We start from the raw sequence: 138795 nt of genomic DNA, 5'->3' as shown, positions 1-138795 counted from the left end.
CACTTTGTCAGTGACCTTTTTATGTGCGCTGCATTTAACTATCGCTACTTTCTTTGGACAAAGCAACGCGTTTAGGAGATCACGCACTAGTTCTCCGTGCATAATGTGTACTCCATGAGAGGTCAAAAACCCACGCTCTCTCCAGAGTAAGCCGAAGTCATGCGCTACTCCGAAGGCGTACCGGCTGTCTGTGTAGATATTCACACATAGGCCAGCACTCAGTTCGCAGGCTCTTGTCAAGGCTATCAGCTCCGCTGCTTGGGCTGATTTCTGGGGTATTAGTGCTGTTTCTACCACTGTCTTAAGCGTCGTGATCGCATATGCTGCAGAAGTCGTGCCATCTGGCAGCCTCAAACACGATCCATCAACCCACAGTTCCCCATCCACATCTGGAAGTGGCATATCCTGTAAGTCGACACAACCCTTTGTTTGTTCCTCGGTCAGAAAAACACAATCATGATGTTTTTCCTCCTGACCCTCTTCAACCGGATAAGGCAATAAAGTGGCAGGATTCAGGGTAGCACATCTTTTCAGTGTAATGTGTGGCGTCAGGAGTGTGAGCTCATATCCTGTTAAACGTGCGCTCGTAAGATATTGAGTCTTTGTTTGATTTAACAGGGCATCTACTGCATGGGGAACTAGTACCAACAATTTATGCAACAAAACTATTCCCTCACTCTGTCGTATAGCTACCGCTGTTGCTGCAACTGCTCGAAAGCACCCAGGTAACCCTCGTGCTACAGGATCAAGAATGGCTGAGAAGGGGGCGTGGCCAGCAGCCGACGATGGTGGCAGCCTAGAGGGAGAGCTCCGCAGCTGAAGCGGCCTCCAACGAAATCCGTTTAATTATCCGAGACATCTATGTCCCAGGCGGGAAGGTACTGAGGTCCAGGACCGGGCGGCAGAGGTACGGCCAAGCGGAATGAAAATCCGTGACCGGGGAGCCGAGATATCACTGGCCCCGAGTCGGCCCCTGGAGGGAGCCCAAGCCGGAGACTGACCTGGACGAAGGAGCCGGCAGGAAGTGAGCCGCTCCGGGCGGAGGGCCGCCGGAAGCACCCGCCCGCGACGCCTGTGGAGGGAGAGACTCCCCGACATCTTGCGGGACTATCCAGGCACCGAAAGCGCCGAACGGAACCCCGGGGGCCTCCGCGCGGAGTGGCGGAAGGCGGATCAAACGACCGGAGGAATCAGGCACGGACGTGCCCTGAGGGGAAGAACCTGAAACGGTGCCCGCCATCTTGAGGACCCGGCCGGGTCCCCGTGCACAACAGATCGGGTGCTGACATCGCGGAGGGGAAGCAGGTACCGTCGCTACGCGCCACCTAGCCACCCGTAACAGCGACCCACGGCTCCGGCGGCCCCCCCACCCCCTAGCGGTGTGGGGGCATATTGCACACACGAGAGGACGCGAGGGCCAATATACTACTGAGCGTGACGCACTCTCCCCTGTAGCTGAGACAGGGAGTACAGACAAGAGAATACACACTGAACTGGTGCAGGCAGCGCTGAGGAAGCGTAGATACCGTCGTGGCACAGCAGAACACCGCCTGGTACAGCGCAACACGGCTCACAAACCCCCCCCCCCCCCCCCCCCCCCTGTGTGGGAGCGCATTACAATTATAAGCGGGCACAGGGGGCCCTTTTGAGACACTACGTGGAATAACACCCCCGGGCAGGGGCCGAGGTGACTGGGAGAGGGATAAACACTGCAGCAACAGACTGAAGATTAACAGGAGCGCTATCGGCGCAACAGCTCTTGAGGGGGCATCTCCACGGCCGTCGATACCACGCGGTTGGGCAGAGTGCAACACAGCGGCCTAGCATATACCTAACAGGGGGACATACGCCGCCACGTACAGGCCGGAGGTGAGCCTGAGGTGCCATACCGGAGCCCTGAGGATCACGATAAAGGGTGGACGGCGCGCTGCGTAAGTCCGGGAAACTGGTGAGACGAGGGGCTACCCCGGAGGAGAGTGAGGGGCACGGCTCCACGAGCAAAATGGCTGGCAAGGGGCCGAAGACCAACACGACGCAATCCCGCCTTGACCGCTTCGCGTATGAGAAACCCGTCACCCCCCCGCCAGATGCCAGGTCACAGGCGAGCAAGACAGTGGAGGCGACGGGGAGCAAGAAGGCTACCCTGGACGATGTTATGCGGGCCCTCACACAGGTACAGGCCACGGTGGGGTCAATCTCAGCCGAAATCACGCTGATTAGGGCAGACTTCCACAAGCTGACGGAGAAAGTGAACACGATGGACATCGTAACAAAAGCCTTGGTGGAAGATGTGTCAGAGCTACAGGTTAATATGGAACGTCTTTCAAAAGAGAACAGGGAGCTGAGAGACAAGCTCGACGACCAGGAAGGACGCTCGAGACGGAACAACATCCGTATAATAGGTGTGCCAGAATCGGAAGACACGAGGTCAATGGACCTCTATGTGGAGAACCTAATCAAACAGCACCTCCGACCGAAGGGACTCTCCAATTTTTTCACAGTGGAGAGGGCGCACAGAGTCCCTGGAGGGCGCCAACAAACGGGTGCCAACCCCAGGCCAATTATAGCACGACTCTTTAATTTTAGGGATCGGGATGTCATCTTGCAGGCGGCGAGAACCTCACCCCCCGTCAAGATTCAAAACGCCACACTAGCATTTTTTCCGGACTACACGGCGGAGGTCGCGAGGAGAAGGAGAACCTTTTTCGAGGTCAAAAAAGAACTGAGAGCCAGAGAGATCCCTTATTCAATGCTTTTCCCAGCAAAACTTCGGATTGTGGCCGACAATAAGACTTGGTTTTTCGACACCCCGGAGGTGGCACAGGAATGGCTGGAGGGTTGGCGGACGACAGGCCACCCCCGTCGCTCCAACAGACAAGCCAAAAACCGTAATGGAGGATCACAGCAGGGCCTGCAATCGAACGGTGCCGAGGCGGAGACACTTTCGCCATTGTCAGAAACTCAAGAGGGGGGCGACGACGGAGAACAGTGATCCACGGATACTGTCCATTTGAACTGCAAATACCGCGGCCCGAGAATGCCGCCTTGGACACTGGACTGAGGGCCTCCGCGGCAAAGGAGGGGGCCGCCGACTTCGGAGCATCCTTCACCCCAGCGAGCAAGTACTATGTTATGGGTTGGGTTCAAGCACTCTGCTAAGTTGGGGGGGCGGGCAGTTGTGAGTCCGTTGAGCAGGGGGGCAGGGAGGGGGGGAGTTGGGGGTAGGAGGGGGCTATGGTTTTTAGTTTATACACAGGGTCAAGATTGCTACACAGGGGCACATGCACACAGAACGAGAGTGTCAGGATGCTGCACGCAGAGTCACCACACGGATCTCCTGGTCCTCCATACGCATGACTTAGTCCGCATACACGTACACGATGGGGGAGGGCACTGATGTAGGGCGGGCAGCCCCGTTGAGCCTCATGTCCTGGAACGTGAGGGGTCTGGGCGACAAGATTAAGAGGGGGCTGGTTCTGCAAAGTATAAAACGATTAAGTCCTGCCCTGGTCCTAATACAAGAAACACACCTCACAGGCACGGCCACAAAGGCCCTAGACAGGAAGGGCTATAATATGGTGGCCCACTCTGAGTTCACGAAGGGGTCCCGGGGCACCGGGATACTAATTCACCGCTCATCCAAGTTTATACTCCAATCAGTGAAAATGGACACACAGGGCCGCTTCGCAGCGGTACATGGACAATGGGAGGGAAACCCACTTAACATAGTATCGGTATACATCCCACCGGCACTACACACTGTGGCATTCACGGACCTAGGCAAATTCCTACTAGACCTTCCGGAGGGGGCCCTTGTATTGGGCGGGGATTTCAACGCAGTGGTTCAGGACTCCCTAGATCGATACCCAACGCGCGCACAAACACCGGCACACTCCAAATTGCAGGACTTCATGGAAGCACAGGGTTTAGTGGACATCTGGAGGCGACTCCACCCAATAGACCGGCAATACACATACTACTCGGCAGTTCACGACAGCCTGTCGCGGATTGATCACTTCATGTCGTTAGAGGGGGGCCTCCTCACCTTCACTGACTCTCAGATTAGACCGCGAGGGGTCTCAGACCACTCCCCGCTGACACTGACTCTCTCCAGTCTGGAACGGACACGTGGGCGTATCTTCCCTATATACCCGGGGTACCTCGGGGAGCCTGAAATAGCCAAGGCCTTGAAAAGAACTACACGGTCCTACCTCAACGAGAATAAAGGTTCAGTAGAATCACCTACGGTCCTATGGGAGGCCTACAAAACGGTACTCCGCGGGCAGGCGATCTCGGTGATAGCGCAGCACAAGCGCACACGGCGTCAGGAACTGACAGATCTGGAGGGTCAACTTGACAAGGCAACACAGGACCACGAAGGGAACCCAACTGGGGACACACAGCACGCGCTCCGACTGGCCCAACAGCACCACACCGACTTTCTGCGCCGCAGAGTGAGGGAACATATGTCAGCAACTACGAGTAGGGTATATGACGTGGGCGACAAAGCGGGGAGGCTCCTGGCATGGTTGGAGAAAGCGCGGGGAGGTCAGAGGGCCATACTCCGGCTGAGAGACTCTAATGGCGAAGTACACTCTAGTCCGGCAAGCATAGTGGAACTCCTGGCAAATCACCTCCACTCCGTGTATACCCCTGAGTATGAGGTTACACGGGAGATGGCAGAGAGCTCGCTCACAGGAGTGCCGACGCGCACTCTCACCCCCGACCAGCGTGAAGAGCTCGACTCCGACCTGACGGCGGAGGAAATACAGATTGCCATAACGGCACTCCACCCGGGGAAAGCGCTAGGTCCTAATGGTGTGCCGATAGAGTGGTACAAAATGATGTCCGAAACGCTGTCCACGCCATTGCTTGATATGTTCCAGGAGTGTCGGGAACGGGGACGTCTGCCTCCTGACCAACGTACGGCCACGATTGTCGCGATTCCCAAGCCCGGCAAACCCCCTGAGGACTGCGGATCATACCGCCCGATCTCCCTCCTTAACGCTGAGAGCAAGATCCTGGCGAAACTATTGGCTACCAGGCTCCTGCCTCACCTGACGCATTTAATACACCCGGACCAGTCGGGATTCATGCCGCACCGGAGTACGGCACTGAACCTAAGACGGCTGCACGGGGTGCTGGCCCGAGCCCCGCGGCTGGAAGAACCAGCAGCGGTACTGTCACTAGATGCCAAAATGGCGTTTGACATGGTGGAGTGGCGCTATCTCTTTGCGGTTCTGGAACACATGGGAATTGGCCCGATGTTTATAGCGTGGGTCAGACTACTGTATACAGAGCCCGTGGCGAGGGTGACCGCAAATGGCCACATATCAAGGGAGTTCTCACTGGCGCGGGGTACGAGGCAGGGGTGCCCACTCTCGCCACTGCTGTTCGCCCTAGTGTTGGAACCATTGGCCACAGTTATTAGAACCACCCGGCTGCTGAAGGGCGTACAGTGGGGGGGCGGTTGGGAAGATAGAGTCTCCCTATACGCCGACGACATGCTCGTCTACCTCATGGACCTTTCGAACAGCATCCCGGTCCTACTGGCACTGTGCGAAACCCACGGTACAGCCTCAGGATACAAACTTAACTGGGCCAAGTCCATAATCTTCATGGTGAAGGGTGAACTGCCTGCGTTGCCTGAGGATTGCCAATTGCTCGTAGAACACATCTCCTTTAAGTACCTAGGGATCTGGATCACGAGGGACCAATCGACCTTTCTGGACCTGAATCTCAAACCCCAGCTGGACAGGCTGAAAGCAGATGTGCGCCACTGGAAAAATCTTCCCTTAACCTTATTAGGTAGAGCGGCGCTCTTCAAAATGATGGCGCTGCCCCGCTTCCTCTATGTCCTGGAAAACACACCGGCGATGGTCCCCGTATCACTTTTCCGCCACGTGGCGGCACAATTATCCGGCCTCCTGTGGGGTGACAAACCGGCGAGGGTAGCACAATTGAAATTGACCAGGGACTGGTACAGTGGGGGAATAGCCCTCCCCAACCTCGAATTGTATTACTGGGCCGCTCACCTCAAGGTGATTAACCAATGGGTCCACGCGGCACACGACGACCCGGCGTATGAGGCGGATAGGCACCAGCTGGGCACATCCACCCTTCTGGCCCCACTTTACAACAAAGGACTAGTGAGAAAGTTAGAGGGGCCTACCAAGCACACAGTAGCCATCTGGCACAAGGCGCAGAGGCGGCTGGCATGGGAGGGAGTGATCACTAACCTCACGCCACTGTGGGACTCCAAGGCCCTCGGCAGCCTGCGCAGTTCGAAAGGGTTTGATCAATGGGATACCATTGGGATCTCCACGGTGGGCGACTTATGGACAAGGGATGGTGTGCTCTCCTTTGCGACCCTGAGGGAGCAGTATAGCCTAGAAGTGACCGAAACATACAGGTACATACAAATCAGGCACGCGCTCTTGTCGGTGTTGGAGCCAGGGGTGACGCTTCCGGAATCGGCCCCGTTAGAGGACCGATTGCTTACGGATTACATGGAGGCTAGTGCAACCTCCCTCACCTACCGCAAACTGATGAACAACCTACCGGATCCCCTTGCAAGGCTGAAGGAACACTGGGAGGATGAGATAGGAGACCTGGATGAGGCGGACTGGAACGCAGCCCTGGCGTCACCCAGGGAGGCGGGCATTTCCACCCGATTCCGGCTGGTCCAACTCAAAGTACTACATAGGGTCTACTACACCCGCACTACATTATACAAAATACACAGAGCTGACCACCCGTATTGCTTGAGAGAATGTGGAGGGGAGGGTACACTGTTCCACACTATATGGACATGCCCAATTATACAGGAATACTGGAGGCGTGTCACACGCACAATAAGTCAAACCCTCCAGAGCCCATTCACGCCTGACCCCAGAACTTGTCTCCTAAATGTGTGGGGCCCGACGGATTTATCATTGACCGCAAAGGGCTGGGTGGTCATTGGCATAATGCTGGCAAAGCGTGATATCGCGAAAAACTGGGGGGCACTGGAGGCACCGACGCTGACACAATGGTGCAGGAACATGGACGTGCTCATGGTGACAGAGAGGGCAGTGTATCGACAGCGACATAATCCACGTAAATGGAACAAAATTTGGACACCGTGGAACACTTACAGGGGGGACATTTGTGAGCCTTTGCCTGAGGAGGAGGAGGGGGATAGCTCGGGGGACGAGGAGGATCTGGAGTGATGCAGGGGGGAGGAGGAGGGCCCAGATATTCAACATGGCCCCGGGTCATAGGAGACGAAACGGGAAGCAGGAATGAAGTTATCAGAGACTGTGCTGAGGGCTGAGGGACGTCTGTAAACACACTAACGCTGTACTAGAATACAGTTCGAGACCACTCACTACAACCCTTAAAGTAGCAAGTTATATGTTGGGGGGGGTAAAATTAAAAAAGTTGCTCTATTACTCGTGGGCAGCTGAATGTTGACGCTGCTCCACGGACCGATTGATCGTCGCTGTATAACATGTGATAGCAACGACAAAAATAAAATGTTTAAAAAAAAAAGAATGGCTGAGAAGTACGCGCATGGCCTCTGCTTGTCCCCGTGTGCTTGCACTAACACTGATAACGCGCACCCATCTTTCTCGTGCACGTACAATGTAAAAATCTTTGTGTAATATGGTGTACCTAACACGGGTGCAGAGCAAAGGGCCTGTCTCAGTTGTTCAAAAGCATTCTGACATTCATCTGTCCATTCAAGGGGCATTGGTGTAGTTTTGGACAGTAACGCTAACAAAGGTTTTATAATGTGCGAAAACCCCATAATCCATTGTCTACAAAAGGACGTTAGTCCTATGAAAGCGCGTACATCTCTCTGAGTGCGGGGGACTGGTGTGTCTAAAATCGCCTGAATTCGATCTGATGTTAATGCACGCCCCTTCTTAGACAAAAGATGACCGAGGTAGGTCACCTTGGGTCTACAGTATTGTAGCTTTTTCTTAGAGACTTTATGATTGTTCTGAGCCAAAAAGGAAAGCAAAGCAAGCGTACTCTCCTCACATTGTGCATAAGTGTCTGCTGCCAACAGGAGGTCGTTGACATACTGTATAAGTGCTACTCCAGATTGCAATTCAAAAGAGTCGAGCTGTCTTTTCAAAGCCTGGCTATAGATGCTAGGACTCTCTGTGTAACCTTGAGGAACACGACAAAATCTATATGATTTATTATTTAACGTGAAGCCAAATAGGTACCTGCTGTCGGGATGAATGGGAATGGAAAAGAATGCGTTTTTAAGGTCAATGACAGAAAAGGTCGTTGCTGTTGGAGGGACCAGTGTAAGCAAAGTCGTGATATCGGACACCACTGGATATTGGGGAATGACAATTTTGTTAATTTCTCTCAAGTCAATAATAAATCGATAGACTTTGTCGTCAGTGTCTTTCTTAAGAATTGGAAGAATAGGGCTGTTACAAACATTGTAAAGAACTTCCTCCACCACTCCCGCAATGATCAAATCCTGAACGATATGCGTCAGGGCAATTTCACCTTCCCTAGAGATCTTATACTGTGGTACACGTGGCAAAAGTACTCCCTCCTTGACAGTAATTCGAATAGGTGGAATAAGCATCTGTCCCACATCCGTATCGGACGTCGCCCATAACGTGTGCGGGAGAGAGGCTAATGCTTCAATTTCCTTCATTGTACAAAATCTGTCTGAATCTGGGTAATTATCGTTCAAAATAACTCGCACTCCTTCAGGAGCGCAGCGTATCGTTGCTCGAAAGTATTTGAGCAAATCAATGCCCATAATGTTATCTGGAGTGTGTGGTGACAACAAAAATGGACAAAAACTGAAAAATTTGTCAATACAAAGTGCAAGAGGTTGTGATAATGGACTAGGAGAGGGTGTGCCATCAAACCCTATACATGTTATCGTTTCGCCAGACAGGGGAGCCCTTGGAACCAAGTTTTTGGACAAAGCACTACGAGTAGCTCCTGTGTCAACTAAAAACTGATCAGTAGAACCCAAAATGCCCGCTGATACATATGGACCTCTTTGATCTACTGGCACTTCAACTGATTCCGTACCCCATCCTACGCAGTCCTATGCATGCACATAATCCTGATTCTCCACATTCTCACCCTCCGATATCTGATATTGATTTCGTCTATCAAAAGTATTGCGTTCATCCTGACCACGGCCCCTCGCTTCAAACCTACCACGATCACTTCCGCCACCTCTCGCTCCTGAATAATTATTCCTCGACCTTCCACCTCCACGACCCCGCTGACTACGTTGCTCACGAAGCACCGGACAATCTTCAGCCCAATGCCCAAACTCTTTACAATATGCACATTGGCCCTACGCAATGTCAGTACGACCGTACGACGTATTACCCCCTCCTCGCCTGCCTCTATCATTCCCTCTAGATTGCGCCCCGCGAACCTGCGCCAACATCACCTTCGTTTTCAATTCCTTCGTTTTCTTATCTACACTTTCTTTAGCCTCTAATTCCTGCCACTCATAATACCGAGCCATAGTTAACAAAGACGCAGGGGTCGCCGTGGTCCAGGAACTTTCACTCGTTTTTAACCGCTTTGCAATCTCCGGTAGGAGATTAGCCACATACTTATCAACAAACAAATGCCTACCCGTATCATCTGTTAACGATTGACCACTATAATCATGAAACGCTTTTTCGAAGCGTGTAAAGAAGTCAGATACTGATTCGTCTGGCTTCTGTTTGCACGAAGCTAACATAGTCCAATCGATCTTTTTAGGAGGAACGAGCGTTTTTAGTTTTTTCGAAATAGCCGTTGGGAGTTCTAAAATTAAATCACATGGTTTGCATGCAGGTTCCCTGTCTAAGTCAGCCTGGCTTATTTCTTTCCAAGTTGCCCCAAACATCGTTTGATCATTAGTCTTACGAATCGACCTCCACATATCAGGCAGAAGAATTAATCCAAAGAAGAGATCTATATCAACAAGAGTCATAACACAAGAGGAAATGGCCCCCTCCACCCCTTCATAGAATGCGGCCGGATTCTTACGGAGATCAGGTAAAGCGTTTTTCAATGCCATAACATCTGCTCTATTCCAAGGCGTATACACCCAATTGTATACAAAATACCCCTTTGAATTTGCCGACGTTTTATCATCATCTGTACCGTCCCCTTTAGGGGGAACATACAAAGGTGCAGCTTCACGCATAGGCATAACATGCACTTTAGAATTCTTATCTGAGTCCCGGAGAGAACACTCTTTAGACTGCTCCGTCGACCCCGGCACGGACTCCTTAGCTTTTTTCCTTTCTTCCCGCAATCTGGACGCCTCTTCCCGTAGCTGGAGCAGTTGTTTAAAAAGGCCATCGACATCTGCAAGAACAAATAAACCTTTATCCAAATTCTCACGATGGACCGACACAGCCTTAGGTTCTAAGGTCTCTGAATATTTACGAAATCGAGTAACAACTTCGTCTGCAAAAGTATTAAAAAAACACATCAATTCTCGTTCTGTCCATTTACTCCTTTCAGCTATAACTTCTGCCACAGTTACATGATTCAAATTTAATTTTCTAGCATAACTACGCAACTCCGCGGATCTCTCCGCAGATAACCTGACACTCGATTTATCCTTCCCCTCCGACTTATCCCGTTCTTCATCACCAGAATCTTCAGTCGGAGCCGTAGGCTGAACATACGGAGGCGGAGATCGATCTAATAACGAAAAATCATCAATTTCATTATTAAGGACAGGATAAAGTGGTCGTCGAATAGGAAATTGACCGGTCGTTTGCAAAGTACGTTCCCGTGCCTCCCTCTCTTTCTTTTCCTGCGCCTCCTTTTCCTCAAGCTGTAAAGCTTTATCTTGAGCAGCCTTGCGCTGCTCTTTGTCCGCCAAGGCAACTTCACGCTTCATATGTTCACGCACCGCTTTCTCCCACATTCGCACACAATCAAACATATCCTGTCTAGACCTGCGCTGAAACAAACATTGCTCCACAAACTGAACCTTTCGCAAATCAAACGACCCATGTAGTGGCCATTGCAACTCGGGATCAGTTCTAGTGTATTTATGCCATAATTTACTGTACAGTATAGGGGGAAGGCCGAATTTCACATACATCTCACGATTGGGAGTTCCCTCTGGAGGAGCCGGCTAAGATTCCGCTAACCTAATTGTGGTACCATTTCCAAGACAGCACATCCCTCGGAGTGTGCTTAAAACAGGCATGTTCAAAAAGTACCACGAAAGCGTGATACCATAAAAAATGGCACTTACAGTACTTCACACAAATGTGCCGCTCAGAGTACAAACAAAATTAGAGAAACATCTCTACATGCCTGCCTATGTGAAGTGCACTACACATATATATTCAAAGTTCACAAAGTCAAAATGTTAGCTAACTCAAATCATAGTCACAATCATAGAACTTCAGTAAGCGTCCGTAGACTACCTTACCGATCACAAATCTTACCCAATCTCAAATATCCAGATTCCAACTGCCAAGGTCTTTAACCGAATCACCCAAACGGGCACTGTACAGCAACGCAGACGATCAGGATCTCAGTCGGAGACCGGTGCCACCTGGAAGGTCAGATCAGAAGGAAAGGAAGAAAACACCGTGGGTGCCAAGACTCGGGTCACTCAGTGGCAGCGTACGCGTCCATGGCGAGTTTCCAATCCTTCGTCACGACCTCTCCTTCGGGCATCCAAGTCGCCGATGAGTCCCTTCGTGGTCGCCAATTTGTGGTATTGGGTTCCCAAGGCCTACATGCTCCGCAGAAATACCCACTTACACCAAAAGAACTGTTGGCACGGAAACTGAAAAGTACAAAAGACAAGTTTATTAAGACCCCATGGGGTGGCTGTACATTCCTACGGCACCCTTCGGCAATGCAAGAAGTATCACACCGAACGTTGGTGCGAGTCCTTCTTTTATACAATTTACAGGTAATAAAAAGGTAGGCGGTACAAAGTTACAGAGTTTAGGTACATATATGGTCATTTTTGGAACACAGCCAACTCATGGGAGGGGTTACAACTCCACTGGTCAGTTTTGGCGGAACATTCCTGAGGGGTGACTGGTCAGCGGGAACTGCGCATGTACAGGCTTGACCGTTACTAAAAATAGCCTGTTGCTGGGCAAACTCGAGTGGTCAGCGGCACAGACAAAGGACTAAAGGGCATGCTGACCACGAGGCCGCTCATTCCCTAAAATGGCCGCCGTAGCATACAAAATGGCGTTTTCAAATAAGGCCAAGTTAAGGGAAATAACGTGTAGCAAAGCTAAGCGCTAACCCGGCCATTGTCAAATTACGACACTAGGATGAGCACAATGGCCTATAAAGAGAAGCTGGTCTATTGAATGTCCTTGGGATGCCTTATGGCAGGGGCACAAGGGAGCAGACAAATGGTCAGTAAAAGGGTCAGCACAGGGTGGACACAGCACTTGCAGCACGGGCAAGGCACAACGGCCTCCCACAACAAATCTCGGAGGCAAGGTGAAGAATAGGGGCCGCATAAGTGCTAAAGGTCTACAAGAAGGTGAGGCTATGGCTCTAGGTACTTGTCTTGGCAATGGACTAAAAAAAATTAGAGTAGTGATGGAGCGAGAGTGAAAACAAAAATTTGTGTACACCACTCGTGAAATTTCTTCCCCATAACAGTAATATGTATTAATTGTGTGGTTGTGAAATTAACCAACATAGAATAGAATGCACACACACAAATATACGTGGGATACTAATTTGCTTATGTTGCGAATTTTAATCTACTAATAAAGTGAAATTGTTGTATTAATCTGGGACGCAAATGTCATAATTTAACAAAAATCTATGTATATATGCTTTTTGTATGTCTTATTGTGGCAGAAATGATGGTGAATGGTAAGTAAACCATGCTTAATTGTGGCTAAACCGCTAGGTAATAATTAACAGGGTTACCTTAGAGTGGGGGGAGGTAAACAGAAGGGCTATACTTCGAAATCTAATGTCTAAATGTGTTTGTTTCTATAATAGTTCCCATTATGGCCCGTGAGGTTTAGTTTAAGATGGACGTTTGCAAGACTCTGAGACTGTGATGATCTACTCATGCGCGACTGTGCTCGACAGAAGTGCAAGCAGCTTGTGTCTGTACAGCGTGGGTCAAGGTCAACGTGGTCTGAATATTCAACCAAGTGCCAGAAAATGTGTATGTCCGCGTCATGAGCCTAGGAAACCAGTCTGAAGTAACAATTTAAAGGACGTAAGTGACGATAACGATTACTTGGAGGAAATATGGGCAATGAAGAGATTAGGTTACGCTCATCCACCCCTTACTTCGACCAATGAGGATGAACAAGGACCCTAAAAGTTTCAAATCTTAGATAGATAAGTTAGGGTAAAAGGGTATAAAAGAGGACATTTGGAAGTGAGAAAGAGGCTTGCTTTTGATTTTATATTTGCACCACGACATGCTGTCGGACTAACAAACTTTTTCTATGGTGTAAAGACTTTGAATTTTTTTTTTACTTTAACTTTTGATGGGAGCGGAGTCCGGATGGGAGGTGAATATCAAGAAAAGATAGAGAGGTGTTTTTTGGTAAGTATGCTGTCTTTGATCTGATGTCCGCGTTCTGAAATCTTGGTAATATTACTTTGACTTATTTTTCTGAACTGTTATGCTAATAAATATAAATGCTTGAATTTAACTTCTCTTTCTCTCTAGGTTATTGAATGTTTAAATGATTATTAAAAGAGAGCAAATAAAGAAAGGTTATGCTAGGAGATTTAATCTCTAAATAAAAATTAAATAAATGGAGAATTAAGCTGGTCTTGTTGTCCATTAGTTAACTTTTACTAGCAAATCCATTGACAAAATGGTGGGGTGTTTAAATGTTTTCTTGAAAATAAAACCATGATAATATTGACAAACTGCAGATGTATATAGTGTATAAAGTTTAGAATGAAATAAGACACTCCGCTAGAATCCAGCAGCTCTCCTCTGGTCTTCACTAGTCCTGGGAGCAAGGTGAATGTGTGTAAATGACTCACGGTGTTATGTGCCCCACTGACGAGTAATGTGTGAATAGCTCCTAGGAGGCATAGTGATGGTTTGTGGGTTTTGTTTGGAGCCGCGCTGGATCAGTAGCAATGTTAGATCTGCATGAAGTTTGTGTGGCCTGTTCCTCCTCAACATTGGGATGGCTCATGAACTTATAGGCTCTGACTAGGACAGCAGAAAGGGTAGAGCAGGTGGGGACCTGCCTGAGGTCGTTAGACCACAGGCAGCGAAGTGTAGACAGCACAGAGGGACAGCCGAGGAAGCGCAATAGCCGTTCTACTACATGCTCTTGGGATGCCTTATGGCAAGGGCACGGGGAGCAAGGGCTCTGCTGACCCCTTGCTGACCAATAGGTCAGCAAGGGGTCAGCAGAGGGAGGTCATGGCACTTGTAGCCCAGTTTAGGCACAAGGGCTCCCCACAACACTTGGCAGCAAGGTGTAGTCTAGAGGTCGCAGGATGTGCGGGACCCTTTCAGAAAAGGGGCAGTTGCTCAGGTTGCTGTCACGGGGTGCTCTAATGGAGTTACCTAACTAACTGTAGCTACAGACAATTTGGGCAAGACTGTTGTTTTATGCTGGGGTAAAAATGCTGAAATGCATTGTTTCATAATTTTATGTGAATAAAAAACTTCGGCCGCTGTGCAACATCATATGACTCATGTGTTACCGCTGGGGAAATTTGAGTGCAAGCTAACGGTTGGGCAGCTGGTAGGGCACTCATCCATCTGGGAGGGCTTAGCATGCGGGCCAGCAAGGCGCAGCCGGACCGTTTAGGGGCCCGCGACAAAACCTAACTGAGGTCGGATCCCAAGCAGGAAGAAGCTGAGCCCGGGTGTAGTAAGGTGCACCTTTTTGTATGGTTACCCCATAACATTTTGCCAAATACCTGATGCAAACTTGACTGCGTGGGTGCTGAGACCCTGCTAACCTCGGTCCCAGCAAATGTGTTCTTTTCCAAAACTGTACCTTTGTACCCACAGTTGGCACACCTGTGGGCTACATGTAAGTCCCTTATAAAAAGGTACCCCTCGTACCAAGGGCCTTATTTATTTTATTTTATTGAAAGAGTTTTATATAGCGCTGGCTAGACCCGAAGGTATCAGAGCGCTTTACATAAGGTTCCACAATATAACAGAAAATGATAACAATTACACATTATGCAAAAAAGTAAGCAATACATTAAACACACATATACCAAAATAGAGCAAACACATACCAACCCAGAGCAAACACAACAAAACAGAGACACATACACCAACACAGAGCTACACATACCAAACAGAAATGCACACAGAAATGCAAAGATGCACACACAGAGACAGAGGCACACACACAGAACAACATGCAAACACAGACATAATTTAGTCCATATAACAACAGACATAACCAGAAGTAACATTTGCATGCTTATTGTGCGCTCACATAGTCCTTCACGTCACTATTCTTTTCGCCCTGCAATAATCACAATTGGAAGACCAGAGTGGGCCTCTGAGGGCTGCAGCATGTATTATGCCACCATCAGAGACCCTTCACCTTGGCACCCCCACCCTGTCATTGCAGACTGGTTGTTTTGGTGCAGACCAAATTAAGGAGTCAACATGTCAAATACCCCCTGACAATTGTTTAACATTTTTTGTTGCAAATGACGCACACACCTTTTATCTATGTATTTCTCAAATTTTGACCATTCAAACTGTATGCATGCGTGGAAGTGAGATTTGACATTGAAATAACGCATGAGAAAATGACAGAGCACAGCATAGTGTGGGCATATTCACATGGGTGAAACTAACTTGAGTTACAGATAGAGGAGGTCCCCAATTAAACATGTAAATTGGTCAATCTGGGAGATAAAGCTTTGGTTCTGATAAAATGAGCTTTTTATGTTTTTTGTATATACAGTCCTGAGGAAGGGATGTGTGTATTCCGAAATACATAGGGCAACATAACCAAACAATGGAATGTATGGACTTCAGAGGAATTTGGACAACAGTTCATGTCAAGATTAACATGATATTAATGTAATCTGTGGTTGGTTGATTTATGTAAAATTCAGTACTGATTAAATTATAAATAAATTATTGTTTTTGAAAATGAAGGCAAAAAGAAATTATGAATACTTTTGTGAAATTCAAATTTATTGTGCATGTTCAATACATTTCGCTTTGTGCCCCTGGATTCAGGTACATTTCTACTCGCTATATACCCCACATACCCCTGTGTGCCATGCCCACCAACGCTACCTGTGGCATGTGTAAGCCACCCCTCTAGCAGGCCTTACAACCCTAAAGGCAGGGTGCACCATACCATAGGTGAGGGCATAGATGCATGAGCATTATGCCCCTACAGTGTCTGTGCCATTCACAAACATTGTAAGTGCAGTGAAGCCATTTTGAGTACATTGGCTGGGAGTTTCTCAACACAAGCTCGACAACTCCATGCTGACTTTACTGAAGTCTGAGAAGTTTGATACTAAACTTCCCTGCACTTTAAACCCACACTCATGCCAGTTTTAGATTTAATGAAAAATCATGCAGGGGGCCTTTTACAGATGCCCTTTGAAAAATGACCAACACTGGCGTGTTGCTCCTGACTCGCTCTCAGCCATCTGCCACCACCAGACAGGTTTCCTGGCCCCTGGGTAGAGAGCTCTTCACTCTCTGGGTCTGAGAACAAAGCACAGGATGGGCAGGGTCCTCAAAGAGGGAGCTTAAAAGGCCTGTCACTGTTGTTATCTACCCCCAGCCTTTTGCTGCTTTCACCAACTGGCTCCCACCAATTCTGACCCCCATGTAGGGCGCGAGGATTGGAGAGAAAACCTACAAAGGAAAGGAGGTGTGCCCACCTTTCCAACTCCACCCCTCAGTTGAGGGAGGCGAGGTGAAGCACACATCTCAGTCCCCGCCATCTTGTCGATGGGGGGCCCCTCCAATGAGGAAGAGGCTTATACCCCCCCTCCCACTGGAGGTTGGCATACTAATGGGTGTAGACACCCCAAGGAAGAGACCCATTGGCCCCACCCTGCACACCCCTGTAACTCCCCTAAATCTAGTACTTAGTGCACCCTGAACCTTGCCTCTTGAGAATTGATGTGACAAGAAGAAGAAGGACAGAAGAGCCGTGCTGCAGAAGAGGAGGACGACGATAACTGGTATGGCCCCAGCCCTACTGGCCTGTCTCCTGCTCTAAACCCTATAAGCTGAACCCAGCTTTTCCTGCAGCCAGCAGCCTCCAAGAACTCTGGAGACTTGCCCTGCCTTCACAAAGAACTCCTATCTCCCGTGGACACTAGATTTGTCCACTACCAACTCAAGCCAGGACTCCAGATCCTGCTGGATGTGCGGGTCCTCACCACTATGCACCCGACACCCATGACCCAAGTTCAAGTGGCCCAACACCCATGCGAGGTCCCCCTGGAAATTATGACTTTATTACCAGTGTTGGATGACCTCCACCAACCTTCATCTCGATGCCTGCAGCCTCATTCTAAAGGGACACCCCTGCACCCACAGCTCCTGAGTCCTGAAGTGCCCAGCCTATGGTGTCCGGGTGTTCAGAAACTCTTCAGCTTCATCCTCCAATTGTTGGTTCCCTTCATCCAGTCTTCTGACTCCAGCCTGGAGTCCTTTTTTCATGACCAACGTCCTCAATTGAATTGCATTGGGCTCCCGACACCACCTAAGCACCCTGCACCTGGCCAACCCTGTGCCACTGGTGGTGTGAACTTGGTGCTAACCTGGGACCCCCTTTGCCCTGATCGTAACCCTAGGAGCTTAGCTCCTGAGACGGAGTGGCCTTCACGTGAGCAGTCCCCCACCAAGGTGCCCCTGCCCTATTGCCTAACATTGGCACCTTGCACTCTGCACCCAGCCGCCCTAGTGTTGTTGGTGGGCCCCTTGAATTTCAACCTGAACCTTGGTTCTACCTCCCAAAACTTTACTTCCAAAACTGATTTACTCACCTGTAACTTAACACTTCGTTTTTCCCACTGGACTAAATGGTGGGGTTTTCTCTAAAAATTAGTTTGATTTGAACTTGCGCAAGAGTTAACCTGCACACAAATGTCCTGCGTTGTGTAAACTGTGTTAGGAGTATGCATCATACCAAACCAGAACTGTAATCTAAAAGTAATCGAAAGTACTCACCAGCATTTTTGAACTGTTTTCTCAACTGCAAAATGTAATCTGGATGTCCCTGCAAATCCAGTATTCACTGACTTGCTGAAAGAACATTGTATGACGAGTTTAACTTACTTGCTACTAAGTGAATCTTGGTTCTAGAAACAAAATAACAAAACTATAACTTTTTATACAAACAATTAGTCTGGATTCAGTCTTTAAGTGTGTGACATAATTTGTTGCCTGACTGTGTACAACAAATGCTTAACACTTCCCTCCTGATAACCCTGACTGCTCAACCACACTACCACAAAATAGAGTACGGTATTATCTACTTTAGCCTCAGCTATACCTCTGGGGATCGACTGAACTTTGTGCACACTATACCTTACTTTGGTATAGTATATACAGAGCCAGCTACCTACACCAGGAAAATTCCGGGTGCCGATTGGTCAGCATGATTCAAATGGACTAATCATTAGGGAGGCCCCCGGGAACCCGCCAAGTTATAAAGGTACAGGGGTCCCAGAGGAGGTCATGTGCCTTCGCCAAGGAATGCACAAGGAGAGAACACTCTGCTCCTGCTCTAGTGACTTCATTACATTCTAAGACAATAGCTTAGACAATCCACATTACCACACCGCTCTACTACGTGCTCTTGGGATGCATTACGGCAGGGGCAAGGGGAGCAGGCTATTGATCAGCAAGGTGCCAGCAGAAGGCAGACACAGCACTTGCAGCCCTGGTTAGTCATAGCGGCTATTCTCAATACTTGGCAGCAAGGTGTAGCCTAGAGGTCACAAGATGTGTTAGACCCTTGCAAAAATGGGGCAGTCGTTCAGGGTGCAGTCAGAGGATGCTATTATGGATTTACCTGACTGACCTGGAGCCCCAGACAATTTGGGCAAAAATGATGTTTTATGCCGGGGTAAAAATTTTGAAATAAAACTGGGGCGTTTTGCACCATCAAAGGACTTATGTGTTACCGCTGGGGAAAGTTGGGTGCATGCTAACAGCTTCTGAGCTCACGGGGCACTCGGCCATCTAGGAGGGGCTCATATTTTTGGTGAAAAAGAATTGGGGTATTAATATTCCCCTATTACTTGCAATGAAGTAGAGGCAATGTCAAGAGGGAGAAACGTTATAGAAAGCAATTTTTTACTAAAATGGTATGTATGTGACGATGATCTCCTAGTTACAGACAAAGGTACCCCTGACTACTGGTTCTCCTCGACCTGCATCTTTTGACATTACTGGTCATCAAGACCTATTTTATTCCCTTCCTTTTCCTCATAGGCATATCTCACATTGTCCTTATCTGGTTCTTCACTTTCCTTGTAAACCGATTGCAATTTTGTCTACTGGACAAAATCAACACCACATCTTGTCAATCACAGAGTCCCATATGGGTATATATTTGCATACACACTATTAAGTCTGTATGTGGAGCTCCTCTGCATCCTCCTGACTGACAAAAGTATCGCACTGCATCAATATGTTGAAAATGCTCAACTACATCTTGAGATAGTCTCTTCATCCAACATCCAAAGCCTGAACAACTGCCTTAACAGCTAATGAATCTTGGATTGCAGTAGATTTTAGAAAATGTAACCCCACTGAAACCTAGGTCATTCTCATCAATTCAGGTGGACCACTACCCCTGCTAGCTTGGAATTGGCACCACACCCTACAGCCCAGTGGATCAGTGGTGGCCTTCAATATTTGGCACAGATTCAACCTTGCGGCTCGAAACTCAAGACACTTGGTACTCACGCATTCAAATACTTTTCGAAATGGTTAGCACATGTGTACAAGATATGAACTTAGTTAGTTAGGTGGTGGCTGGGCACGTCCAAATAACACTAACTTAATAGGTAACATATGTTCTTTGTAAAAAAACAAATAATCAACACAAAGTCCTGTAGTATTTTGTTTCTTTTTCACAACTGAATATCCATTTGTTATCTCACGTTTAAACCTGACCACACCCTTGACCCCTTTTTATACCCGACCTCACGCTTGACCCCTTTTTACAGGTCCTGAGGGCCAAATTGCTGTCGTCATTGACATACGGGAGTGAGGCTCTCAAAGGTAACGATGCAGCAGCCTTAGACATCATAACAGCCAACTCCTATAGGGCAATATTCCATCTCCCAAAATATGTCTCCCCTGCTCAAATCCAGTTACAATTTCTGATCCTAAGACAAACGGTGGAAAGAAGGAGTACCTATGTTAAAAGTTGGCACAAAATCCGAAGTGCTGAGGCCGGATCTTTAAATTCCAACCTCTGGAAAGCCTTGCACAATCAAGAAAAATGTCCAGCCAGGGACTATCTGTTTGACTCTATTGAGTTACTAGGCTTGACTGAACTTTGGGCCGCTCCAACGGATCATCTTTCCTTCAAAAAAGCAGTGAGAAAAACAACATCCATGCTTTCTGCTCTAGAATACAAAGCAATTCTTACCAATAAGGCACATAGCTGGATAGTGTTCAGTGACTATGTAAGCCAAAGACCCCAAGCCTACTTGAGTGCCGGAATTAAGATAAGTAGGAAGGAAAACTTTCTAAGGTTACGCTTGGGGGTAATTGCGATCAAACCCCATCTTCCACCTTGAGAAAGGAAAGGAGGCACTCTGACCTCTCGCCTATGCGGAAGTGTGAAGGAAAACATCACTCACGTAATCGGCAACTGTCCCAATTTAAAGGACATAAGATGCACCTTGCTAAGTCCCTTTTTCAGGTATTACGGCATCCGGTCCTGCAGGCAGGCAGTGAAGCTTTGCTTCAATCCTATTGATGTTCAGCTCAACTGTCGGCTTACAAAAAGTTTTGAGCTGGTAACTAAGAGATTTAAGATCTTATCTTTATCTTGAAACATGCTAAAATGCTACTTAAGTACATCAATTCCCTAACTTGTATTAGTTACAATTGCACTTTAATTACCAAGCCTCTAACTTGGACAATGGACCTGGTTAAGCTGTGCCATCTACTTGAGAAGTTGTAGTAGACACTGCTGTTTGTACTAAATGAGATGTAAAGGTTTATGAGAATCTTTTTTGTTTAAAATGGCTGATTGTGCACATTAGGAATATGCAATTGTTGACCCTTTTATAGTATGCAGCTCTTTATTCGTTTTTATAGGCATTTATCTGTGCACAATGAATCTTTCTGACATGTATTTGCAAAGATTTTAATTAATCAAGCAAAATAAAATATTATCTTATCATTTTTTAACTTGAATTCATCCATGCATTGGTGTAAGTTAATAATCCAGCATAGGGTTTTTTGTTTATACATCATCAACTGCACCTCTAAGTCAGTGGTGCTTATTTTTAGAAGAATACGTTTGAAAAATGAATTCAACTTTTGAGCTGATGATAAAGAGCATAGCAAACACATCCATTCTTGTTGCATGTCTGTGTGAGCGAGAGCGTAAAAGTATGTGTGAGAAACAGGAGATGAGAAAGTTAGGGACATGAAAAAGAGAATACTAAGTGCAAGTGAGGTTAAGGTATGCAAGAGGAAAACAAGAGGGCAAGTAGAGGGATTTGCGAGGGGATGGAGGCTTGGGATGAGGAAAATCTTTGTATGTGTGACCTGTGTCACTAAGAGAAGGGTGTGACTAAGAGTGGGGTGGTAAGATGAATGCATGTGGGAAAGGAGGATCATAGAGAGAATGGTGTGAGAAGAGTGAGATACTAACAGGTATGTGAAAGGAATATAAGAGAGAGAATAGTGAGATGACTCAGAAGAGAGTGTGGTGTGGGAGTGATGACAAAGAGAAAATTAAGAAGGTGGGAGAGAGAGAAGGGGGAAAATGGGGCAAGCAAATGAAAAATGTCAGTGAGGCGGTAAGAGTGAACAGATGTGAGAGGGAGAAATGGTCGGGAGAAAGAAGAATGTTTTAGAAGCATGTGACAAAGACAAATTATAGAAGAGTGCACAAGGGAAGGTTTAAGTATGTGTGATAGAACAGAGAGGTGTGGGAAAAATCTGTTGGGAAGAGAATACAGGGCAAATCTCTAGGCTGCCATCAGCAGGGGATGTTCTGTTTCCAGTAAAAGCAAAATATGCCTGTAGGTAGTGTGGCAACAACCCTTGTGCAGGCTTTAGCTGGTGGAGAGGGAGCTAGAAATAGCTGCTGGGGAAAGTAAGCAAGGATGAAGGTAAAGAGGAGGTGAAAGGGGAAAATAAGAACAGTGTGGTGGGAGGTATGGTAAGAAATAAATGCTGAAGCGATGATCATGAGACAGGGAGGGAAAGAGAAAGAGAGGAAACAAGAGAATCGATAGATATAGAGAATGGATAGAGCCTAAGAGGGAGGAATATTTAATAGCAACAGAGATCAAATGTCGCGATCAGAAGGTGCAGTGAAGTAGGGAGAACATAAAAGCAGCAAAGTGGCACTTTGTTGTGGCCCTGTTGGGTGCCACCCTCTCTTTCCTGTCCCTGTCACACCATGAGTAGGTGTTATAATGAATGTCGAAAATGAAGAAGGCCTACTCATATCAATGAAAGCACTAACAAAGAGATGTGTTCAGAATTATGTATTTACGGAGGAATACAGTCCTAAACTGCCTTCGGTAGTAGAATAAAAAAAACAAGGATGGAGACTGGACCCAGGGGAGGAAAGTAGGTATGAACTTCAGTAGAATAGGGAAATATAATTAGGCATAGAACAAATGGAAGGTCACAGGTCCACTTGCAAGAATACGTATCTGAGAAACTATGTAGATAAAGTAGGTCAGATGTGCAGAATAGGTAGGAGGTTAGGCTCTGCCAGGCAGCAGATATGTAGGGAGTATATCAGTGTTAGGCTTCAAGTATGAGACAAGTCAAGGACACTGGTAGCTAGAGGTGGTGTGGAGGCATAATTAACGATAACGTGCACCTGAGACGCATTTTGTAGACATTAGCTGCCTTTTGAAAGTATAACCTTTTGATGATAATGCTGTGCTTTAGCAGATGTCTGTCTACCAAGCAAATGTACGACGTATTTATGATGAGACAAGTATAAAAGAAGCTGCGCCTTGCAATGGAAGTTGAAGCCCAGTTTCCAGGTCCACAGAGCTGACTGACCTTCTGCTTGTGCCCTTGCTATTTTTTATATTAAAGTCTGCACTATTTTGCCAGCAGAAGTGTGTCGTCTTTTTCTTCATTGGGCAACATAGGGAACGTGTATTCACAGGTCTAGCAAGGCCTCAGCTTGGGAGTTCTACGGGTCATTGACAAATGGAAATGTGAATAGCAACAGCGGGATGTACAGGAAGTAACAATAGTAAGTAAGCAGGATAAAACAATGACAGGAATTGCAGCAGTGTCGCAAAAGTCAGATTGACTGCAGGAGGAATTTCAGTAGATGACAGAAATATCATAATCCGCATTGTGAGAAAGAGGACAACAGTAAGTGTGCTGATGTAGAATGTCACTTTAGTGAAAGCTGTGGTAGTACTCACTTATTCATTCATACGTCCACTTCTACACTCATCTCAAATGATTAAGCAGCACCTCCAGGGAACTGTGTGCAACCTATATGCCACTAACATTTTCTGTGAGCAGTGGGAGCTCTCACGACTGTTGCCATGGCTAATTTGTTTTAAATTGAAAGGGAAGCTTGTACTGCAGACATCTTCTGCAACAGAGAGAGTCGTGCTTTGCAGCTACCACGGTTGGCCTGTTCTGCAAGAAACAACTTTGCTCTGCTGCTGCCCGGCTTGTACCTGTTTAGTAAGGAGGAAGCTTGCACTGCTACTGCCCACACTGCACCTGTCTTGTGAGAGGAAAACTTGCTTTGCTGCCCCTGTTCTATGAAAAAGGGTCTTTCGAATGCGGCTGCCACATTTGCACCTGTTACACAAGGGAGACAAGCTTACACTTTGGATGTGCTGTACCTGTTCTGTGTGCAACAGAATCTTCAGCCGCACTTCCTGCTGCTGGAACCTGTCATTTACCTATTCTTTGTGTTAGGGAAGGTTGCACTGCTGCTACTGGTGGCTGTTTTGTACAAGTACTGTCTGGCAGTGGTGCCTAATATAAACCTAGACACTAATAAAACCCAAAAGGATTGGCATTGTTGACACCTGTTTGTATGCATCATGTGAATTACATTTTTTTTTTTTTTAAATAGATTTTTTTTGGTTGCCATTTGTGTAGAATAGGCCCCGGGGCGATGCAACAGCAAGCGGGGATATCTCTCAATACAATTATAACATTACCAAGTGAACAGAACTTCTATTGTAATAGAGCAATAAACAAATAAATACAACAATAATCAATTGTATATTAAGTGGAGGTACATAGCATTTTTGTCTGCACGACACGAGACATTCCAACCCCATGATCCACTGTTCGCCTCGGCCTCTAGCATACCCGGCACTCAGCCTGGCCAATGGTACAGCAGCAATTTCAACACATAGATACATCTAGGAGTGGTACCAACACCTGGTGTCTGTATGCCCTCCTCTCTATCCATCTTGTCTGCTCAACCCCGGTGCAACTAGCCCTCCTTGTGTCATCCACCCCGCGTTCTTGTGTGTTCTGTTGTTCCTTATACTGCATTTGAGTATCCTGCTCACTACCTTCACCCCCTACCTTGTGCATTCACTCCAACAGTGCAGCCCAAACCTCCAAATCCTCCTGTAACTTATCATCCCGACGATTGAGCTTCAGATGCCCCTCCTCAGACAGCTCCCACTCAGTGACATCTTTGGACCATATTGTGATCAATGGAGACTATGTGCTCAACCACCCTATAGCTACTCTTCTGTTTGCCAATGCCAGGGCACGCTGTAGGAACTTCCAGTTCATTTTTCCCCATCTTGGACGTTTGACCATACCAAGCAAGCACGTTTGCGGTGAGTCCTCAAGCGTCAGCCCCGTCACGGCTCGTAGCCGTGCAATCACCGGTATCCAATACATTTACACTATAAGAAATGCCCAGGCGATGTGCAGGAAGAAGCCTCCCTACCACCCAAATATCTAGGGCAATCAGCACCTCTACCAGCGGCTACGTTTGATAGGGCGTGAGGTATTTGCAGTGCAACAAAAAAAAAACGTGCCAGCTTAAATCTAGCACTGCACGAGACCCTCTTCACTAGCTCGCAGGTCACTTTCCAGTCTGCATCCAACAGGGGCACATCCAGATCCTCCCCTCATGCTTGCGGGGTCACAGGCTCCACCCTGGCTTCATCCATCTTGAGCGCTTTATAAAGATGTATTGAATTGTAATTGCATTTATTTAACGCTGACTACCCCTGATGAGGCATTGGAACGCTTTTTTGTGTCACCATATTTCTCACTGACCGTGCCGTCAACAATAATTGTCCTGCTTCTCTTGGCATTGAGTGCCTATAGCTCTGCAGCCGATTCTGTTTTGCACGTTCATGGTAAAGGGAGGCTACTCTGTGAAGTGACTGACTTATATGTTTAGGTGAGGGACAACTCCTTGGCTTTATTGACTGGCAGTAGACATCCAGCCTGATTTTGACCATGACTGGGATTTCAGTGCACTCCAAGTGTGCCTGTGCTGTATACTTTACTTTGGGCAAAGGCAACATGAGAAACTAGCCTGCTGAATGGAAAAGCCATGGAAAGATCGTTCCTCATATGTTCTGAACTTGTACCTTGCAGTAGCGTGACTCCTAATGCAGAGCCTAGCCTTATTAAGATATTCATGTTATCCAACAGTATGTGCTTTAAACATCCTGACAGTAAATTGGCGATCCGGTCTCTGAATCCAGCAGATAGAGAAACTGGCATGCGTACTTTGGAGCGTCCAGCTAGTTCCTCCAATCCTCTATGATGCCAATCCGCAACAGTACAGGACAGGCCCCCATTTCTCCTGGCTGTGAGCAGGATAGTGACTACGACGTGCCAGATTACAAATAAAGTGGCAATGAAATAAAGTGCCATTTTATTTGTCACATTTAGGGCTGTTGCAGCAGGCGGGAAGGTGACGCTTTCCCGCCCTCATGGAGAAACCACTGCTGGGGATGAACGAAGGATAGCAAACCTGTCTGTAGCAGTGTTATTATATGGAGAGAACGTGGTGGTCATGGCATGGACCCAAATGGCTCTTTCAGTGTTAGTGGTTTTTTTTGGTGACTTTTAGGAGTTTTTGACTCCCCAAGATTAGCAGCTCTTGCTTGAAGCTCGATAGGGCGGCAGGAACATAATCCCATTTGCCTACCTCAGACCGCAGGAAGGGGGACTATTTCTCCCCACCTGACGGTGTGTTTCACCACACCCTTGTATGGTGCTAGGGCATGGGATTACCATAACATTATCACCCTACAGCTAGAAGAATAGCATATATGTTGGTGCCTTCTTAATCTCTCCCCCACCAGTTCTCTTGTTATTATTCATTAGGTGTGAAGTTTTGAGTATATATCAGATAAAGCTAGGCTGGCCCCTCTTTTGCTCTGGGTCAGGGTTTGGGTCAACTCGTAGGCTAGTTTAAACAGGGACATTGTTTCAGTTTGTCTCAAATTAGAGAAGGGTTCAGATATCCCCTGGCTGGGTTATGTTTTGAAAACTTTGAGCTTGTCTGACATGTTTAATGCACCTACCACTTTAATTAAGAACGACAAGCTGAAAGTCAAGTCCAGTTTCCTCGAGTTTTGTCAGTTCCAAAGACTGAGCATTGAACTTAACAAAAGCTCCATCAGAGACTACTTTACGTACCTGGCTCCTGGTGATCCAATTTTGTATTTAACTTTAGAATTTACACGCCGGGAGAGATCCTTTCTTTTTTGCTTCAGGGCTGGTACGGTGTGGCGTCTTTTGTGCTTCTCAAAGACTTATCGCTCCATGGGAAGCTCAGAAGTTGTCAGCCCTTGTGATGGGCTGTCAGAGAAAACACTAATGCATTTTTTGTTCTTATGTAAATTTTATAGCCTTTTTTCTGGTCCTTTTTAAAACTGAGCCTTTATTAAAGCTATTAGGGTTCCGCAAGTGCAGGGTCGCACTACTTTATCTTTAGCTGTTAGGTAGTCCTCATGTCTCCTTTAGAGTCAGCTACTTTCTTAAAGTGGTGAGGTGCAGAAAATCGATAAAGGACTAAGCTTTTGGAGCAAGTTATGTCCCAAAACCACGCATATATCAATCTGAACGTACCAAAACTTTTAGGTGGCAATACCGTTTGACTGTCCTAGGTATTTTACTCACAAATTATGTTTTTAGAGCATGGGACTATGGAATATTAGACTATACCTTGCCTCGTCAAATGTTTTTAAAGACGTTATTACACGACTAACGGTCAAGGACGTATAAGGTACCTAAGTGAATGTAGCGATCACTGGATTGTGATAGGATTGTCCCATCTTCTTGCTTCTCCACTATATGCACTTTATGGCTTATTGCACTTTGTAAGATTGCTTATTTTCCTTGCTGCCATGGGGATGCATTTTTACCTCTTGTACATGTTAATGTAATGTGTATTTTGTGGCCATTACTATGCTGAATAAAGTATACTGAAATGGGCTGAAAAGGTCTAGGCAAAAATACCCAACAATATTCAATGCTAAAATGGATGGAAAATATGAGACACAAATAAATATAAAAAATGGCAGAGTAAAATAAAAAAAGTAAAAAGAAAAGTAAATAATAGGCACCAAAAAAATTAATGGAGAAATTGTGATAATAAACAAATCACTGGTAACCAAGAGAATTATTAAATAAGGAACCTACCATCAGAAGTTTGTCTGAAAGATAACTGCAATGAATATATCATGGATTAGAATATCACATTGGAAAACAGTGGTGAACACAATGATTAAAAATGTCGCCAATTAAAAATATTAGGATCAACTCTACATTAAAAATCTATATGGAAAAAACAGAAATATTTCCTAAAGATAATTGTGACCTGAGATCCTTCAGATTACATTACCGCTTTTGTGAGACGCATGGTAGGGCATGTTCGATGCAGAAAAATAAAAGTGTATGCCAAAAATATTAACCGAGACTAACTTGGAGCATTCGATTAGGGATCCACAAAGCAAAACAGCCCCAAAGTGAAGTCTCACAAACCAGAAAGTTCCAGTCAAAAAGGCTCTGACCAAGCCGAATCAGAAAGCCCTAATTCAGTTTCAGTTCTGAAGGATGGGACACAGTTTGCAGTGGGTCATGGTCAACTACAGATTTCTGATACAAGGACCTGGAGGCAGTCACTGGTTAAGTACAAGCCATGGTTCACAATACAGCAGTGACCCATATCAAGGGGTCCAAAATAAAAACAAGGGGTATTTTCTTACCAAGGTAGATTGATATTCTGAGTTTCTTACAGTTTGTAAATGTATTTTTAAGGGGGTGCTTTTGTGAGAACTTTGGCTCCAACAGAGGAAAGGCTTCCCATCTAGTACACAATTCTGGTAGGAAGCCAGTACTGGTGCTGTCATGTCACCCATCAGCTCCAGTGTGTCATCTACCAAAAAGATACGGTTTACCTCTTAGTTTAGGACTGTCAGGAATTGTTCCCAAAAGTTTCCCATACCCGGCTCAGAGAACGGAGAAAACCTTGTTGGGTTTTTAAAGGACCCCTCACACGTGATTTATTCATGGTATGCTTCATCATTGGGATCCGCACTCGGAGTGATGATACAACTGAATGGCTCAACCTATGCCAGAGAGCTCTTACATATTGTAGGGATCCAAGTGATTCAAAATGATCAAGGGTACAACCTGCAAGATTTGATTTATTCGTGGGGTACCCTAATACGATTAAAAACATAGATCCCCTTTTGTACTGAAATGGACACTTGGGAGTTTTTTATGACCTTAGTGTCTCTGGTCTATATGTTTGTAACCTTTTCAAGGTAACCCACAAATAAATAAATTGTGCGGATTGCGGGCTATTCTTGTGGGATAATTTTACCTCAATTGATCGATACAACGTGCAAGAGCTCCCTGACATAAGTTGAGCCCACTCAGATGTTTCATCACTCTGGGGGGGGGGGGTCTAAAAAATGAAGCATGCCACAAAGAACCCACGGGTGAGGGATCCTTTAAAAACTCAATAATGTTTTCCGAGTTGGGAACAATTCCTGACAGTCCTGAACAAAGAAGGGAACCTGATCTTGTTGATAGATGAATTTCAGTATGGGTGATGGTAAGGCTCCTGGAAAATGACTTCTAATTCCATCCACTGTTGATTAAATAGGTCCTGTGTGTTCCAGCCGACAACTGCAAAATGAAGAGCGGCACTGTGCCTTGCAGCTCAGCAGGGAAAGCTCACACATGTCTTGCATTAGGGAGGCAGCAGGCACAACAAGCAGAGTTGTGAGATACCCCTCGAAGACTGGCATTCTAATATGGGAGTACCAGAGCATTACAATTCCACAGGGCACTTCATCATCTCTCACACTCACCAATAAAGTCTTGTCTGCGGTACAAGCAGCATTTAATATTTTCCAGATCTATTTAAAAGGAAACATTTTGAGCATAAGCAACAACATATTAGCACACTACACATTGCATTTATTTGTATGAAAAATAACTAAATGGACTGAAGAAAGTCATTGATGGAAATGGAAGTAATTAAACATCCCAGCCTGGGAAGTACCAACGCCCACACCTTTGGTCTCAGAGTGCTGGAGTCTGGGGGCTGCCCTCTCCGTTGGCTCCAAACCTTCTTTGAGGATCTTCTTTTTTAAATGGGCTTGTCTCTGGACCTGTTGGTCGGGTCTCTTCCCTTCCAAGGCCCCTGGCCCTGTGTCTGGAGGCCACTCTGTTTTTAACTTGTTGGATATGTGCTCTTATCAGTCATGGGACAGAGGGTTAGGCCCGAAAGTAGTTTTGTCTCAACTCTTCCTCACCATATATACACTGGAGGTTTTCTCCTTGCCCCTTCCTGAGCCGTTACAATTTTTAAGAGGTCCACACCTCTTTGACTAATAGCAAGTCAGAGTTCTTCCATAAAAAAATTGAGGACATCTATCTTGCGCTGGAATCTCAGAGAAAGTCCTTAGCTGACTCTTCACTCCAAACCCTGAACAAATTACAAGCCTGGACTAGAGACCACCCGGTGAGTCTAACGGTCTTTCCACTACTTACCCGAGAAGAACTTGAGCTTCTACTCGATAGGATCAAATCCTCATCACCTCTAGATCCTTGTCCTTTGAGGATATTGAAGGAATGCAGAGCGATACTGCTCCCGCCACTCCTGGAAGTTATGAACGGTGCTATAACCCAAGGTACCTTCCCCCTAATATGGAAGAAAGCGGTAGTGAAGCCTCTACTCAAGAAGCCCACGCTAGACCCGGAACAGTTGAAAAATTTCAGACCTATCTCACTGTTTCCCGCTCCTGCTAAGATTCTTGAGACACACCTCAATGGCCATCTTACCGCCTTCCTGGACTCATCTGGGTATCTTGACAGCTCCCAGCATGGGTTCCGAAAGGCGCATAGTACTGAGACAGCTCTGACTATGGTGGCAAATAACATCCGTAGGAAGGTGGACGCGGGCCAAACTACTGTGTTGGTTCTACTAGACCTCACAGCGGCATTTGACACCCTGTCTCCCTCAACGCTTACATCTCGGTTGAGGGAGGCAGGGATCTCCGGCATTGCTCTGAACCTCCTGCACTCCTTTTTACAGCATAGGGAGCAAAGAGTCAAGCTTGGTGAGTTCCTTTCCCCTGCTATGTCCTTGCAGTGTGGGGTGCCACAAGGGTCGGCTCTCAGTCCGACCCTATTTAACATTTATGTCGCCCCCCTTGCAAGGCTAGTAAAATCTCAGGGGATGGAACTGGTGTCATACGCCGATGACACCCAGATTATGGTGTCACTGGCCCACTCAGTATCATCATCCGCCACCAACTTCAGGATCTGTATGCAGACAGTCTCTGATTGGATGCTTCAGAACTCCCTGAAGTTAAATGGTGACAAAACTGAGATCCTGGTCTTTGGCAAGGACCAGGATATCTGGTCGGATGAGTGGTGGCCGGCCTCACTGGGAACCTGTCCATCCCCCTCCCAGTCAGCAAGAAATCTTGGGGTAATCTTTGACACCTCCTTATCCATGACTCTGCAGGTCAACCGTACGGTGGCCACTTGCTGGGGAGTGTTAAAGATTCTCAGGAGGATCCTTCACTATCTCTCTCCCTCAGCACGCAAACAGGTGGCAGTAGCATTGATAGGTTCAAGGTTGGACTACTGTAATGCGCTCTATGTAGACTCCAACAAGGGGCTCATTCAGCGATTACAGGTAGTTCAAAATGCGGCTGCTCGCTTTGTCTTAGCACTTCCCAAAGCTTCATCTGCTACGATGGCCAGAAAGAGCCTTCATTGGTTGCCCATTCATCTCAGGATCTCGTTTAAGATCCTCTGTCTTGTCTATCGAGCTTTGGCAGAGGGCTCTTCTGACCCCCTTGGTGCCCTGCTGACCCGGTATCAGCCTGGTAGATCTTTAAGATCTTCTGAGATGAATCTGTTGGTTGTCCCACGTACCAAAAGGGTTCGTTGGGGAAACAGAGCTTTTTCCATTGCTGCTCCCAAACTATGGAACTTGTTACCTCTTGAGATTAAGATGCAACCTTCTCTGTCTTCCTTTAAAAAGGCGCTCAAGACCTGGTGTTTTGTCAGGGCTTATCCGTAATTAGGATCAGTCTCTGTTATCTGGTATTATTTGGTTAGGCGCCTTGACGCCCATCTGGGCTTAGTTGCGCGTTAAAAAATCGTTTTTCATTTTCATTTCATTTCAAGTCAGTTTGCGTTTTATGGCTCACATACGACTGGGGTGCCTTAGGTGCATGTTCTGCAATTACTCTAGCACACCTACAATCAGTACTAAAATGTTGAGAGGGATTTAATTGATTTTATTTAATATTTATTGATTTCTTTACTTCTCTTTAATCTCTGAGAGTACTTAAATTGGTTGACAGCACGTCAGATTTTCTCTGGGGAAAAGAAATAAATTGAGGGGTCTTTTCTCTTTCATTGTGTTGCTATATGGGGGTAGGCGAAACGTCTTTTACCACCAAGGCTTTAGCACGCCTAGCCTTTGCAACAAAACTGTCACAACGACAGCGTCATTAGTGCGCCCCATCTTTATACTGAATCGTATTAAATGACTTGCAAGGTGACTCCTCTCCATCTTTTCATTGTGCTTCCTCAGGTTTGGACCTCTACTGGTGCATGGAGAAGGCCCCTCAGCCCCTCAAGCACTCTCAACAACCCTGAAACAAAGCTAGGTTGAATTATCGGTGTCTGTGCCTTCTACAGCCAATTGAATCTGGTACAGACGGGGCCCTCAGGTCTTGAAAACACTCCAGTATTATGTTTTAGAAACTGTCTCTTTCCATACTATTTGATCAGAGGCAAAGTCCACTCATTTCTTCCAGTATGAGGTTTGGTCGAGAAGGGGCAGTTTGTAGGGGGTATAGCGCTTCAGGTTCAATCACTAATATCATTGTGTTGAGAGGGTAGAGAACTGTATGTTGGCTACATAATACCATTGAGTCACCCCTTGCTACATGTCGTCTGAAGTAAGGGTGTGAACAAAGTATGGTAGCATCATAACATCAATCCCATTTCCTATTGCATATGGCCTGGGGGGATAGGAAGTGCCTCTCTGACACAAGCCCTTGGTTTTGACTAGGTTTTGTACTTTGTTCCCATACTCCTTTGCCACTTGGATTCCTCAGTTCTGCTGCATGTTGGGGTTCCTCAGCTTCTCCACCATTTGGGTCAGCATTCGGTTGCAGAGGGCAGCGTAGGGGTTCATGAGGGCCAACTGATGGCGGGCGAACTGGCTGCCCAGGCTTGCAGCGCGCTGAAAGTCTTCACGAGCAGATTCGTCACGGCCCAGCAGGCGGTAGACCAGGCCTCGCTGGACCAGAGCCTGACACGCTGAGCGTCCTTTCCCACAGCTCAGGGCTACTGCTTTTTCTAACTCCTCCAGCGCTCCTGCGGGAAGCGACAACAGGAAAGAGTTAGAAGGAGACAACATAGCTGTCAATACAAAAAGGAGCAAGTCCAGCAACCGTCACACTTCCAACCCTGAGCAACGTCCAAACCACTATTTTATGTATGGAGATTATATTTTTTATCACTCTTTATGCTCCCAGTCTGTTGCAAGATAGAGAGATAGCTGTGGGGCAGGCTAGGGTGGTCTGGGCTACTATAAAAGTGCATCATTTATGACAGCAGCCTACCCCTGCTTTCAGCCCATTACTTCACTGATATCAGTTTGACTACACCATTGTTTCGACTGTCATTACTGAGACACATCATCGTTTCGACCAGACAATCTGGATATCAGCTTTTACATTTAATTATACAAATTTTTTTAAATTTCATTTTATTTAGGTTTGGTAACGAGTAGCTTTATGATAAAGATCAAGTTTAGTGTTTGCAGAGATTGTAGCTCTAAGAGATGGGTAATATTAATATTTATTTCTATAGTAGGGATAAAGGTCGAAGTAATACTATGGTGAAGAGATGGCAGTCGTAATAGGTCCTGGTAGGTCATTGCCTCAGAGAGACATATAAAGCGGGAACGGAGCATGTCACGAGCCAGTAGGCTGGTGTATGGCAATGGAAACCATGTCGGCTGTATAAGGATACTAGATTGCTTGTGAAATGTTTCTGTGGCTTCGGGTCTGTACAGGGTGGAGATCCTGCACATGCTTTCGCCAGTGTCAGAACAGTCTTTGCACACTAAGAGAATGATGAATGGTAGTGTTCCAGGGGTTACACCGGCGCGCTCACCATTTATGCCCATCATTATACCTGCACCTTCAACCATTGACTAAGAAGAAACCTTCAAGGGACTGAAGAACATATGAAAATTAGTCACGTTTCTCTTTTTGATTGCTGGGTAAGACGCATCCCATGTAAAAAAAAAAAATCCACAGCTGGGTGTCACCTCAAATCTCTGCCTATCCTGCCATGCCACAGCTGGCCAGGGTGGGGACCGGGTCTTCCAAATGGATCACAATGGGCGAAAAGTGTAGGAGGGCTCATCAAAGAATGGGTATGCCAGTTCTGCCTACCACCCTAATTCACACAGTGCTTTGTTCAGCTGCAGGCAAACATTTTTTGGAATAGTTGTTCCTCATAGGTAGGCATGGTAACATTAGCCAACCACCCTCCTTACCGGCATAGTGCTCTGCATTAGTCCACAACCTGGACATGGACGGTATGGTGACATGTATATTGTGTTAGTCAAATTAATCAGGGTACAAAAATCTGAAGATAATAAACTTAAAGAATCAAAAAGACTGAATATAAAAAAAATCGGGCAAGTTACTGGTAAAGATTAATCTCGGAAATCCCCCCAAAATACCTTGACATTCTTGAAAAACTCTAACAGGAGTCCGAAATTTATTACCCTGAAGTTAGTCACCTGAGATTATTCTCTAAATGGTTAATGGTTGTTCTCAATCAATAAAATAAAATGATTTTTTTTTTAAAACTGATTGCACCAACTATACTACGTGCACGCCTGGTCTCACCTCTCTGTTCCCCTACAAGGGACACACATTGACTTTCTACCCCCAATGATGTAGTGCTATCTCTACTGTGCCCCCAGAAGTGCACTGCCCACCGCTCCACCCACACTCACCAGCCACGTCTCCCTGCAGTCGCAGCGCCTGGGCCCGGTTATTGTGCGCCGAGGGTCTGTCGGGCAGGAGGCGGATAGCCCCATCGAACTTCTCAATGGCTTCTCCAAGGCGCCCTGACTCAGCGGCCAGCACCCCCGCCAGCTCCAGGGCTTTCACGCACTTCAGCAGCTCCGGGCTGTAGGCCTCATCTGTTGGGCACATGGAGGGGAAACACAAGGACTCAGTAAAAGGAAAGCGATTGTGACTTCTTCAGATGTTCTGGGTGTCTGTGACGGAAACACAATCAACAACTTTCCAGCCAGATTCATTTTCCCAACGGGCCTCGCCACTTTCCCTAAGTCACGCAGCTCAGAAGTCACTATGCTTGATAACCCAGGCACCTCACACGTCCTATCCAACCTTCCCAACGTCACTTCCTGAATGGGGCATTCACCTCATCTCCGGGGTTGTATCTTGGTCAGTGAGATTGGGGGGAGTGTTAGCAATGGATTTCCCACAACCACGCTGGCATTTAATGTTAAAAAAAACATTGTACAACGTCAAGGGGGCGCATGGAAAGTGAGAGGAATGCAGATTGGTAGGATTACTCTAATTTGGAGAAAACAGAAGATTTTCAAAAAAAGTAACGAACATTTTTGAAGACATTCAAAACAGAGAGAGAGGGAGGGTGTGTGCGTTTTTATCTGTTTACTATATACAAATCTCAGGCGAAACCTGACAGGTACCTCACAATACCCACTTAAGCCACTTGTACCCGAATATTTATCAAAATATATATTTATTAGAGGGGTGTAACACCCCAAATACCCCCTGAAGTTATACCCCTGCCCCTCTCTCTCACCGTTCATTGGGCGAAAAAAAATTCTGAGACAAGCCTCTCTCTTCAAATACATCACCACACTCTCCCAAGCTTTCACTGGGACCCATTGGCTCCAGAGTCACATCCAAATAATGGGTAACAGGGTTCTGAACTTCAGGTGCACACCAGGTTAATTTTCCAAAGAACATGCAGGCTTGGATCTAAGACTCGAATCAACGAACTGGCTCAAACACCTTTCGCTCCAGTCGGAGGTCATATATTCATAACTGTCTGCAAGCCCCGAAGCCCGTCCTGTTTTCTGCATGTTACAAGGCTGCTTTCTCAATTCTCTGAACCCTCATCCATTGCAAGCACATCCTTCCCAACATACACAGGTCTGCCATTCTAAACTCGGTTTATCTCTCCATTCATGACAACACAAGCTAGGCCCTTCCTGGCTGTAGCACTTCCACTCTCAACACAGGCTCAGATGAGACTGACTGCCCTTGCAGTTTACTGCTATTTCAGTTGAGATCTCTCATTTGCCCTGCAGGCTGAGTTCCTCTGCCACCTCGTGTAATAAAAAGAATCCCCTTTAACCACAACCTCCAATTTTAAATACGTATTAAACCTGGGGACACAAAAGTAATTGTGACTGGTGAACAGTGACCAAACAAAACACGCATTGAGAAAGCGAACAAGTCTGACCTTGGCAATTTTTTTATTTTATGAAAAAGATGTTGGCAAAAATATAAAAAATAAATGAATGCCAAAGTAGCTGAGGCACATCAGCCCTGGCAATGAAGTGCACCCATTTTCAGGTGGTGTGAACCACAAAAAAGATGATGGAAAGAATGCATGCAGGTAGGCTAAATCAGGGGTGGTCGGGCTGTGTAGCAGTTCAACCCATCGTTTTCCACCAACTGTACTATGCTAGACAGAAGCCCGCCTTATGCACATCAGTACTGACCTTTCTCCTCAGGGGAAAGGCTATCCCAAACAGTCAGAAGAACCCCCCTCCCATCATTATTTTTAATTGCCCACAGGACCTGGCCCACCCGGGGGCCTAAACTAAATGAAGCACTGGAGCATAAGCAACCCCAAACCCGTTTTAATCTTGTTAGAATTTGTCAGCTTGGATCCTGTGCACAACGAACAAGAGACCCACATCTGGCATACCGCTGCCCACTTAGGTTGTTACATCAGAAACACAAAAGATGATGGGAAGAAAGCTTTCAGGTAGCCTCAGCCCCTGGCAATCACTCTACGTAGAATTCTAATGCATTGTTTTTCACCCACTGTGCCACTCTAGTCAGAAGCCTGCCTTATGCAAATCAGTACTGACCCTGCTCCTCATGGGAAGAGTCCATCTCAAATTGCCATGCAAGCCCTCCCTTTGAAGGGATGATAAGCACCACATTAGGGTTTCAGCATGGCTGTGCCTCGTCTGTGAATGTAGCTTGGATCCTGTGGCATACCGAACAAGGGACCCACGTTTGAGCCTATCATTGCCTACTTAGGGTGTTACCTTTCTGATGAGGCCTAACAATGATTATTATTCCTCTTTGGTGAGGTGTAACTTGAGTCTCACATCTTGCAGGGGCGGCCTTAGGCATGTGCAAACTGTGCACCTGCACAGGCCGCCAAACCCCAGGGGCCTCCACGCCAATATATATCCTTAATATAATAATCCTCTGAGGATGGATACATATTTGCGTGGAGGCCCCTGGCAGGGATTTGGCAGCCTCCGGCTCTGTTCCACCTCCTAACAATTTGACCCCCCCCCTCCTGAGCTCTTGGGGGCTCCCCCCCACCCGGACCCCCACTTACGGGGCCCCCTACCTACGCTCCCTGCCCAGGGCCGCCATGAGCCTAGAGCCGCCCCTGCATCTTGGTACGCCCTTGCCGACTTAGAGTTTACATCAAACACACCAAAGGTGATATGATGAATCCTTGTACATTGTCTAAATCACTAGCATTTGCTCTCCGAAGCATTCCAACCCAAAGTTTGTCACCTACTGTGACACTGTAGACAGAAGTCCAACTTTTGTGTGTTTGTTCATATTCAGATGTGATCGATCAACATGACAACACTCACAGTGCAAGTTAGCCACTGACTACACAGTGGCCTGACTCACTGCTTTGTTCAGTGGTGGGTAGAAGCAAGATATGAATGACAGTTGAATAGACCAATGAATGAAGAGGGACGACTCAAACCGCTCAAAGTATATTTTTTATGATCTAATCTTCATTTATACTTTTTTTTATTACACGAGGAGAGCGAAACTGCTAAAGTGGTCTCTAAGCCAGATCTTAAAATTGGGGATGTGCAGCAAGATTACCTGGAGCGATGTCGGTGAATTAGTTAGACAACATAAAGTGCCCAGAACTTTAACCCCAACAAAGACAAGTATCCTAGGCCAGAAATAATCCAGGAACAATGCCCTGATTATTAATTTCGAAAAACCTAATCGAAATGTGTGAAAACAAACTTAAGATTTCTCTGAATCACATGTATGTATTCCTTCCTAAATACTGTGTTAGAAACCACATTTGTAATCATGTATGAATGTTGTGCTGTACTAGCTCCAAGCTTCATGTGGCATTGAATATGCTTGTAAAGCTACATGGCTCCAGGAGGTCAGCTTTACAGCTTGCACATTTTCCAAATAGCGTAACCTCGTTTCCAAACCCGGCAAGGGAAGCAGGATTTTGTGAGAATAAAAGGGTCAGTATTATGTGCATAAATTATTTATTTTCCTCAAGACCATTTTGCGTTTCTTTTTTTTGTTTAAATTTGTTTATTGTTTTTTTGTTTGCAGTTTACATTCAGCATGACAGTAATTATGCAGTACAGTGGTATATAACTGTAAGTACACAGTATCAGTAAGAGCCGAGAGGGCCTTCCTATACAGTAATCTTGTATTAATCAATCATTCCAAGCTGTTCGGTCCATTAATGTTTATCAAATAGTCCCCTGCGATATCAGTCATTGACCCCTGAGGAAAACAGAGACTGTCTGTGGCAAGCGATCCATCATTCTGAACGTGGTATCGGCCGTGTGTCATGGTGACTGTCACGTAGTCGTCCCATGTATTGCCAACAGGGGCCGGGATGATACGTGTCTGCATGCGTTGTCATGTCGTCCTTGTCTATAGGCTTTACCAATAAACCACCAGCAAGGGGGAATACCCCTTCCAGTCTAAACTTTCTAACTTTTTTAACCTTTGGGGCAAACCTGTTGGGGTGGGAGGGGTCTAGGGGGGAGCGGGAGGTTATCCGCTGCGCTGGTGCAGGGTTGCAATGAACCTAGAGTGTATAATGCGGTGGTGTGCGGGGAGTCAGCAGCGTGTGCTGGATGGCAAGGGTCGTAGGGTGCGAGGCTATGTGGTGTTCAGGAGGGTTTGTGACTGTGTCATTGGGGTGTATGGACCGGAATAGCTGTTCTGGTCAGGGACTGCGAGCTTGCCTGTGACTCTTGTGGTTCGTTGCTTGTGTAAATCCGTGTATTAATTGGGCCCATTCTAGGGATATAGGGTGTTTGCGGTGCCCCTTCACTTCCTCCTCCCGGAGTATCTCTTCCTCCGCTTTACCCCATTTATGCATGGCGCCTATCCAGGCTGCTGCCGGTGGTCCCGTGGGGGCTCTCCAATGCATGGCTATTCCCCACTTTGCCAAGAGAATGGCTAGTGATAGGAAATGATACTGCACTTTCTCGGTTTTCCGCCTGCAGAAGATCCAGAGCGCACATGCTTCCCAAGTAGACATGGTTGTGATGGTGGTGACCTTTTCAAGGGTGGGGCAGTCCCAGAACATATGTTTAAAATCTTCTTCCGGGGTTTGGCAGCGGGGGCAGGCAAAGTGTGTGTCTGGAAAGAAGCGATGCAAGCGGCGGTGTGTAAGGTAGGCTCTATGGAGGATATTAAACTGTATGTTATGGATATGTGCATTCCTGGATACTTTTTTGGGATATTCAAGGGCTGTACCCCATTCTTTGTCGTGGACCACTCTGCCTATGTCCGTCTCCCACTTCTGACGTAGGGGCTGATGGGAGGATCAGTGTACGTACTGCCTTGTAAAGCCAGGTGACCAGGTGTCGCCCCACTCCCATGTGTAAGATCGTGTGTATCACTGGGTGAGGTGTGGGCTCCCCTGCGTTAGGATTTCATTGTCTGCGACTGCTATCTATTAATTGCCTGTGTAGCAAGAATTGCCCGGGGGAAGATCATACTGCTCCATCATCTGGTCGTACGTCTTCAGCTGCCCCTCTTCGAAGAGAGATTCTACCTCTGTGACTGCCAAATCTGAAGCGTTCCTTGCGTGTAGTACGTGTCCCCTCGTGGGAAGCCCACCAGTGGGAGCAAGGGTGAGTATGGCGGTCGTGTTTTGGACATGCGGTGGATACACATCATACAAGTGCAGGCTAAGGACAGCTGCAGTGGCCGAGTACATATGGGTTTAGTACCTGGTAGTAGCATTCTGTAGATTGGTGGTTGTGGCATGGGGCCGTCTGCAGTGATGGTTTCTCCTATGTGTCGCCCGCTGTCCAATATGACAGCCATTGGAGCTGAGCCGCTAAGAAGTATGCCTCAAAAACCGGCGCTCCCAATCCCCCTTCCGTTGAAGGCAGGTAAAGTGTTGACAATGCGACTCGTCGTCGTCCACCACCCCACACCAGCTCCGTGAGGAGACTGTCCAGCTCTTTAAAGAACGGTCGCAGCGGAATCACTGGGAGGTTAACAAAATGATACAGTAGTCTGGGGACCATTATCATTTTTGCCAGGGCCGCTCGCCCTATGGGTGCCAACGGTAGCGTTTTCCAAAAGCCCACTGCTGATTGCAGCCCTGTCAGGGTTTTCGATGGTTTCCCTCGTAGAGATCTCCTGGGGTGTGATATAACTGCACCCCCAGATAACGGAGGGCTTCCGCATTCAACGCGAGCGCTTGGGTCCCTATACGGGCTTCGAATGGGGCCAGACGGGGGCTCAGCGGGTACAGCGAAGATTTCTCCCAGTTGACCTTGAGGCCCGAGATGTCCACGAAGTCCTCCAGTGCTCTCCAGATACATGTCAGGTTGCTGGTAGCGTCCCGAACATATATTAAGAGGTCATCCGCGTATAAGGACACACAGTGCCTCGTGCCTGTCAGGGGAATTCCCCATTCCTCGCCCTCTCGTCGCAGGCGGATTGCTAGGGGTTCGACCGCTAAGGCCAATAGGAGGGGTGACAGCGGACACCCCTGCCTGGTTCCTCTCTCCACCGCGAACTCTGACGAGATGTAGCTGCCCATCCGGACTCGGACGTGAGACGCGTGTATAGGAGCCTTGTGTATGCTGACAGGTCTGGGCCAATATTATTTCTTCTGAGGACCTAGAATAAGTACGGCCATAAGAGAGTGTCGAATGCCTTTTCGAGTTCTAAAATGAGGCATGCTGCATTGGGAAATTGCTCCTGTGTCGCATCCTGAATATGAAACAGTCTACGGAGGTTGTGTGACGTTTTGCGGTTTGGAACAAACCCACATTGGTCTGGGTGGATAAACGGGGCTAGGATTTGGGCATATCTCTCCGCTAGTATTTTACCTAAGATTTTGCAATCCGTATTAAGCAACGTGATCGGTCTATAGGACGACGGGAGTGTGGGGTCCCTATGTGGTTTCAGAAATGTAACTATTATCGACTCCCTGAGGGAGCTCGGCAAAACCCCCGGCTCTAGCGTGCCGTTGTACATGAGGATCATTCGTGGGACCAGGTGGGTCGAGAAGGTTCTATAGTACTCGAGGGGGAAGCCATCCATCCCTGAGGCTTTGTTCCAGGCTAATGCTCCTATCGCCTTTTTTACCTCTGCCGGTCTTAACTCGTGCTCTAGGTCTTTCTTATCTTCCGGCGAGACTTGGGGGATTGTCAGAGTGTGGAAGAATCTGTCAAGCACTTGGGGGTCTCCCTGCCTTGGGGCTTGGTAAATGTGGGAATTATATGTGCGGAAGACTTGCAGAATTGCGAGTTGGGAGGTTTGGGGCCGTCCAGTCTGATCTTTAATTTCTGTGATGGGTTTCAGTTCAGGGTCCTGCCTAGCTAGCCAGGCCAATAGTGTTCCTCCCCATTGCCCTCCCGATGTACTTTGGCTGCATAGACTCTGAAATTATATTTGCGGAGATCTCTTAGTGTTTCCACATACCTTGTTTTTGCTTCAGCCACTAGTTCCGGGGTTGTCTCGCCGCGGTCGTCTGCTTTTAGTAGGGTTGCTAAAGTGCGTTCCGAGTCCTGTAGTGTGCCCTCTAGAAGTCTGCGCACACCCACCACTTGCTGAATACAATGACCCCTTGCCGACACTTTATGTGCGTCCCATTCTTTGAGCCTAGAGGATGACGTACCTGCATTAAGTGTGAAGTGTTCCTGTAGATATCCCCAGTGATCATATTTGAATGTCTGATCCGTGAGACACTCTCGAGGGAGTTTCCAGGTGGGCACTGGAGGGTGTGGTGGTTTCCACCTAAGGATCAGTGAGTGGGCATCATGGTCCAAGAGTACCCTCCCCAAGTAGTCCGTATGCTGCACCTTCATGTTCAGAGCCGCCGAGCAAAGAAATCTATCTAAGCGTACTCGGAGGTCATGAGGAATGGAATGAAATGAGTACAGTTTCGTGGTGGGGTGTAGTGCCCTCCATGTGTCGATCAATGCCCATTGTTTCACCCATGTATTAAAGAGTTCCGTTTGTTTGTAAAGTGGGGAATGTGCCGGTAGGGGGCGGGAGCTGTCCAGGGTCGCGTCTAGGACGCAGTTGCAATCTCCACCCAGTATCCAGGGGGTGTGGGTATGGTGCGCTAGCGTTTTCGAGAGGCGGCAACAAAACACATTCTGCTCTATGTTAGGGGCGTATATACTGCCTATTAGTACTGATTGCCCATCCAATAGTCCCTCCAGCAGCACATATCGCCCTTCCTTATCCACCACCCTGGCCTGCTCTTTAAATGGGATTCCTGGCCTGACCCAGATCAATGTCCCTCTGACAAACGCGGACTACCCGGTGGCGCAGATAATGCCCCTCCATTTTCTCTGTAGACGCCCTACCTCTGTTGTCGTCAAGTGGGTCTCTTGTAGGAGGGCTATGTGTGCTTGTTGACTCTTCCGGTTAAGCATACACTGCATAACGCTTACTCGCCGTGTGTAATCCCCGTACATTCAGTGTGATGAATGTTATGTCTGTGTTAGGGATTCTCATCATGTCAGTCAACTAGTCAAGTATGTCATAATTCCACTTCCCCCTGGTGCATGACTTGAGCCATCCCCGCCCATACAATCATCCCCCACATGTTCATTAGTAGACCAGCTGTCTGCTCTCGCAGGGGCATTAGGAAAAGATGGGAAAAAGGGGAACTTAAGAACAATGTCTGGGAAACCGTCCCAACTGAGGGGACCTATTGCTTGGCACAATAAGTCCAAACCGTACATCTCGTACTGTCTCTAGTTCGTTTCGTGTAGGGGGTGGGTGGACGTCACCGCCGAGGGCTCGAGGTCTGGCCGCCCACTGCATAGTGTATCTGTAAGTGTATACGCGGCTGCCATTACCTTCGTTGGTGATTCACGATGCCTTCCGGTGTCCACCCCTCTGGAGCTTCCCGACCTTACCACATTCTCTGCTCGTTGTCCATCAAATCAGCATGTCAGCCGCTTGTGGGGTTACCAACAGCGGGGAGTCTGAGCCCTCCCTGGAGGTGAGAGTGTCGCTGTGCCCTTCGTCTTCTTCTTCGGACGTGAAGATGTGCGGGCCTCGTTCCGCTCCTGAGTCATCCACTGCATGTCGGGCTGCCACCGCCGCTTGTATGGCCTTTCCTCGGTCCGCTATTATTTGTTCCAGGTCAGGGGAGTTTCTAGTGTTGGGGACTGGCGGACGGTTCAGCTGTGTGAGGGCAACCTGCTTGGAGCGCAGTCTCCGTCTGTTGGAAAGGGTGCGTGATGGTGTGGCCCTTCGTTCCGGTAGGTCTACATTGTGGTGCTACAGCCAGCGCCGCGCCTCTGCTGGATCCGTGAAGAAGTGTGTGGATTCTCCATATATAATCTTAAGGCGGGCCGGGAAGAGGAGCGCATATTGTACCTTGTGTTGTCGCAGAGTTTGTTTCACCACCTGGAACGTGGCTCGCTGGCGTTGTACTGCCTGAGAATAATCTGGGAACAACATTACGTACTTGTCTTCCACTCTGAGGGTTCTCGCTTGCCTAGCCACTCGCAGTATTGTATCTCTATCTTGATAGTGCAGCAATTTAAGCAAAATCGGCCTGGGTGGGGAACCTGCAGGCGGCCGTCGGGCTGGGACCCTATGCGCTCTCTCCACTGAGAAGAAGAATGTGAGGTCCTGGGTCTGCTTGAATGTTTTTATCCAAGTTTCTATGTAACATATGGGGTCTGCCCCTTCCACTCCTGGCAAATTGAGTACACGTATGTTGCTCCGGCGGGAGCCACCCTCCAAATCATCGGCTTTATGTTCCAGGAATTTGACTTTGTGCTGCAGTTATTTGATGGCCTCTTGGTACAGTTGGACCTGCAGCTTTAGTTTTTGTAGCATCTTTTCCTCTTGGCCCACCCTGTCTGCCAGTTTCCGGTGGTCATCTCGTAGGAGGTTCATGTCGGAAGCGAGTTCACCGAATTTGTTCTCCATGGACAGCCGGGAGTGTTCTATGGCTGCCAGCACTTTATCCAGCTTGGTTGACATATCCTCTCCTCGTGGCGGTTCTCCGGTCTTAGGCTTTCCCGAGGGACCTGGGGAGGGCAATCGTCTCAGGCCCGGTGCTGGCGTCGTGGTCTTTGTCCATTGTGGTCTCCCCATTGCTGCCACCGGTGACTTACTGGCGATGTTGTCACTGTTAGGGATCTTGGGGTGCTCTCAGGGATGACACTTTCTGTCTCTGCTGTGTGATCGCGTGTCCCTGGTGCAGTGTACTGGAGTGGGCTCACACGGCTGTTCAGTGACTAGCGACTCTTGTCACCCTCCTCCGGTTGAGCAGTACTCGGAGCCAATGCGCCCTCGGAGGGGGACTCACAGTAAACGGGGGTTCCCCAGAGGCATCCGGGGCCCACCTACGCTTATGATATCGGGGCTGCGCTCCAGCTCGTCCCTAATGTTTCCCGTGGGGTTATCGCCGGGGTGATCGTCGGGCCTTTGCCGTATGCCGTGGCATGTACATCAGGAGCGGCTTGTGTCTGCCGCCATTTTGTTGTCGCTGTCCGGTCCCCTGCGGGGCTGTTGGGGTGGGGGTCGCTGGGAGGTCTAGTCCTGATCTCCGGCTCAGCAGTTTATGTCGGGGGGCCTCCCGTTCTCCACCGCGAATCAGCGCCTGCATCGGCCTCTGTGAGGGAGAGGTAGGACCCTTTCTGCATGGAGTGCTGTGGCATTCCTTCTTCGAACTCCCGCCTGCTCGCTGGTGATTGTTGCGGGTGTGATGGGCCGCGTTGCTGATCTCGGCCGCAGCGGCCTGCCACCATTAGTCAAATTTGCCACCGCTCAGTTTCCCCATGGGAGCCTGCTTCAGTGCGGCGGCGACGAGCCCCCTCTCGATAGTTGGTAAGGGGGGGTGGTTGTCTATGGGGGCCCCGGTATGGTCTTATCTTCGCTGCCCTCCTGGGTGATCGCGGCGCGCCCCCACGCCCTCCCGGGCCGCCTGTGGGGTCGCGGGATGTAGCGGCGCCATTGGCAATGTGCGTAGCTGTCCGGATGGTCACACAGCACACCGCCCCTGAACCCACACTGGGTACTCACTACGGTGGAGCGGCGAAGCAGGTCCGGCGCTCGGCTTGTCCCTGGAGTGTCTCGGGACCGCCGCACGGCGTCGGCGGGTGCTGGGCTCTGCTCCTCCGGTCCCCTCGGTATCAGGAGCTGGGCTACGCCATTTTAGGCGGCCCGGGCACCAACGGACACACGTCACTCCGGGTTTTCCACAGTGGCTGGGTGAAGTTTGGCGGCATCGGAGGCATCTCTTAGGGTCCTGCACTGATGCGCCGCATACTTTGGCCGGTTCGTGGCCGCCAGCACAATGTTAGGTGGTTTTCATGTGGGCAGCCGACCGGAGCACTAGGGAAGTGCGTCCGCCATCTTGGCTGGCTTGGCCACGCCCCCGACCATTTTGCAATTTTTCAAGATTCTGACACCTGCACATTAGATAGGGGATACGTTTTCAGTGAGAGTAACGCATTTGTGATGCGTAATGATAGTGCATTGACTTGATTTGAGTGAAAAGGTATAATATATATCAGTTGAAGCAACAATTGTCGTTGCCATTTTTGCCTTGGGGATTGCTGTTTTGCAATAAACTCCAGTTGGATTTTAGACTTCCCAACATGTTGTGTTTTATTTTTAATATAGGAATCTCTATTATGTGTCTATGCTATGCATAAGATACCTATGTGGCTCGGTTGTATGACAGAACAATGCGGGCTATTTCCATGCGTGCCATTAAAACGCTGTTTTTACAACGCAAGTCGTTACAACGACTTGCGCTGTAAGCGCTGGATAGTGGAATAGTTTAATTTTCTATTACAACTCCAGCCCACGTTACAGTAGGGAAGGTGTTGGATAGAAAATTAAACTATTCTCTATCCAACAGCGCCCTCCAGCGCCCTCCAGCGCAAGTCATTGTAACGACTTGCGTTGTAAAAGCAGCGTAGTAATGGCAGCGCGTGGTAATGCCCGCGTTGTAAAGGCTGCTCACCATGTGGCTCAGCTCCCATGTCAGAGACGTTTGTGTAAACTAAAGTTTGCAGATTGCATTCTCAGTAGTATGGTTTTGATATTCGAGTCCCTACTGAGGAGATATTTTTGCAACCTACAGGTCACAGATTGCAGACAATACAGGTCCCACCCAACCCACCTGTTAATCCTTTTATCTATCCTACAAACAGCACCAATAAAAATAGAAATTATAATATTGTTCAGCTCCAAGACACTATTAAGTTTACAATGCACATTATATAAAAAGCCAATTGCTCTTAATATTTTATTTGCCCGGAGAGGGAAAACAATATAAGTGCAATGGATATATACAAAAAGCTTGGATTTATGGAATACATTCGGAAACATGTAGGGCTCATAATATGTGGATATGTTTCAGCTAGAATTCAATACAATATTCATCTCCCAGACTACAATATTTTACAGTGCTCTTTGAACATTTTGCTGAAGAAGAATGTGATGTTTTCTGCTTACCTTTGTAGATCTATTAATGACGTAAAGGACATTTTGCAGAGAATTAATGAATGTATTCTTATAGATCACACTGATTTTTATTTTTTAAAAGCAGGCTTCTAATAAATTACAAAAAGCATCCTGTGATTCGTTGTTTTTAGTTAAAGGCACATATCTACTCCTCAGGCAGTTCAGTTCAACGCAAGAGAGGTGACCTGCTGTTGTATCAAAAGATGCTAGTGGGCACCTAGCATTAAATTCAGACTCACGTGAAAATTAAAACGAAAAGATCTGAAGACTATAGATATGTCTCCGGAAGAACATGAATAATTTCGCGCAGAAGCATATATCTTTACATTAAGTTCTTGTAAGGAGTGATAAGGACCAAGGTGAAGTTATCCAGAGAACAGTCAACCACAGCATGTGCATTTGGGTTACATTTCTGCACCGCAGACCACAGGCAACCCCCTGCAGTGTGTTTAAGGGACTTCATCTTGGAGAGTGACTATGAAGGAGTGGTAGAAGGCATGAAGGAATACAATTACTTTTGGGGGGATCTTTTTAAGATACCATCCATTAGGCTTGAACTCCTTGGGCTTCTTTGGCTGAATTCAGACATATCCTTCTGAAATACCGAGCCAGACTACTAAGCCAATGTTTACTCTGTCAAGTTCAGAATCTGAAGAAAGAATCTGATGTGGTAGCAAAATATTATTTCAAATTCCGGCTTGATGAATCGTCCTGGGAACATATGAAAGAGAAGCAAGTGGTGGGCTGCCAGAGAGACTACAGCACTTCGGGGCATATAACCAACAAGTAGCGATATTTATCGCTAAATAGGCTTAGCGAAGATTTTCTTTATCGCTGCCTATCACTGGATATGTTAGCGGAGAAAACATGCTATTAGCAACGTTTTTCTCCATTGTGCTAAAACATCCAGTGATAGCGGCGAAATGCGTGAATATCGCTGAGAATACAGCGATATTCACGCATTAGCGACAAAATGCTCTTACCCATGTTATCCACCTCCCATTGGAAAACATGGCTAACTTGTCTGGGCAGGGATTAGTATTTGGAGATATTCGCGCTTAGCGCGAATATTTCCAACTCTACGCCTGCCTTGCTACTAGGCGATAGTGACGTTGCGACTGCTTTCAACGTTAACTGGTTGGGTACGTCCACTTTGCATGTCATTAGCGATAAACATCGCTGACATGCAAAGCGGGCACCAAACCGGTCGCTATCGCTTAAAAGCTGTCGCTAACATCAGTTAGCGACAGCTTGCTAATAGGGCAATAGAAATATCGCCGCTTAGCGGCCGAAAACGGCCACTAAATCGGCGATAATTGCCTATTGCCCCCCTTGGTAATATACCCCTTCATCTCTCAATGAGCAGAAAGCAACCGTGATGTGATCTCAGGATGACCAGGTCTATGTATGTAGGCTGAGGACTAGGAATTAGTATACGTCCCAAACCTCCATCTATGTCAAAAGGATACCCTGTGAAGCATGATTGTGCCAACACTGGAGCAGAGCAGGTGTACAACATGCCCAATAACCACGCTGGGGATCCAATTTCGCCTCAAACCCCCATTTCAGGTGCATCTGTATTAATAAGGCCCTACCTTCCAAGCAATGTGGAAAAGCTGGAAGTGGCTGCAAGTATTCCAAAGAAACCAGACCAATTATGATGCTTGATAGGATGAATGCAAAAACATGTACACTTTGGATATTCTGCAGAGTTCTCTCATTTGACTGTCAGGTATTTTCCCTTTCCTGACACAATGTTGAGCAATGTGGCTATTGTAGGATATGTCTTTCTAAGTTTATGCTGAAGCACATAAGCCTTGCTGTCCTTTGTCCAGTTCAGGAGAAGATGTGGCTTAAGAAGGACTTTTCATGTGGACTATGCTCACCTGGTTTACACTGCTCTCTGAGCCGTGTGTCAGTTTTTTATGGAATATATCTCACATCTATCTAAAGGAAATAGGTCTCTTCAAACAAAACTGACATAGGAGAATGAAAACTCCAAACTCTCATCCTTCGGAGGTCAAAACATTGTGTTCTAATGTGTGTGATGATGCAGTTTTCGCTCGGATTGTGATAAATGGCCATCACGCTTCTGTGCTCTAGAGCCAGGGTTGGTACATCCAGCTCTCGGAGACAGCAAAACAGCGGCTCACATTTGAAAACATAGACCCACACCACTGACTGAGCATTCACACAAGCCTGCCCCTGATATTTGTGAGACCGCCCACAACTGTGCCAGCCTACGACGGTGTGCCAGGCAAGAACAGGGGTTCACTGTCACTCAGTTTTTTCAATGAACTCACATAAATACCCGGCAGAACCTTGCGGGCCAACTACCCCTCCTGTTACCTTCAGTAAGTCCCACACAGCAGGATTGCTAAGATGTCTGATAGCAAGCCACGACCCCTTTCTTCACCAGTCTGCAAATGCGCCTCCTGGTGCGCTCTTGGTTGGGGGATGAAGTCCCCTTCACTGCTCGGGTCCTTGGGGACCAACTAGTCTTCCGGTTACCTCCAGTAAGCCCAACACAGCTGGATTGCTGAGAGGTGGTCAGAGGCCACGCCTCCTTTCTCCACCACCCTGCAAACGCACCTCCTGGCGCACAGCTGCTTGGTGGATGAAGTCTACTTTACTCCTGAGGCCGTCAGGAAGCAAGGGGACCTCATCACCCCACCAGCAGTGCGCCGAGAGGTGCGTTTGCAGAATGGTGGAAAAAAGGAGCGAGAATAGAGCCCTGGGGGTGGCAGGCCCTGGGGCTGCGGGGGCCACGTAGCCCCCACATTTAATCTAAAACCCCCTGTGGCATGCAGAGGCTCGCGCTGACCCCTGCATCTCTTTTTAATATTGCCCTCGGGACCTGCCCTACCCGGCGGCCTAAAGGAAATGAAGCGCTGCAGCCTGCGCTTTGTTTTCTTTTCAAATTTTTGGCATGATTCACGACCCACTGCGAATCCCACTGAAAATTTAAAAAAGAATACTTATTTTGGCCCTGGGGGATCCCTGTTGGACCCCCAGAGCAGGCCTGGGGGAGGGGGGCAGGGTGTTTCAACCCTGGCCCCTTTATTTGTTTTTTCACTTTTTGTTACCTTGTTTCTTGTGATTCGGTTTAACGGAGTCACAAGATGGCTGCCAGCAAGTTTGTAGTGTTGTCCTTGTTTCAGTGAGCTGCCATAGAGCTACCAGATTGCAGGTGGTGCTCGTATTCTGGCGCTCCGCCGTGCGCTGCGAAATGATATGATTCACTGGTTTCTTAGGAAGTTTAAAGAAACCACTGCACTCCAGTGCTGATTAATCCAATTTTTCTTTATTCTTTTGGAAGAAGCATCAATATATGTACATACATATATGTGCATAAACCAGTGGCGGCTGTTTGAGTTAGGATAGCTTTTACATAGACCAGGTTTTTTTTGGTCTGCTAATAACATTGGTGCAATTTGACAAATCTTCACACATCTTTTTAAAAAAGCAAATTGACTTTAATTCCTTTCTGGAAAGTTTGGGGTTGATAAAAAATGGGGGTCCCAAAAGCAAATTTCCCCATGCATTTTCCATACACTTCTTTGAGCAAGGCAGAGCTACAGCAAAAACTGCTGAGCAGAATTACACTAAATTTGGCACAAAGCTAGGTCTTGGTTTTTGTGATGTGGTTTAAATTCGTTCAGTAGTTCTGAGAAATAAAGGTACACAACTATTTTTATATCTGGACCGTTGGGCTCCGGTGACTCTCTCAAGAGTCTCGCGGGAGTGACAATTTAAAAATAGAGCATTCTGATTGGCCCTGGGATTTTTTTCCCTTGAGCTTCTCACTGAGTAAAATGTTGCTGACAGACAATACAGGACTCAGGGACTAAGTCCCCTGACCTGAACTTTAAAAAAAAATATTTATACATAAGGGGAAGGATAGGAATGCCCTGACTTCCTACGCCCCATGGGGAGGGGGGGGCAATATAAAAAAAGAAATTTGCCATGATCCAGCGAGACTGCAGCAAAAAGAAAAAAAAATACGTCAGCATTATTTACATATATATGGAACGGGGGCGTCAGTAGGGCCCCTCTCCTCAGCCCATTTAGGGCCCTTGTGAACCCATACCCTGGGTATATTTAAGGGGAGGGGGAGACGTGCCACCCCCTCCTCAAGCTGTTATCAGCCCCCGGGACCCCATCCCTGGGGCCCAAATTATTTTTAAGGAGAGGATGTCCCGAAGTGGGCTTTCCAGGACACCACAAGTGAGCTGGTCCTGGAGAATGGTGTCCCCGGGGCCACTAAAGGTTCATGGAGGGTAGCCGCTCTGCCGCTCTCCTCTTTAAAATAAATATGGGCCTGGCGGTTGGGATCCCCATGGCCTGAGAAGGCTCAGGGAGGGGGGCTATGAGGCCCCTATTCCCTTTACACAAAACATGTGTCCCCAGGAAATTGGGGCCCAAAGGCCTAATAAGGCTTGTGAAGAGAGGCCACGTGGCTGCCTTCCCCTTTTAAATAAGGCAAGGCCCCGGGGGATAGGGTCCACCTGCCTAATAAGGCTAGGGGTGGTGGGCTGCATGCCCCCTCCCCTTTCTTATTACATTTTGCCCCGGTTTTGTGTCCCTGGGGCCTAAAAAGGCTCGGGGGGGGGGGGTCACATGCTCCCCTCCCCTTTTCTATTGGCTTTGACCCCGGGGTGATGGGGGTCTCTGGGGCCTGATAAGGCTCAGGGAGGGGGCCGTACAGAAAACTGCCCCAAGGGTGGGGTCCCCGGGGTCTATTAATGTTCGGGGAGAGTGCCCACATGACCACCTCCCCTTTTTTATTGGTTTGGCCCCGGGGGATGGGGTCCCCAGGGCCCAAGAAGGCTTGAGGAGGAAGGAGCGTGGCCCCCTCCCATTTTTAATTGTATTTGGCCCTAGGAGATGTGGATCTTTGCGCCTATTAAAGCTTGGAGAGGGAGCTGAATGCCCTACTCACCTGTTTAATCAATCAAACAAACAGTATTTATATAGCACTACTAATCACTTGTGAGATTATCCAGGCATAAGGTTGCAGGGCTCAGTCAAAAAGCCAAGTTTTGAGTCTCTTCCTGAATTCCCCCAGCGAGTGTGATGTCCGGAGGTGGAGGAGAAGGCCATTCACAGACTTGGCTGTTACGTAGGAGAAGGCACGAACTCCACTGTGGCTTCAGCGGATGCTCAATGTTTGTGCGAGCGTGGCAGAGAGAAGGTATCTGGATGGTTGGTGTAATGTCAGACGGTGGTTGATGTTTGCTGGGCCTAGGTTGTGGAGGGCTATGTAGATGTGTGGCAGTATCTTGTATAGGCATCTTTCCTGTACGGGGAGCCAATAGAGGTTCCTAAGGTGTGGGGTGATGTGGGTCTGTTTGGGCAGGTTCAGGATGAGTCTAGGCGCAGAGTTCTGTATCGTCTGTAGTCTCCTCATGAATTCGGTGGTGGTTCCTGTGTACAGTGCGCTGTTTTATTCCAGCTGGCTGGTGACTAGGGCTTGAGTTATGTTTTTTCTCATGCCGATGTGGAGCCATTTGAAGATTCTTCAGAGCATGCAGAGAGTATGCAAGCAGGCAGAGAAGACTGAGTTGATCTGTCACATCATGGTGAGCTTGCTGTCCAGGTTGATGCTGAGGTTGCGGGCATGGTCTGTCCGTGTTGGAGTGGGTCCGAGTTCGGTGTGCCGCCAAGTGTTATTCCAAGTAGAGGCTTTGTTGCCAAAAATGAGCACTTCGATCTTGTCAGTGTTGAGCTTCAGACATTCGTTCTTTATCCAGTTGTCAACATACTTCCTGCAGTTGTGAAAGTTGGTCTTCATGGTGATGGGGTCTGCTGAGAGTGAGAGGATGAGCTGAGTGTTGTCAGCATAGGATATGATGTTGAGGTTGTGGGATCTGATGATGGTGGCTAGATGTGTCAAATAGGTGTTGAAGAGGGTGGGGCTGATGGATGAACTTTGTGGGATGCCGCAGATGGTGCTCCTGGGTTCTGAGGTGAAGTGAGGTAGTGGAATTCTCTGAGTTTGTCTCATGAGGAATAATGCGATCCATCTGAGGGCATCTCCCTGGATTCCGATGTGGTGAGTCTCTTGATGAGTGTGTGGTGGGATACAGTGTTGAATGCTCCAGAGATGTCAGGAAGGATCAGAGCCGCCAACTCTTCTTTGTTGAGGAGGGTGCGGATATTGTCAGTGGTGGCGATCAGGAAAGTCTTGGTGCTGTGGTTGGTACAGAAACCGGATTCGGAGGTGCTGAGCAGGTTGTCTCTCTCCAGGTATTCAGTGAGCTGCTGGTTGATGGCCTTCTTGAGAACTTTGGTGTGGAAAGGGAGGTGTGCGATGGGGTGGTAGCTCTGGAGTTCACAGGGGTCGAGGGAGTTTTTTTTTAGGAGAGGTCTGACATCTGCCTGCTTTCATGCATCGGGGAAGGTGGCAGTGGCAATAGATGCGTTTAGGAATGGTGGTGAGTTGGGGGCTGATTTCCTTGCCTTCGAAGTTGAAGAGGTGGTGGGGCAGGGGTCTGTAGGTAATCCAGAGTGGGTGGAGTTCATGATGGCTGTGGTGCTCCATGTGGTGAGCTGTTCCCATGCAGTGAGAGACTGCCCGGCGGAGGCTTCCGTTGGAGTGAGGAGGATGTGGAGGTCAGTGAGTTGTGGCTCTAAGTTCTTTTAGATGGTGGATATTTTGTTGTCAAAATGGTCCACTAGAGAGTCGCTTAGTTCCTGTGATGAAGGGATCGTGTTCTCAGTGGCCATGGGGCAGGAGAACTCTCTGACAATGCTGAAGAGTTCTTTGGTGTGGTTGGTCCTTAATTTGATGTAGTTTGCTAGGACACCTTTTTTTCACGTTTTTGAGTCGTTAGTGGTATTTGTCGAGGGCTGTCGTGAGGCAGGCTAGGTCTGTGGTGTCTCTGCTGGTGCACCATCTTCTCTCTAGTTGTTTGCAGCTGCGTTTTATTATCCTGAGTTCTGATGTGTACCAGCTGGCTTGTTTGGTGAATCTGCGGGTCTTGGATTGTTTGATGGGAGCGACTCAGTTTGCAGCGTTGGTGATCCAGGTGGTGAAGTTCTGGACTGCTTCTTCTAGATTAGCTGCGGGTCAGCTGGGTGGTGTTAAAGGCGTCCATCCATTGGGTCTGTGTCACTTTGTTCCAGCTGCTGAAGGGGTATTGGGGGGGCTGATGGCAATGCATGGTGATCTCGAGATCGCAAAATTGAAAATGGATTGGTCAGTCCAGGTGAGTTCCAGGCCATGCGGCTATCCCCACGCCATGCGTGACAAAAGGCTGCATGGAGCATGAGGTTGAATGTCTGTGAGGGGTTTGGCTGCCTCCCAGTGGATTGGCCACAGGGCCTGCCTACAGGCCATGCCTGTAAGCCAACCCCCTGCTGTGCACAGCCAAAAGCCATGCACTGTGTTTGGTTGGCTGTCTGTGGGGGTTTGTTCTAGGGCCTGGGAGGGGGTTGCTTTACATATGGTAATAACATATATATCTTTATGTTAAAAAAAAACTAGAAATTCACTGAAAAAAACAAAAGTTAAAGTAGCTTTATAGTTAAGTGAATATGTCAGTAACAACATTAATGTTTTAAACAAAAAAAACACAGAAATTCACCAGATAGGGTCAGCAGAGCAAACTATAACTTACGCACCCTCCATGCACTGGTTATGACCTCAAATATTACATCACTCATGAAGTGTTCTATGACATCATTTATGACATCACTCATGACATCTCAAATTAGTGTGTTAGTTTGTTTTGTAGTTTACATACATGGTGGCAGGTAGCTACCGTATTACTTTTCTACTTACTCGTGTAGAGCCTGTGTGCAGCTAATAGGAAGAAATGTTTACAAAATGCATGTGTTTCTACAGATTCTACAGTGTGTAGAGGCACTGTAGGAAAGTCCCCTTTTAGCATGGTTACCCCCCACTGTTTGCCTGACAGCTGATGCAACCTGACATGATGTGCCCTGGGGCCCTGTCAATCAGGTTGCCAGGGCTTGTGTTCTTTCCCAAGACTGTACCGTTGTATGCACAATTGGCACATGCCTGGCCACAAGTAAGCACCTTGTAAAAGGCAGCATGGGTACCAAAGGCACTGTGACCAGGGAAGGCCTCTAAGGGATGCAGCCCCTTTTGTGCCACCCTTAGAGGCCCTGCACTTTAAAACACATACACTGCCATTGCAGCCTGTGTTTTTGGTGCAGAGAAAAGTGAAGAGTCGAAATGGCACGTATTCATGTAGGCCATGCCTGAAATCCACTGCCTAAGGCCTAGGTAAGTCACCCCATCTAGCAGGGTACACTAGCCATAAGGTGAGGGTACAGAGGCATGAGCCCTGTACCCCTACAGTGTCTAAGTCCATTCTTAGACATTTAAAGTGTAGTAAAGCCATAAAGAGTATATGGTCTGAGAGTTGGTCATTATGAACTCAGCTCAATAATGACTTTACTAAAAAGTGGAATGTTTGGTAGCATGCTTCTCAGCACATTAAACCCACACTAATGCCAGTGTGGGATTTAATGTAAAATGCACTCAGAGTGCATCATAGAGATGCTCCCTGAAAATTGACCAGCCCTGGTGTGGTTCCTGAATGGTTGTCCGCCATTTGCCACCACCAAACAGGTTTCTGGAACCCTGGGTAGAGAGTCTCCACTCTGGGTCCGGAAAGAAAGCCCATCCTGGGCAGAGGTGTGATGCCTCCTCCCTCAGGAGGGGTGGTTCCAGGAAAGCGGAAGCTTCAAAGGCCTACCGCCTTTGGAAGCTGTCCCTGCCTTTTTATGCCCCCAGCAACTGGCTCCCTCCGGTTCTGACCCCCACTTTAGGTGGGAGAATCGGTGGAAAATCCAAGCTAGGAAGAGATGTGTGCCCACCTTTGCCAATCCTAGTCCTCAGGTGGGGGAGGCGAAGTGAAGCACACATCTCAGTCCCCTCCATCCTGAAGATGAGGGGACTCAGCCACCCAGGAAGAGGCTCATACCCCCTCCCACTGGAGGGTGGCATAATAGGGGCTGTACCCACGAATGACCTCAACAACTTCCGCCCCATCACTAACCTTCCCTTTCTGGCGAAGATCACAGAAAGATGTGTAGCAAAACAACTCTCCTGTCATATCAAGGACAATGATCTTCTAGACCACTGTCAGTCCGGCTTCATCCAAAACTGCAGCACTGAAACAGCCCTACTGCAAGTGGTTGATGACGCGTTGAGGATACTCGATTCAGGGGGGTCCTGTCTTCTAATTCTCCTTGACCTTTCCGCAGCCTTTGACACTGTCAATCACAACACCCTCCTCAATATTCTTCAACAGAGAATGGGCATGGAGGGCACTGTGCTTAAATGGTTTGCATCCTTCCTTTCTGGCAGATCCCAAATGATCAAAATAGCGAACAGTCTTTCACCTCCTGTGGCGGTAGGTCAAGGTGTTCCCCAAGGCTCGATACTTGCTCCCACACTGTTCAATCTCTATTTAGAACCACTGGGAAATCTCCTAAGTAAATCTGGGATTCACTATCATCTTTATGCTGACGACACTCAACTCTACCTCAAGATTGCCTCTACTCACGATCTCTCCATCCTAAGCTCCACTCTCGACTCCATTCAAAACTGGATGTCAACTCATCAACTGATTCTGAATCCCTCCAAAACTGAATTCCTCCTCTTCTCCTCCTCACTCTCTCCTCCCCCGGTTCAATCATGGATGGATCAGATGAATCTACTAAACAATAAACCCATCATTGTCGACAGCGCCAAATCCCTTGGTGTCATACTAGACAAAAAACTCAATCTAATTCCCCACATCAATTCCATTGCGAAATCAGCTCGATACCAACTGCGCCTTCTTTGGGGAATCCGTCGCTTCTTCGCGGAGCGGGACCTTATAACCCTGGTGCAAGCACTGGTTCTCTCCAGACTCGACTACTGCAATTCTCTTCTTACTGGCCTCCCCAAATCCCACTTGTCCCCACTTAAGTCTGTTTTCCACTCAGCAACTCGTTTCATTTTTGGGGCCAAAAGAAGCGATCACATCACACCGATGTTATCTACCCTCCGCTGGCTTCCCTTTGAGGCTAGAGCTATCTACAAGACCGCTTGTATCACCCACAAAGCCCTGCACTCCTCTTCTCCTCTCTACCTGGCGAATAAACTGAAACTCTCTGGAGGTTCTAGACCTTCACGCAATGCGGAGAATCTACTGCTTGAACCTCCCACTTTCAAGAAGGAAAGAACGATGGCCCAATCCTTTTCAGGCAGCGCAGTGAGAATCTGGAACTCACTCCCGCCTCAGCTCCGGACCACCGCCTCCTCCCAGGCCTTTAAAAGGGACCTCATAGCTCTCCTCCTCCAGAGACACCTCCAAAAGTAACTCTCTTTTATCTGAAGGAAGATCTCCCACTACTGATAATTTCTACTTCTCATGTCAATGGAAGTGCCTTCCCAGTGTGTTCTTGCGGTTAGAGTGTTTGCCTTTTATTGCAGTATTATCCATGTACTTGTGTTTGGTACCCTCTTGCAACTTGCACTCACCACTTTGCTCCTGTAACACACGGTTTGCTTCCTCTCACATGTTTTTTACCTTTGATACTTGCACAAGTGCCACTTTTGCCTACGTAATCGTTTGTTCTTGTGCTTGAGTGTCTAACATATATTGCAGTATTATACCGCAAATTATATTTTGGAAGAACAATCGGTAGTGCGCTTAATAATTAAGCCAAAAAACCCAAGGACAAAAAGCTAATTAGCTAATAAATGTGACATATAGAAACAAATTGATAGAACAAGATCCAATAGTTATATTCAAAATAGTATTGTGGTTTATTTAAATATTTTCTTCATTTTTTTGATAAGAATCTTATTTCTAAAAGATGCATACAGGCATTAAAACATCAATAACATACAATTTGTAAACACAAAATATTGTTGACACATTTTCAAAACACGTGACGAAGGAAATAAGAATGAGTGACAATAGACATACAAAAAAGCATAAACAGAATACAAATGACTATGATGGTAGGTCGGGCTAGTGGAGTAAGCAAAGCGGTTGGTGGGAACTCTACGCGCGTTTCGGCATTTGCCTTCTTCAGGAGTCCGTCATTTGCTTTAAGACAGAAACATAACACTGCAAAACATAAAATTCGTGTCACATACACTTGCATTGATACATTTATATAATATTTATACTAAGTTACGTACCACATTCTGGTCTAAACAAATTTGAATTGTTTAATGACATGGTAGCATTTTTCAGAAAAATCAGGTTGAGGGATTTTTTTGCAACAATGACTTAGATACAATGGAAACCAACAAATCAGGTCTTGCACCTAAATCGGTGTTTACACCAACTCTTGATCAAGTGTCCCCTGAGATCGCCATCTTTGAAAAAATTGTCATTAAAAAACTTACGGCAACCACAAAATACATTCCGCATACCCCTTATAATCTCACAGTGGACGAATATCAAGCACTCAAATCATTGAAGGAATCCACTTGCATCACTGTGAAAGGATGTGATAAAGGAGGAGGCATCGCCATCCTTGATACTTCGGAATACACAACAAAAATAGAGAACATGCTTAATGACACCAATTTCTATAATAAAATATCCAAAGACCCTACCGCCAAAATAAAACAAAAGATTCAAAGATTGACATTAAAAGCCTTAAACAATGGGGTCATTTGCCAGAAAGAATATGACTACTTGAATGTGGCATTTCCAAGAATGGCGTGTCTATATGGGACACCAAAAGTACACAAAAATGAAGTGGATCCCCCCTTCCGTCCGATTGTCAACACCATAGGCAGTATTACTGAACCCCTTTCTAAATATCTGGATGCCATCTTACGTCCATACGTATCCAAAATACCGGGTTATGTCAAAGATACCGGTCATATTATCAATTTGCTGGAGGGCACCACATTCAATGATAAAAGACAATGGATAGTTACTCTGGATGTGGAGAGTTTATACTCTAACATCCCAATAGATGGTGCCATCAGGGCAACAGAATGGTTTATCGACTCATATGACGTGGATTGCAACGAGTCTTTCATTCTAGACTGTCTGAAGATCGTCCTAGAGGAAAATGTTTTTGAATTTCAAGGCACTCTTTATAAACAACAAAAAGGAGTCAGTATGGGCGCTTCTTGTGCCCCTACGATAGCCAATATATACATGGCTTCATTTGAAAACACCCACATTTTCAACGAAATAGCCCCCTTTTTCGAAACAGTTTTACATTGGTCGAGATATATCGACGATGTTATCTTCATATGGGACGACAACGATGACACCCTTAACGAATTCATTACCTGGCTCAATGCCTGTGACCATAACCTCAAATTCACATCGCACAAAAACAACGTTGAAATGGAATTTTTAGATCTTACCATCAAACATGATCAAGGCCAGATATATGTGGATCTATTTGTTAAACCGACGGCACGTAACACCTTGCTTCACTACAAAAGTTTTCACCCTGTGTCTCAAAAGAACAACATTCCGTTTAGTCAATTTTTGAGACTCAGACGTAATTGTACAAAACTACAAGATTATGATGAAAGATCTATGACTATGAAAAAGAAATTTGAAGATCGCGGCTACCCGCACAGGCTTGTTCGGGAATCATACAAGAGAGCTCGATACTTTGATCGCCAATCTATTCTACGGAATAAGGACACCAAACAAAATGAACAGCTAGTTTTGGTCACAAGACATTCCTTATTGAATGAAAAGATACGACAAATCATCTATTCCAACTGGAATTTACTCAATGTGAACAAATCTAAAATCGACCAAATACCCAAACCTGTCATTGCCTACAGAAGAAATAAAAACATAAAAGATTTAGTTGTCAGATCAAGAATGTCGATGAAACCTAACCCAATACAAAGAAGTATAACCAGTTCTAACCCTGTCGTAGGCAATTATAAATGCGGCACTTGTAAGGTTTGTCCACAAGCAATTGAAAGAAAAGATCTTACTTTCAACAGCATCACAATTACCTGCAAAACAATGACGAATTGTAAAACCCAGAACGTAGTATATCTAATACTATGTCCATGTCAGAAAGGATATGTGGGTGAAACTTCTAGAACCATCAACAAAAGAATAACGGAACATAAATCTGCTATCCGCACCAAGAAAACCAATGCCCCATTGGTCGCACATTTTTTGGAATATGACCATACACCTGAGGACCTTAGGTGGTTTATTCTGGAAAACATACAACCCAGACCTGGATTATGTCCTGAAAAGATTCGCAAAAAGCGAGAGGTATATTGGATCTTCTCTCTCAATACAGTAATTATGGGGCTCAACTCTGAAATCCCATGGGAGCAAGCGATCATATGATGTATCTACTCTTGAGGTAATTTTTACATCCTCTGCATGTACTCCAATTTATTTAATTCATCTCTAACAGGACCATATATTACCCACTTATATGTAAACAAAGACCATACATTTAATGTAATTCTCTTCTAGAATCACATATGATAATGGCGGGTACATATATACTATATATATGTCATCACAACACACATTATTGCCATATTTACATTATTGCCATATTTACGCCATTACCAATATGTATTTAAATCCGGTGATTTGTTTTCTTATGTATGTTCATTCACACAATAGTTTACTTACCAATTGATAGTCTCTGCCGAAATATGGACATCAAGCCTTACTAGCTTGTATCTGTTAAAACTACTTTCCTATGTTCGCTGTATTCTACTTTATAAAATAGAGTATTTGTATCCTTTTTTCCTCTTTCATTTGTTTGTGCTAGAAGAGGCTCCTTATCTTGATCATTTCCAACATTTGCTAAGCTGTTTAGATTTTAACTAATACATCACCGAGGTAGTCCATCTTCGCTTTATCTGCTTAAAAAATTTAGCTGTCTTTTAGAAACAAACTGTAAACGTTTACCTAATGGTTCACGGGCGGACTCGCTGACGCTTTACATACTGAACCAGCGCTTCGTGCTTTTGTTAAGAACTACACAATTAAGCTGCCTCTTTGGGAAAAAAAACTACAAACGTTAACCTATTGGCTCACGGGCGGACTCGCTGACGCTGTATACACTGAATCAGCGCGACGTGTCCTGTCAGGAACTACGAATGGATGTTTATTGGCTCTTGTGACTATTTTAGATACACCCCCATGCATACATTATCTCTTCTGCCTATTACCGCGCCTTTTGATAATCTATTACACCGTTTTCGTGTCAACTCTCAATTATGCGCGCTATATTAAGCACCACCCCTTTCACATTTTTTTCCCTCGACGAGTGTTTGCAGGCATCCAGAACCCCCGGTGAAACTTCTCGCTCGACCTTTTATCGGTAAGTCCGAATAGACCAACTCCGGACTAGCCTTTCTTTCGTCTCCCTCTTTTTGTTAATAATAGCTCGCTCTGAAGGTAATTATGTCTTTTCCCATTCAGTTATTTGGCGGCGTATCCATTATCATGATGCATCCCATCGCTCTTTTTCCTCTTAGGTATGTAATCTTTCTCATTATACCTATTCAACCCCTGCACAAACTTAAAATTATGAGTTTTTAATAGAGCACTCACTCTTTTTTAGGTAATGAGATGGCAAACAGAGAACATTATATTCTAATTAATATCGACAACTCTACTATAGCGGGTCACATATATCAGGTATGCTAAATACATCTCATCAGATTAGCATATGTTTTACCCTTAACTTTCTAAAAGAGGTATATACCCTCTAGATTTAGACGTAACATTCTTTGCCATTTGTTTTCTGTATAGTCATAATCAGTCACCGCCCAAGACTCGTTCTAGACATTAGCTTCACGTTCAGTACGACTTCTCCTGGGATTAATCGTCGTGTCCTACATCCAGTTACCTCACTAAGGCAACAAGAACAACTAATAAGGTACTAACTTCTAGAAGTCAGGAATTATACCTCCTTTTGATAATTCCCAGATACAATCAGTCAATTTCTATTTTTACATCTTTTCTTATGCCTTAGTGTTGTACACCCATGGTCAATCTACCAATACCTCCGACTGGACTATCATCCTAAAAACAACAAACATTCTAAGTTGGAATAGTAAGGTAACGTAAATGTTATATTTGATCTATACCAGTTCCCACATGGTTATCTGTTCTAATCATTTCAAATCAACAGATTTTTTGACTACTTTCACAGTTTATAAATCTATTTAACTGATGTATAGTGAAGGACTACTAGAATAGTTTAATACCTACCGAATTAATATACAGTTATGAATATTTCCCTAATTAGTCACTAACATTTAGTCTACTATGAACATCAAAAATACGATCTACTAGCTCGTTACCAAATAAAACTGTTGTCCTTTATATCCAGTGAGGTACAGATTATCACCCAGCCTGCCTGACTGACCAGCAAGAGATTTTTCTTATAATATAAGCATACCTGCTGCCTTTCGTGAGTAATTTTAATGAGTTTGCCTCTAATCCTTGCACTAGGAATAACTACTATTGGTATTCCCTTACCTCACAAGATATATTTAACCTTCACCTTCATTTTATATATTCTTTACTTACTTATAACTATATGAATCTAGCAAATCTGCTACTCTCTCCGCTCCTTTTTTCCTTCCCTGGTTTTCCTTTTTTTCTTACTATTCTCCTTACTCTTGCCTTTACTACTAAATCCACTAACCTCCTCACTTACATCAGTTATGGCTCTTCAACAGCTCACGTGGATTGCTCTGTCAAATATATCTAGATATACAAATAATGGACTATAAAAATAGACCGTGATTACAGATGCCTCAGAGAATATATATTAATGGACTATAAAAACTGACCTGGAATATAAATGTCTCTAATATAATATATCATAGGTATTTGTACATCTAGCTAACAATTTTTTAATGTATATAAATCAATGTGCCTGCTTTGAAAATGTAACTGCTCAGAGTTAAGAAGCCTATTTACAAGCACTGGTTTCAAATATACCTGTAGAATATGTTAATGTATATCAATCAGACCTAGACCCAAGTCTTCTATCGGAACTGTATAAATATTATATAAATTTATCAATGCAAGTGTATGTGACACGAATTTTATGTTTTGCAGTGTTATGTTTCTGTCTTAAAGCAAATGACGGACTCCTGAAGAAGGCAAATGCCGAAACGCGCGTAGAGTTCCCACCAACCGCTTTGCTTACTCCACTAGCCCGACCTACCATCATAGTCATTTGTATTCTGTTTATGCTTTTTTGTATGTCTATTGTCACTCATTCTTATTTCCTTCGTCACGTGTTTTGAAAATGTGTCAACAATATTTTGTGTTTACAAATTGTATGTTATTGATGTTTTAATGCCTGTATGCATCTTTTAGAAATAAGATTCTTATCAAAAAAATGAAGAAAATATTTAAATAAACCACAATACTATTTTGAATATAACTATTGGATCTTGTTCTATCAATTTGTTTCTATATGTCACATTTATTAGCTAATTAGCTTTTTGTCCTTGGGTTTTTTGGCTTAATTATTAAGCGCACTACCGATTGTTCTTCCAAAATATTTTCTTCTCTATTCCCTACCGGTAGTGCATGCATTAGCTGTAGGGGTGCCCCTTCTTTCTGAACTATATTATACCGCAAATTATACTCTATTTTCTCTTGTAGCCTGCACACTTGTCACTTTTTCCCCCTGTGCACTTTTTACTACCTCATGTATTTTTGGTAGCCCACATTTTTACTACCTCATGTATTTTGTTTGCTCACAAGTGTCACAATTACCTTGTCTACCTCATGTATTTTTGGTTTCTCACAATTTTTAATACCTCATGTATTCTTGTTTGCTCACAATTATCACTTTACCGTATGTAACGTAACGTATGCCTCTGCAATCTGTTGCTCGTGTAATGTTCTCAGTTTGTATCATTTCTGTTCCTATTGTGAAGCGCTCTGACACCTTCGGGTAAAGTCCGCGCTATATAAAATTGCATAAATAAAATAAATAAAGGAAAGGACCCATTGGTCCCGACCTGCACACCCCTTTAATGCACCGAAATTTTGTATAAAGGGGTGACCCTGAACCTTGCCTCCTCAGATTCGAGGAAAAAAGAAGGACACAACAGCTGTGCTGACCCAGGATGAAGAAGAAGAGAACACCAACTGCCTTGGCCCCACCCTTACCGGCCTGTCTCGTCTGAGACCTGACTATAGCGAGAATTATGGTGAGTCCAGCAACCCCCAGAGCCCCGAACTTTCCCACAGACTCTGTCTCCAATGAGCACCAGATTAGCTCAACCAAAGACTCACCTCCAGAAACTGGATACTGGTATCTCCGTGATTCTGCACCACTCTCCACGCGATGCCCACGGCCCCAGTCCAAGTGGCCCAACAGCCCAAGGAGGTCTTACCAGAACTCCTGTCCTGGGATATGGTGATCCCCCAACCTCCCTCAAGCCTCAAGACGACAGCTGCAGCCTCAACCTGCCTGCAACAGGAACTGGTAAGAGAACCTGATGCCAGAAGACACCCCTGCACCCTGACGCCGGGGCCTTGGGTGGCCCAACAGACAGGTGTACAGCAATCCCCCAGGAACCCAACTTACCTCTTTAGCTGGTGGTCACATTCAGGAAGCCTTGTGCCCGAGCCTGCAGCATCTTTCCAAAACCGAAGGTCTTCATTTGAAAGAACAGGGTTCCTGACGTCTGACTTGCACCCTGCACCCAGCTGCGCCAGTGCCGCTGGTGGTGCAGCTCCTGTGCTGGTTGATGGCCCTTGCTGACCTTAACCCCAGGTGCTTAGCTCCCACACTGAGTGGCCTGCTCGTCAGCAGTCCTTATGCACAGGCCCCCTTAGCCCTACTGGCTAACATTGGGCCCGTGCACTCTGCACCTCGCCGCCCCAGTGCCGCTAGTGGTGCAACTTGAGTGCCCTCCTAGACCTTGGGGAACCATGGGCCTAACCTCCAAAACTCACCCTTGTAAGTCAAATACTTATCTTCAAAACCCAAAAACATTTTTCTCCCATAGGAACCCATGTTATAAGATTTTGGGCCTAAAACTTTTTGTGTGGAACTGTAAATATATGAAGAATATTGAACTCAATTGCAAAGTATAAAAAGTCATACTTACCTGTACAAAGTAACAAATTTATGGTGAAGGGGCTAGTGTCTCTTTGTTGATCAACTCCTAATCTTAACGCTCTCTCTGTCAGGCTTAGCGTTGTTGTATCAGTACTTGTTGTCTCTTGCACAATTGTTACCATTGCTTACCAGGTATCAAAGTCTTTTCCTGTTATTTTGTCCGTCTCCTTAGGGGTTCGTTGTTGTTTCCTTTTTTCACATCCTTTCGGTTTTGTTTTAAAATATTTATGCAATTTAAGTTTCCTAGTCATTTTGAACAGATCAATTCTTGTTTGTGTGGCTCACTGGTTAGAGGCGGCAGACCAGAGAGCAGAGGACGGCCCGGGACCAGGGTTCGATTCCCGGTGCGGCAGGTTTCTGGACCAGGGTCAGCGGACTCGATAATTCTCTCGCCTCGGTGCCCACTCTGATCAGCGATCACACTCGGCAACTCTGGGCATTAGCTTGCCTCATCTTCACTAACGGCCCCACCAGACCGCCGTGGATGCCTGGTCTCACCCTGGAGATACCCATTAAGGGACCATCTCTCAGGGAAGCCAGGAAGGGTTTCGCAGCGGTCGAAACGCCTTGGGACCCTATGGGTAAGTAGTGCGCTATATAAATGCCCATACATACATTTACATACATGCTGGAGGAGGGACAGAACGTGAGTCCCAACTTGAGCACCGTTTCCTCATCCATTGTTAGTGCTCTTGGTGTCAAATTAACGATGGTCAAATTGTCTAGGCCCATCTTTTGCCCCTCTTGCTGCGAGTTGGTCTTTGTGAGGCATTTTGTCCACTTTTTCCACCCTCCCCTGCGGGTTGGTCTTTTCCTTCCGGGGGTTTGTTTTTGCCCCCTCTTAGCCATGTCTGACGCATGACCCGAAATTCCTCCTGAAAAGGGGTCTTCTTGAAGGTGGTAGCCACACTGTCATCACCTGAGGATTCACCTGTCACCTCCGATTCAGACGTTTCTACTCTTACTGGTTGCACAAGTGGTAATTTAGATACCATTTCCTTTCGTACCCCTTTGAATTTCTCTGCAAAGGTTAAAACACGACCCTGAGCATAGTCCTGTGCATCTCGTTGAAATTTCTCTTGTTTCCGTTGTCTTATTTTTGATTCATATTTCTCCAATCGCTTTTTCATATTCTCTCTTAGTTCCTCGATTTTCTTTTTGTCCTCTTGCTTATCCATTTCTGCTTCAAATTTTTCTATTTCTTGCGTGGCCTAATCCCTGTCACTCCACGCAAATTGTACCAATATTACCAGCATCCCCTTGCAGGACTGTGCTACATGCTCTGCGCATGCTTCTAATAATTGCGGGTCCGGGTTTCATATGCAGGAATGGTATAAATTCTTAAACCACGAGGAACTCTATCCACAACATTGCAATATGGCGGCTCACATTGAAATGTCGAAGTCTACTTTCTATGTTGTTGGTCACATATTCGGAAATGCTATGACGAAAGAATAGTTGTGTAAATAAAAATGCCGGTTTTTAAATCGTGGATGTAAAAACATTTGATAAAGGCAGTAGCCGAAACGCGTAATGTTGTGCTGAAGATAACGGATGAGAACAAGCCCCATGAGTGCCTATCTCTTTTTGAAGGACGGAGTGTGAGCGGTATATATGTGTGTATATATATATATATATATATATATATATATATATATATATATATATATATATATATACCACAACGACGGCCTCATGACAACCAAGAATAGAGGCGCAACCCAGGATTATATTTTGTATTTTTATTGCCAGAACATTCAAACACCAAAAAGACGCGTTTCTGCACGTTCGCCTTTCTCAATGTTGGTGTGGTCTCAATTCTTTTCATTATTTAAAATAAAAATGAAAAACAAAAGAGAGAAGCAATTCATGGTCATAAAAATCAACAAAGGTTTCTAAAAGGTTCACAGAGGTATGTTTTTCTGTTGGCCTTTTTATCATAGGTTCTCTTCAGACATATTATTATTTCAGGATGTATGATGATACGACACGTACCATCACAACGTGGTATGTTACGTCGCGGTTCTGACAATGAAAGTTGTTACATCGTCTTGCGCTGGAGGGCGCTGGACTTAGGAATAGTGTGAATTACTATTCCAACTCCAGTCTACGTACAGTAGGGAAGGTGTTGGAATAGTAATTCACACTATTCCTCAGTCTAGAGCGCCCTCTAGTGCAAGTCGATGTAACGACTTGCGTTGTTAAAACCACGATGTAACCATACCGCGTTGTAATGGTTTCGTGGTAAAGGATGTTTCCCATTATTTCATATGTACCAAGATGGTCCAAGATGGTCCAAATCATGTATTGTTCCATGTTATCAATTCATTACAAAATGACATTCCTCATTCATATTTATAAAGATCATTTCATCATCAATTACATTTGTGCAACAATGGAAAATTCATTAAATATATTTTGTTCAATTGAGCCCTGAATTCAACTATGTATTTGGACTAAAGTATCCTACGTTTTTTTTTGTTCTGTCTCCTCCCTTCTCTTCTTTTGGTATCTGATTCAAGCAGAAGAACTTAAGTTGGTTTTGATTGCTTTTATGTTCATCTTCAAAATGGCGGGCCACCGGGTATGTATGGTCTCTAATCTTGATCGCCTGCATGTGCTCCAGCACACTTTTCTTGGTAGGATGTATTGTGCTACCAACATACGGTGTCCCGCATGGGCAGGAAAGACAGTAAACGGTATAATCGGAGTTGCAATTCAGCATCGTATCAATTTTTCTCTTTGTTGCCCAGCCTAATATTGGAAATTCTCTGACTTTGTGACCATTTTTGCATGGCATGCATCTCATGCAAGGAAAAAACCCTGTAACCATGTCTCTCTTTCTGTGTTCTGCCATGAAATGATTCCTGACCAAATGGTCTTTTAAAGCGGAGCCTCTTCTGTATGTAATGAGAGGTGATGATAGTATGTGTGGGCCTAAGATTATGTCATTTTTAAGAATTCACCAGTTTCTGCGAAATATCTGATATATTTCTGATGAATTTGTCGTATAGTCTGTTACAATTCTTACTTCCTGTTCTTCCTGTCTATCTCCTATTAGTTTTTCCTTTTCCATTAGGAGTTCTTGCCTTTGTACTTTGTCTGACTTCTTGACTGCTTCCTGTAGCATCACCTCTGTGTACCTTCTCTCTTTGAATCTCTTAAGGGCCATACGTCTTGATTTTACATACTCATCTGTTGCCCTTCCATAAAAATAAAAATTATATATATATATATATAATATATATATATATATATATATATATATATATATATATATATATCCAACAAACAGGAACCAATTTTGAAGTAGGACCACAGGAAGCTTAGAAATTAATGCTCTTTTATTCAAATCAGCATCTTGCAAGCAGGCGCACGCCGTGCGCATATGTCCCAAACACATCTAAACGCCGGACGCGTTTCAAGAATATCATCTCTTCCTCAGCGGCGTACATTCATGATGGCAACACAAGCGTTCTTCCTTGCGCACTCTTATAATGCCTGTCCCTCGCTCTGATAGGCGTGGCCACACTGTGGCCTTCTGGAACATGCAGTGCAGGGCGTCTTTCACAGTGGATACGCTTTCATCTTCATGACAAATAAAATAAAAAGTCAAACCCATGTGGGCAGGCATGTGGACACGAGGAGCACCGGCTCTGCTTTGTAGGTGCAATTTGGGGCTTCAAACGGGACACTCCCTGTACAGCGCCGGTTTGTGTTTCCTTCCTTAGTTCGTACACCAATGGTGTCAGACGGATCCGCTCCAGCGGTGGGTCCCAGTTCACGACCTGGAAAGCCGTTTAAACATCCAACAAACAGGAACCAATTTTGAACTAGGACCACAGGAAGCTGAGAAATTAATGCTCTTTCATTCACATCAGCATCTTGCAAGCAGGCGCACGCCGTGCGCATATGTCCCAAACACATCTAAACGCCGGACGCGTTTCAAGAATATCATCTCTTCCTCAGCGGCGTACATTCATGATGGCAACAAAAGCGTTCTTCCTTGCGCACTCTTATAATGCCTGTCCCTCGCTCTGATAGGCGTGGCCACACTGTGGCCTTCTGGAACATGCAGTGCAGGGCGTCTTTCACAGTGGATACGCTTTCATCTTCATGACAAATAAAATAAAAGTCAAACCCATGTGGGCAGGCATGTGGACACGACGAGCACCGGCTCTACTTTGTAGGTGCAATTTGGGGCTTCAAACGGGACACTCCCTGTACAGCGCTGGTTTGTGTTTCCTTCCTTAGTTCGTACACCAATGGTGTCAGACGGATCCGCTCCAGCGGTGGGTCCCAGTTCACGACCTGGAAAGCCGTTTAAACATCCAACAAACAGGAACCAATTTTGAACTAGGAACACGGGAAGCTTAGAAATTAATGCTCTTTTATTCAAATCAGCATCTTGCAAGCAGGCGCACGCCGTGCGCATATGTCCCAAACACATCTAAACGCCGGACGCGTTTCAAGAATATCATCTCTTCGTCAGCGGCGTACATTCATGATGGCAACAAAAGCGTTCTTCCTTGCGCACTCTTATAATGCCTGTCCCTCGCTCTGATAGGCGTGGCCACACTGTGGCCTTCTGGAACATGCAGTGCAGGGCGTCTTTCACAGTGGATACGCTTTCATCTTCATGACAAATAAAATAAAAAGTCAAACCCATGTGGGCAGGCATGTGGACACGACGAGCACCGGCTCTGCTTTGTAGGTGCAATTTGGGGCTTCAAACGGGACACTCCCTGTACAGCGCCGGTTTGTGTTTCCTTCCTTAGTTCGTACACCAATGGTGTCAGACGGATCCGCTCCAGCGGTGGGTCCCAGTTCACGACCTGGAAAGCCATTTAAACATCCAACAAACAGGAACCAATTTTGAACTAGGACCACAGGAAGCTTAGAAATTAATGCTCTTTTATTCAAATCAGCATCTTGCAAGCAGGCGCACGCCGTGCGCATATGTCCCAAACACATCTAAACGCCGGACGCGTTTCAAGAATATCATCTCTTCCTCAGCGGCGTACATTCATGATGGCAACAAAAGCGTTCTTCCTTGCGCACTCTTATGCCTGTCCCTCGCTCTGATGGGGGTGGCCACACTGTGGCCTTCTGGAACATGCAGTGCAGGGCGTCTTTCACAGTGGATACGCTTTCATCTTCATGACAAATAAAATAAGTAATGTACTCCATTGCCTCTTGTTGGGTGCCCTTCCATAAAAATAAAAATTATATATATATATATATATATATATATATATATATATATATATATATATATAAACCTGTCTTTCTTATTTTGTGATCGACATGGCACCGGCACAGGCGGAGATAGAGACAAAACATTAAGACAACTTGAGACTAGATATATACTTAATCTCAACAGTAAACATCCTAACGGTCTTAATGACAGGGAGGATATGCATACCTTTCTATAACATACTCTATCAGTCTCATTATTATATCCAATCTTTGTCCCATATCACTATGATAGCATGAATATCCTGACAGCAACAATTGAAATGTACTTGTAATACTGTCTCGTAATGAAGCTTAGTATCATCTTTACCTTTTCTGCATTCTATTTTAACACTTTCCTAATCACTTTTTTACACCAAATGAACTTGCACTACTATCACTCAGCACTTTAATACGTTTATGGGTATTTGCAAAAAAATATGGATAATGGATAAAATAGTTGGCCTTTCCCGGGAGCGGGATTGATCCTTAATCTATAATAATTATCCTAGCACTAGCACTTTATATGTTTGTGACAGCAACAGCACATATAACATCGTGTGCAAGATCCAATATAGATCTCAGCGAGGCAGCTTTACTTTGCACCATGGAATATGCATTCATGCAAGAAAACCATTGATTGCATCAGTTTATAGCGTTATTTGCACATTCATTTTAGCATAATTTTTTGCACATGTAACACAAAATCATTTGATGATTTTTGCATATTGTCTTTTATACTACAATTTTAGCATATTCATATGTTATTTGTTATGTGTATATAACAAGCTATTTTGGTTTTATGCAACCCAATGCTGCTAGCCAATTTTGCACAGTTTCACGCATTCATGCGGTAATAATGTACAGATGTTATTAGAAAACACAATTAAGAATGTCATTTAAATGGTGCTTTCAATCAGCTTATATGTCACTGAACAGGAATGCTACAAACCCAGTGAACATTTAACACTTTATATTCACAGTATGTTTTCACTGTTTATCACCAGGTCACGTGGTGAAACCACGAATGAAAAAAAGAGTGTGTGCATTATTTTAAGTGACCATTACTGCATGTCCGCTATGTGATCATGGGCAGTCCCTGCCCGAAACGCGTCGTGCCTACCTTAACCTGTGGATGGATAATAAACCTCATCTGTAACACTCGAAGAGCCGCGTGGTGGTCCGTGATTTTTCTGTGGTCCAAACCTTTGCTAGCAGAAACTGACCCATATATATATATATATATATATATATATATATATATATATATGTTGTATTTATTCCTGCTGCTCATCCTAGAATGTTTGGTGTGAGAGCTGGTTAGAATGTTGAGTGTGTAAGACTGTCAGTTGGATGGAGGGCTGAGCGGCAGTAGGCTGCTCCTGGTGGGGTTTCCCTATCTTATTCTTAACTTACCATCTTACATGAATAAAGAACTTACAAGGAACTAAAGGACTACGTTACTTTTATTTGCAACAATATATATATATATATATATATATATATATATATATATATATATTTATGCATGCAGGTACGGAGGTTGACAGACACCCTGGTAAGACGAGCAGGCAGGTGTATAGGATGGGTAGGAATGACAAGCACTCGTGCAGTTATGCAAGCAGATAAGTAGGCATCCCTGTACGTAGGCAGGCACAGTATATATAATGCTGTAGGCAGGCTTATTGATAGCTAGAGATGCAGCTAAGAAGGCAAGCAATAGGTAAGTAGGTTTGCATCCAGGTAAGGAAGCAGACAAGTGGGTAGACAGGAGGCGCTGTGCCCACAGGCAGGTGGGAGGGGCAGATAGTTAAGCACTAAGCAGGCAGCAGTGCTTTAAATGGAAAAAATAAGTGCAGGTACTCATTAGATTCAGTTAGGGGAGTGGCTAGTGGGCGGGGCCTGGACATGATGATAGAAAACACTTCTATGAGTATTCATTTTGCCCTTTCATTGCCCTTGACAGTTGTCTCAAACGTTTGCATATGTGCAAATTAACAGGTACACATGCTAATAAAGGGTGGTGTGAAGTACTTCTGGCAACAATGCAAATAGCTTCTAAACCCTTAATGCAGCCAAGCCATCAACAGTACTATCAATGTGCACCAGGACGAGCCAGATTGGGCATTGCATCATTAATAACAAGCATTAGGCGTATTTATTTTCAAAGACCTCCTGAGTGTCCTGGTTTTCTTCCTCTCTGATTTAGTTCCTCTCTTACACACAAACATAAACACAACCAGGCAAACGCACACAAACCAGCAGACAAATACTCTCTATCAAACTTCACATCACTAATCTCTCGACCCCTCCCCCCTCACTTCTCTCCCATTTGTATCCATTTCTGTCGCTGCCCCACTCTCTTTACACCAAAGGTATCTATAATCCTTAACTATCAGTCTTTCTATTTCTAATCTGCTATCTCTGTGCCTCTGTTACTCTTTCCATAGCCATATCGATCTCTTCCCTATCTGGGTCTGCACTTACCTCTTCTGTCTCTATTTTTCCCCCTTTAAACTGTCCTCTGCTCATTCTATCTCTGCCCCCTCACTCTTCACCTTCTTTCATCCCATTCTCCTTCTCTTCCCTCTGTAGAAGGCCCCACGGGCGGAGAGTTTGCAGTGGCAGACAGTGAGACCTTCAGGTTCGTGGGCATGCGCAGAGTGCTACCGATGTGCAAAATACTAACAAAACGACCCAGCATGGAGGCCCGGCAGGGGGCGGTTAATGACAATAAGAGCTTCCATCTAGGAGCTAACGCCCACTTGCCCCTGCGGCAGCTCCTCAGCAGGCCGTTCAGCTGAAGGAGACAGACAGAAGCCAAAACGGCAACAATGCTGCCAAATAAACGGGACACAGCTGGCCCTCAGGCATCGGCCCAATCTGAGTACCGGTACTCTAATTGGCACTGGAAAAGTGCCGGTATTCAGCTTGATAAAAACAAGGGGCCTCATTTATGAGAAATGACGCATTGCTGCGTGAAAGTAGCGATGCATCACTTCTCAGTGCGCACTCCTTGCGACATTCCTGATGCGTCATATTTAATGTATGACGCATCATGTCTCAAGGAGTTACTTATACGTCAGTATTTCTGACGTATCTGTAAGCGCAAAAGTGACGCATTGCTGGAGCGTGTCACAAAAGTGACGCAACTCCAGCAATGCGTCCTTTCACATGGGGCAAGCCCCGAGTGAAAGGGCCTGCGTCAGTCTAACGCCTGTTGTGAGGCAGGCGCAAGATTTTGACGCAACGGTGTCCTAAAAGTGACGCAGTGAAATCTCATAGATTTCACTGCGTCACTTCTACGACCCTTCCTTGCGTCAATACGCCCCCCTAGCATACATTATACCTGGCGCAGGAATAATGTGGCGCAGGAGTTTACAAGTGGCGCATCTACCCAGATGCGCATCTTTGTAAATATGGCGCAACAAGGCGCATTTTTTACGCCACTAATGCGTCACAAAAAGTGACGCACCGGCGGCGTAAAAGTGACGCACAGCCTCATAAATGAGGCCCAAGAAGTGCCTGTACTCCGTACCTGTGAGTACCGGCCCATTTAAAGCACTGGCAAGCAGCACTCACCGTCATCCACAGGGTCAGGCTCTTCCCCCACATCCAGTCCAGGGAGGTCCCCAAACGGGGTACTGGGGTTCAAAATGGACTGCAGGACTGCCCGGTCATTGGGGGTGGCCATGCTCAGGGGTGAACAGGTCTCAAAAGGTGAGGGCGGCGCTGAGACAGGAGTCGCCAGGCGCCGGCGGGGGGAGTTTGGTTGGCAGGAGGCTCGACGGCGGACTCAGGAGGGACCTCGGTGTTAAAGAAGAGTGAGTGAGGTTCAGAGAGGGGCGCCTGTCCCTGAGAGTGAGCAGGGATTGCTGGGTTAGAGGCTGCTCACTGGCTATCGCAGTGTTGAGCTCGGTGGGCCGCACTGGCTGCAGCCAATGGCTGGAGAGGCGGAGACGGGCCTCAACCCCGCGGCCCACCCCCGCCCCACAGAAAACACAGTTTTTGCTTCCTGGCCCACGACCATCTGTTAAACATTTCCCAAAAAAATGCGATCTACAGAAACGGCAAATACCCAACAAAAGTCTGGGAGGGAGTGATGCAACATCTATGCAAATAGGAGCGGGGGGGATCAAATGTGCTTGGGAACACGAAAAGGGCTTCTCAGATAGTAGGAAGAGGCCTCTCCGAAAACGAAATAAGGCACCCTCCGGTTGCGGCAGAGAACAATCGCTGAGGTGGCACTGAAGGGAACGACTTCCAGGCCGTTTACATACAGCGCGCACTCAACCCTAGGACATTTGCATACACATGGTCAGAATCATCTAGTCCCGCGGAGATGGAGTCATTTGCCCAGAATCACACAATGCTGAACCGATGCCGGAATTTGAACCTGATTCCCCAGTTACAAAGTCAATAATAGCGCGCTGCATCCTCTCCACATATGAAGGGAAGCGGCCCCTCGGGTAAAAGAGAAAGTGGCTCGTAGGCTAGGGTGACCAGACGTCCCCGTTTTCAGAATCTGGTCACCCTATCGTAGGCAGTCACTGTAATTATGCAGCATTGATTGGGTACATTCCGTGGCAGTATTATGCCTTCATTGTGGCAGGGTAGCGCACATTGATGCAAAAAACAAATCTAAATGTAAAATGCAAAGGTCTCTTAATACATATTCAGGAGATGCTATAGAACATGTTATTGACCGACAAAATGATTTTTCTCACCGGGAAGCACAGAAAAATAATTGAAGTAACTGTCTTTAATAGCTGTCATAGTAAAATATACAACGCAGCAATTAGCAGAAAAGAAGCCTAAATGTAATTACAAGTATTCCTCAGGTATTTTTAAGAAATGGTCTTCAGTTTTCGGTTAACTGGGTGTGCTTACTATGGGCTTCCGGAAGTACCCTTCCCCTTTACGAAACAGATTGTCAGAAAATATGTATGTTACGCATTATATTTCATTACAACAGTAAAACCTTTTGGGGGCTTTTTCTACACTAAGAATGATCTCTTGAACTGTGGTAGCCAGTGTGTCAGGGGCCCAAGTGTAAGGAAGAAAATGGATGCCCATCAATGCTTAATTTGCGTCGGTGTTTTCCGGCACTTATTTGTGAACCCCCAGCACACAATTATGAGAATGCACCACATGGTGTCGCTGTGAGTTTTTAAAGCGATTTTTTTTATTAGTTGAGAAGGTAACTTTAATACTGAAGTTTGAAGTGAAATGTGGGTTGCGCCAGCTACAGTGGACCCGATTGAAATCCCTTGGCCCCCTTCTTTTTTTTTTTCTTTTTTTTTTTTTTTACAAATTAAGCCCTGGTTTTCAACTGTGAAATACAGCAATAATTGGGGTTCAATGGGCCACTCAGACCTCTGAGTTCCGGTGCCACTGCACTTGCTGCACTAGTGGAAGCTACGCCCCTGCTCTTGAAATAACTGCTGATTTCTTAGCCGAGCCAGTGGTGGAAAACCAATATAAACGAATGATGCAGAGCAGTTTTATGAGTTTTGTCCCCCACCCTGGACGCAATCCATTTAAACGTGCTGCAGACCAACGCCTTTCACCAACTGGACACTCCCATTCTGCTTGGGCCTCACCTCACTAGCGCCTCTTGAGTACTCGAGTAAAGCCACCCGCAGCAGGAAAGTGGCCAGTTAATGTTTACAATTTGCCTGTAGTTGCCCCAAGGGCTGTACCATTTTTAGTAACTTTTGAAGCTTTTGAGCCCCCAAAACCACTCTTTATTGGAATCTTCAAAGTATAATGAAGTGACAGTCGCAGACTTGTCTTTCCTTGGGGTAAAACGTGCCAAAGAAACAAGGCCTAGGCAGGGATAGGTTAAGTTTAGGGGGAAGGGGTGGATATAAGACAAGGAGAGATTGGGTAATGGAAAGAGGTCAGTGAGTGAAAGGGGAAAGAATGAGGCAAGGTTTGGGGCACTGGGGTAAACGTTTGGTGTGATTTGAGAATGTTTCGATGAGGAAGGGAATGTTGTATTAAAGATATTTTTGATATTAAGTTAAATGTTTTATTAAGGTGGATTAACTGCTTTGCACCTCTGTCAAAATAAAGGTTTTTTTACACTAAATGGTGATATGACGTTTGATAATTGCACGGAGAAAATTGTGGAATATGTGGCAAATCAGTAACGATGCAGGAAATGAGGATGTAGTGCCCTGATCTCATACGGAAAGGAGTACAAAAGGGGGTGGTGATGGACGGAGCATCTGAATCAATCAAACACTCACACCCAGTAAAAGATCTGGGTTTAATCCATCACCGTTCTTTAGCCCACTCTGCCACCCCAGTTCAGACATGGCTATATGCAAATCAGTCTGACCCTATGCCTCATTGGAACAGTCCAGACCGAACTGCCAAGCCATGTCTTCCCTGGACCGCAAACAGCTTCCGAGGACCGGTTTCCGGCATTCCAGGCCGTCTTCAGCCCGGCTTGCTTGAATCCAGTGGCAAAAGGAGCAAGGGACTCACGTCTGAGCATACCCTGCCACACTTATGGCGGCCAAAAGCGGTACAAAAGGGGGTGGTGATGGACGGAGCATATGAATCAATCAAACACTCACACCAGTCAAAAGATCTGGGTTTAATCCATCACCGTTCTTTAGCCCACTCGCCCCCCCCTGCCATACGGGGGGGGCGAGCTGCAGGGGGCCCCCTCAGCACAGTACTCCGGCATCGGAGCTCCTGATTAAATCAGGAGAGGCGGCCACTCTGTGTACATTGCAGGGGGGCCCCCCTCAACTTTCGTTACGCCACTGATACCACCCCCATAGTGGCTTGTTCCTATCTGCCACACCTCTCATGCTTTAAGGCAACTTTAAGAAACAGAAATACTTCAGATTCAGTGGCCACTTACTAGCTGACCACATTTGAACACCGAAATAATTCCACATAGCCCATCGAGTTCCAATCTCCCCACTGCATCGGATTACATGTCCTCTCCTCACCACATTACATTCATTACAAGTAATTGTGGTACAGTTGGCCACTCAACCTGTTAAACCCCAATCCTACAATTCAATATCATGCAATGCATGGCACCTCTGACAACTCTGGAATAGGTCCATTGGCACTTCAACAAAAAGAAAAGGGATGGGCATGTATCCTCACACAACACATGGCCATGACATTTGCAGACCTGGACCCTTCCACAGAGAGCGTCAATAGCCCACTGCTTCAGTCCTGAGACTGCTTCGAGCTCCCCACGCTTGGAGAGGAGATCGAAGAAAGTGGGCCTTATTTGTCTTTGGCAGGGGGCAGGCAGGCTCGAGGACTCCTTTACAGTTGGGTGATTATGGAACATATTTCTATTTCGGATAAAGTCTGAATTGAAGGGATTTATTTCACAGTTTGTCTATAGTGAAGGAAATTCTACCAATAGACCCTCTCACAGACTTGGCACTTTTATCAGTAAGAGGAGGATATTTCATTACCACCTCTAAATTGGACCCCTGGAAACTGGCAAACTAAGGTAGCAAGTGACATGCACGATGCATTCTTCCCAGTGGCAGCTGCTTCTATTTGAAAGTGGTGGGGTGAATATTTTGACCCACTTACAGGCACTGTGAGAGACCAGCGAAGCTCTCAATCGTGATCCGTTATAAACAGTGTTTCTAAAGGACCATGGCTGAGAGCTCTGGAGATGAGGCTGAAGCCAAGAGAGTGCGAGTTTCTCACACTGCCTGTAAGTGGGTAAAAAAACTGTTTTAATTAAAAAGAAATTGCATACATGCCCAGTGGCTCGTGTTACTTTACGGTACATCAGTCCGTGGCTCCAAGGAAGTGCAGCGTTCCAGTGTAAACTCCCCTAACCAATTCAGACAATGCTCCCACGCTGCTGATAACATTAATCAGCATGAGAGAAGCACCAGGATTGGTTGGAGTGAGCTGGTTCAGTGCTTCTACAGACGTTGGGAGGCCTGTGTCTGCTCTCTGTCGAACACAGCTCGGGTTGGAGAGGTTTAAAGTGCACATGTCAGGCTGGCCATCATTGCAAGACAAACGGCCAAAGTAACATGCGCACTTTAAACTTGGGTAGCCACCATTCCTTCCTGCAGCTGCCAATCATAAGCAATGGCCCTGCCCTAACAATCGGCTTAAGCTGGCTGCCTTGAAAAATGAAATGGCAATTAAATCATTTTATTGCCATTCTGTTTCTCATGTCTGTTGTGCTCGCAGCAAGCGTGGGTTCGATGCTCCACCGCTCTAATGGAGGACCCGCGGCTGTTGGGAGTCCCACTCTAACCTTCAAATAGCATTATCCCTGGTGTTATACAGTGTCACTTTAGTAACCAAATAACCTTAGAGAGAAAGACCCAAAATTCATCCAGTCAGTTCAACCATCCTGAATTCTGCTCCCCCTAGAGGCCATCATACTTTAGATTTTCCAGCTCATGTCATGCGAAAGGGCTCCTCTCTAACCTCTTGTAGGTATTCATTTCCTGATTGCTCACTGGTTTTTCACCTCTTTTCATTGCTACAGCATGGAGGACTCTCCAAAGGAAGCCCTCTTCAAGGCCTGCAACTCTTGAGGGAAGAAGGGGCTGCATGTAGAAGATTCCCACAAATAGTTAATGTACTGCCTCTTTCCTCAACACAAGACCAATGACTGCAAGATTTGCTATATGTTCTCTGCAAAAAACCATTCATGATCACAAAGGTCTTATTTTGAGGAGGCTTCAAATCAAACCTCAGCTGATGACGACTGTCGTAAGAGCGTGCGTCCTACCAGTCTACTTAGTCAAAAGGCCTCAAAAGCATTGCTTGGACCACAGTAATGAATCTACAGTGAGCACCTACACTCTTATTCCGGAAAGTTCTCACTTAAGACCTTAAAAATAAGCCGGCCAAATCACTTTTTAAGGTGCTGACCTACTGCATTGCCTAAGACACTGCCTTCGAAAGCCTCCCTGCCATCTATTCTGTTATTACTGTTGATTGCTTTTTTTGTTTACCTGTGACAACCACCTCAACTGCTACAATATTGACTACATACAACTACAAACCGCCAACGACTATGCGGGTGACGTCAACAACAGCATCAAAGAGGACTGCACTGCTGTCACTGATCACTCCCTTGACAATGCTCCAATCGACAACTATTCCATTGCAGAGACTTCATTCAAAGTCATCTGAAAAACTGTCAAATATAGCTCAGTAAAAGAAAGTGCAACAGAAAAAAAGAGGTTTCTTTGACTCTCTTATCTGAAGTACCCCTCCAAGCAAAGTTTTATCTCTGTGCCCTACTAATATTCCTGGGAATGCAGATGACTCTGAATAGGAAGGTCCAATAGAGCTCTAAGTAACATGTCATGACCAGGAAGATAAGAGAGGGTATGGTTGTGATAGATCTGCAGATTCAGACAACCAACATGATATGGATGATGACAACATGACAATACTCCCCTCTGGAAGATAAGGAAAAATACATAGTGAAAGTAAAGCCATCACCATCATGACTGTTGTTATGTACAATACTATAAAGAACTCTTCATGTAAGGGTACCCCAATGTTATTGGTATTGGGGGACCTTATTTTTGAAATTCTTTGCATAATGAAAGATTATTACTTCAGGTTTCCCAGCAGGAGCTGCATCAGCCTCATCCCTTGGATCCCAGTAATTCTTCTTTGGACCAGATACTAGGTCTCAGGTTGAGTTTCCAAATAATCTCCCTTTAAAAGGGGTTTCAAGAGCTGCAAAATCACAGTGGCCATCTTGGATGAGGTTTAGCGTTTTAAGCGATGTCCATTAGCTAGTCTTTTGCCAGAGGGAATCAGTCCTGTTTACTGAAACTTAACACTTGCATTCCCAGCTTACACTAGTCTCTTCTCGTTTGTTTTTCTCTGCTGTTGCAGGTCGTAGTCAAGTCAAGTCAAGTCAAGAAATTTGTATAGCGCACTACATACCCAGAGGGTTTCAAGGCGCTTCGGAAGGGGAGGAAGATTATTTGTCAAATATCCATGTTTTAAGCTGCTTTCTGAACGCTAGGTGGTTTTGGGTGAGGCGAAGGTAAGCGGGGAGTGAGTTCCATGTTTTAGCAGCCAGGTAAGAAAAGGATCTGCCTCCCATGGTGGTCTTGCTGATGCGGGGTACAGTGGCGAGGGCTTGGCTGGAAGAGCGTAGTTGGCGGGAGGGGGTGTAGAAGGATAGTCGAGAGTTGAGGCAATCTGGTCCGATGTCATAGAGTGATTTGTGTGCGTGGGTAAGCAGTCGGAAAGTGATCCTTTTATTGACGGGTAGCCAGTGGAGGTCTTTAAGGTGACCAGAAATGTGTTCGTTGCGTGGGATGTCTAATATGAGCCTGGCTGAAGCGTTTTGGATTCGTTGGAGTTTCTTCTGGAGTTTGGCGGTGGTACCTGCGTAGAGGGTGTTACCGTAGTCCAGTCGGCTCGTGACCAGGGCGTGGGTGACTGTTTTCCTTGTTTCGGAGGGGATCCAGCGAAATGTTTTTCTGAGCATGCGAAGAATGTTGAAGCAGGAAGAGGATACGGCGCTGACTTGTCTGTTCATTGAGAGTGAAGAGTCCAGGATGACGCCAAGGTTCCGTGCGTGGTCTGTCGGGATGGGTGCTTTTCCGAGGGCTTCCGGCCACCAGGAGTCGTCCCAAGCAGAGGGGGATGTACCTAAGATGAGGACTTCTGTTTTGTCTGAGTTCAGTTTTAGACGGCTTTGTTTCATCCATTCGGCAACTTCTTTCATTCCTTCGTGTAGGTTAGTTTTGGCGGTGCTGGGGTCGTTGGTGAGGGATAGGATCAGTTGAGTGTCGTCCGCGTAGGAGATGATGTTGAGGTTGTGTTGGCGAGCGATGGCGGCGAGGGGGCTCATGTATACGTTGAAGAGGGTGGGGCTGAGTGAGGATCCTTGAGGTACTCCGCATATGAGTTCAGAGGCTTCTGACTTGAATGGAGGAAGGCGGACTCTCTGGGTTCTTCCGGTGAGGAATGAGGTGATCCATTCAAGTGCTTTTCCTTGGATTCCGATGTTATTGAGGCGTTGTAGAAGGGTGCTGTGGCAGACTGTATCGAATGCTGCAGAGAGGTCGAGGAGGATGAGGGCGACTGTGTCTCCATTGTCCAGTAGAGTTCGAATGTCGTCTGTTGCTGCAATGAGGGCGGTCTCAGTGCTGTGTTTTGCTCGGAAGCCAGATTGTGAGGGGTCGAGGGATTTGTTGGCTTCGAGGAAGGCGGCGAGCTGGTTGTTGACGGCTTTCTCGATGACTTTGGCCGGGAATGGAAGAAGCGAGATGGGGCGGTAATTTTTGAGTTCGGTGGGGTCGGCTGTTGGTTTTTTCAGAAGGGCGGTGAGTTCAGCGTGTTTCCAGCCTTCTGGGAAGGTAGCGGAGTTGAAGGAGGAGTTGATGACGTCTCTGAGGTGCGGTGCTATGACTGAGTCTGCTTTGTTGAAGATGTGGTGGGGGCATGGGTCTGTGGGGGATCCTGAATGGATGGAGTTCATCAGGCGGATGGTGTCCTCAGTGGAGATTGGGTTCCAGGCGTTAAGGGTGTTCGCGGGGGGAAGATGGTCAGCAGATGGTGGGGTGGGTTGGTTTCCGGGTTGGTTGTCAAAGCTGTTGTGGATGTCTGCAATCTTGTTGTGGAAGAATGAGGCTAGGGAGTCGCAGAGGGTTTGAGAAGGGGTGATGTCGTTGGAGTTGGCCGAGGGATTGGAAAATTCCTTGACGATGTTGAAAAGTTCCTTGCTGTTGTGGGCGTTGTTGTCAAGTCGATCCTTGAATGCTGTTTTCTTGGCTTTTCGGATCAGTTGGTGGTGAGTGCGGGTGGCGCTTTTGAAGGCGTCCTTGGTGCAGGTGGTTGGGTCTTTTTTCCAGGCCTTTTCAAGGGAGCGGCAGAGTTTCTTGGACTTCTTGAGATCATCGTTGAACCAAGAGGCTTTCTTGCTGCCAGGTTTGCTTTGACGTTTTTTCAGTGGGGCTAATGTGTCGGCGGTGTTGGATAACCATAGGGAGAAGTTGGCGGCGGCTTCGTTGGCGTTAGAAGAGAAGGCTGGGGAGTTTCGAAGGAGCGATGTGGAGATTTGGTCCGTGGTGATTTTGTTCCAGTTTCTTTGAAGGGTAGGTTGGGAGTGGTTGATGGGTTTCGGCTTGTTGTAGGTGAAGTGAACGCAGCTGTGGTCGGTCCAAAGGAGATCCGTAGTGTGGCTGAAAGAGACATGATTGCTGGATGTGAAGATGGGGTCGAGTGTGTGACCTGCGATGTGGGTGGGGGAAGTGACTAGTTGTTTAAGTCCGAGGTTGGCGAGGTTGTCTAAGAGGGTGGCGGTGTTGCGGTCGTTGATCTTTTCGAGGTGGAAGTTGAGGTCCCCCAGGAGGATGTAGTCTTTGGAGGGGAGCGCGTGTGGGGTGATGAAGTCCGTGATGTCTTCACTGAATTTTGCGCGGGGTCCTGGTGGTCTGTAGAGGAGAGTGCCTCTGAGTGTTGTTTTGGGGTCGATGTGGATTTGGAAGTGGAGGTGTTCGGAGTTGGCGAGGTTGGCGTCAGAGCTGGTTGAGATGCGGATAGATTTCTTATGAACGATAGCGATTCCTCCTCCTGTGTGGGTGGTACGGTCTTTGCGGGTGATCTTGTAGTCTTCAGGGATGGCAATGGTGATGTCTGGTGCGGAGGAAGCGTTCATCCATGTTTCTGTTAGGAAGGCGACGTCTGGAGAGAAGGAGTCTAGTAAGTTCCAGAGGTCAATGGCGTGCCTGTGCACCGATCGGGTGTTGAGAAGGATGCATTGAAGGTGGTTGGGGTCGGGAATCTGTGGAGTGGTCATAGCGGAGATGTTGTTGGTGCCGATGAATTTGCAGGAGTAGCAGGAGAATGGTCCATGGGTGTGTCCGGGAGCGGCTTGGACGCAGTTGGGGGCGCGGCCGGGGTTAAGGGCTAGGAGGGAGGCGGCATCATAGGTAATGCGGGAGGGCTGGGTAGCGCGAGGGGCAGGGGGTCTGGCGCTGGGCGCGGTCCAGGCGCGGACGGGCGTAGACGGGCTTACCTTTGGCGCACCTTCGGCGCGGGTTGGGCGCGGACGCTGCGCGCGGGAACTCCTGTCATATATGGATGGTGGAGGGGGAGGGGCGAGGGCGTCACAGCTGGGAGGCGGGGCGGGCACACGAGGACAACAACAAACAAAATGGAGGCGGAGGGGGGGGCACAGCGTAGCGCTACAGTCTAGCGCGCTAATAGGACTGAAAGCACTGTGGAAACAACCAGTTAAGCGCTAATGAATCAAAGCGGCAATATTCAACACAGCAGATAAAGTGTCCAAATCAATTACACAATTAAAGCGGTGCAGGCAGGTCAGCGCTACGTAAAAGTTAATATAGCAGGCGGAATGTCACAAAGCAGTTCACACAGGCAGCGCTAATAAATAATTTATGCAGCAGGCGAGATGAAAGCAAATGAAAGGCGCTTTTAAGCTCAAACTTCTAGCAATGCAGCGCGATAAAACCAGATGCCTGCAAGAGACACTGGGAGCGACCACTCAGCTTGTAGGCGAGGAGCGAGTCACGTCGAATGTGGGGAGTGGAGCGCTCTTACTATTCTGTGGGAGGGCGTCACAGCTGGGAGGCGGGGCGGGCACACGAGGACAACAACAAACAAAATGGAGGCGGAGGGGGGGGCACAGCGTAGCGCTACAGTCTAGCGCGCTAATAGGACTGAAAGCACTGTGGAAACAACCAGTTAAGCGCTAATGAATTAAAGCGGCAATATTCAACACAGCAGATGAAGTGTCCAAATCAATTACACAATTAAAGCGGTGCAGGCAGGTCAGCGCTACGTAAAAGTTAATATAGCAGGCGGAATGTCACAAAGCAGTTCACACAGGCAGCGCTAATAAATAATTTATGCAGCAGGCGAGATGAAAGCAAATGAAAGGCGCTTTTAAGCTCAAACTTCTAGCAATGCAGCGCGATAAAACCAGATGCCTGCAAGAGACACTGGGAGCGACCACTCAGCTTGTAGGCGAGGAGCGAGTCACGTCGAATGTGGGGAGTGGAGCGCTCTTACTATTCTGTGGGAGGGCGTCACAGCTGGGAGGCGGGGCGGGCACACGAGGACAACAACAAACAAAATGGAGGCGGAGGGGGGGGCACAGCGTAGCGCTACAGTCTAGCGCGCTAATAGGACTGAAAGCACTGTGGAAACAACCAGTTAAGCGCTAATGAATCAAAGCGGCAATATTCAACACAGCAGATGAAGTGTCCAAATCAATTACACAATTAAAGCGGTGCAGGCAGGTCAGCGCTACGTAAAAGTTAATATAGCAGGAGGAATGTCACAAAGCAGTTCACACAGGCAGCGCTAATAAATAATTTATGCAGCAGGCGAGATGAAAGCAAATGAAAGGCGCTTTTAAGCTCAAACTTCTAGCAATGCAGCGCGATAAAACCAGATGCCTGCAAGAGACACTGGGAGCGACCACTCAGCTTGTAGGCGAGGAGCGAGTCACGTCGAATGTGGGGAGTGGAGCGCTCTTACTATTCTGTGGGAGGGCGTCACAGCTGGGAGGCGGGGCGGGCACACGAGGACAACAACAAACAAAATGGAGGCGGAGGGGGGGCACAGCGTAGCGCTACAGTCTAGCGCGCTAATAGGACTGAAAGCACTGTGGAAACAACCAGTTAAGCGCTAATGAATCAAAGCGGCAATATTCAACACAGCAGATGAAGTGTCCAAATCAATTACACAATTAAAGCGGTGCAGGCAGGTCAGCGCTACGTAAAAGTTAATATAGCAGGCGGAATGTCACAAAGCAGTTCACACAGGCAGCGCTAATAAATAATTTATGCAGCAGGCGAGATGAAAGCAAATGAAAGGCGCTTTTAAGCTCAAACTTCTAGCAATGCAGCGCGATAAAACCAGATGCCTGCAAGAGACACTGGGAGCGACCACTCAGCTTGTAGGCTTGTAACCTATTTGTTCATCAGTTTTTGGCTACTCCTCCAATTCGGTCCTCGTGAGTATACCTGTACACTGAAACCTAAATCAAGGTTAGGGATGTAGGCCCACAAAAACATATAACAGAAAACGCCTAGGGTCAACTCTTGTCCATGATTTTTGTGGACAAAGGAACAATGCCTAGGGCCAAGTTACTCTAAATATAAGACACTAACATTTTTTTGAAACCATTACAGAATGCAGCACATTTTAACTGTGATAAATCTGTAGCTCAGTTAAAAAAATAGAATACAATTCAGTCCTGCACATAACCTTGTCATGTGCATTGGTGGCAGCGGTGGGATTTGAGCTTGCTGTTGTTTTACCACACGTATCCTAAGAATATCTTGTGAAAGATCACATAAGTACTGCAGGTACATATAACTTAGCTTAGAATACTCTGAGTTCTACTGAACCAGCTGTTGTAGCTCCTCAAGGCTTAGCACACCTTGGCTACAACTCTTAGCAAGGGATCAGTAGGCAAACAAATAGTGTAGGTAGGTGCATCACTTACACCACACTAGAAACAGCATGTCAGACAAAGGAGGAAACTCTGAGTCTCCCCTTGTGTCAGTGGACCCTCCACAGGTCACTTCCAGATATGCTGCTCTTAGCTTCCAGGAGATGAGACAAGTGTGTACCTCCAGGAAGCTAAAACAGGGTTCTAACCCTACAATCCCATTTCTGATTGGTCTCTTAGAGACTTATGATGCCAGGAGGGCTGGTAACCCAGACCCTTCTCATCCAGATGGGGATATGCCCCCCTTACAGGGTCCCTTTGATAACCATGGCCATCCCCTCCAAGAGGCAGATGATGCTGAGGATGAGGATGAAGATGAGTTGTCAGGGGAGGAGGCAGACAAAGGTCCAGAAGTAGTTAGCCAGCTAACTAGGGCCAACTTAAGCAGGCATGAGAATGGTACTAGGAGACCCATGGGGCCCCTCTCAGGCCAGCTTAACATTGGGAATGGACGAGTTAGGTCTCTATCCAGAGGCTCTAACAGATCCATTCGAACCAATGGCTCTCAGGCCTCTTCTCACAGAGGGATGACATCCCCTCAGAGGAGAGTGTATGAGGCCAAAGTGAGGGAAGTCAATCTGAGGATTGAAAGGGAAGAACTTGCCCTGGCCAAAGAGAGACTTGCCTTTGCTAGAGAGCAAGAATTGAGTGGGACAAACCCCACTGGTGGCAGCATTCTCCCAAGAGAAAACAGGAGTTTAGACACTAGACACCTGAGTAAGATAGTGCCCCCCTTTAAACAAGGGAATGACATCCACAAATGGATGACTGCTTTGGAGAGGGCTTGCACTGTGCAGTGTGTCCCCAGAGTCAGTGGGCAGCTATCTTGTGGCTCTCCTTTGAAGGCAAAGGTAGAGATAAGCTCCTCACTACTAGAGCTGAGGATGCTAACAATTACCAAGTCCTGAAGAATACACTGGTTGATGGGTTTGGTTTAACCACTGAACAGTACAGGTTGATGTTCAGAGATACCCAGAAAACTCAGTCTCAGGATTGGACTGACTTTGTTGATTGTGCCACTAAGGCTTTTGAAGGCTGGCTACTGGGAAGTAAGGTTACTGATTTCAAAGGATTGTATAATCTAATTATGAGAGAGCAAATCTTAAGTAATTGTCAGAACCAGTTATTACACCAACACCTGGTAGACTCTGATCTGACCTCTCCACAAGAATTGGGTAAGAGGGCAGACAAATGGGTCAGAACCAGGGTCAGGCCTAAGAACCAGGGTGGTGACCAAAATAAGTAATCAACCAAGACTCAAGAGAAGGGTGGGAATAAATCTTCTGATCAAACCACAGGGCCCCAAAATTCCTCTGAAAAGGGTGGGTCCCAAACTTCTCCCAAAACCCAAAAGAAACCTTATTGTCATACCTGCAAACAGGTAGGCCATTACAAAAGTGACAGCAGTTGTCCCAAGGCCAACAACAATAAGGAGAACATACCCCCAGGTAATACTCCCAGACCTCCTGTTACCACTAGCGGTAATCCCCCAGGTGGTGGGAGTGCCCCCAAGAATGTGGTGGGCATTACTTTGGGAAACCAGGTGGACTATGGCCTAGCCAGGTCCCCTACCAACACTCTTGTCTGTGAGACTGGCATGGGGTTTGCCAACTTCACTACTGGTTCCCACATTTTCGGAAAGTATAGACAAGAGCCCTTTATCAATGGTCAGAAAGTTGAGGCATTCAGAGACACAGGGGCCAGCATCACCATGGTGATTGACCATCTGGTCCCCTCTGCTCAACTGACCCCGGGTTTCCTTTATCAGGTGACAGACGTTCATGGAGTGAAAAGAAGGCATCCCATGGCAGTAGTCGAGCTCAGTTGGGGTAATGTCACAGGGCCCATGAGAGTGGCAGTGACAGACACCCTACCTGTAGATTGCTTACTGGGGAATGACCTGGAACTCTCAGCATGGGCTGAGGTGGAGCAAGAAACTCACTCCAGGATGATAGGCCTACCCAGAAAGGTTAGTGGGGCAGTAATAGCTACAGCCCCAGTCCAAGCACCATTCCTCCCTGAAAAGGTTGGAAGAGCAATGGTAGCCACTGCCCAGGCTCAGACAGACTTTCCTGAACAGGATAGGAGGGCTGTGACAGTCACAGCCCAAACACAGACTGAGTGCCCTCCTGAAAAGGTTGGCAAGGTTGAAATGGTCTCAGCCTCTACTCAGACAGATAGTGGGGTTGTGAAGCCTGAAACAATGGATCACTCCACCCAAACAGAGAGCATTGAGGAGGAAGAAAAGTCTTCCCCCTCCCAGACACTAGGTGAGAGCCAGCCTCCTCAGGGAACTGACTCTACCCCTGGTGAAGGAACTTCCCCAGAGGTAGTCAGGCCTAGCCTGGCAGAGTCCCTGGTGGCAGTGGACCCTTCCCAGGTGGGACCCAGTCTGGAGCAGGTAGCCTGCACCTCTCTACCCTGCCTCAGTCAGCCCAGGGCTGTAGAGGTCAAGAAGGCCAGTGGTGGACCCCAAAGGGCCCCCTGTCCAAAAATCCCCAATCATCAGATTAGGATCACCGAAGCTAGTAGTCCTAGCCAAGTGAAAATAAAACAAACTCCTGAGGGATCCCCCTTAAACTTAGTTAGGGAACTCCCACAGCTGGACACTGCTGGGCACAGCCAAACCTGGGGCCTAAAAACCCCAAACCTGACCTGTCCCTCCAGTAAGCCAAAAAGAGGGATTCAGCCTCCAGCTTTAGGTAGCCAGAGGTTGACCCTGAGAGCTCATAGCAACTCAGTACTGGAAAGAAAGGCACACATGGTGGATAGTGATTGGAGGAAGTTGAGCCCAACAGTAGTGGAGTCTCACTTCAGTACTCCATTCCCACACCAGCCTTTTACTTTGCCAAAGCACACCACAGGTAGTGATTCCCTATGGTGGAGACCCTCAAATACCCTTAGGGTGAGGGGTTGCTTAGTGGACCATGATACAAGGGGTAACCATGCCAGTGCATGTACCACCTCATATGGCCACTCAGGCAATATAGGCTTACATGGTCAAGGATAGCCTTATCTCCTTTCGTTAGGGGGGGGGGGGGTTGTGTAGGAAGGTGGATACCTGACTATGGTTGCCCCCAACTTTTTTGCCTGGTGTTTTGCTGGTTTTCCAACTTAGTTGGCCTGGGACCCTGCCAATCAGGACCCCAGGCCTACTGCTCTCTCTCTAGAATGGATTCCATGTACCTTAGGTACATTTCCAATTGGTACTGGGCCACCTTATCAGACCCTGTAACTCAGGGCATAGGTGTACCCAGGGCCTACCAGGGGCTGAAGCATGTATTATGCCACCCCTGGATGGCCATCTAAATCTGACACAACTGGCTGCACGACAGCTGGGGCAAGGTGGTGAAAAACACCCTTTGCTTTAGATATAGTATACCTATATCTAACCCTAAAAATGGACACACAGATTCCTATCAGTCACTCCTATGGCAGGCCTTGACAATCCTGAAGGCAGAGTGCTTGGAATCGTGTGAGATGGTGCTCTGGCATGAGCTGAGCCCGTTTGCAGCTTGCGGAACCAAGTCCTAATAGCTGTTCCATGATAACGCACACCATATACTCTTAAGTGCATTATAATCCTCGCAGTTAAATGCTATCTCTGGTATGGCTTTATCAAAACATGTCGAGTAAGGTGTCATACGAATTGGAATACTAACCCCTCGCCAATTCTGGCGACGGGGTTAGCATTCCACCCTTCTAGAGGGACACAACATGTATGTAACTGTGAACCCCGGTTAAATTTAACTCAAGCCTCAGCTCCACAAAATGGATGCTGCCACCACAGACACGAGTCTGACCTCCTGCTGCTGGGAGTCCTTCCAGCGAGGAGAGCTTGGACAAAGGGTTTCCTGTCAGGGGTGGTGCTAGCACCATCCCAGACAGGGTTTTGTGTATCCTGGGTAGGCAGGGCTTTACAGGAAGGTGACTGCAAGTGGCACCCCAGTGCTCACTACGCATCTGCCGGCTAGAACCAGTTTCAGGGGCACACCTGCCCCTGGCCTGGGGAAAGTCCGGCATGGGAGAGGGGTGTAACCACCCCCCTTCCTGGTCCCACCCCTAGGGCAGGACCTAGTCGCGTACCCACCCCTTTCTTTAGGATAAAGGCAGGAGCGGGGACCCTTCCAAATGAGATCATCTTTGAATCCAGAAACTACTTTCTACGAAAGGAACTCTCGACTCTTCTCAAGATTTCTCCCTTGTGGCTAAGGAGTAGTCACCCTGCATCCGCAGGCACCATCTAAGAACTCTGCGGTTTGCTGCGCGTCCTTCCTCAGGAATCCGACTGACCAGCTCGACGAGACCCGGCTTCCCTGGCACCTCTGACCTCTACCTACCTCTACAGCTAAGCTGAGAACCGTAGGTGCGACGAGACCTCGAGGGACCGGCCATCATCAGAACTGCACGACTTCTATCCAGCACGACCGCCGAGGGATCCTCTGGTGAGTGCTTTGGGGTCCGAGAAGCCCCGACCCTGAGCAGCTCCAGCACCGAAGTCCAGCCCCCCAGCATCTCCACGATCTGCATGGGGCCCTTCTGCTTTTTGGCTGCTCACCGCGTTGTCTGGCTACTAGCCCGCCGGCTTGTGGCCTTCCCGACGACGATCAACGACGACAACACTACTGGTCTGGTTGCTCCAGATTGGCCCTTGCTCCCTTCCAAAAGAAGAGCACCCCGGACCCTCCTGGTCCGCTCTAGACGCCATTTTAGGTCCACCGCGTGGGCTTGAATTTGCCAAGACTTGTTGCCCCAATCCTGGGTCCAGCGACGTCGACAGCATCAACCATCGTGGGACAGCTCGCACCTCCATCCTGGTCACCAACAACGCCTCCTGGTCCGTGAGACTGCAGAGCCCAGCGTCACCCACTCACCTGGTCGAGGTGACTACGCCCGGTGCCATCCTGGTGCCCACACAATCACTGGCTAGTGATTAAGAACTTGGTCCCCTCTGCTTTCAGGTGTCACCCATCTTCGATCCAGGCTTGGATCACTCGAACAATCTTCACTGGTCGCCTGCCAGCAACTTCTTTCTTCAGGCTCCTGGTTCGTCAACGAGGATTCCCGACGTCTTTTCAGACCTATGCAGCTGCAGCCCCTGGGCTAGGTAACTTCGGCATTTCGGTGCCCCAGCATAGCCTCACTATCCAAGGGTCCAGATCCACTTTCGTTTTCAACCTACCTTATCGGGTTCGCCCGAGAACACTAACTTTGCCTTTACTAGCTCCCATAGACTTTTTCCCGCATCCCGCGTGAGAGTGCACACTCTGCACCCGAGTCCCCTAGGCCTCCTACTAGTAATCTGAATGTTCAGTAACGTAGTCTTAGCGATTCCAAAGCCTATTAGTACAGTACTTACCTGCTAGTAATTTCGCATCCCACTTTCAGAGTATATGGTTTTTCGTGCCCCTCGGGCATTTGTGTAAATTGTGCAACTTAAAGTATTTTCGTAAGAGTTTTGTTGTGTGCTTAGTACCCTGTCCTCATAAAGAGTACAGGGCTGTTGTGATCTAAATAAATACACTGTTTATTTTCATAACACTTGTGTGGTGTCCTTTCACTTGGTGTTCAAGGGGTATATATGATGGTATAACAGCTGGCTTAACACGCCCTCTAGAGTTTAGCCCGAAGACTGCTCGTATCCACGCTACTAGGATAGCTGGTCTATAAGGTTGACTTACAACCAATCACCATAAGGGTTGTTTGGATTGATACAAAGTGCTCACTAGAATAGTGAACATTATATATCAGGCCAACTTCTCACAGTGGTGTTACAAAGTAATCATGTCAGTGAATGATGAATTCAGACCTCATTGACCTGTATTATTTCATAGTCTGCTATTGACATGTTTCCCTAGTCATCTTCCATGACAACGCCTCCTTGCTACTCTCCAGTAATTGCGCCTACACACTTGAAAAAACAACACCCAAAAATAGGAGCGAGTACAAGAATTCTCAAAGGTGGGTGCCAGGAATGAGGAATACAAGAAAGGAAAGCAGAGAAACTGTAAAATTCCTAGCTAATCAAAACATCTGGAGAGGAGAGGAGCTGGCCTAATGGCTAGGGCGGTGGACCTCGAATCTGGGGCTAATGGCTAGGGCGGTGGACCTCGAATCTAGGGAACTGGGCTTGAGTCTCGGCAATTACACTGTACATCTTGTAATTCTGTGCAAAATCACTTAATATCCCTGTGCCTAACAAAAAAATAATGTGTCCTCATGTAATGCAACTGGTTCTATGTAAAGTACTCTGTTACCCGATTCGGGTCAAGTTCGCGCTATATAAAACTCTGTAAAATTAAAATCTAGAAAGTGCTTACCCCATATTCCTTCTTAATTGTTGCTTTTACTAGTACAGTGTCAGAAAGCACTAGTATTGTAGTCCAAATGCAATGGATGTCATTCTTGTTTACATACTTCATCATATCCAGTAACAACCCTGGAAGTTTCATTGTGTTAGTCAGCGAAAAACCAGGGGAATGGGACCAGAGGAGATGGGCACTTGGAAGAAAAGGAAATTAGAAGGTGAAGTTCATGGCATTGATGAAGAGGTGGAGCATGACCAAGCCCATGAAGAGTAGCAGATCTAAGTGATGCATCTATAGGGCAGATTCCTCATCTACTGACACAGCCTTCAACTGGTTATAGCTGTTGTGTAAAATGGTATACACCCGTTACAACGCATCTTTTACTCCGCACTACCATTACAACGCGACTTTTACTCCGCATACCATTACAACGCATTGCGCTGGGGGGCGCTCTAGGATAGGGAATAAGCATAATTTACTATCCAACACCTTCCCTAGGGTCCACGGGGACTGGAGTTAGAATAGTAAATTATACTTACCACTATCCAGCACCCCAAAGCTCTATGCGTTGTAATGGTATGCGTTGTAAAAGTCGCGTTGTAACGGTATGCGGAGTAAAAGTATGCGGAGTAACATGGTACATCCGTGTAAAATAGGCAAGACTGGCAGTGCCCATAAATTATACTGCATTTACTCTTGGGATTACCTCTATTTTTCTGACTCTTTTATGAAGTGGATCATTTGCTCTTTCTGAAATCCGAGATAAGAGTTTATGTCCTAAGTACATTGTAGCCTGCCGTGTATCACTTTTAATAAAACAGTGGCTACATTTCACTCTAGTTACAATTTCAACTCTTGATGTGTGCAATATGAATTTTTCTTTAGGACTCTGTGAACTGGAATATATAATATGAATCAGTATTGTGTTCTCTTGCTGATTACAGTGATTACCCTTCTCGAGTTATCAATACCTTAAACCAATGTGCATGTTGTAAAAATTATAGACGTTTTGAGATTTAAGGATCCTATCTGGTAATTTCATGTTATACAAATCCAAATGAACTAAAAAATAATAGTTCAGAAATGCCTTTAAATTGTAGTCATTGTTTTGTTTCTTGTTCATGCATGACTTAACAAGTGGAATAGTCTCCAAATATAAATGTTCAAAGTAATTTTCTTAGTATGATTACATCCTTAGAATATTTCTTTGAACTTAGTGAGGGGGCGTTCCAGAATGTGAGGCGTCTTTAGAAACAACTCTCCTCAAGATGTCTTGGGTTTAATAATAGCAAGATCTCGGATGCAGCAAATAAACATCTCAATTGGCTAACAATTATGCCATGGGCCACGATTAAACTTATATTCAAAAGATGGCTGCCAATATTCATAAATGACCTAAGAGTTCGGAAATCATGGGCAAATTAGTTTTTTTGCTTTGTGGCATTGAATAGTACATCCTTCGAAGGCATGAAGGCTTTTTTCAAACCCTGCTAATGCTCCATGTTCAGTTCCAATCTTTCCTCCCTTCCTTTGACTGCAGCTTATGTGAGTACAAAGGATGATGTCTATGTGTTCACTGCAGAGTATGGAGAGTTAAGCCACAGTTCATGACAAACAGAGATTACCAATCAAGAAATATACATCTTTTTCCCCATCCCTCTTTCTCAACATTATAGTATTTGGTGTTCATAAAATCTTAAGGAAGATCAGGCTGGGTCAGTGGTGAACAATTCACATTGACTCTGCAAGAAAGTAGTCAATTATACATGTCAGTGGCTATGGCATTCTAATTTTTTTAATGGGTGAGATGGCATCTCATCAGCAGGCATCGCCTCGTCAATAATTCTGTCAGTTGCCCAATCAACGACTCAGTCATAAGTGTAGCCCATCAGCATCTTGAATCGATGCTTCCATCTGTGGTGATCCTCTCTTGTCAACGACACCATTGACAACAGTGGAAGGTGCACCACAGCATCAAATTACCATTGCAGCATCACTGCAAGCCTGAATCCACTTTATCTCCAGACCATCAGCAGCACTGAAAATGTGATCTCACTTGCCTGTGCATAAACTGGACACTTTTAAGTAAGGGTAGACCATTACCATGATAAAGCCTAAAATAATGCATACAGACCAGCTCTTCTTAGTGACCTACATTTGCTGGACTGTTATCCGGGACAAGATGATGATGTGTACTGCCAGTTGACCACCCTCATCCCAGGTGTCATTGACTGAGGTTAAAAGGCCCTACACACTATGGCTTGTAAACTTCTGAGCACAACCATGTGAACCCCCAGGAAACACCATAAGAAAGAACGCTATACAGAAGACTATCCAAGAAGACATCGTTTTTTACTATGAACTCAGACTATACCCCAGATAATTTCCTATGATTTAATGTTCCAGTTGGTCTCTTGCAGTCATTGCAGAAAATAACAGTGAACTTCTGCTCAAGATTTCCACCATAGCCCCAACTACAGATGCCCGAGTGTTGACAATAGCTGCAATTTCCACTGCTCCAGCGACCGTTCGCTTACGGCGAGACCGATTATGACCAACGCTTTTATTGCAACTGTGGTCAGCACAGGTAGCCATACAATAAGTCCACCAGCAAGAATAGGAGAACCTTGCAGCCACACTTTCAGGGTACCAGCAACGGAGCCTGGTTTTTTCTGTGCAATGTCTCGTATTCCGAGCCATGGGTGCAAGAATCACCAGCTTTGCCTTAGAATGATAGACTATCACATTTGAACATTGCGAACTCTAGAAGCACTTCCTTCCTCCATCAAGTCTCTCCATAAGATGCCCTCACACGATTTCTCCCTATATCTTCATTCGCACCGGACAATAACCAAAACATATACTTCAATTGACCTAAATAATCGGCAGGAGATTTGCCCTTGGTCTCTCTACAGTTTTTTCTTATGGTGTAAGCTTTTTTAGTGGGGCAAACCCCAGTTTTTGCATATAACAGTACTTCGCTACAAGTGGCTAATTTTGCTGGATCTCTGGGAGTCTGGTCTGGCCAGTTGGCCTTGATCATCAGCCTGTTCCCGACTTAAGAGCTCATTTACCTCAGTCTAATTGGAGTTCTAACATTCAGAAGCTCTTTGCAATTGTTCCCTAAATTTGCGAGTGTTTTCGCAGAAGTTGGGGACTCTCTACTGATATTTAGGAGATCAAACAGGGACAAGGGTTTGTGAATGGTACTAACCTTGGGGCAAAAGGATCTCTGTGTGACTCCTCACTTTTATCATGACTGAGGGATAGGGTTATTCTGATAGACTGGGGTTGTCCCTCTAGATCCTTGGCCCGCCTTTCAGCAATTGGTGTGACATTATCTGCGGTAGTGTTTAAGCAACACACCTATTTGATTGGCGCATGTCGATAAGCACAGAGAGGTACTCATCTTGAGGCTGCAAGTGGGATGCCACTCAGCTACCTCCCGTGCTTGCGGCACTGCTTCAAGTTGGCTGTCACAACTGCCGCCTGCTGTGCTTGCTGCATTCCTCACGGCTCTCACTATTGGTGCTGTGAAGATTAGCACACCCCAGCAAGCACATTGGCCAGTGTTGCACCACCGACTGGCCCCCGGGTAGGTACACCCCTTAGGCAACTGACTCCATCATCCAGAATTGGGAAACTGAAAATATGTAGGAGATCCCCTCCTCTCTCACTGGACCACATCAGCAATACGATGGAGGTAGTAATGTTGGCGAACAGACTTCAGTTCTATCCTTCATACGATTAATTTGGGATCTCACATTTTCTACACCACTAACCTAAACAGTTTCTGCAAGCATCCTATTTTGTTGGGTTCTGCTTCTTTTTAAGATGGTTTATGCATTCAGTATCAAAGATGCAGTGTTTCTTCCTATCATCCACGTTGCACTTGCTCCATCCAGTCTATTAGAAACTAATCATGTTTTTACACCTCTGGATGAGTCTCTTTGGGTTGAGCCTTAGCAGATTTGGATTAACTGGATCCCTTATTCACACATCATACTCACACTCTTTCCAATGAAAACAGTGTTTAGGTAGTCTTGTGTGGTAGGGCTTCCCTGGTCATAAATATGTTACAAACAAGTCAGACCTAATTGCATGCTAACATGGATGTACATATTCCTTAACGCGTGCATGTGAAAACTTTAAAATAGTAGTGTTAACAAACGTATGCTTGGTGCCGTATTTGTTTCAGAGCTACATTTTGACATTAGTTGTGTTGATAAAACAACAAACTAAATCTTTTCACTCTCCGAAAGATGCAGAGCTGTACACATGCAGTGATTCCAGTCATGTGGTTGTCCTGCCTTGGAAGGAAACCGAGAGAGTTACATTTGCCAGATTTTCATGCACTTCTGCAACAGGGACATTGTCAGTGTTCTGCAAAATATGGAATCTATGGTGTTAAAAAATTAAAAGAATGCTGGAATTGGGGGGTCAGCACCCAAGGACCCGTCGCTGAGGGGGGCATGCTTAGAGATCTATTTCCAACTGCAAACCCAGCGACAGCATAAGGTAAGCAGGGATGTTGACATGACTTGGAACAACACAGTTTAGCTTGATAACTACATAATCCGTAGACTGCCTATGTAAATTTGGTAGAATCTAGACTAACAGTGTAGGGATGTGTAATGAAATACGTTTGGGGCTTTTTGGGGTTTTGCCCTAACTTTAGTCATGACAGTTGAGACTTTTAAATAATAATTTTCATTATTCCGATACATATAATGTGTAGACAAATCATGAAAAATAAATAAAAGCATTGTAAAATACCCGCTATTGTGTGTGTGTTATCTGTTTCTGGGAAACAGGATGATTTGTCACTTAAAATAACCCCTGCAGATGAGAGATCCCCTGGCAGGTTCTGACTGACTTCAACACTCCCTGTGAAGTGGAGTATAACTCATTAGAGAGAGGAAAGAGAGAGAGAGAGAGACACCTTCTGCGCCTTCTTTTTCTCCAAACATGGTACAACATATATTTTTTCCTTTTCGGGGAGAGAAATCTCCTGGCTGTGCCTCTGTAAAGAGTAGGGGGCACAAGTATCTGCCATCTAACAAGATATCTCATCCCACTGAAAAGAGCCCATAAAAAATGTGCCAGGGTACTGTGGTAGAAGGTCTGACTATTGCCCTCACAGCCTAAACCAGGGAGTGAGGAAGGAAGATATGCACTCACGCCTTTTACACCATCATGTCCTCTACCCCTTCCCTTGCAATCGGAGGCTCTTCCATTCACAGCCTTTTCGGGTTTGCATACTGCATTTAAAGGCATTTGTTATGTCTCTATACCGTAGACCTAGACAACCATGCCTTTAATAGTGGAAGCAGATGCTTGAGATGTCTCCCTTGGAGCAGTTTTGTCCCTTTGACAAGACAATACTGGTCAGCTTCATCCTGTGGTCTACCTATTGGCTATCGAGCCCTTGGCTGCCTGGGTCCGCTTGGACTCTGTATTTTGGGGTCTGGACTGGTCACCGGAGTGCTCAGATAGCATTGTGCTTCATGCCGATGACGCCTTGTTTTTTATTTTGGATCCCTGGGTCTCCGGGCCTCGGGTGCTCCAGATTCAGTGGATTTTTGGGGAGACCTCTGGGCTTTACGCCAAACCATCCAAGTCTATTTTGTTCCCTATCACCGGGGATCAGCGGTCTCAAGCTTGGACCTCGCAATTGATTGTCGCGGAGGCGGGCTTTCGGTACCTTGTGGTGTATATCGCGTGGTGCCCGACCGTGGCATGGTCACACAACATTGTGCCATTGCTTCGAGTGGTACGAGATGAGACGACGGTGTGGTCTCAACTACCCCTCTTGTTATATGGCAGATCTGCCATTTTTAACACGGTGTCTCTACCACACCTGCTTTATCGGCTACAGAATTATCCACTTCCCATCCCACCATCATGGTTCCGTCAAATCAACACACTTTTAAATAGGTTTCTCTCGGGCGGGGGGTGAGCGATTCGGGTGGCGCTTGTAACATGTGTTTAATCTAAGTACGGCGGCTGAATAGCAGCGGCTGACGATCGGGCATACCACTGGGCATCGCACCTTCTAGTGATAAACAAATGTTGGTATAGCTCTCAGGCAGACCCGGCTTATGCAATGGAGAGACTCTTCATGGCAGAAACCCCGCAGATACACCTCCTGTATAGTTCCTCGTCTTTGGCAGAGCTTCCCCTGGCCTGTAGGACTGTCATCCAGATATGGAGGCGGGTGGTCCGTCAACTGGGTTGGAGGGGTAAGCTGACATGTGCAACACCTCTTTGGCAGGGCTCCCACCTCCGGCCGGTTTCATCTCTGGTAGGGTTCAGTAGGTTGGACGACATAGGTATCTCCACGTTGGGGGATATTATGCAGGGGTCCACGCTCAAGTCTTTCCAGAGGTTGCAGGAAGACTTCGAGCTCCATAAAAAAAACACAATGTCATAGATATCTGCAGCTCCAGCATGCAGTGTCCCCCTTAATAAGAGACCTCACAACTCTACCCAAATTCCACCCGCTCGCGGGCCGGTTGCTCATGAGAGATCTGGGGGCCCATAAAATTAGACAAATTTATCAGACAATCACTACACAGTCCACAACCACTATACATTGGACTCGGGCGGCGTGGGAGGCGGATGTATCCACTCTGACGGACGACGGCTGGGACGAGGCATTGGCTAGCCCTAGGTACTCGGCTGTCTCCACCCGATACCGGTTGATCCAATTTAAGTACCTCCATAGGATATATTATACACACTTACGCCTCTATAAGGTGGGAGCTATCCAGTCTCCCACGTGCATCTGCTGCAACTCGGAGGAGGGGTCGTTCCTCCACACGGTGGGGAGTTGTGGGGCGCTGCATCACTTCTGGTCTGGCATTAGGTCATGCTTGGGGCGGGTCCTAGCTTGGAACATCCCTGCAGACCCAAGGCTGATTCTCCTACATGGCACAGAAGACATCGGGGGACAGATATAAACAGCACCTGCTATTCTTGGGTCTTACACTTGCCAAGCGTGACATTGCGCAACACTGGAAGGCGGCGTACCCACGCAGTATAGATAATTGGAATAAAGCCATGGATAGATGCCAGTCAGCTGAAGTGGCGGTGTTTCAAGCACGGGGATGTCCGCAAAAGCACGGGAAGATATGTGCGGGCTGGGCCACGTACCGAGGCATTAATCTATCACTCTTGAAGCCTCCGGTCTCCCGGGACCCGATTGACAGGCTAGTAGTAAGCAACTCACCGGTTTAATGCAATAGTGTTACACATGGGCAATGGAGCATGTTGGCATAATGTTGTCTTATAATGTCGGTAAGGTGTGTAGTGCGTGGTTGGGGTGGGGGAGGAGGGTTGTGGTTTGATGTTTTGCAGACCCTCATTGGGGTTGATATTTGGTGCCGAGAATTTCTACAATATGCCTGTTACATGTATCATGCTTGCCGGGCTTCGCTCATTTGCCACTTTTGAAAAATCAATAAAATTTGTTGTTAAAAAAAAAAAGTTTAAAGACCACTGCCCTCGACTGAGGGAGAGACTTAGGATAGTACATATAAGGTAGTAACCATACTTCATTTTTTTCATAGACCAGAAAATGTTTGACACCTTCTACTGCCTTCTGCTCCTCTCCACCATTTTCTTTGTCATTCACTTTTATTTTTGGAGTTTTAATGAAAAGCAAGCTCTACCAAATGGTATTGGAGCACTTTATATGAGCACTAGAAGCGCAGGATGTTGAGCCAATGCGGAGACTCAAACCTAGTCACCAAGTCATCAGCTCTGTCTGTTATGCCACATCCTTTACTACTTTCCTTCCTACCTCCTTTCCACTCTCTTTCCTGTTTCTCTCTATCTTTAACAATTTCTGTCCTTTTCTCCAATATCTTCCATCACTTCTTCTCCCTAATCTATTCCCCTCCCTCCATCTGTCTGCCTCTCTAGCACTCTTATCCTCCCTCCTCTACCTTTCCTTTCTTACTCACTTGATTTCCGTTTCCTCTTCACATATTTTTGGTCATTCTTCTCCACTCTGCTGTCTCACTTTTGTCTCTCTCCACATTGCTCTCCCCACTCAATCCATTTTGTTACTGTCCTCTCATGTCTATTTTCACTTCTCTTTGTCATTTTGGAGTAGAATGAACGTTTTTCACAGTAACATTTTTTAAAAAAAGTATTGTTTCGTAAAAAACTGTTTTCTTTTTGCTCATTTTGGTTGTTTGCGTTATTTTTTTGTTCAGTGGTGAACAGGAGTCACCTCATAGTAACTTGATCTGTCTCCCTGTACGACCTCTTTCACCCCACCCCCAGGTAAGTAACATTACCTGTGTATTTTGAATCTGCATGCGATAAAATAGATCTGCGTGCGCCAGACGTCCGCGCGATGAAAAAACGCTGTCTACAACGCGAGAAGGGACAGCCTGGTGCTATTTAACTGAAAACAGTTTCGCGACAAATATTTCAAAAAAACGGAGAAAGAAAAAAGTGCCAAAAGTACTACCAGGTAATAGCAGAGTCTTACTACCAGGTAAGAGTAGAAAGAGGACCGGGTGACACAGTGAACTACCAGTTGCGTTTGTTGCGAGAAACTGTTAGAAAAGTATTATGCGCGACAACGTTAGAGCCAATGATATGTGGATGAAAAAAAGAAGACGAGTTACGGGGTTAAATGTAGAAAGAGGCTATTATAGAAACAGGTGCATAATCATGTTATAAAAAGTGAGCTAGGACTTAAAGGGGCCTCTCATAGAAGACGAACTGGCAACTACTGGTCATTATTATTGTATGTTAATGCGCCAGTATGAAAGAGTACACTGATATTCAAACATGAATAATCAATAAAAATTGACAATTCTGGAAACGAACTGCAAGATGGAAAAAGGACTGAACTAGCGTTTCATACTGCTGCTATATGTGCAGCAGTGTCAGTGCCTTTGCTGTGCAGCAAAAGAATAATCAATGATTAGCATACATTCTCGACTACTCAAATCCAGGGAACAAACCAATTCTACACGGATGGATTACGCTGCCTTAGAAAGTGGGAGACAAAACACAACAGTCATAACATGAATATGACCGTCTTTTAGAAATAGGTTTAACAATACAGTGACTAAACTTTAAACATAAAATGTGCCATATGTACATAATGGGGACCTTTTACTTCACATTATAGGTAACAGGGAACCGAGACATAACAGTTTTAACTAATTACAGCCGCAATTAGTTGCCCTTTTCCCCTAACGTGTTTTATCAGATAATTGCCTGATCCCATGGTATTTCTGCATTGAGGCCAGTCTTAACGGTATCTAAACAGAAAATGTAATAAACCTCCTGTTTCTTTCTAATTTTATCTACACAGATTCCTGACTTAGGAGTGATTTATTCTAAAATAAATCATTTTATATCATCTGCAGAATGGCTGTATTCAACTAAATGGGAGACCATTGGTGAGGTAAGGTAATAATGATACTTTATTTGATTTAAAAAAAAATCATAAAAGGGTGGACTTACCACCATGCAAGCGACATTTACATCATAAAAACAACACAAAATCAACTTTAAATCGAGTTAAAAACTGATATCATAAAATATGCAAAATTAGCGGGGAAAGGTCTAAAAGGAAAAAGAATGAAAGGAATGGTGTGAGTTCGTTCTGGGTGCACATTCTTTTTAACTCATAATAAGAGGGAGAGAAGTAAAAGGTATGGGAGAATAATGGTAGTTCAAACAGGGAGCACGTTATTTTTAACTCGTGATACAAAAAGACGACCGTTTGGAGAGGAGGGGAAGAGAGTGGAAGAGTCTGTGGCCGGCCAAAGCCTGGCCTATTGTCCAGAGACCTCTTTGGTTGCTGCCCTCTTTTCCAGCTCTATGGCGGTGAGATTCAAAAATGTTATGGTTTTACATGAGAGTTCTATCCAAGATCCACTTAGGCATCTTATCACCGCCGCCCTGCAAGTTCTCTCCTGGGCTTCTCTTAGAAGTGATTGAAGAAGCGTTTTTCTAAGATTCTGAAGGGCCGGGCATATGCATATAAGGTGCAGTAAAGACTCTGCGCCGTTGCCACAGAGGCGGCAGTCGGGAGTTGCCCACAACCGTAGCCATTTAGGAGTGAGATCTTTGGACGAGAAGCAGCCCAGCCGTAAAAGGCTTAGTTTCCTTTTGTAGTGGTCCCTGAAGCATTCTTTCAAATATTCCTGAGGTTTTAGGTAGGTATATGACGGCAAAACGATCCAGGCATGGCTTTTGCCAGCCACTGCTGCTTTATCCATGAGTAATGATGCTTGTTTGACTGCTTTCTTGGTTATCAGCTTGAAAGCGGAATAAGTCATGGGCAAAAGCCAGGATTCTTCCAGTTTTAATGCCTCAAGAGCTTGCCTCAAGGTCTTGTATGTTGAGTCTGGTAGCCCGGCCTGTTTTTCAACTTCTGACCAGCAAAGGTGCGCCAGCGATTCGTCTGCTGCATCCCTCATGCGCCAATAATATTTGGCGAGTGCTCCTTGTCTTTCCGGGAGCTGGTTAGTAAGACCGAACTCCAAACGAATTTGAGCTTGAGAGATATGACGCGGGATTGAGAAAAGATTTAACACTGCGAAGTCCCGGGTTGCCAGTAATTCAGAGCCGTATGTTGTTGATGGCAGAAATTTAGCGGCTGCAATCTTAAGAATGTGGCCGGTGGAATGTCAGTTTAGTTGCTTTTGAACAGTTTTAAAAGCAAATTGAAGCTGCTTAGCTTTGGATTTCCCTGTTCCAAGTGCTGTTTAAACTATAATCGGTGGTCCAATAAGATTCCCAGGTATTTATATTGGTCTACCTGGGTTAGAGAGGTAGAATTTATCTTCCAGATGATATTTTGTTTTTTCTTTCTAGAGCCGCAGAAGCATAGGATGGTTTATTTTTTTAGACTTATAGTCAATTGTGCGTTCGAGAGGTACTGCGACAGTTTGGAGATCAAGCGTTGTAGACTGATGGGGGGTTTTGAGAGGAGCACAATGTCGTCTGCATATTGAAGACTTATTATAGGTGAGTGGGCCAATTTTGGTGGATCTCCCTGAATGGTACGTAGGTCACTTTCTAGGTCCGCGGTGTAGATGTTAAAGAGGCTGGGGGCCAGTACGCAGCCTTGCTTTAAGCCGTTGGTTGTATGGAATTTCCATTGGTGAGGTGAGTTTTCTGGTTCTGATAGCTGATCTGTGCTCAGTTAGACGTACATTTAAGGTCCGTGAGGTCTCACCTACGTAGCCTTTATTGCAAGGACAGATTAGCAGGTATACAATGTTTTTAGATTTGCAATTGCTAATACCTTTGCTTACAATAGTGTGTCCATTGTAGCATAGTTCTTTAGACTCAATGGTTAGTGGGCATATTTTGCAAGTTCCACATCTAAAATTGCCGTCTACTGGATTGTTACCTAAGATGCTGCGCTGTGTTGATGCTTTCGTTTGAGTGGGCATCCAAGATCTTGCAATAATATCTTTGATATTTCTATTTTTGCGGTACGCAAACATTGTTTTTGGAATTGACACGCAATGTGATTTGTGAACATTTAACAAATGCCAGTTGGAGCAAATAATCTAGCGAATCTGTTCATTTAGAACCGAATGTCTGGTCACAAAAATAAGATTGTCATTTTGTTTTTTATTAGTGCCCTGAAGTAAGTGCTGACGGTCGTAGAACCTCGCACGTTTTTATGCCTCTCTAATTACTCAGTGAGGATAACCTCTATGGAGAAACTTGTTCTTCATCTCCATAGATTGTGTGTCATAATCACTGAGTTTTGTGCAGTTACGCCGAAGGCGCAAAAATTCCTCGAAAGGAATGCTGTTTTTTTGTTTCAATGGGTGAAAACTATCATGATGTAGTATAGTATTCCATGCTGTAGGTTTAGTATAAAGATCTACATATAGTTGGCCGCAGTCATGTTTGATGGTCAGATCTAGGAAGTCAATTTGCAAATTGCTACAATGTGAAATGAATTGAAGGTTAGAATCACAAAGGTTGAGCCACATAATTAATTCTGTCAAGGTGTCCTCATTGTTGTCCAACATAAAGATAACATTGTCTATATATTGTGACCAATTTAGGATAGATTCAAAAAATGGGGCTACTTCATGAAATATAAATTTCTCTTCAAATTGGGCCACATAGATGTTCGCTATGGTCGGGGCGCATGAAGCGCCCATGCTGACTCCTTTCGTCTGTTTGAATAGGTCCCCATGGAACTCGAATACATTGTCCTGCATCACTATGTCAAGACAGTTAATGATAAAATCAATGTTACAGTCGACATTGTATGTGTTAATGAACCATTTGACTGCAGTAAGTGCTCCTGCGTATGGTATGTTGGAGTATAAACTCTCAACATCCAATGTCACAAGCCATTGTCTGTTCCGATTGTAGGGGATCCCTTCCATCATATTGATCACCTGACAAGTATGTTTTATGTATCCAGGGATATTATGTACATAAGGACGTAGGATGGCATCTAAATATTTGGAAATGGGTTCGGTAACTGAACCGTTAGTTGGTACAATCGGCCGAAAGGGGGGATTTATTTTGTCTTTGTGTACTTTTGGGGTTCCGTATAAGCAAGCTAATTTGGGATTGTCAATATTAAGATAATGGAATTCTTTTTCACATATGATGCCATTGTGAAATGCTTTAGTAGTCAGCAATATCTTCGTTTTAATTTTATTAGTAGGATTAGTTGAGATTCTGGAGTAAAATTGTTAATCCATCAACATTTCCTCGATTTTCTCAACATATGTAGTGGTATCTAAGATGGCAATACCGGCACCTTTATCACAACTTTTTATTGTGATATCTGTGGCATCTCTGAGTGTATTGAGTGCCTCATATTCTTCGCTGGAAATGTTGTAAGGAGTCTTAGGTAAATATTTAGTAGCAAGAAAAAGTTTATTATATGCAACTTGCTCAAATATTTTAACTTCAGGTGCTATTTGTTCAGTTGTTGGCGTAAAGGTGGATTTTAATGCCAAACCTGATTTGTTTATATCTGGTGTGTCAAAGTCCTTCTCTTCAAAGAAGAATTTAAGACGTACTTTACGAAAGAAAGCCATTAGATCATTGAATAACTCAAATTTATTTACTCCTGAGTGCGGTACAAAGGATAGCCCTTTCGACAATAGGGAGTGAGTAGCTTTATTTAAGGATGACGTGCTTAAATTGAAAATGGGGATCTGCTTTAATGTCTCCAATAACGTGCCTTCCTGGTCTCCAGGTATTGGTTCTGATTTACTTGTGTAGGGCCCCGATATTGTGGCTGGTAGGGGGCACCTTGTTAATATTGCCCTTGTGGTTGGTAATTGGAGCGAAACTGTGGCTGGTAACGAGGTCGCCAATTGCCTCTCTGTTGGTTGCGCCTCCCTAAAAAAGGGGTGTAGCCTTGATTGAACTGAGGAGTATATCTCATGCCTCTCTGATCTTGTGCATATGAGCTGCCTTCACTATCAGAATCAGATGTTTCGGAGAAAGTGGTAACTTTTTTATGAAAAGGCCTCATGGGTGGTTGATAGTAAGCATGGGTGAATTTTGCGGATCTACGGTCCGCCAATTCGCGCGAAATCGCAAAAAAATCTGCGAATTTGCCCATGAAATCGCGGACTTTTTTGTAATTTGCACCATACTTAACTGGAGTACTTTCTACTGGCTAATCAGTAAGTGCTACCTCGTTGGGTAAATGTATAGTGCTTTTCCTACACTGCAGCTGCATAAAGGGCCAGATGATTTGTTCCCAGTCACCATGTGTGCCTGTAAGTTTGCCACCGCGCCAAAAGGCGCCGAGGTCCCTTGAGTGAGCTGTCCATCATAGGTGGGAAAGGGCGGGAAAAACGTTTGATACTGCTAGTGTGTGGTGCGGGGCTTCTATGCGTGTGCACATGCCTCTTGTGTAAAAGAGTTAGCGGGCTCCAACACATCAGCCAAACCCCTTCCATTGAATAATGTTCAATGTGAAGAATTGGCGCAGTTCTTCACAAAGAAGATTGAGACCATCTACCAGGACATTGTAAAACAGCACCTGACACTAGAAGCGACGCATCCGGATCTCAGTCCGAAGGAGGAGGCCATCTCCCCTCCGCCAAACCTGTCTTACAAGCCACTAACATCCTGGCCCGGGATAAATGTTCAGGGTCTTCAAGACATCTATGGGTAAGTAAAATCTGGCTCTCCCATCGACCCCCTCCCGATTTCCGTACTCAGACTCTTGGACACCCCACAACTCTCCGTCATCTGCCAAACTCAATCTATCCCTCTCCACGGCAAAGGTCCCAGCCATGTGGAAACATGCCATGGTTTCACCCCTACTCAAGAAATCATCGGCAGATCCGAAAGTCCTGGCCAATTTCTGCCCAATATCCCTCCTACCCGCCTTCTCCAAAGTCTTGGAGAAACATGTCCATGGACACCTCGCCAGGTTTACGGAGGTAAATGACATACTTCACCCCTCTCAATCGGGTTTCCGCCTAGGCTTTTCGACTGAGACGACATTGCTTGGAGTGATGGAAAATTTTCGCCTCCTGGTCGACAGAGGGGAATCCGCTGCGCTGATTTTACTTGACCTCAGCGCAGCGTTCGACACCATCTCCCATAACATTCTGTTAAATTCGCTCTCCACCATGGGCATCAGAGGTAAAGCATTGGACTGGATAGCATCTTTCCTGACACTTAGGACTTTTCAAATCACCTCCAGTACCGCGGCCTCAAATGTCCATCTATCCCCCTATGGAGTCCCTTAGGGCTCGGGGTTGAGCCCCCTGCTTTTTAACCTATACGTAACCCCGCTCGCTCACATCGCCGAAGCAGCAGGTCTAAACATGTTACCCTATGCCGACGATTCACAGATCGTTGTTTCACTCTCCAATGGAGACCACGACTCCTCCTCCCTCCTGCAGTCAGGCCTTAGGAACATTGCCACTTGGATGAGTGACAATATGCTTAAACTAAATGGTAGCAAAACGGAGGTTCTAATACTGGGTCCAAACCAAAATCTCTGGAACCCAAGACACTGACCATCTGAAATGGGCTCCCTACCCAGCCCGTCGCAACAAGTACGCAACCTAGGCATTATCATTGACAACGGCCTAACTATGGAGCCCCAAGTCACTAACCTCCTGTGCGGACCATCCCTGTGCTTTGACTGGGGATTTGGATGAGGATGTTGAGCGACTGCAGGCCTGGCTCTTAGAGAGGCTAAATGATCTTGCTCCTCTGAGACCCCCTCGCAAACTTGATAAAGGTGCATCCGCCCCTTGGTTTACGGAAGCGTTGGCGGCTTCACGTCGACAATGCAAGGTAGCGGAAAGAGCATGGCGAGTGAAATACGACTCGACAGCGAAACTTGCCTACAGGTCCTTGACGAAAGCTTATCATCGGGATATCCTTTCTGAGAAGAAGGCTTATTTTGCGAGAAAAATTGAAGCTGCCTCCAATTCCTGTAAGGAGCTTTTCGCTATTGTACGGGAGTTTACAACTTCTCGCGCTGCACCGACTCAGACCCCCCCTCCTGCGCCTTGGGTCAGGGCGATTGCGGACTTTTTTACCTCTAAAATCCAATTGATCCAGGACTCTTTCCCTGTGCAGGAGCCTGAGACGCCCGGCCGGGTGGAGATTGCCGCTGTTACCCTGCCTAGTGCAGGTGTGGCCTTGGCAGTCTTTCCTCCTCTCTCTTTGACCGCTTCATTTGATCTGATAGCTTGTCTTAAATCAGGTTCTCCCCGGGATGCCTGCCCCGCAAAGTTTCTGGCAAAAATGGCAGCTATCATTAATCCATATGTGAACCCCCTGCTGAACTGTTCTCTTGCACAGGGTGTGGTTCCCCAGTCTTGGAAGCAGGCGATGATTATCCCCTTGCTCAAAAAGCCCGGTTTGGACGCGGAGGTGCTGGCAAATTATAGGCCTATCTCGCTCCTGCCTGCTTTCGCGAAGGTCATTGAAAAGCATGTGCACAAGGTGCTTGCCGATTACCTGGAGTCCCACGACCTACTACACCCCACCCAATCGGGTTTCCGCACCAATCTTAGCACCGAAACAGCTCTCCTGGAAGTCTCTGAGGCGATTAAGGAGGTGCTGGATTCGGGTGGCAGGGCGATGTTGGTGATGCTAGATCTGTCGGCGGCCTTCGACACCGTCCCCCATGAGGGTCTTCTTGCAAGACTCTCAGAGATTGGTCTCCGGGGGACGGTGCTCCAGTGGTTTCGTTCGTTCCTGGCAGGCCGTCGACAAACGGTCTGGGCCTCTGCTTGCTCCGCCGAGATGTCGCCATTGGGTGTCGGAGTCCCTCAGGGCTCAGTATTGAGCCCTACTCTATTTAACATCTTCATGACCCCTCTGGCGGCTCTGGCGGAGTCTTTCGGGGCTCAGATCGTTTCCTACGCCGATGACACCCAGCTCCTCTTCACCTGTGAGAGGGGTGCGGATTTCGATGGAGGTAGGATCCAGGGTTGCCTTGAGGCTGTGTTTCAATGGTTCCAACACAACAGCCTCAAGTGCAACTCGGATAAATCCGAGGTCCTCTTCTTCGGGTGCAGTTCGGATCCGGACTGGAAAGTATGGTGGCCTGAGAACATGTTTCCACCAGCAAGTTCGTCCCAGGTGGCAAAAAACCTTGGGATTAAGATTGACAACGGCCTCACACTGCGCTCACAGGTAATCGGTCTCACTGGCACCTGCTTTGGCCTGCTCCGGATGCTGCGTAAGTTTCTCCCTCTGTTATCGGAGGAACACAGGAGGATCACAGTGCCGGCGATCATTGGCTCGAGAATTGACTACTCTAACATTCTTTATCTCGGCCCGCCAGAATATCTGCTTCAACGGTTACAGGTGGTCCAGAATTCGGCAGCACGTGCCATCTTTGGACTATCTCGCCGTGCCAGAGCCTCGGGCCTCCTGGAGGCACGGCACTGGCTTCCTGTCCAGAAGCGGATAATTTTTAAGATCCTGACTCTGGCACATAAAGCTTTGCACGCCTCCGGAGCGAAATACCTCCAAAAAAGGCTGACCTTTTACCACCCAGCCAGATCGCTGAGGTCAGAATCCTTGTTTCTTGCTGCGGTGCCTCGTGTTAAGAGAGCACGTATTGGAGGCCGCTCTTTTAGATTATTGGCGCCCCAGTTGTGGAATAAGCTGCCAGTGGCCCTGCGCAGCATCCCAAACTTGTTGGCTTTTAGGAAGGGGCTCAAAACCTGGCTTTTTACCTCTTAGTTTTTTCTGGGCTGTTCTGGTTTCCTTCTCTCTGTTCTTTATTTGTTTTTTCATGTTATGTTATGAGATTGGTGTGCAATTGAAAGCGTCGGGACACTCTTTCGAGTAGCCGTACGCTATATAAAACCAGGTTAACATAACATAACATAACCTTACATCCACCTGTTTCACCATCCTGAGGTGGCTCAAGAAAATCGTTTGGATGTTACCTGACGACACTCAAAAGTCTGTGGTCAACGCATTAATCACCTCCCGTCTAGACTACAGAAATGTCCTCTACCTAGGGTCATCACAGGCAGTCATGCGACGCCTACAACTGGTGCAGAACGCCGCAGCAAGACTGCTCTGCAAGTGCCACAGAAGGGAACGCATGTCCGGTCACCTTAAGGCACTCCACTGGCTACGAATTGAAAACAGGGTCAAATTCAAAACACTTAGCCTTATGGACAGAATTAAATGGGGCAATGCCCCCAGATACCTACAATCCCTTGTGCAAACCTACACGCCAGCTCGCTGCCTGAGATCCTCATCTCAAGGCCTTTTCTGTGTGCCCAAAGTGCGTCGAGCGAGGATGGGGGGTAGATCTTTCTCCCTACTGGGCCCCAAGCTCTGGAACTCCCTCCCTCAGCACCTTCGCTTGGAAACAAGCTACATCCACTTCCGGAAAGCCATTAAGACCTGGCTTTTCAACCTGTAACTTGCTCCTGCCTCTCCCCTGAGTCATTCGTTCTACTCATGTGGTCATGTATCTCTTAGCGCCGGGAAACCCTTTTTGGGTAGCTGTCGTGCTTTAAAAGCCCAATAAATAAATAAATAAATAAATAAGGGTCAGAGAGCGAGCAGGGCAGCAGGTGAGGAGAAAGCAGCCTCCTGGCCACAGGAACTACAAGAGGATCGCGCTTGAGAAACTCATGGATGCAAAGACCTCCCTCGAGCATTACAACTAATTTTCGACGGCAGATATGGGGTTAAAGCACAATTGCCCAGCCTAGACCGTGCTCACTAATGTTTTGGGCTGATTAAAAACGGACATATGATGTTACATCGCGTACTTTTAGCACGCATACCATTACAACGGATTTTTTACAACGCAGGTCATTTAACAACGGATACCATTACAACGCAAAACACTACAACGCAGGTACTATTACAACGCATACCATTACAGCGTAAGTATAGGTAAGTATATAATATTAAAATATAATTTTAAAATATAATGTAAATAATTATTTATGTAATATTTAATTTAATTATTTGTAATATAATTTTTAATTTAAATTATAAATTAAATTAATTTTTTTTTTAAATATATGTTAAAAATACCCCTCTACCCCAAAACCCAAACCCAACCCTAAAACCTAAAAATACCCCTGTACCCCCAAACCCAGCCCTAAAACCTAAAAAATACCCCTGTACCCCAAAACCCAAACCCAACCCTAAAACCTAAAAATACCCCTGTACCCCAAAACCCAAACCCAACCCTAAAAATACCCCTGTACCCAAAAACCCAAACCCAGCCCTAAAACCGAAAAATACCCCTGTACCCCAAAACCCAAACCTAACCCTAAAACCTAAAAATACCCCTGTACCCCAAAACCCAAACCCAGCCCTAAAACCTAAAAATACCCCTGTACCCCAAAACCCAAACCCAACCCTAAAACCTAAAAATACCCCTGTACCCCAAAACCCAAACCCAACCCTAAAACCTAAAAATACCCCTGTACCCCAAAACCCAAACCCAGCCCTAAAACCTAAAAATACCCCTGTACCCCAAAACCCAAACCCAACCCTAAAACCTAAAAATACCCCTGTACCCCAAAACCCAAACCCAACCCTAAAACCTAAAAATACCCCTGTACCCCAAAACCCAAACCCAGCCCTAAAACCTAAAAATACCCCTGTACCCCAAAACCCAAACCCAACCCTAAAACCTAAAAATACCCCTGTACCCCAAAACCAACCATAAAACCTAAAAATACCCCTGTACCCCAAAACCCAAACCCAGCCTTAAAACCTAAAAATACCCCTGTACCCCAAACCCAACCCTAAAACCTAAAAATACCCCTGTACCCCAAAACCCAAACCCAACCCTAAAACCTAAAACCTAAAAATACCCCTGTACCCCAAAACCCAGCCCTAAAACCTAAAAATACCCCTGTACCCCAAAACCCAAACCCAACCCTAAAGCACAAGTTACTACTTGTGTAACGATATATCTGTAAGAGCCATTAGTTAGTGATAGATTCCTTACCTTAGAATATCCCCAGGCGTCAGACTGGATCCGGAAACTTTTGCGTAGCAATACCCCTGCGCGCCGGTAGGCGTCGTCTGCGGCTCCGCGTCCGTCGTCGGCGTCGTGAGCGCCGGGATGACGTCGTCGGAGTACTTAGACGGCGCCCATGCGCGCTGACGTCAGTTCTGATAACACAGCTTTTCCGCGCCAGATACGCAGAGCCATGATAGAACTAACACTGGTGCCATGAAACTAGGGCCCTGAAAGGGGATGACCTTAACCCTAGATATCGGTTCGCAGAACGGGGAGGATGGGTGGGCGGTAAGGAATCTATCACTAACTAATGTCTCTTACAGATATATCGTTACACAAGTAGTAACTTGTGCATCTGAAAGAGACACGTTAGTGATAGATTCCTTACCTTAGAATAGATACCCCAGCAATACCAACCCCGGTGGTGGGTCTGCGAACCAATATCACACCAGAAAGTCCTGGAGGACGGAACGGCCAAAGAAGCCATCCCTCCGGACTTGACTGTCCAGGCAGTAGTGTCTTGCGAACGTGTGCAGCGAGGCCCACGTGGCTGCCTGACAGATGTTCTGCAGGGGGACACCGCGGCCCAGGGCAGTTGTCGTTGCCGTGGCCCGAGTGGAGTGAGCCCGCAATCCAGCCGGGGGCTCCTTCCTCGCCATGGAGTAACATGCTTGGATACACAAGATGATCCACCTAGAGATGGTCCTCTTGTGCACAGCCTTCCCCTTCTTCGCGCCCACGTAACCAACGAAGAGTTGGTCATCCACCCGGAATTGGCGTTGCGATCTAGGTAGTAGGAGAGCGCACGTTTTGGATCCAGACGGTGGAGCCTCTCCTCCTCTTTCGAGGGATGCGGAGGCGGAAAGAAGGTGGGCAAAGTGATGGACTGCCCGATGTGGAAGGCCGTTACAACCTTGGGCAGAAAGGAAGGTCGTGTACGTAACACCACCTTATCAGGATGAACAGACAGGAAAGGTGGAGAAGAAGAAAGAGCCTGGAGCTCACTCACCCTCCTGGCAGAGGTGATGGCAACCAGGAAGGCCGTCTTTAGAGTAAGGAGACGAAGAGGGCAGTTATGAAGCGGCTCAAAGGGAGCACACATCAGATAGGTGAGAACCAGATTCAAGTCCCACTGGAGCATCACGAAGGGAACAGGAGGGAACATGTGCGTGATGCCCTTCAGAAATCTACTCACAATAGGGGACTTGAATAAGGAAGGCTGATCTGGTAGCCTCAAGAAGGCTGAAAGAGCAGAAAGGTACCCTTTAAGAGTGCCCAGAGCAGAGCCCTGCTGGGCAAGGGAAAGAAGAAAGAGCAGCACTTCCGAAAGGGGTGCAGAGAGAGGATCCACAGCCTTTGCTGTGCACCATGCCACAAATCTGTTCCACCGGCAGGCGTATACCGACTTTGTGGAGGGACGCCTGGCTGCCAGAATGATATCACAGACTTCGGGAGGAAAGTCAAATGGCCTCAACTGCCGCCGCTCAATCTCCAAGCTTGTAGGTGGAGACTGGGCAGGTTCGGGTGCAGGACCGTCCCCTGCTGCTGCGACAGAAGGTCCTCCCGAAGAGGCAGACGAATCGGGGGATCGACTGACATGCTGAGTAGCTCGGGATACCAGTATCTTCGTGCCCAGTCCGGAGCCACAAGGACGACCTGGGCCCGGTCGCGCCTGATCTTCTTCAGCACTCTGGGCAGAAGTGGTATAGGCGGAAAGGCGTACAACAGACCGCAGCTCCACTCGCGACGAAAAGCGTCTCCGAGCGAGTGCCGCCTTGGAAATTCCAACGCGCAGAACTGCTGACATTGCGCGTTCTCTTCTGTGGCGAATAGATCTAACCAAGGCTCTCCCCACAGTCGAAAGAGACCTTGCGCCACGTCCGAGTTCAGACGCCATTCGTGATCCATCATGCACCGGCGGCTGAGTTCGTCCGCCCTGGCATTCAGAGAGCCTGCCAGGTATTGAACCACCAGGGTCACGCCCTGATGTTCCAGCCACTGCCAGAGGCGCAGAGCCTCCTGGCAGAGGGTCCACGACCCCACCCCGCCCTGTTTGTTGCAGTACCACATGGCGGTGGTGTTGTCGGTGAACACTTGCACTACGCTCCCCTTGACAGAGGGGAGGAATGCCTTCAGTGCAAGACGAATCGCCCGCAGCTCCAGAAGGTTGATGTGGAGCCGGGACTCCGCCGGAGACCAGAGGCCTCTGATCTCCGCCTCTCCCATGTGGCCTCCCCAGCCCTGGAGGGACGCGTCCGTCACAACTACGTGCTCCGGCTGGGGTAGGGAGAGGGGTCTGCCACTGACCCAGTCGCGGTCCGTGAGCCACCACTGCAGTTGCTTCGCAGTGCCCTCTGAGATCAGGACATGATCGGACAGGTTGCCCTGATGCTGGGCCCACTGAAACTTCAGGTCCCACTGCAGAGCCCGCATCCGCCACCTGGCGTGACGCACCAGAAGGATGCAGGAGGCCATCAGCCCCAGAAGCCGCAGCGTCAACCTGACCGAGACCCGGGATAACGGCCTGAAGATAGGAATCAGAGCCTGAATATCCCGAACCCGCTGTTCGGGTGGGTAAACCCGAAACTGCGCCGAGTCGAGAACCGCTCCGATGAAGAGGAGCTTTTGAGAGGGACACAGGTGTGACTTCGGCACGTTGATGGAGAACCCCAGCAAGTGCAGGAGGTCGGCCGTAGTCTGGAGGTGGCTGACGACTGACTGGGGCGAGCCCGCCTTCAACAACCAGTCGTCGAGGTAGGGGAAGACTGATATCCCCTGCCTGCGCAGATGGGCTGCGACCACCGCCATCACCTTCGTGAACACCCGTGGGGCGCTGGCAAGGCCGAAGGGGAGCACGGTAAACTGAAAGTGCTCTTGGCCTACCATGAACCGTAGGTAACGCCGGTGGGCCGGCAGGACGGGGATGTGGAAATAGGCGTCCTGCAAGTCCAACGCTACCATCCAGTCTCCCGGGTCCAGGGCAGCCAGGACCTGAGCCAAAGTGAGCATCTTGAACTTCTCCGTCCGGAGGAAGCCGTTGACGTTCCGCAGATCCAAGATAGGACGTAGGCCCCCTTTGCCCTTCTTGGGTACCAGAAAGTAGTGGGAGTAACAACCACGTCCTACTTCTGGCCCAGGAACGCGCTCGATGGCCCTCTTGGCCAAGAGGGCCGAAACCTCCTCTTGCAGAAGTTGCAAGTGATCCCCCGACACACGGTGGTATTGAGGTGGCATGGATGGAGGGGAAGACTCGAAGGGGAGGGAGAAACCCCTTCGGACAATTTGCAGCACCCACCTGTCCGAAGTGACTGTATGCCAGTGGGAGAGGTGATGGCGAACCCTGCCTCCCACAGGCGTCACATGGGCCTGAAAACTCGGACTAGGAAGGTTTTGAGGCGGGGGCTGCTGAGGGAGGTGTGGACTGGCCTCGCCGCTGGCCCCGACCACCGCCACGGCGGTTCCCACGTCCGCCACCACGTTGCTGAACATTCTGCGGCGCGTGGCTGACGGTCCGTGGTGGGGCGCCCCTTCCGTGGCCACGAAAGGAGCGAAAGGCACCCGATTGCTGGCGTGGGGCCGTGAGGCCCAAGGACTTGGCCGTGGCCCTGGAGTCCTTGAAACGTTCCAGCGCATGGTCTGCCTTGTCGCCGAAGAGGCGACGGCCATCAAACGGCATGTCCAGGAGGGTGGCCTGGACATCGGCCGAGAAGTTGGCGGACCTCAACCAGGCGTGGCGTCGAACCGCCACCGTCGTTGCCATCGCCCTGCCCAGTGAGTCCGTGGTATCCAGCCCACACCGGATGGAAAAGCGTGCCGCATCTCGGCCGTCCGCAAGGGTTTGGCTGAGTTTAGCCCTGACCTCCTCAGGGCATTGTGGCAGCACCTCCGCAACCGTGTCCCACAGAGTGTGGGTGTAGCGGCCCAAGAGACAGTTGGTGTTCACAGACCGTAGCCCTAGGCTCACAGACGAGAAGACCTTCTTCCCGAACTGCTCATATCTCATGGATTCCCTGTCGGGCGGGGCCGACGGGAATGCGGTTTGGGAGTTAGAGGCCTGGATGACCAGGCTCTCGGGGGTGGGATGGGTGGACAAAAAGCATGGGTCGCCCGGTGCCGGGCGGTAGCGTCTGGCCACGTTCCTGTCCACAGGGGGGCCTGTGGCGGGCTTGGACCAAGTGCCCCGCAGAACGTCACACAAGGCCTCATTGAACGGCAGGAGGGGCTCCGCGGAGCCGGACTGCTGTTTGAGGACCTCAGTGAGGAGATTAGTCCTCACGGCCGCGACGGGGAGCTGAAGGTTAAAGGCCTTAGCTGCCTTCGTCAACACTACGCTGTAAGCAGAACCCGCCTCCGAAGCCACAGTCGGGGGCGACGTAAATCCAGTGTCTGGCGAGGTGTCAATACCACTGGCCTCCCCAAGCTCATATGTCCAGTCCTGATGTGACTGGTAATCACGTGCCAGAGGGTCCTCGGACCCCTCCCATTGCTCCTCGTCACCTGGCTCCTGGAGACCAAGATTAACAGCCAGGGCCTCCTCGTGGAGATAGAAGTCTCCAAAGGCCGACGGAATCGGCGCCCAGCGGCGCCCCTCCGACTCCTGAGTAGGACCGTAGGAAACATTGGGGTCGGCAACCACATCGGCTGCCGGGGACGACACCTGAAGGGACGGCGCCGGCGAGGTCGTAAGGTCGACCGGCGAGGTCCCGGATCCGGAGCCGGATCCAGCGAGGTCGCGCGGCGCCGGGACCGAAGTCGCCAGCGGCGCCGGGCCCGAAGCACCCGACGTCGTCGGGGCCTAAGCGCCCGACCCGGAAGGACCTCCAGACGGAGCCGATCGGCCCGAAGGCGCCACGGGAACCGACTGAGGAGGGAGGGCCCTCATGGCCATGAGGTACCTCTCGACCTCCTCCTGCGACGCGCCGTGCCCAGGGACCCGAAGGTGTGGGGCAGGCGGCGACGCTTGCGACTCCCGCGGAGCCGCGTGGGCGGTGTCGCCCGAGTCCCCGGCCGCATCGAGCGAGCGTCGGGGCGGGTCGGAGGACCGATGGTGTCGTTCCGACCTCTCATGCCTCTTACCTGAGGACTTGGAACCAGACGATCGGTGTCCACTTCCGGAACGTCGATGACTCCGACCTCGCGACCTGTCCCTCGACCTCCCGTGGGACCGGGACCTGGAGCGGCGCGGGGCCGAGTGCCTCAGCTCGAGACGCTTGCGGGACCGCTCCCGCCTAGCCTTCGACGTCAGGGCCCGGCAGTCGGCGCAGGTACGATCGTCGTGGTCGAGGCCTAAGCACTTCAGGCACCGGCGATGAGGGTCCGTGACCGACATGAGTCGGCCGCACTTCGAACAAGGCTTGAACCCGGGCATCCCTGGCACCGATAGTCGAGACAGTCGACTAAGAGAAGATCAAAAAGGATCAAAAAAACTTTTCAGTCAAAAAGTGACTGGGGGTAGAGCTTCTTCCGGATCTGCGCTAGCTGGCGCGGAAAAAAGAAGAACTGACGTCAGCGCGCATGGGCGCCGTCTAAGTACTCCGACGATGTCATCCCGGCGCTCACGACGCCGACGACGGACGCGGAGCCGCAGACGACGCCTACCGGCGCGCAGGGGTATTGCTACGCAAAAGTTTCCGGATCCAGTCTGACGCCTGGGGATATTCTAAGGTAAGGAATCTATCACTAACGTGTCTCTTTCAGATACATAAAAATACCCCTGTACCCCAAAACCCAAACCCAACCCTAAAACCTAAAAATACCCCTGTACCCCAAAACCCAAACCCAACCCTAAAACCTAAAAAGACCCCTGTACCCCAAAACCCAAACCTAAAACCTAAAAATACCCCTGTACCCCAAAACCCAAACCCAACCCTAAAACCTAAAAATACCCCTGTACCCCAAAACCCAAAACCAGCCTTAAAACCTAAAAATACCCCTGTACCCCAAAACCCAAACCCAGCCCTAAAACCTAAAAATACCCCTGTACCCCAAAACCCAAACCCAGCCCGGAAACCTAAAAATACCCCTGTACCCCTTAACAAAATACCACTAATAAATGTTTATTAAAAAAATAAACTTACCTGTAATTATACTTACGTTGTAATGGTATGCGTTGTAAAAGTACCTGCGTTGTAGTGTTTTGCGTTGTAAAGGTATCCGTTGTAAAATGACATGCGTTGTAACAGTATGCGTTGTAATAGTATGCGTTGTAAAAAATCCGTGGTAACAGTTACATACCATTAAAAGTTACTGAATTTGAACTTCAACTCGGGCACCAGCTATATCAGTAAGTGCTTCCCGTTGAGGTTTAATTTTTGTGACAGGAGCCTCGTGCCAGAATGAATCCTGCCCTGCATAGTTATCCACGAAGATGCCACCGTTTTGTGTAATACTTCTACTCAACTGGAGTACTGGCTAATCAGTAAGTGCTACCTAGTTGGGTAAATGTATAGTGCTTTTCCTACACTGCAGCTGCGTAAGGGGCTAGATGATTTGTCCCCAGTGACCATGTGTGCCTGTAAGTTTGCCACCGCGCCAAAAGGCGCAGAGGTCCCTTGAGTGAGCTGTCCATCATAGTTGGGAAAGGGAGGGGGAAAACGTTTGATACTGCTAGTGTGTGGTGCGGGGCTTCTATGCATGTGCACATGCCTCTTGTGTAAAGGGTCAGAGAGCGAGCAGGGCAGCAGGTGAGGAGAAAGCAGACTCCTGGCCACAGGAACTACAAGGAGATCGCGCTCGAGAAACTCATGGATGCAAAGACCTCCCTCGAGTATTACAACTAATTTTCAACTGCAGATTTGGGGTTAAAGTACACTTGCCCAGCCTCGACCGTGCTCACTAATGTTTTGGGCTGATTAAAAACTTTACTGAATTTGAACTTCAACTCGGGCACCAGCTATATCTGTAAGTGCTTCCTGTTGAGGTTTAATTTTTGTGACAGGAGCCTCGTGCCAGAATGAATCCTGCCCTGCATAGTTATCCACGAAGATGCCACCGTTTTGTGCAATACCTCTACTCAACTGGAGTACTGGCTAATCAGTAAGTGCTACCTCGTTGGGTAAATGTATAGTGCTTTTCCTACACTGCAGCTGCGTAAAGGGTAAAGGGCCAGATGGCTTGTCCCCAGTGACCATGTGTGCCTGTAAGTTTTCCACCGCGCCTATAGGCACTGAGGTCCCTTGAGTGAGCTGTCCATCATAGTTGGGAAAGGGCGGGTAAAACGTTTGATACTGCTAGTGTATGGTGCGGGGCTTCTATGCGTGTGCACATGCCTCTTGTGTAAAGGGTCAGAGAGCGAGCAGGGCAGCAGGTGAGGAGAAAGCAGCCTCCTGGCCACAGGAACTACAAGGGGATCGGCTCTATAAACTCATGGATGCAAAGACCTCCCTCAAGTATTACAGCTAATTTTCGACGGCATATAAGGTGTTAAAGCACACTTGCCCAGCCTCGACCGTGCTCACTAATGTTTTGGGCTGATTAAAACGTTACTGAATTTGAGCTTCAACTCGGGCACCTGCTTTATTTATCTGTAAGTGCTTCCTGTTGAGGTTTAATTTTTGTGACAGGAGCCTTGTGCCATACCTGTAACTATTCAGGGTCAGAGAATAGTTGCAAGTAGGAAACGAGGCGCCGCTCAGGAAGCACTTACAGCGTTACAGTAGGTGCCCAAGTTGAAGTTAATTTCTTTGTAACCATTTTGTAAATGGTTACAAAGAAATTAGCTTCAACTTGGGCACCTGCTGTAACCCTGTAAGTGCTTCCTGGAAAAAATTTGCCCCGCTCGCGGATTTGTGGATTTTTACGCAATTTTGTGAGATTCGCGGATTGCGAAATTGCGGAAAATCCGCAAAATTCCGCGAGCGGACCGAATTTTCGGCCCATACTTAGTTGATAGGACATGGTATCATACCCGGAGTCATCAGATTGCATGTAATAGCTGTCTGTCAGATATGGATAGACACGCTCCCTACTGAAGTATCTGATATCTTTTTGCAATTTGTCGGTCTTGCGTTTTGCAAGATAGTCACTATATGAAGTTAATCCAACATTCATTCATTCATCTAGGGCTTTTTTAGTGTCTTCTATAGCAGTTGAAGATTTGATTAAACTTTCTAATTCTGAGATTTCCTTTAAAAGCTGTAATATGAGGTCTTTGGCTGTCTCCACTATAAGCATCATTAGGTCTCTAGGACAGCGGTTGGCTATTTGGGACCATCTTTGTAGAAAATCTTTGATGTGTGTAAATAAGCCAGGGATATATTCTAATTTGTAATCCCTGTGGGATTATTCCAGCACGTAAGTACTGTAACATGTATTCCCCATGTAACTCAATCCTTTTGGTTTTCTTTTTGAGGGCTAGCAATTTAATTAATTCTTCATTGCCACCTACATTAGGGGTAGTTGTGTTACCAAAATTTGTCGATGCCCCTACAATGGATATAAAATCATCATCCGAAAAACCAAATGTTTTCAGATTAGCCATGCTACACTATAATTGAAAACAAGGGGGGGGAAGCAAATAGCCAATGGGAAGGAGGTCTGATGATAGTAAATATTATCACCCTAAACTAGGGTACTGTAGACAAAGTTCTAAACAATTTAGCAATATATGTATCCCAGGTTATAACTAATACAGAACCTACAGACAATAAATATTAATAAGAAACCTGTGCTACAACTAATATAAGACATGGAGACAAACAGTGACAATAAATATATTATCTATAATTTATAAAAAAAGTGGTCATTAAATGAAAAAAGGAAGGGAAAAGGTGATTTTCAATATGAGACAGAACATCCCCTCATAGACAAGCTATGAGAATTATCTAATTTGGAAACATGAGCACCTGCCCCAGCTTTCTTTTGGTAGATAATAGGCAGGCTTTCACAAGCAAGTGGACCGCCCACAACTGCATGGGGTTGATGTAGTGCCAGGGCCCCGCTGTTGCCCAAATGTTTCTGATATCCGCTCCTCCCAGGTGGCCTTTCCAAACCAGCAGCAATGCATCGGTCACCACTGTTAACTCTTGGTGGGGTAAGTAAAGGGATCTGCTACTGACCCAATCGTGTTCCGGCAGCCACCACTGCAAGTCGTTTGAAATCTGGATGTAAGAGAGATCTAGGAGATGCTGAGCCCACTGCAGAGCCGCCATATTCCTTCAGATATACTTGATCAGTATGAGCCAATTAGTCCCAGCAGTGCCAGAGCCATCCTCAACTGACATCCAGGACAGAGGCTGAAACATCGGGATTATAGCTCAAATGTTCTGGGCTCTCTGCACCAGGGCAAAAGCACGAAACTACTCTGTGTCCAGACCAGCTCAGATAAAAGAGAATGTATTAGAAGAAGTCAGGTGTGTCTTTGGCACGTTGTTAGTGGACCCCAAAGATGTTAGGTGGATCACAGTAGTCTTGAGGTGGGTAAAGACTCCGTGGGTTGAACCCGCTTTCAGCAGCCAATGGTCGAGGTATGGGAAGACTGCAACCCCTGACATCCGAAGATGAGCTGCAACCACTGCCATCTCTTTCATGGAGACCTGAGGGACAATGGTGAAGCCAAGGGAGACCTCAGCAAACTACAAGTGCTCCTGCCCCACTATGAACTGCAGAGAGAATTTGTGGGCCTGCTGGACAGGGATGTGGAATAAGTATTTGCAGGCTGATCGCTATCATCCAGTCTTAGGGTCAAGGTGAGACTGGACCTGGGTTAGAGTGAGCTTCTTGAAAGTCCTTCCGCAGTTAAGGGGTTGAGAGGGTGAGGATCTAGGGTAAGGCAAAGGACTCAGTCCTTCGGCACAATCAAGTAGAGGGAATAACACCCAGTTCCTACTTCCAAAGCCGAATCCCTCTCTATGGCCTCTTAGGCAAAAAAGCCTGCACTTTCTGCTGCAAAAGGGACAGATAGTCCTCAGTTAGCTGCTGTGAGTGTGGTGGGATGCGGGCAGGGTGAGAAAAAAGGGAAAAGCATAACCACACTGGATAACAAGCAGGAACAATTCCCTAAAAGTGATTGATTGCCACCCTGAGAGAAAATGTTTGATCCTGCCACTGACCGGGTAGGTGTGTGCCTGGAAGGGCACACTGACAAGATTTGGAGATGTGGTAGAGCAGGGGATTGGATTGCTAGTTGCCACTGTTATCCACCCTGTCTGCAGGTACCGCAGCCTCGGCCACAGATGGGGCGAATCAGCTGGCGAAACCGACATGGAGCAGACAGGCAAAAGCAAGCCCTTTAGTGCAGATTTGACAAATCTGGAGAAGCCCGTAGACTTCATCCAGGGTTGTCGCCCAAGTGTCACACTGGTGCCAACTGCCCAACCAAGGGAATCAGTAGTGTTGAACCCAGAGCAAATCGTGAATGTTGCTGCATCATGGCTAACCTGAATGGTTTGTGTAAAGGGAGGGGGAGGAGGCAGGGGTGCAAGGCCTCCAGTACAGCAGGAAGCACCAGAGTTTCACAATCCCAAAAGGCATGAAAATAGTGCCCCAATAGGTAGCTTGTACTCATGGACTGTAATGCCAGGCTAATGGAGGAGAACATGTGTTTGCAAAGTGAACTCTCTATCTGGTGGGTTGGTAGGGAAGGCACAGAGGTTGATCCTGCTTGTGGATGCTTGCACCATCAAGCTTTCTGGAGTCGTATGCTGTACTAGGAAAGCTGGGTCACCTGGGGCAGGGCAATGGTGCCTTGCTATTTGCCTACATACTGATTGTGAGAGAGTGCCCTCTTGCTGCATGGTTGCCCCCACTGTTTGCCGAACTTTGACTGAATGTGCCCTGAGCTCCTGCCAATCAGGTACCCAGGGCCTATGTTCTTTCCCTAAAACTGCATTGAAGACCAAACCCAATTGGCACTCTCTGGCCACAGGTGAGCCCCTGGTAAATGGTACTACAAGTACCCAGGGCACTGTTATCAGGGAAGGCCTCTAAGGGCTGCAGCACTTATTGTGCCACCCTTAGAGGCCCTGTACCTTTACACTCACTCACTGCCTTTGTAGGCTGCGTGTTTTAGTGCAGAACAAAGTGAGGAGTGGACATGAAACCCGTCCCTGTGTGCCATGCCTACAACCCACTGCCCTGGCAAAGATCAGCCACCCCACTAGCTGGGTTCACTATTATTATTAATTAGCATTTGTTAAGCGCATGGCTACCCTTAGGCATCCCGCACTAGCAGCATCAAGCAGAAGGAGGCTATATGGTTAGATAGATTCTGGAAGAGCCAAGTCTTCAGCGGCTTCCGGAATGAGAGGCTGTTGAGCTCAGCTGGATGTGGAGAGTGTTCCATAGTCTGGTGGCATTGTAAGAGAAGGTGCAGCCCCCTGAACGGGCTCTCTTAATTTTAGGCACTGCTGCTAAAAACATGCTGGCTGACCGGAGGCATCTTGAAGGTCGGTGAAAGGCCATGAGAGAATGGTTTACCTTTAGGCCGATCCCCCAGAGCGTTTTATGTGCTATGCACAATCATTTAAACCTCATCCGTTCGTTTATTGGGAGCCAGTGCAGTTTTTTGTGCTGGCTTGGCCGAATGCGCGTAAGGGGTGTGATGAAGAAGCCTGACTGCGCAGTTCTGTACAACCTGCAATTTCCTTGTGGTGGACTTTGTGGTGCCAAGGTAGATGGGATTCCCGTAGTCCAGGCAGGAGAGTACCAGCGCCTGGAACATCACTCTTCGAGCTGGTGTGGGGAGGAGTGGGAGGATTGTTCGCAGCATTCTGATGATACCAAAACAGAAGCCGGATAACTTGACTGCTTGGCAGTTGAAGTTAAGGGAGTTATCCAACTAGACTCCCAAACTTTTGATCTGATCTTTGGGGGCTGGCGGTAGGCCAAGACAATTAGGACAGTTTATTCCAGCTGTGGCGATGGGGTAGTTACCCAAGATCATTAGCTCAGTCTTGTCTCCATTGAGCTTGAGACAACTGGTCCATCCATGTGGCCACAGTTTCCATACAGGCTTCTAGATTGACTGGCATATTCTTTGGGTGTTTTAGCACTACCACTAGCTGTGTGTCATCTGCATAGGTAATTATCTAAATCCCATATGGGAGGCCTAGCTTGGCAACAGGTTTTAGATAAATATTAAATAGAGTGGGACTTAATGATGAGCCCTGAGGGACTCCACACATTAGATACATGCGCTTAGAGGTGCAATTACCCTTGAATTCCTAGAATTCTCTATCCTTCAGGAAAGGCTTGATCCACGCCAAAACCTTGCCTGGGACTCCCACCATTCTAAATCTGTCACATATGATGTTGTAATTGACAGTATCGAATGTGGAGCTCAGGTCAAGTAGGATGACCGCCACTAAACCTCCTTGGTCGAGGATTTTCATTGATTCCTCTACTACTGCTAATAGAGCTGTTTCCGTACCATGGTTAGGACGGAAGCCAATCTAATAAGTATGCAGTAGGGAGTGGGTTTCTAAGTATTCTGAGAGAATCTTGTTGACATATTTCTCCAGTTTTTTGACTGGTCCCAGGTAGGAGCGAGACTGGATGAAAATTTCCCCATCACTCAGAGTCAAGGTTTTTTTTTTTTTAGGAGTGCTCTTATCATGGCATTTTTCCATGGTAGAGGCACTTGACAGCTGGATATAGAGGAGTTTAGCACCTCCAGAAGAACAGGAAGTACGGCTTCCTCTACCTTGCGGAGTTTATGGAAAGGGGCCGGATCAAGAGGGGATCCTGATTGGACCTGGGCAAAAAGTTGTGATATGGTAGACAGATCCATGGTTGGAAGGTCCTCCAGTCGGGGGGTGCTACCCATTGGTGTGTCCACTTCCTGGCCCAAGTCGTCTACACATATGGCCTGAGAGAAAGTATTTTATATGTCTAGGATTTTTTTGTTGAAGAACTCTGCGAGTTCTTGCATCGTAACTGAGAAGAATCTAATAGTAGCTCGGGCGTAGGGCGTTTTGTAAGCTTTTTCGCTATTTGGAATATTCCTCTGGGCACGTTTGCGGCCAACGTAATTTTTTTCTCGAACTACAGAGTTTGTGATTTCTTTATTTCTGATTGATAGGTTTTAATAGACTCTCTCTTTTTTGCCAGAATTGTATTCTTTCCTCCAGGCTCTCTCTATACCACTGGTGAAGGTACAGGTGCATAAGCCCTGTACCCCTCCAGTGTCTAAGCCAATTCTTAGACATTGTAAGTGTACTAATGCCATTAAGAGTATATGGTGCTGGGAGTTTGTCATTACATACTCCACAGTACCATAATGGCTTTACTGAAAACTGAGAAGTTTGGTATCAAACTTATCAGCACATTAAACCCACACTGATGCCAGTGTGGGATTTGATGAAAAATGCACACAGAGGGGATCTTAGAAATGCCCCCTGAAAAACGACCTATCACTAGTGTCCAGGCTGAGTGGCTGCCAGCTCCCACCACCAGACATGTTTCTGGACCCCTGGATCGAGAGCCTGCTGCTTTTGTCGGTCTGAAACAATGCACATCCTGGGACGAAGTGCCAGGACTCCTCTCCCAGGATGGGCAGGGTCCACAAAGGGGAAGCTTTAAAGACTTGAAGTCTTTGTGAGATTCCCCAGGCCTGTTGCTTCTTTCAGGAACTGGCCTCCACTGGTTCTAACCCCCACTTTGGGCGGGAGAATCGGCAGGAAGAACAAGTGAGGAAGAGACGTGTGCCCACCTTTGCCAACCCCACCCCTCAGGTGGGGGAGGCGAGGTGAAGCACAACTCTCAGTCCCTGCCATCATGCAGATGGGGGTATCCAGCCAACAAGAGTGAGGCATAAGCCCACCTCTCACTGGAGGGTGGCATAATAGGGGGTGTACCCACCACAGGGAAAGGACCCATTGGTCCCAATCTTTTACCTACCTGTAACACCCATAAATCTAGTATTTAGGGGCACCCCTGAACCATGCCTCCTCAGATAAGAGACCACAAGAAGAAAAGAAGAAGGACCGAACAGCCATGCCAAGCTAAGAAGAGGAGGACGCCCAGCGACTTGGCCCCAGCCCTACCAGCCGGTCCCAATCTTGAACCTGCAGAAACAAAACTCCGGTATGTCCTGCAGCCAGCAACCTCAAGAACCCCGAGGACCTGCCTGCCTTCCAAAGAAAAGACGGTCTCCCGTGAACACTGGATTTGTTCACCAACAGACTCCAGCTCAGGCGAAAATCCACGAGTCTGCACCACTCTGCACCTGACGCCCACGGCCGAAGTTCGAGTGGCCCAACACCACGAGGAGGTCTCCCCGTCAATCTTCAACCGAGATCCAGCGATACCTGACCTGCCTCAAGCCTCTAGTGACGCCTGCAGCCTCAATCCGGAAGGTGCCCCCCATGCGACCATGAGCTGGTAAGAATATCCGACCCTAAAAGACACCCCTGCACCCGACGCCCCATGGCCTTGGGTGGCCCAACTGAAGGTTTCTAACCAGCACCCAGCATCCCAACTTACCTCTCCAAGTCGTGGTCCCACCCAGAGGACCTTCGAACCTGAGCCTGCAGTGAATATGCAAACCGGAGACCCCCCATTGAAAGTAACAGGGCACCAGACGACAAACCAGCACCCTGCCCTAGGGTGACCAACCGTCAGTAAATTTCACGGACCGTCCGTAATTTGGACCTCACGTCCGTTGTCCGTGAGGATTCCTTTTACGGACGCCTTTTGTCCGCAATTTTGGTCATCACAGGGAGCAGCACTGCTCCCTTGTGAGAAGTCTTAGCCCCTTGATGGGGTAACCTCGCGCTCCTCCTCGGGCACAAGAGCAGCCTCACCCCGCCCATTGTCATTCTGTAGGCTGGCTAATTGGCACATACAGAATGTCAATGGGGCCGTCTGAGGTGTTAAAGAATGTGGTGGCTTTCTCCTGCCTCAGTGTAGAGCAGGGCAATATGTTAGATAAAGGGTAAAACGCCCATGATGCAATGTTGGAAAACAGTTTATATATAGAAGCCTGTAGCACAAGTTACTTACCTTCGGTAACGATATATCTGTAAGAAACAGTAGTTAGTATTAGATTCCTTACCTTAGAATATCCCCAGGCATCAAATAAGCGAACTCTTGCGTAGCAGTACCCCAGCGCGTCGGTAGGCGTGGTCTGCGGCTCCGCGTCCGTCGTCGGCGGCGGGATGACGTCGCCGGAGTACTTAGACGCCGCCCTCGCGTGCTGTCAGTTCTTATACACAGCTTTTCCGCGCCAGAAACGCAGAGCCATGATAAAAACCAACACTGGTGCCATGAAACTAGGGCCCTGAAAGGGGATGACCTTAACCCTAGATATCGGTTCGCAAAACGGGGAGGATTGGTGGGGCGGTAAGGAATCTAATACTAACTACTGTTTCTTACAGATATATCGTTACCGAAGGTAAGTAACTTGTGCATCTGAAAGAAACAGGTTATTATTAGATTTCTTACCTTAGAATAGATACCCCAGCAATACCAACCCCGGTGGTGGGTCTGCGAACCAATAATCACATCAGAAAGTCCTGGAGGACGGAACGGCCAAAGAAGCCATCCCTCCTGACTTGGCTGTCCAGGCAGTAGTGTCTTGTGAATGTGTGCAGCGAGGCCCACGTAGCTGCCTGACAGATGTCCTGCAAGGGGACTCCCCAGCCCAGGGCAGTAGTAGCCGCCGTGGCCCGAGTGGAATGGGCCCTCAGCCCAACAGGAGGCTCCTTCTTAGCTAAAGAGTAGCATGCCTTGATACACAAGACAACCCACCGAGAGATGGTCCGTTTGTGCACCGCCCGTCCCTTCTTAGCGCCCACGTAACCAACAAAGAGTTGGTCATCCACCCAGAACTGGCGTGTGCGATCCAAAAAGAAAGAGAGCGCACGTTTTGGGTCCAGACGGTGGAGCCGCTCTTCCTCTTTAGAGGCATGCGGAGGCGGAAAGAAGGTGGGCAAGGTGATGGACTTCCCAATATGGAAGGCCGTGACTACCTTTGGCAGGAAAGAGGGTCTTGTCCGCAACACAACCTTGTCCGGATGGATAGAAAGGAAGAAAGGCTTGGATGAAAGAGCCTGGAGGCCATTCACTCCCCTGGCAGAGGTGATGGCAACCAGGAAAGCAGTCTTAAGGGTAAGAAGACAGAGAACACAGTTATGAAGTGGCTCGTAGGGAGCGCACATCAGAAAAGTAAGTACAAGGTTCAAGTCCCACTGAGGCATCACAAAAGGAACAGGGGGGAACATATGAGTGATGCCCTTCAGGAACCTATTAACAACCGGGGACTTGAACAAAGAAGGCTGATCAGGTAGCCTTAAGAAGGTTGAAAGGGCAGAAAGGTAGCTCTTGATAATGCCCAGAGCAGAGCCCTGCTGGGCAAGAGAAAGAAGGAAGAGGAGTACCTCAGAAAGAGGGGCAGAAAGGGGATCCACGGCCTTTGCTGTGCACCATGCCACAAACTTGTTCCACCTGCAGGCGTATACCGACTTTGTGGAGGGAGCCCTGGCTGCCAGAATCACATCACAAACTTCAGGAGGCAAGCCAAATGGCCTCAACTGTCGCCGCTCAATCTCCAAGCATGGAGGTGGAGACTGGACAGGTTCGGGTGGAGGACTGTCCCCTGCTGCTGCGACAGAAGGTCCTCCTGAAGAGGCAGACGAATCGAGGGATCGACAGACATGCTGAGTAGCCCGGGGTACCAGTATCTTTGTGCCCAGTCCAGAGCCACAAGGATAACTCGGGCCCGGTCGCGTCTGATCTTCTTCAGCACTCTGGGCAGAAGTGGTATAGGCGGAAAGGGGTACAACAGACCGCAGCTCCACTCGCGCCGAAAAAGCGTCTCCGAGCGAGTGCCGCCTTGGAAATTCCAACATGCAGAACTGATGACATTGCGCGTTCTCTTTTGTGGCGAATAGATCTAACCAAGGCTCTCCCCACTGCTGAAAGAGGCCTTGCGCCACGTCCGAATTCAGACGCCATTCGTGATCAATCATGCACCGACGGCTGAGTTCGTCCGCCCTGGCGTTCAGGGAACCTGCCAGGTGTTGAACCACCAGAGTCACGCCCCAATGTTCCAGCCACTGCCAGAGGCGCAGAGCCTCATGGCATAGGGTCCACGACCCCACCCCGCCCTGTTTGTTGCAGTACTACATGACGGTGGTGTTGTCCGTGAACACCTACACTACACTCCCCCGGACAGAGGGGAGGAATGCCTTCAGTGCAAGCCGGATCGTCCGCAGCTCCAGAAGGTTGATGTGGAGCCGGGACTCCGCCGGAGACCAGAGGCCTCTGATCTCCGCCTCTCCCATGTGGCCTCCCCAGCCCTGGAGGGACGCGTCCGTCACAACTAGCGCTCCGGTTGGGGTAGGGAGAGGGATCTGCAGCTGACCCAATCGCGGTCCAAAGCCACCACTGCAACTGTCTTGCAGTGCCCTCCGAGATCAAGACATGGTCGGACAAGTTGCCCTGATGCTGGGCCCACTGAAACTTCAGGTCCCACTGCAGAGCCCACATCCACCACCTGGCGTGATGCACCAGAAGGATGCAGGAGGCCATCAGCCCCAGAAGCCGCAGCGTCAACCTGACCGAGACTTAGGAGAACGGCTAAAAAAGATCGGAATCAGAGCCTGAATATCCCGAACCCGCTGCTCGGGAGGATAAACCCGAAACTGCGTCGAGTCCAGAACCGCTCCGATGAAGAGGAGCTTCTAAGAGGGACACAGGTGCGACTTCGGCACATTGATGGAGAACCCCAGCAGGTGCAGGAGGTCGGCCGTAGTCTGGAGGTGGCCAACGACTGTCTGGGGCGAGCCCGCCTTCAACAACCAGTCATTGAGGTAGGGGAAGACTGAAACCCCTAACCTGCGCAGATGAGCTGCGACCACCGCCATCACTTTCGTGAACACCCGTGGGGGGCTGGTAAGGCCGAAGGGGAGCACGGTAAATTGAAAGTGCTCGTGGCCTACCGTGAACCACAGGTAATGCCGGTGGGCCGGCAGGACGGGGATATGAAAATAAGCGTCCTGCAAGTCCAATGCTACCATCCAGTCTCCTGGGTCCAGGGCAGCTAGGACCTGAGACAGTGTCAGCATCTTGAACTTCTCCTGCCGGAGGAAGCCGTTGACGTTCCGCAGGTCCAAGATAGGGCGTAGGCCCCCTTTGCCCTTCTTGGGTACCAGAAAGTAGTGGGAGTAACAACCACACCCTACTTCTGGCCCAGGAATGCGCTCGATGGCCCCCATGGCCAAGAGGGCTGTAACTTCCTCTCGTAGAAGTGTCAAGTGATCCCCTGACATGCGGTGGTACTGCGGTGGCATGGCAGGAGGGGTCGCTTTGAAGGGGAGGGAGTAGCCCCTTCGGAGGATTTGCAGCACCCACCTGTCCGATGTGACAGTGCGCCAGTGGAGGTGGTGATGGCAAACCCTGCCCCCCACTGGCATCACATGGGCTTGAAAGCTCGGACTAGGAAGGTTTTGAGGCGGATGCTGCAAGGGCAGGTGTGGACTGGCCTCGCCGTTATCCCCGACCGCCGCCACAGCGGTTTCCACGTCCGCCACCGCGCTGGACGGTAGTCTGCGGTCCGTGGATGGCAGGACGTGTGGGGGTGCCCCTTCCTTGGCCACGAAAGGAGCGAAAAGCAGCCGTTTGGTGGCGCGGGCCGAGAGGCCCAAGGACTTGGCCATAGCCCTGGAGTCCTTAAAGCACTCAAGCGTATGGTCTGCTTTGTCGCCAAAAAGTCTACGGCCATCAGACCGCATGTCCATAAGGGTGTTTTGGACATCAGCCGAAAACTTGGCAGACCTCAACCAGGCGTGGTGACGAATCGCCACCGTCGTTGCCATCGCTCTGCCCAGTGAGTCCGTGCTATCCAGCCCACACCGGATGGAGTACCGTGCTGCATCCCGACCCTCCGCAAGGGCTTGGGTGAGTTTAGTCTGGATCTCCACCAGACATTGTGGCAGCACGTCCACGACCGTGTCCCACCATGTCCCACAGAGAGTGGGTGTAACGGCCCAAGAGGCACGCGGTGTTGACTGACCGCAGCTCTAAACTCAGGGAGGAGAATACCTTTTTTTCCGTATTGCTCGTATGTTTATGTTTATGTTAAAAAATTTATACCGCGCACGTACACCGAGACGGTTTCTTGGCGCTCATAACAAACATAGCTAGCGGGACAGATGTGTTACTCAAAGGCCGCCTTGAAAAGGTGGGATTTCAGGGTTTTTCGGAACAACTCATATGAGGGACAGTGGCGAAAGGAGGAAGGGAGGGAGTTCCAGAAGGAAGGGCCTAAAAAAGAGAAGCGTAAGCCGCCGTGTTTTTTACGGCGGATTGATGGAATGCAAAGAAGATTGTCGGCAGAAGATCGTAAATTGCGGATTGGAAAGTATCGCTTAAACTTGGAGGAAATGAACTCAGGGGCGTGATTATGCAGGGATTTGAATAGGTGCAACCGAGCTTGAAGGAGCACCGTTTAGCCACTGGGAGCCAATGAAGGCTCCTCAGGAGGGGGGAAAAGTGCTGGTGTTTGGGTTGGTGGAACACCAGACGAGCAGCCTGGTTCTGGATCAGCTGAAGTTTTTGGAGCTGATAGACAGGAATCCCCACATACAAGATGTTCGCAAAGTCAACCCTGGAGATGACCAAAGCCAGTATTACTAGTATGAGTGCCTCTCTGGTTAGAAATCTGCAGATCTTGCGAATCCTGCGAAGCTGGAAAAAGCAGGATGATGTTACTGCTGAGATCTGAGGTTTCATAGAAAGATCCTCAGAGATGATCACTCCAAGGCTTTTCACAGAGCTGACCGGGCAAGGGGGGAGACCCAAAGAAGGGGGCCAGTAGTTATCATCCCATGGATTGGTAGGACCGCCCACCAGGACAAGTTTCGTTTTAGACGGATTCAACTTGAGCTGGCTGTGAGCCATCCAGTCAGAGATGAGTAGCATGGTGGTTTGGAAGTTGAGGCGAGAGGAAGGTGTGATGTCCAGAGGGAAAATCAGTTGCAAATCATTGGCATAGTTGTATATTGTAGCAGGGGAGTGGCGAAGGGAAGCCATGAGTGGTTGCATATATAGATTGAAGAGAATGGGGGAGAGAGCAGAACCCTGGGGGACACCACAAGTGAGGGGAAGAAAAGAAGCAGCGAAGGTGGAGAGGTGGACTGCCTGGGAGCGGCCTTGCAAGAAGGATCGAACCCAGTCGAGGGCAGTGCCCCGAATGCCGGCGTTGCTGACACGGTCGATCAAGATAGTATGATCGACCGTGTCAAAAGCCGCCGACAGATCTAACAGTACGAGGGCTTGGGGGATGTTATTATCGGCCCCCGTTCTAAGTGTGTCCATTACTGCTGCAATCACCATCTCTGTAGAATGCAGGGGGCGAAAACCCGCCTGCTGGGGGTCAAGGAAAAAAGAAGTCTCTATGAAAGTGCTCAAACACTTAGTGACGTAGGTCTCTAAGATCTTTCCCAAAAAAGGGAGAAGGGAAATAGGTCTGTAATTGCTCAGCACAAGAGGGTCTGCGCTGGGCTTTTTCAGGATGGGTAACACTACCGCCTGCTTAAAAGCTTCTGGGACAACACCTGATGTTAAGGAGGAGTTGAGAAGGGCTAGAGCAGGATCAGGGCAGTGCGTAAAGATTTCTTTGAAAATATGTGGGGGGCAGCAGTCCTTAGGGGACCCGGAGCTAACTTTGTGGAGAAGACTGTGGAATTCGGTGATGGAAATGGGAGGGAAAGTATGGAATTTCTGGGGGTTTTCCGAGGGGAGGGGAAATGATTTGGAAGGGGAAGGTGGAGAGATATTGTTTTTAATTGTGGAGATCTTGTCTTGAAAGAAAGCATTGAGCTCATCACACAAGGCCTGGGTGGGAACGGGTGGGAGAGTGACGCGATCAGGAAGGGAAAGCTCATTGACAATCGAGAAGATGTCTTTGGCTTTTGAGGCCGACTCCAGGATTTTGCGAGAAAAGTAAGAAGTCTTTGCCTCTAGGATGGAAGATTTATATTTGCTGAGTAAGCTCGTAAATTCAGTCTTGAGTGCGGGATCATACTTGTGACGCCAGCGCCGTTCGGCCTGGCGAAGAGCTAGTTTGTCTAGTTTCAGCTGGTCAGTGAACCAACGCTGGGCGTCATGGGGGCGTGAGACTTTAATGGCCTTAAGAGGGGCTACAGTGTCGGCAGCTGCCTTCAACCAGTGCTCGAGAATAGAGACTTGGTGAGAGACAGATTCTAAGGCTGGTGGAACTGAGGCTGCCAGAAGAGAATGAAGTGTTGTCACATTGGCATTCTTCCAATTGCGAGCTGTGATGCTAGCAGGGCGCGGGGGGCGAGGAAAACTAGGAAGGTCAACGGAAAAAGAGACAAGGTAATGGTCTGACCAAGTGCAAGGGGTGATCAATGGAGGCGAAAGATCTAGGTTGGCCGTCCAGACCTGGTCAAGTATATGTCCCTTGCAGTGGGTAGGAGCAGAGATCAGTTGCTGGCAGTTCAAGCTAGGAAGGGTTTCTGAGAACAGCTCAGAAAGTCGGCTTTCTTGGGGGTCGGTAGGCCAGTAATTGAAATCACCTAGGATAAGAATTCTGGAGTGATTAATAAGAAGCTGGGAGAGAAGTTCCCCGTACATGAGAACACAGATGAGGGAGGTGGTGGTTGAGCGAAGCTGGATGACAAGGGTTTGAGAGTTGGGAATGGGAGTGCAGTTTAAGATGGAAAAAACGTGTTCTTTGAGAATAATAGCTGCTACTCCACCGCCAGCTTGCCCCCCGGGACGATTAACGTGTAGAATATAATAGCCAATGGGGAGGGCGGCTAGGATATCGGGTACAGAGTCTTCTGTCAGCCAGGACTCGGATAGGAAGAGAATATCTACATTAGTATCGTCTAGTAAGCTGTAGATCTCTAGTTGGTGCTTCACCAAGGAGCGCGTGTTAAGGTAGAGGATGGTAAGGGTACAGGTGGCAGGTATAAGTGAAGGGGAATTAACGGGAACAGGGGAGGGAACAGGTCCGGGCGGGGGAGGGATAAGCGTACAGGGGATGGTAGAAATACCGCACTCCTGAGCCCGCCTGATGGCCTCGGGTGGCAGGGGAACTGTGTGTTGAAAGGAGTATAAGTCCGCAGGCGAGTACCGAAACGTTTGGGCAGGGTAGGGGGCAGCGGGTCGCGGCCGGCCGCGGAAGGGCGCAGACGGGCAGGACTTTGGCTTGACTTCGGCACGAAGTCGGCGCTCCCGCTGCGCTCCCGCTGCGCTCGTCCGCTGCGCTTCCGCCATATCGTCATCTTATGTAGATGAGGCGTTAAGCCACTAGACCGCTAACCTGCGCTGTATGAGGCAGGGCGGAAGTGGATCAAAGACTGCGGGGAATGGCGCTCTGCAATGCGACCCTCCGCACAAACGGCACTCAGCCGGGGCGGACCGAGGTCTAGAGCGTGAAGAAACAGGTGAGAACTCTCACAATCCCAAAACGTGAAGCCAGATTGAGTTTTAAAAATTATACAGTGAATTAAAATACACAGCGCTAAGTGCGCTAAACCGCTTTAAGAAGCTATTAATCAGCTAGTAATCAGCCCGTACCTCGTACCTCTTTGATTCCTGATCAGGGGGAGCCATCGGGAATGCGGTCTGGCAGTTAGAGGCCTGGATGACCAGGATCAGGGGTGGGTGGACAGGAAGCAAGAGTTGCCCGGAGCCGGGCGGTGCCGTCTGGCCACGTTCCTATCTACAGGCTGACCTGTAGCGGGCTTGGACCAAGTGCCCAGAAGAACATCAGACAATTCCTCATTAAACGGCAGCAGAGGCTCGGCCGAGCTTGCCTGCGGTTTAAGGACCTCAGTGAGGAGGTTAGTCCTCACGGCTGCGACGGGGAGCTCCAGGCCCAAGGCCTTGGCTGCCCGCCTCAGCACCACACTATAGGCAGCCCCCTCCTCCGTAGCCACGCTAGGAGGGGAGACCATGCCAGTGTCCGGCGAGGTGTCCAGACCACTGGCCTCCCCTAGCTCACCTGCCCAGTCCTGATAAGATTGGCACTCCTGTGCCAGAGGGTTCTCAGACCCCTCCCAATCCCCCTCGCCATCCATTTCCTGAGACTCCGGACCAAAGGATGGGGTCGGGTCATAGAAGTAGAAATCTCCCATCGGCATCGAGTGCGGCGCCGGACCAGAATCAAGGGAGGGATCGGGGACGGCGCTGCCCATGAGGCAACGCCGGGGCGACACCCTGGGGGCCGGCACCGGGGGTGACACCCTGGGGGCCGGCACTGGCGAGGTCGTAAGGTCGACCGGCAACGACCCGGATCCGGACCTGGACCCGGATCCTGTGGGGGCCTGCGGCGCCGGGACCGAAGCGCCCGGCGGCGTCGAAGCGCCCAACCCGCTTGGGCCCCCAGTCGGCGCCGCTGAGCCCGAAGGCGCCGCGCAGCCCGACGGAGGAGTGAGCGACCTCATGGCCGTGAGGAAGGCCTCACTGGTGCGAAAAAAAACAAAGAACGGACGTCAGCGTGCGAGGGCGACATCTAAGTACTCAGGCAACGTCATCCCGGCGCCAACAACGCCAACGATGCCGACGATGGCCGCAGAGCCGCAGGCGATGCCTACCGACGCTCAGGGGTACTGCTACGCAAATGTTTCCGGATCCAGTCTGACGCCTGGGGATATTCTAAGGTAAGGAATCTAATACTAACCTGTTTCTTTCAGATAAACAAGTTAAAAAGAATAGGGTATCGTTATTTCACTGTCTCATTATTTTAGAACTGAAGTATTTTCAATATTATATTCAACAAAGCCATGGTTGCTGCTTTTTTTATTTTAAGCAAATAACAACCATTGACAAAGCCAATAGTCCTGGTTTGTTGTTGGTGTAATGATACTTGCTGCTTTATATATCTGGATGCAATGACAGAAACAACATAATACCAGTCACGCGGACCACTATGCTAAGCACAGATTTTTAGCCTAGGTGTTTTAAACCACGCCCTTAATGACATCGAACACTCCCTTTGAAGAGACCCCCAGTTTTTTTACATCACTTAAAGCCCTGGAAACAACACCATGTCACAGTCACCTCAAAGCCTGGCACTGTGCATCATGCATGACTCATGACTTCTACGTTTTCAGATTGCCTATGTGCAGGGGCATAGTGAACCCTCCCCACCCCACTCCACCCCTTGCTTTACGAACTACAGCAAGGTGAAGTTCTTGATGGGCCCCTTCTGTCTGTAACTCTGCAGACAAAGACTCAGCTCATAATGTGAAATGGTGTTTGAGTAAATTAGTGAAGGAATGTGTGAATGGCTGGATGAATTAGTGAAAGGATGAATGAAAGGCTGAATGGATAAGAATGAAAGAAAGTATGGTTGAATGAATGAGTGGAAGTATGGATGAGAGAAAAGGTAAATAGATGGATGTATGGGTGGAAGGGTAGATGGATGGCTAAAAGGGTGGATGGGTGGGTGAAAGGATGGACGGATGGATGAGTGAAAGGTTAGATGATGGGCGAGTGAATGAGTGGATGGATGAATGAGTGAAAGGATGAATAGATTGATGAAATTATAAGTGAAAGGGTGAATGGATGGATAAGTGAAAGGGTGGATGTAAGATGTAAGGATTGATGAGTGAGTGAAAGGGGGTAGATGGACAAAAGGATGGATAGATGAGTGACAAAGTGAAAGGGTGAATGGGTGAGAGGAAGGCTGGATGAGTAATAGGGTCAATGGATGGATTTATGATTGGATGAGTAGATAGGGTGGAAGGATGGATGGATAAGTGAAAGGGGGATGGAGAGAGAAATGGAGGATGAATGACTAAAAGGGTTAATGGGTGGAAGGGTAAGTGACTGGGTGGATGGATGAGTAAGTGAAAGGATGGCTGGATGGGTGAAAGGGTAAGTGGCTGGATAGATGAGTGAATAGATGGATCGGTAGAAGAGAGGATGGATGACTGTACGGATGGATGGGGTGAAAGGATGGGAGGATTAATAATGGATGGATGAGGGGGGCGTGGACTGGCGGCGACCAAGATGGCCGCATAATCCCCTGGCACTCCGGCGGCGATCGGATGACCCCCAGATATCCGGCACAAATCCGGCGATGCCACTGAGTCCTCCACCGGGGCTGGAGAGCTGACGACCTCCGGTGCCTGGCGGTGTGTTCCCTGTGCTGCTACGACTCCGGAGGTCGGAGATCTGAGGAGCGGCGATTGCGGGCCTGCTGCGGCCGAAGTGAGGAGGGCCCGCCGGTGGAGCACTGGCCTCGCGTGATTGACGGGCCGCCCGGGGGTAAGGAGAGGCGGCGGAGCTGAGGATGGTGCAGCGGGGGTCGCGGAGCTGAGGTGACCCCCAAAGAAGTTAGAGTGGCGCCCGCCTCCTGACCCTCCCCCACCCCCGGAAGAGCTGACGGTGGAATTGAGGAGGGTGCAGCGGGGGTCGTGGAGCTGTGGTGAACCCCGGGGACGTGAAAGCGGCGGCTGCTTCTGGTGTGGGGTCTCCCCCCCCTTGGGGAGTGCCAGTGGGGCACGCTGCCCGGTTTGGAGCTGTGGGGGAGGCGGTCTGGTCTCCCCCCCCCCTGAATCTGATAGCATGGAGCAGGGACCATAGTGATGGGACCCCAGCCACGTGGTCCGCTAGGGCGGCGGAGGGCCTGCACAGCCTGGCCAGGTGACCCCTGAAAGAGAAGACGGCGGGAGTGACCGGACCTGCACAACCGCCCACGGAGGAGGTCCCTTTGGCGAAGGTGACGCCGAGGCCAGGGGGCGAAGGTAGACGGCGTGTCGGTGGGCGGGGCGGAGGCCCCCCCCCCCCCCTGTCGGGCGGCGTTCCTGACAGCCAGCTTACCGGTTGCCACCTCGGGCGGTGGCCTGGGCCGCCCCGGCTCCTCCTGGACGGGGAGGGGTGTGGAGGGAGAACGCAGGGCCTAGTGGCGGTCAGCAACTATCCACACTGACATGAGGCCCAAGAAGACAACGGCGACCCAATCCGAGACAATGGACAATTACACGGCAGAACAGGGGGGGAGCCGGGTCCCACCACGGGACTTCAGAGGAGCCTCGTGAGCCATCGCTGTCCTCCATAATGCAAGCCATACAGTCGCTGGGCACAACTCTGGAGACCAAAATTGACAAAATGTCTATAGAAATGACGCTGCAATGGGCGGACCTGAATAAGACGTCGAGAAGGTCACGCAGAATGCCGCTGCCATCGCGGAGCTACAGGGCGCGGCCAAGCAGCTACAGCAACAGGTCCAACAGCTCACACAACAGCAGAAGCAGATGGCGGCACGGCTGGAGGACCAAGAAGGGAGGGCCCGAAGAAACAACCTCCGTGTGGTAGGGGTTCCGGAGAAAATGGAAGGGGTCAGCGTGGAATTGTTTCTAAAGGATCTCGTGTTAAACCGCCTACAACCTAAACGTCTGTCTAAATTCTTTGTTGTGGAGCAGGCACATCGGGCACCGGTCCCGCCGCTGCGCACCATTATCGCGCAGATCCTCAACTATAGGGATCGAGATGCAATTCTGCAGGCGGCCCGGCAACATGGGGACATTCGGGTGGAAAACGCCACGATCCGCTTCTTCCCGGACTTCACGCTTAAGGTCCAGCAGGAGCGCCGCTCGTTTGATGCCGTCAAGAGAGGACTTCGAGAACGTGGATACAAGTACATGATGTTCTTCCCGGCGTGGCTCAAGGTCCTGGCGGATGGTAAATCCTGTTTCTTCACCGCCCCAGAGGAGGTTCATAATTGGCTTAAAGAGCGTGGCCAGCAACAGAGAGGTCCGGAGCGAGAGGGGAGCTGGAGAAGTGCGGCGCCCCGGTCCCCGGCCTCCTCGGTGGGATCGGTGGGGGGTGCGCGACGGCGACGAGAAAGCCCGCACCCGGCGGGTAGGAGGAGGGCCTGCAGCCTCTCGGAGTCGCCAGAGCTGGGGTGACATGAAGATCCAGACTGGCCTGAACTGTCATAATCCATGGACACGTAATGTATAAGGGGACAATGGCTACTGATCTTCTGGGGCCATGGGGGGAGGGGCCTCAGACTTGATGGGGACTATGCTAGAGACTGCCTCGAGGCTTTAGAGTAAAATAGCGGTCATTTGTGTACTGCGGGGACTGTGGGCCTCGGTGGGGCCCTTTGAAATGCACTCTGTTCCAATGGGACGCTGTTCCTCAGCAGGACATGTGATGGTATCAATGAGGTTTTGCAAAAAGGGGGTCGGATGGGTGCCCCGGTAGCATTCTTGGTTGTACCACTCACCCCTGAGTTTACCGTTAATCTTTGTTAGGGCTACAGGAGCTCTGCTTGTTGGGAAATGTCTGGCGCGTTTGGCTGGAGTAGCAAGGTAGCAGGGAGGGGGGTTGATGATGGGGGGGGGGCTTGCTCCAGTTCTTGTTCTTATTGTTTGTATTTGTTTTTGCACACAACTGTTCTGACTCCATTGACACATTCAGTAGGCGGGAGGGAGGGGGGCACAAGGGAGATTTGGTCTTTACTCATTATCATTGACGGGATCGATGGCTGAGTCACACACGATGCAGACATAACATGTTGATATAGTATCCTGAAATGTTAATGGTCTACAAAACAAAATTAAACGCAC

The 138795-nt window shown here is 47.8% G+C and overlaps 1 protein-coding gene across 1 annotated transcript; it reads right to left on the bottom strand.

Moving 5' to 3' along the window:
- Positions 1-31836: 31836 nt before the first annotated feature.
- On the bottom strand, positions 31837-73876 carry TTC36 (tetratricopeptide repeat domain 36). The gene is made up of 3 exons (XM_086956704.1): positions 73624-73876; positions 34698-34886; positions 31837-33037 (listed from the first exon to the last, which is right to left on the bottom strand). The coding sequence occupies exons 1-3, from the start codon at positions 73733-73735 to the stop codon at positions 32772-32774; spliced, it is 567 nt and encodes a 188-aa protein (XP_086812830.1). The 5' UTR covers positions 73736-73876; the 3' UTR covers positions 31837-32771.
- Between the last annotated feature and the right edge of the window lie 64919 nt (positions 73877-138795).

Source organism: Lissotriton vulgaris, chromosome 2_1, assembly GCF_964263255.1.
Source record: "Lissotriton vulgaris chromosome 2_1, aLisVul1.2, whole genome shotgun sequence".
Classification (NCBI taxonomy): Eukaryota; Metazoa; Chordata; class Amphibia; order Caudata; family Salamandridae; genus Lissotriton; species Lissotriton vulgaris.
This window is presented reverse-complemented; position numbering and strand designations above follow the sequence as displayed.

Bases quoted from the DNA above. Each gene is read 5' to 3' on its own strand.
- TTC36 (XM_086956704.1), bottom strand. From the start codon at position 73,735: ATGGCCACCCCCAATGACCGGGCAGTCCTGCAGTCCATTTTGAACCCC. The intron at 34,887-73,623 runs GTGAGTGCTGCT...TGTGCCCAACAG, and splicing joins GCCTGACCCTGTGGATGACG to ATGAGGCCTACAGCCCGGAG. The intron at 33,038-34,697 runs GTGAGTGTGGGT...CGCTTCCCGCAG, and splicing joins ACTGCAGGGAGACGTGGCTG to GAGCGCTGGAGGAGTTAGAA.